Source organism: Leuciscus leuciscus (assembly GCF_965113295.1).
Source record: "Leuciscus leuciscus genome assembly, chromosome: 2".
NCBI classification, from domain to species: domain Eukaryota; kingdom Metazoa; phylum Chordata; class Actinopteri; order Cypriniformes; family Leuciscidae; genus Leuciscus; species Leuciscus leuciscus.
Genome location: NC_138726.1, coordinates 48631966 through 48769185, shown reverse-complemented (window position 1 = coordinate 48769185; position 137220 = coordinate 48631966). Strand labels below are relative to the sequence as shown.

Below are 137220 nucleotides of genomic sequence, written 5' to 3'. Positions count from 1 at the left end.
CTTTGAGGCAGAGGCCTGCAATCTGCACGAGGGTACCGGCTTGGGATCTGGCCATTGTATTGGAAGGTCTCTCTTTGGCACACTTTGAACCCTTGGAAACTGTTCCAGTTAAGTTTCTGACTCTGAAACTGTTTCTTCTAGCCATTACTTTTCTGAGGAGAGAGGTCCTCCAGGCCCTTTTGATTGCCCTGTCACGTTCAGAATTTGCACCAGGAATGGTGAAAGCATTCCTACATCCGAGACCGGGTTATGTGCCTAAAGTGCCAACTAATGTGCCACGACCCATAATTCTGCTAGCTGTCTGTCCTCCATTTTAAACTTAAAGCTAAATTTGGTGTGTCCAGTTAGAGTAGTTGACACTTACATCCACAGAGCTGTCCTGTGTAAAAAGTCAGATCAGTTATTTGTATGCTTTGGTTCACCTAAGAAAGGCCCAGCGAACAAGCAGATGCTGAGTAAGTGGATAGTGCTTTTTTTTATTAATTTGATGCTATTATGCGCAGCAGAGTAAACAACACTTTTAGTGTAAACTACACTAAAACACATGTGCAGGTTCCCTTTTCTTCCTGAACAACTGCGCACCCAAGTCGTGTTGCTTTCACATTCACATGAATCACATGAATCACAGTACAAGTGCAACCAAAACCAGACCACCTCCTTCAGGCAGTCTTGGGTTCGGTACCCCGGTCCGCACCCGTGTCCGCATGACAGCTTTCATATTAATTTTTCATGCGAACCATGCCCCATTTCAAACTAAATTGTCAGTGTGAATGCACCCTTAGTTGTGCTTGTGGATTTACACAAGACAGGCACTTGTCAGTCCGACGAAGTGGGTATTATCATTCCCACAGCATCGCTACTATGACGCAGTGTGAGTTCCCTCAAAAGGGAACATCTCAGAATATGACTATAACCAATGTTCCAGACACTGCGTCAACCTACCATATTTCCTGCATGCATGTGATCGACTTGCTTCGGCCTATCAGATGCTGACATTGTCCGGTCAAGGCACTCTTTATAGCTTCCTGATCATGACATTCCCCTGATTTTGTGAACAGATCCAAAAAGGGGATGCCCAAAACCAAAAGTGCATTATGGGTGTAGATATGTAGCCCTGATTCCACATTTCTACTGCATAACCAAGTTTTATTAAAGCTCTTCTTGCCAGTTGCGCAAGTAAATTGAACTGAATTGAGTGCACGCGCCATTTACAGCCATTTAAAAGGCTTTTACTAAAATATCTTGTCAGCTGATCAGACTTTAACTGAAACTTTAATTCAGTCATTTTTATCACACATTTTAAAAGATTCAATCATTCAATTCAAGGCAGTTTTGAATTTCCGCACTAGTTCACATGCAGCCATGATCAAATCTTATATGGTTTCTTTCACTAAAAGTGTCTGACAAGAATCTGTCATTCTTGTAAACTTTTAATGTAGAGATAAAATAGATAAACATTTTAAAAAGACATTTGTGATCATGTTAGACATTTCATATTTGACTGATTATATTTGACTGATTTTCTGATTAATTGTTTCCTTAAAGTGCAGATTATTTAAGGACATCGAGATCACTGCAGAGGTGTGATGCAATTATTATTCAACTAAGGTAGAACAATCCCATTTTCTCTATTCAATTCACTCATTAGCTTTGATCCACAGGCAACGCCTAGAATCTGTAATTATCTGTTTATTTCATAAACTGGCCAGGGTGGCGTACAGCTGCCATGAGAAAGGTTGATTGAATGTATATATAATACGAAACTTCTCATGAATTGACTCTGATATTATGGACAGCAAACGCATGCAACAAAAAACACAACCCACAATATGTTCCTGCAATGGACTATGGAGCCGAACTGAGCATGATTTGAATGATATTTCATAGATATAAGGTCATTAAACATGATTCTATAGATATGTCTGACTCTAATTCTCTCCTATAGTCTCAAAATTGTGTGCATATCCATTGAGACATATCCATTAGTGCACATGCAGGAAAGATGTGATTAAATGTAAATCACTGAAGATGAAGGAACCAATAGATAGGCAAAGCGATCCATTTTTGTGCTCATCTAGTGTTTAATTAAAAGGCTACAGCAAGCTATTAGCAGTACCAACAATTAGCTCTGTGGATTATGCTTGTAAAGCGCTGCGTACCTATTAGCGAGGTCATTATCGTTGTTCAAAGACCTTTCATTTTATATGACATTTTATTAGCTATAACTAAACCACAAAGAGTAGAGATAAGGACATTATTATGATATTAAATATGCTCCTTAAAATGAATTTATAAAACAACTTAGTGTCTGCTTCGTGATGAAGTAATTATGAATCGTGGGGGGAGGGGGTTAAAAACAGACTTTTAAACAAAATGTACTTTCCCTGGGCTTTCATTTATCAAAACCCTTTCCAGCCAGAAATGTCATTATGTAAGAGACAGTGAAGGTTGAGTTGTGCTGGTCTGCATCATTAAGACATGAGATGATAGATGACAGTACAGTAAGATGACAGTATAAACTGTTTGCTCATACCAAAGTCTTGAGGACGATAGATGGTAAAATACAAAACTATAGCAAATGCTTTCAGGGGCTGAGACATTTACAACTCGATATCACAGTCTTGCACAATGCAAATTATAATTTGACATCACGATTAGATAAATAGCTAAATGACAGCACTTTTCATGCTTTATCGACATTTCCTAATCTATTCTAAGAAAGTTTTGTAATTATAAAAATTATAAAAAATTTATTTCTGAACGTTCCCAGTGTCCAGTATTTTATTTTATTTTATTTTTTATGTTTTTCTTGGTTATACAAATGTTAAGGGAACCTTCTGTTTTATAATTTTGCAAACATAATGGAAACGTTACTTTTGCGTACGTAATTTTTATTTTTTTTCATTTAAAAAATGTTAGACAAATCTCCAAATAAGACTGATGTATAAATAACTTTTTTTGTGCTAATGTTTTGAGAACATTTTTAAAGACCAGTCAATCTGAATGAACATTCTATTATTGTTATTATTGAGAGAATCTTGCCAGAACATTCTGAGAACATTCCCTGTTAGCTGGGTAGACCTGTAGGCCTAAAGACCAGACCAATTTGAATGGACATTCTATTAATGTTACTGGAAGAGACAAATAACATTTGTTCATAACTTTGAGAGAACCTTACCAGAACGTTCTGACTCTGAGAACCATCCCTGTTATATATCATTGTATCATTGTAAGGAAGTATTCTGATGTGTTACTTATTATGAGTAACTTATAGTACAAATCCCTAACTGGATAATAGTAACAGTGAAAGATTAAGTATTAAACTGTGTTGTATAGGCATTTCCCTGAATGCTTAGAAAAAACTGTTTTTCCAAGGCTATACTGAACTTTTTCAAACTATTGTAGTGGACAAGAATAAGCTATTGAAGATAAATAACAGTAATGCAACAAACTACAATGTGCAACAACTTTTACAGTTGTTAATGGTGTAGGAAATCTACGTTCTCTATTGTAGACCTTAGTCTGCTTAACTGTTCTACTTAAGTAAACCACAGTTGTCTCATAAAAGAGAGTGTTTCTTCTTTTCAGAACATCTCTTTGCTGGGGTCCAGTTTACCAGCAGAGGCCATAAAACACCTAACAGGGCAATAAAGGTGCAGAGACAAATCTGTGGAGCTTCCAAGTCGTACACAAAAATGGAAGCCTTTATTTAAGTAAGCAGTCATTTTTAATACAATTATGAAACACATTTTCACAGTAATGCTAATAGCTTTCAAATTATACTCTATAGACAAATGGTTTCCAGTAACCAAAACAGCCTTTATCAGCATTTTTCGATCTGATCAAAACCATTAATGTGAGTGTTTTGCATGCTATTGTCTGCATCAGTAAGTCTGTGAGTTTATTAGGTTACGTTAGGTATTTGTAGCAAGTTAATCTTCCCTTCTCTAATGTGTTTGAGTAAGTCTAATGTTCGCTAAAGTGCTGAATTGCTGTTTTCTACTTTAAAGAGAGACATTCAATTGATTACAAATATATTGTGTCGCTACAACTTCAATTTGTGGTTATTTATGTGAGGAGGAAAATATATTTATGGTAGCTGTGTAGATGTTTAGATTTATGGTGGAGTCCAAAGTAGATGTTGTTCTGAACAACAACAAAGTGAAGATAATAATATTTGTGCAATAAATTATAGAGGAATATTAAACAGTGTAAATGTCATATTAACCCTGAATGGTCCTCAGAGTCTTCAACAACAAACTGCTCCATTTTTAGTTAAAGCTGGTTGTGCACAAATTGCATTTTACAGTACTTGTATATTGTACATTTGGACTCAGTTAAAAGTTAAGAAGTTAAAGTGCTATGACCAAACCACAAATTGTAAAAACGCAGCAGCCAACTGGATCAATGCGACTGTAGTGGTATCACAAGAATAGATGTATTACGCTATGGATTAAGATATGGCTTTGCTTAGCCTATTTAGACCATCACAAGTATCTCCAAACATACTTTGCTGGATTACTGGTAGGCCAACGTGAGATTGAGAAAGTTAAACAAGCAAGCAAGCAAAGATTATTTGCTGGTAGTTTGTCGTGATGTAGGGCATTGCATTCTCATTCATGCAGGCAAAACTTTAAGATAAAAGCATGAGCAGCGCATCAGGATCATTACAATAAATGAGGATAAATATGGATAGCAGATACTTACAGATGGAAAGACCTATTAGGATGTACTAATGTTGTATCTTCGTGGGCGTGGCATTTGTTTCTCATGCTAAACAAAACGCACTGCACTTTGCACATGCCCACGCACATCCTGAACGTTAGATCGCGTTCCCCACGTTAAACAAAAGTAGCGTTAGCAAAATGCGGACCGTTGCGTACTATTGGCTGTCCTGAAACCCAGCAATTTGCACTGCCTGAAGGGGGCGCTATTCAAACGGATCGGTTGTTGAAAACGAAGGTGATCTAGTATGGATGCCCTTCAGGAAAAAAGTTACCATTAGCAAATGGCAATTGTGATGTGAGCAGGGAACAACAACGCTCAATCATGAATGGAATTCGCATTGAGATTTGGTGGGTGGTTGACAATTAGCTAATTTAACCCATTTAAAATTGCGACCCCGGCAGGACTCGAACCTGCAATCTTCTGATCCGAAGTCAGACGCCTTATCCATTAGGCCACGAGGCCGATGTATCTAGTGTACCTAAATAAAGCTGTAGTTCCCCTTGCATTGTAGAAGTACTTGTTTTCAAATCACTCTGGATGAAAGCTTTACTAAATGAACAGATGTAAATGCAATTAGTGCATTGTATTACCAGATGAAATGAGAGTCATAGCCTATACAACCGCCTCCAGCATAACTTCATTGTTTGTTAGTCATGCAGAGTTCTCCACATTTGTGTAATTTATCTAAGTCTGACAGTATCGTTTTTTCAGAGCCTGACTTCATAATAGCAATACATAACACAGCCTCCTTTTAATAGAGTTTAATTTGAGACAAATCATTTAGCCTATCTGTGACATGAATGTGAATCATGTAAGTATTGATTCCGCTTTGCAAAAATAAAGATTACCGGTACTTAGGATGCTATGATGACTGCTCTCTAAAGGAGCGGAAAGAAGGATATTATAGATTGGGCTGAATGTAAAATAAAGCAGGTGAGTGCAGTCACTCTACTGAATGTCAATCAGATGCCTCTCACCTGAAGTGAGAGTAGATCATGTAAAGATATCACTGCAGAATTTAGGATGACAGACATAGAGATTTAAGTAGTCAATCCATTAGCCATTCAAATTCAATAAACAACAATAAAATACCATCTAGATTCATAGTATGGTTATGTTCAAATTCTTTAGTAGGCAATACATCAGCAGTGACATTCAGATATGACAAGTTTAACTTATGGGAATGTAACATTTGCGTAATTTCCACTGACTGTCGAGTTACCTCAATCATCTGAAGCAGATAGAGGATAATGCCAAGCTGTCACTCATCCAGACCATTGGGGTGTTTGTTGATGCTGGTTCCATATGAGGTCAATTTATTACCAATGGATATTTTGCAGTCTCTCAGTAAAGTAAAAGTCTTGGTTAATTAGTTTTAAATGTCAGTTAGTTTTCTGTTAACTGAAATAAAAACAACATCCATCCACATGACCTATTCAGAATTATTCCCTTGAATAAAAGTATCACAAAGGCAAATTATTAATCTTTTTCAATGATCTCCTTCTCTGCTACAGGAAGCAAATGGACTGTACATTTTCTGAAGAAATGTGGTGCTTGCTTGCGCAAAATAATGTAGGAGTTTGTAGGTAGTTGTTGGGAGTGTCAATGCTGTTACTAAGGTGTTCTGGTTGCTAGGGTGTTGCTAGGAGATTACTATGGTGCTATTGCTGGTTACTCTGGTGTTGCCAGGTGGTTTATTAAGTTACTGACTCAAAGCAAAAGTGTGAGTTTAATCACATAGAAAATTAAAGCGCAACTTTCCAAGACATGATTTGAGGTATTATTCATGTCCAAAATTGGTGAGGGATAAAGTTTAATACTTAAAATTAGAGGTTCTGGTGAAGCCCTAAATTTAAGTAAAGATAATAGTGATTTTTGCCTTCAAAAGCACAATAGTGGTCAGTAATTAAAGGCACACTATGTTATTTTTCGCCACTAGAGGTAATTTATTCAAAACAAAGGCGTAGCCTGATTGATCATGTCCATTAAGTCCATGAGATCGTAGTGCGTCCCATTTGTCATTTTAGGTTTCAGAAAGGTGCTCGCGAGCACCCCCTTTGCAGTCGATATGTGCCCTCGATGCGCACTTTTGCAGAGCCTGCACTGAAGCAACTGAAACTTTCCGACAGTCAAACCGGCATTACGTCACGAAAGTGCACACTCGTAAATGGCACCTTTTGCTTTACATATGGGACAGGGCCAAAATATAACCGGAAATCGAAGGTAAAGCGGCTATGATGTAATTGATAGGCGACGCACGGACACGGTCTGTGTCCTTGTTAAAACTGCTTATTTCTCTGGATTTAAACATTCTTAGAAACATTTGGGATAATGTAAGTACACAAATCAACAAAATATATAACATTGGTCTAGTGCTTTTTGAATATTTTGATCCAAAAATCTTAGTGTAGCTTTAAGGCCATAAACAAAAATAATTCTGTGATTGATATACTCTGAAGTTGAATTTTTTTTTTCCGTTTTTTAAGATGGACACATAATTGGATCATTAGCTTGTGAAGAAGAAAAAAAGGAATGCCAGTCCAGTGTTGCCAAATGACAATCTGCCAGAAAGAGATTGTCTATCTTATATTGGGACTATATTATTAATCTATCTGCGGTGAAATGAGGTATGAAATTAAAGAGTGAATGCAAATTCATTCAGACACAAGGCGCCACGAGAGATGTAATATATAAGTGTGACCAAGAGTGTGCAAAGATGCAAATAATACAAAAATCTGTAGCAGTTCACTTTTTTTATTTAGAATGGACTGTGTTTATACAAGCCCACCACTTCCAGTTTTCCTATTACACACTCTAGTTTGAAATGCTGCTTTCACACCAACTAACTGATGACAAACAGACTGCTATGGAAAGCTCTAGTGTGAAGTGCATATTGATTCATGTCACCTAGAAACAAGACCTAGCGGTTTCACACAACATGATGGAGCAGCGGCTAATAGAACCACACAGCAATCATTCAAATCTATAGCAATTTATTGACTGACAAACACCACCTAATCGATACTGCCGTATGGGGAAAGGCAGAAAACAAGACCACAAAAGAAAATAAAACATTTAAAAAGGCAGCAAGGAGCACAAATGGTGATGATTATGCACACATGGGTTTAACACCTCATGCCATCTATATCATGAATGCATTAAGAGAGACAGATCTAATTATGTGATCTCCTTCTAGTGAGAGTGGATTTCTCAAGGACTCCAAGAAATCCTTAGGGAGATGATGATATTGGAGTGAAAGGCGGTTATTAGTGTTATCACTGTAGATTTGTACGGTGATAAAAAATTAGAACTGGACATAAAATTATAGACAGGGTGATGCCAGTAAACTTTCAATTAACCTGTGAAATTGCTTTGGCTGTTTCATATTCCAATATTTACTGACCTATGACAACAAATCCAACAGCAGTAGTTTGGTAACCACACCTTCAAAGTGGCTGCGTGTGATTCGATTTAGTTTCAGTGGTGCACTATTATAACAAATCATTTCCCACAACTGGAAATGTTGCACAGGTTAGACACACTCTGTGTTTTGATGTCTAATGGTCCATACTGAGTATTCATAATATTATCCTGACCATAAAAATTTATTAAAGTGCCCCTATTATGCTACTTTTAAGTTTCCTAATTTTGTTTTGGAGGTCTCCTACAACAGGTTTACATCCATCAAAGGTCAAATAACACTTTAATTTTCTAATGATAATATACATAACATACATTGCACATCACCACATTGTTCAATGATTCTCAGTTCTTCTGCCCTTCGAAGGGAGTAGGGCATAGGGATGCTCACTTACGTTTGGAATCTGCCCTAAATCCCTCCTTTCCGTGAGCACACTGCTCTTATTGGCCAGACGGCCCAGTCTGTTGTGATTGGTCTACCGCTTACAGCGTGTGTCGGAAGCCAATGTCCATTACCATAACTTCAGCTTCCTCAGTCCTCAGCTATTGTACACACTGTAAAGACAGTAACAATGACGTTGATTTTACCATACCAATCTGAGCGCGAGTCCGATGATGAAACATTGGAAGAATTAGTTATTTAACCCGAACCTCCATCATAAGGACAACTTGAGCAGGACATTTCTCAGTGATAAGCTACTCAGTTTGAGGTACATTATGAGATGTTGCAACTGTAATTCCTCAACATCAGCTTTAACAAGTGTACGTCCATCAACAAACCGATGCGTATATTTCTGATTTATTGCGGTACACATGCGGGAACTGTATTAACTGTATCAAAAACGGTGCATATGTTAGCCGAGCACTATCTTGAATGACTGATGTCACATTAAAGTTTGCAAAACAAAATCTTTACTCAAAGTAGTAAGAATGACAGACAAACTGCATTAATAGACACAGTTTTAGGTAACAGTGGCACACAGCTGCTTAGCAGAATTATTTCAGTAAAACAGTAATAACGTGAGCTAGCCGGTTGGCCGGAAACTTACACAATATAAAACACAAAACTACATATTTTGAACACCCGGTAGAAAATATATACATCAATAATTAATCATAGATACAGGTTGTGATTCTGAGGAACAAGTTGGTCCAAATAAACTGGGTACTATACTGACGCGTGATTACTACTACTGACCCATCTTTCAGGAGCAAGCATTTTGGAAATCCCACGTTGAACTGTTGTGGGCTGTCAAGTTCGCAGGAAGACGACATAGAACATAGATGGGCATTATGCAAATGTATTTTCTAGTGATGTAGAACCGTCACGCAGTAGGATTCGAAACACAAACGACTCACATTGGCGGTTCAGAGTCGAATCTTCCGTTTAGGAGACGATTCCTTTATTTATCATGCACTTTCAACTTTACAACTTTGCAGAACCTTTATATTCACAAACAGCTATATGAACACACTGCATGAAAGGGAATATTTCAAAAACCATAATAGGGGCACTTTAACATTCAAAAGAGCATTTGAGGAGACCACCTTGGAAAACATTCAGATGTCAGAGTAGGAAGTTGAGAAATGCATTGGTTTTTCTAATGCAATGTCAATGTGTATGTTCCATTAACTGGAGTAAGTTCCCTTATGAAAAAGAAGTTTATTCAAGTGTGCTATTAGTATACTTCTTTTAAACTAAAAATAAGAAAGTATACTTTCAGTCTACTTTTTAATGTACTTCTCAGAAATATACTTCAAATTCCACTTTAGTGTACTTGACTTATACTGACAGAAAAGTCTAAGTATATCTGGCCTCTACTTGTTGATCGAGATATACTTAAAAGTATAATTAAGTATTCTAAGCATTCTTGGCTTGTACTTGTGTTTACTATTTTGATTGAGTAGCTTATTAAATACTTTAACATAATATTACACACTGTCTTATAAACTAACATGTTCAAGTTTATATAGTAACAAGCTTTCAGGTGGAATAGTTTACAGAGTAAATAAAATAAGCATGGAACTGAACCTGATTTTGTACACAGCGATAATAATTCCCTTACGAAAAATAAGTGTATTCAAGTGTTCTATTACTATACTTCTTTTCAACTAAAAAGAAAAAAAGCATACTTTCAGTCTACATTTTATATACTTCTCAAAAATATACTTTATGCACTTCTCAGAAATATAGCCTACTTAATTAAGTGTACTTGACTTATACTGAGAGAAAAGTAAGTATATTTGGCCTATACTTACTCAATCTTTTGATCGAGATATACTTAAAAATACAAGTATACTTGGCTTGTAGTTGTGTTAACTCTTGACTGAGTAGCCAATTAAATATACTTTTTTTTACGTCGTTTTTCATAGTCTTATGAAACTTACATTGTTTGAAAATATTGATTAAAATATTGATATAAAACAGATATGTTTCTAATTCTGCGTATCTGAATTTTTGGGTAGGCTAGTCCACTGGTAGTGCACATAGGGATTTACTTTAATTCTACTTTACTCTTTCCCCACCATTGACTGAATTTTCCAGCTATCCATGTTTTCACTGTTATACGGTAGTTATGACACATCTTCTAGTACAGAATCTCCGGATCAAAACACAGGAGAAGAAGCTGAAACAAGTGATAGAAGATTGCTCACTCAAATGTAAAATAATGTGATCATCAAACATTAAACAGCTTGTAAATCAAAACTGCTTAATGTTTCCAAATGAAATGAAGCGTAACCCATGAAGAGAAAACGACTGTGAAGCTTTGGGGGTGTTGGACTCGATCTACTCCATCTGTGTTTTGATCACGTTTCTGAATCTGATCAAGGCGTAGTCTTTGACAAAAAAGACACTCTTTTTTGTTTAAAATGTTGCCTTTATTTATAAAACTTACCAACATTCAAGTCTTGATAAAAAAAAGGATGCATGAAGCTAATAAAATGTTTTTAAAATTAAAGTGCAGTTAAAGGTATTTTTAAAAAATAACATTTGAACATAGCTAGTATAGGCCTACTGCAAGTGCAAAAATTATATATAAATAGTAAACTAAGTATAATGTTAAGTTCACATAAAGAAAACAAAAGTTTACTGAGAGTACACTAAAAGAAAACTTCTAGTATAAAACTACTAAACTAGTAGTTTACTGAGAGTACACTAAAAGAAAACTTGTAGTATAAAACTACTAAACTAGTAGTTTACTTAGAGTATACTTCAAAGTTGCTACAAGTATTAAAATAGTAAACTACTAGTATACCCATAAGTTCACTTGCAGTACAAATGAGAAACGTAATTATGAACTAGTTGTGCACTTAAAGTTTACTACTGTTACACTTATAGTACACTTAAACATATACTTTTATATACTAAAAGTGGGCCAATTTAGTCCCAAGCGGTATTAAAATAGTACACTTACAAGTTTACTAATAGTACATATTGACTAGTATACTACTTACTACATAATGTATACTTAAAAATATACTTGAACATTACTTAAGTATACTTCATAAAATGTACTTCTTTTTCGTAAGGGTTGAAATAACAAACCAAGAAAAGTTTAAAAAAGCAAATAAGCTATAGTTATTTAAACTTTCTGAGCAACACTTAAAAAAATTTGCAATCCAAAAGTAAATGGAGCTCAAATAATGAATCAAACCACTTTGATCAAACTTTAGTCTTAAGTTTAAGTGACTCTTGTTGTAGCTTAAAGTCATTTGTTTGTGTTTTTCTTCTTCTGAAATCGCTGACTAGTGCACTTCCAAGTTGCACTTGTTGTTAAATTCAAATTAAGTTCAATTTATTATTGGGTCGATTGGGTCTAATTACTAAATATTCACATAGCCTAAAATGCTTTCTCACGTTACATGCAGAGAGAAAAACACTGTCCTGTTTAGCTGAATGTGTTTGGCTGCAGAATAAAGTGTGCATAAACCTTTCATGTACTATTTATTTATTTAATTTTTTACTTTTGGTGGAGTGATTGAATAAGGTACGCTCAGCCAAGACAGCCAAGTCATGCATAATGTAGCCACATGTGTCTCACTAATTATGCATTTTGTGTTGCACCACAGTGTTTTTGAATGTTAATGTGAATTGTTGAGCATTAATTGATTGATGACCCTCAGCGTCTTTTCCTGGCTTCTATGGCTTAATTTAAACATAACAAACAAGTGCAAACAGTAATTGCTTAATTTGGCATGCCGGTGTGGAGCAATGCCTTCAAAAATGTGCATCTATTGTGATTCACAGTGTTTTAACAAAGCTAATTCCTGCAATTCACTGACACTATTTCAGCTTTTTCAGATGCAAACATTTTAAATATGCCAACACTCCCTCAAAATAGCTTTTGCCATTAACACATTATGGCTAGATTGTCATGAAAGAAGCTTGAGAGGGAGACGATGAAGCCGTAAACGGTTGGTAGGGTGACAAATCAAGAGCAAATCAAGGGCTTTGCATCAGATGGATGGAGATAGATAATATCCAGACAATGGGAAATGTCCCAAAAGCCATTGTAAAGTCTAGTTCTCACCCTAACAGGGACTTCTTCAAACATTCCTAATCCAGCTATTTCACCCAAAGGGATTTCAGTTCAATTCACATTGTCTGAATCCGTACCAGGTCAGGGAAGGGGCTCGCTCCCCCCACGTCTTCCTTAGCGCTGCCCAAAAGGTGTAATTATGATGGATGGGGCAATTTCCAGAAGCTCTTTTTTTTGGCCAAGGGGGTCATACCCATCTTGCTTTCTCACCAATGTAATGACTTTTCAAAGGAGCGCACTCACAAAAGTGCATCTGCAGCACAGTGTTTGAGAGCTGACCTGAAGACAGGTTTGGAAAAGCAACAAATAACGGACTATAACTGGTAATGACACCTAATGGCACATTTTGCTTTGTGCTCAACGAACCCATATTTAATGACACATTTTATGTTGTTTTTTTCCCCCGTGAAGGTTATCAAGTGTCAGGTTTTCCTCAAAAGTACAGTAATCCCAGATAGATTTGATGATGGTGATCATGATCTCTGTGTGGAGCTCACCGACTCCTTGTGCACTGTAAAACTCTCACTGGATTATTACAATTAATGGGAAAAGGAATATTTGGACATGTAAACTGATATTTCCTACACACTACATCAATTAAACAACTGGCTTAAAACCATTTTTTGCGCGCCTAAGACTTTTGCACAGTAGGCCTACTGTACGTCACCATGTCACTGAAATGTCAAGCCACACTTTTAATTCTATTTGATTAATCATTCGCCAGAAGATCCCAGCAAACGTGTCTGTTCTAGAAATGAGTTCTAAACATTAGTAAAATTAATTGATTTTTATTTTTTGGGAAAAAATGTGACCAAAAAAAATAAAATAAAATTTAAATCTATTTTTATGTATACAAAAGTTAACACATTAAATTAAGACATTAAATAAATGTTTAACATACAGTGCCGTTCACTGGTTTGGGGTTGGTGCAAATTTATTTGGTGCAAAGTTCAAAACAGCATTTATTTACAATTTTAATCTTTTGTAACATAAATGTCTTCACTGTATGTCACTTTGGATCAATTTAATACATCCTTGCTGAATAAAATTATTAATTTCTTTCAAAATAAACATAGTTCTCTATTTCTCTCCAGTGATGTATATATGTTTAAGAAAAGTTTAACATGGAAAATGTTTTCATCAGGTTTATATATATATATATATATATATATATATATATATATATATATATATATATATATATATATATATATATATATATATATATATATATATAATTTGTTTTGGCAATATAAAGCTAATTATGTAATTTTGGAAACAAGTTGTCTGTATAATATTGCACTTTCTCATACAGTATAAATGAGTCTTTACACATGAAAATGAAATATATTATATTAAGAAGAGATCTCCCACAAAGGGGTTTCATGGTGTATAATATAAGCATAGTCTTATAGACCAATAGACTTTTTGCCTGTTCAATTAAGTTGGCTTTTGTGGATTAAAAAGAAAAAGAAAAAAGAAAGCTAATGGAGACAGTGTTCGGTTAACTGGGGTTAAATTTCTCCTGTGGGACTTTATTCCTTACAATCAAAGATTTTGCATTGTTCTCTGCATTATAAATGCTCGATTGATTCTTGGCTTTGTTTTTAAGTGGCAGTCATTCACTTTAATTTGAAATGGGACTTGGTGTTTAACAACAAACAAACAGATGAGAGGAAAAAAAGTGCATGTCTAAAATCAATTCTAATATTGTCAGAGAGTGTTTAATCCTCGATATGACAAAGCACGGTGATAGAAGTGTGAGACATGAGCGAGGCCAAAACATGCTGATCAGCTAATTGTGGTACATACCCTCAATAACCTCAACTGATCTCATACAGCTGAGCTCAGCGCTTCAGGTCTTTAAAGGGAGGGAAGGTTCATACTTGCACCCATTTATTGCTTTCCCGGTTCCATTTAGATGTCTCTTAAGACCTCTGAGCCCCTGTTTTAACCTTCAATTATAAATTAGGTTGTTGAGGTAAAGCGTGTTTATGAGCTAAATGTGGCCAGTTTAATTTGAAATGGGAGTTGGGCTGAAATGTCTTCCCAGCAAACATGCATAATGTTCTTTTTCTCACCGTTATTAGGTTAGACACTTGAGTACGCTTAGGTGCAGAAAGCATATACGTGAACTAATAAACCTACAGCAAAATGGCAATATCTGAACTAATGGTAGACTTGAGATACAGTGCCTATATATAAAATACTTTTTCATGCTTTGTTGCTTATACAGCAATGAATCACAGTGGACTTTTTTGGCTTTTGTTTTTGACGCTGATCAACAGAAAAAGATTCTATAAAGGGATTTAAAATAAAACAAAAAATTAATCTAATTGATTTCATAAATATCCACCCCCTTTAACATGACTCCTAAATAGAGATAAATCTAATTAATAGTTAAATCGCTAGTGTGTAGTAAAAGAGTTTCAATTGATTGTATAAAAACAACTGGAAGATCCAACTTCTGGTGAGTCAATTTTGTGGCAGAATTGACATCATTAAAGCAACAAAACACTCCAAGCAATTCAGCGGAAAAGTAATTGAAAAGCACAAGTCCGGGGATGGCTAGAAGAAGACTTCAAGAAGTCATTGAATATCCCTTGGAGTATAGTTAAATCAATAATTAAGTAATGGAAAGAGCCCAGCACTGCTGTAAATCTACCTAGAGCTGGCTGTCCTCAAAAACCAAGTGCATGTGTTAACAGGAAGGTCACCAAGAGCCAGCTGAAAGAGATGGTTCTGTGGTCTGAAGAGACCAAAATGAAGCATTCTGGCCATCAAACAAAATGCATATAGCCAAACACCACACAGGTTCTGTGAAGCATGATGAAGGCAGTCTCATGCTGTTGGGATGCTTTTTATCTTGTGTTCTGGTCATTTTGACCCAGAGCGAATCTAGTTCTTTTTGTACGTTTTTATTTTTATTTTCTCCCCACCTTGCAGTGTTTGCGGTCAAAAATTAGTGGCCTACGGCCGACGAATTGCTTTTAAATCTCTCATTATGCTATATTATGTCCAAATATTGGAGTCAATCTTTTTGTCAACTTGTTTTCTTTCAATTAGCACAGGTTTTGTATCTCTTTTTGGAACTGATTGATCGTAGGCCTCATTGATCTTAGCTTATGCACCTCAGTTTTTGAGTAAAAAGAAGGGGGGAAAAAAAGAGTTCAATCAAGCTTTTCAAGCTCAATCAAGCTTTTTCACAAAAAAATGAAGTGCATAAACTCAGATCAATTACTATCAATCAGCACCTACTATCAATCAGTTCCAAAAAGATATCGAAACCTGTGCTAATTGAAAGAAAACAAGTTGACAAAAAGAATGAATGCAATATTTGGCATAATATTGCATAATGAGAGCTTTACAAGCAGTTTTTAAAGGCTGGAACACCAATTTAGGGAAAGGATTTTCAGCCCAGCTCAAGGGCTAGATATAGAGCAGTGTTTCTCAACTCAGTCCCCAGGACCCACTTCCCAGAATGTTTTAGATATTTCCCTATTCAACACACTAAGAAGCTGATGAACTGAATCAGGTCTTTTAATTAGTGAGATGTGTACAATTTTCTGGGAGGTGAGTCCCCAGGACTGGAGTTGAAAAACACAAGCAAGTCCTTGAAGTCTTGTGAGGGTTTAAAAGCCACAAAATACAAGTAAATCCTGTATGAAACTGAAAGACTGCATGTGACTTGGGAGATTTGCTTTCCAACCAAACAATGCCCCAAAACTACACAGGAATTAAAATGAATTAATATCCTGGAGTGGCCAGATCAATCTCAATCCAATTTAGAATTTATCGATAGGAAAATAGCAGTTTTGCAGAAAGAAGCATTCAGTTTGGAAAAAAAAAAGATGTAGAAACATTGCAGTGGTCAGTGAAAGGTATCCACATAAACTCAAGGCTGAAATTGCTGTCATCTAACTAATGCAGAGTTGAAGGGGGTGAATACTTATGCAAATTATTATTAATTTGAACATGAAAGAATATTTCTCTGTTGATCAATGACAAAAAGAATTAGGGAGTGTAGCCTGCAGCTTTGGTGTAAAGACCACATCTTGTGAGGACCATGACATGAAATTGTCAAGCAACATGTGGGTCGTACACCCCTACCCCACCCTAAGAAATGTGTCACTTAAGTCTTATAAAAACTGGCTCCTTTCTAAAGTATGTGCTCTTTAAAAAGTCACCCACCGCACAGCACACATAGCTGCTCTATTAATGAAGAATTCTGAAAGTAACTTCTCCAAATTCCAAAACACTGGCAGAAATGAAAGTCTACAGCCAATTTTCAGAGACCTACATAATCAAGGTGCCTAAATAATTCATAGGATTACTAATCCCCACTTCCACCAGCGCAGCACAAAAGTCAATGACTATTTGACAGCTGAGCAAGAGAAAGACATAAAAGTGCATAAGAGAAATCCCAAGTACAAGGCATTTAAATTTGACAAGACCGATATATACCGACCAAAAGCATAATTGGATATCCTTTTTTTAAAAGAGGGAAGGGGGTCCCACTGGATGATCTGTGTCCACTATTATTTGTCCATCTACTGCCCTCAAGTGGTAGTACTTTAAAAGAGAAAATATGTGCACTGATAAAGAAACGAAAGTGTAAGGAAAGGCACACAATATAATGCTCACCCTGCTGAAAACATGATTTCATGCCACATTTTGCAAATACATAAAAAACAATGAGATCAAATGCTATGAAATGGACCCTTTTTAATATTGCATACACTGTCACAGAGGTTTCCATTTACCAAGCAAGATAAATAAATATACAGATACAGGGCAGGTGACAACATACAAGTGTATGGGACATACTGTATAACCCCTATAAACATTGCTCATATTGTTAGATTCCATCATCAGATTGAATCTGGGGTCCAGATCTGGGTTTTCCTTAAAAAAAACAAAAACAAAAATCCTTTTCCCAATTTTCCAACATATTCTCCATTATGTCCATTTCTTCCCATATTACAGAGCCATAATGAAGCGTCTGACTTGCTTCAGGTACTCTGGTTTCAGGAAGTCCTGGAGTTCATCCTTTTTTACCCAGGCAAATGAATTCTTCTCCAGGGGTAAGTGCTTATGGCTGGAAAGCACAGCTTTGAAGAAGAACACTTTGGCTCCAACACTGCCCTCTTTCTGAATGTCCTTTGGGTATTTGTATTTGTAAAATCCACAGGGTGCATTACCAAGGAAAGTAGCCTTCAGATCAGCACCTACAGAAGTCAATTTAAACAGAAGGCTAATAATTTAACCTGCAGCACATTCAATTTATGAATTACAGTCTTGTCATATCATCACTTTCAGGCTGAATTTCCCTGATATTACAATTTAGTGCATAATCTTTTCAAAAGTAGTGAAGTGAGTGAAGTGAAGTGAAGTTTCTTTAACCAGTGATTAAGCGGTTAAAAAGCTGCCATCTAATGATTACAGTTGTTAAAATGTTAGATTTTCAGCTCCTGTTAAAGGCATAGTTCACAAAATTCTGTCATTTACTCACCCTCAAGTTGTTGCAAACCTGTATGAATTTCTTTCTTCTGCTGAACACAAAGGCAGATATTTTGAAGAATGTCGGTAACCAGACAGCTGATGGGGTCCAATATCTTCTTTTGTGTTCAGCAGAAGAAAGAAATTCATACAGGTTTGAAACAACTTGAGGGTGAGTAAATAATGACAGAATTTTCATTTTTAAGTGAACTACTCCTTTAAAGCTGTTATCAACTCCACAGCGAAAACAGACCTACCTGAAGCCGTCTAAATGGATATATAAATCTTACCTGGAAGACTTGCAAGGGCACGTTCGGCTGTCTGTCGAAGTGTTTCTCCCATCTGCCACTGTATTTGAGGCAGGAGCCAAAGCTTTTGACTGCCAACATCCTTCTTCACCAGCAATATGAGACTGTCTGCTAAACAACGCTCTGAAGAACTCGCTTCTTTCTGGTCATTACCTGTAGAGTAATTCATTGAGAGATGAATTCAATATGCTAAAAGTCTCCCTGTGGTGAAAATCAAGCTTTTAATGTTGTTTAAATGTCTGTGTGGTGTTTTTAATAAGTTTTAGGACAAACCATGTGTAAATTCATAAGTCAACACCATTGCTGAGTATTTTCTCCTTAAAACTGCAGTGAACCAAAGACAGTCTCAAAAACGCTGTTTAAAATCGCTGGTGTTTCTGACGTGTCACGTCACAAACTACCTTGTAACCAATCACATCAGCGAGTGGATCTCTGAGCTGGTGTGAGTGAGTGGAGGCGGGGCTAATTTGCATATTCATAGAACCATGTATACTAAATGAGGCAAGGGTGTAGAGTTACATTCAAGCTATTGATGATGATTTTTCGGTTCAAGGAAAAAAACTTTTAAATATGTCCTTTTGGTGGATGAAATTATTGACTACAGGGGGACTTTAATTAATCTGAAATGTCTTTAAAACAAGACTTATGTCAAAGCAACAACAACTTAAAGTCACCATGAAATCATAATTGACAATTCTTGTTTTTTATGGAATTATTATAAATGATTTATCCGTGCACATCAATATTTCATTTTATAATCCATGTGCTCTCGAAATCTTTAATCAAAATAGCTTCCCCTCCCTCTTGCAGCAACATCTCTTCTCTTCTCTTCTCTAATAATGCGTTTACTGGTGCGAGGGGGGGGGCAAAATGTCACTCACATGAGATCACAGCAATACAGCAAAACACAATCAATCGAATCAATTCCTGATGGACACAATCAAGTTTCGCCTTATATTTTTATTGTTCGAGAAGCCTTTTTACTCGGATATACATCATAATTGGGAAGACAAGACTATCAGACCTCCCATTTCATTCCGACTGACTCTATGGGGTAACGTAAAAAAAAAAAAAAAAGACTTTTGGTTGATTGCTCACCTTGTGACCTCAGAGCTGGTTGAAATTCCTTCAGTTTCTGTTCCCAAATATCCTCCAGATCTTGGGCTGTAACGATTTCTTTGTCTCTGTAATCCTCCTCCTCATCTGAATCATAATCTTCTTCTTGTTTCCGACTCATCCGTGCAGCATCATCCAGGAGCTTCAACTCATGGTCCGCAAGCAGACTTCTCTCGAACTCCATCTGAAACAATAAACAATCCTATATGAGATGTGTTTGACAGGTGGCTCGTGGCACGCAGATTTATGGATGCACAGCATTATTAGGATATGCATGCATACTAAAAAATACATAGACAGCCTCAATATATGATACATGCATAGCATAATAAAATTAGAAAAAGAAGAGAAAATATACATACTGTACTGGTCAAAAGTTTGGAAACATTACTATTTTTAATGCTTTTGGAAGAAGTCTCTTATGCTCAACAAGCCTGCATTTATTTGATAAATTATGAAATATTATAACAATTAAAATAATTGTTCCTATTTTAATACACTTTAAAATATTATTTATTTCTGTGATGCAAAGCTGAATTTTCATCAGCCAATACTCCAGTCTTCAGTGTCACATAAAGGGGCCCTAGAATTTGAAATTGAATTTATCTTGGCATAGTTAAATAACAAGAGTTCAGTACATGGACATGACATACAGTGAGTCTCAAACACCATTGTTTTCTCCTTCTTATTTAAATCTCGTTTTTGAAAAACACCCCTGAAAAATAGGCGAATCTCCACATAACACCGACTGTGACGCAACAGTCGGGCTCATTAATACGTACGCCTCCAAAAATGTGCATATGCCAGCCCATGTTCAATGCCAGGCGGAACTGTGCAGTCAACAGTCAAATTGCTCTGGCCATTTCACCACGGACTGTTTTTCTAACCAAGCTAAATCAAGCAGGCTTCTCTAAGCGTCTCATACAAGGGGGCAATTCCAACTATATTCCAGCAAGCGGTAAGTAGTGATTTACTACGGAAGTAGCGATCAACTTCACATCGTTTCTCTTAGTAGGATGAAAATAATCTTACTTAAACTGTGATTAATACATATACAGAAAGCGATCAAAGAACAATCCCTTTCCAATCGCCCAAGCTGTCACAGCGCGAGTTTATCTGGACACTTGCAAAAACTCGTTGTGAAATCAATGACGCTGTTACACAGCACAACGAAGCTCTTACTGTACTTACCTCATGTTTGCATTGGTGAAAGCATTAATGAGAGTACAGAAACTGCGTTGCAATAAGATATTTTTTCACGCGATCAACAGGCTGTCATCTTCTCAATGCTCATCACTGCAACCTTTTATGTGATGGGAATAGATCTAAATACTTAAACTTCTCACGATTCGTTAATCCCGATAGCTTTAATAGTAAAACGTATAATAATAGCTGTAATAGTAAATGTTTTCCAGATAGTTCCACATGTAATGCTAGATATTTCATATGCAAGCATGTCAGCCAATCACAGCAGTTTACACAATCAGTTTACACACAAGCAGTTTACACTGAAGTCTCACACAGACACGCCCCTTCAAACAGAGCGTTCAAATCAGAGGATGAAATCAGGCTAGGAAATATGCCTTTTAACAACTTTTGATCTAAAAAACATACTAACATTATAAGGGCACCCCAGGAGACATTCTAAAATAATAAAATAATCCATGCAATGGGACCTTTAAAAAATTCATGCTAATATGCTGATTTATTATCAATGTTGGAAACAATTGTGCTGCTTTCCAAAAAAAAAAAATTATAACCTGTCATACTTTTTTCGGGATTCTTTGATGAATAAAAAGTTAAAAAAGAACAGTATTTATTTAAAATAGAAATCTTTTGTAACAAAGATTTCTACCGTTAAAAGGTTTAGGGTCAGTAATTTTGAAAGAAATTAATACTTTTATTTAGCAAGTATGTGTTTTGAATTGATTAAAACAATTATAGTAAATATTTATTGTTAGAAAAGATTGATATTTTTAATGAATTCTGTTCTTTTTAACTTTTTATTCATCAATGAATCCTGAAAAAACTATCACAGGTTCAAAAAAAATATCAACACAACTGTTTTCAACATTGATAATAACAGTATCAAACCAGCATATTAGCATGATTTCTGAAGGATCATGTGACACTGAAGACTGGAGTAATGGCTGATGAAAATTCTGATTTGCATCACAGAAATAAATTATATTTAAAAATATATATATAAAAAAATAAAACATTATTTTAAATTGTAATAATAGTTCACAATTTTTTTATTATTAATTTTTTTTTTTTTTTGTATTTTTGATCAAATAGTTGCATGCTTGATAAGCATAAGAGATTTTCAAAAACAATAAAAATAGTAATGTTTCCAAACTTTTGACCGGTACTGTACATAGTACCAACAATACATACATTGTACCACGTCCAAAAATATGGTACGAGCATGGTGTATTCAAAATAATAAAACAACAATAATACTAGTTTCATGTGCATACTGATTCTTTCGTACCTTATTCATAAGCTCCATGAACTCCTCCTCTATGGGGCTCCTGTCTTGAGAAACCACAGGCAGCCTCTGCACACATACAGCTCCATGCAGCGCCCACGGAGATGCAGCACCCGCAGTTTTGACATTTTGCGCAGACCACTGTTGACTAGTGTACGAAACATTTCGCACCACTCTGTTTGATGTAGTTGTAGTTATTATCCTCCAGAACGGTCGAAAAACTCTAGTGAAGGGCGCCGCCATGTTGACCACACGTGTTCCCGAGGTGCTTTGCGGAGTTTGCGAAATAGACGCCACTATTTCGAAAATAGGGGGAATTGATTTTTGAAAAACAAACGTTTGGTGGTATTTACAAAAGTAAATGAAAATACTATAGTTTAATCATGAAATATTATTGTAGTTAATATAATACAAAATACTTTACTAATTTTAAAATCGCATTCGATACGTTGGCGTCTTAAATATAAGTAAAACACCCCTCTGAAAAATAGTATAATTGTGACGTTCCCATTACACACACACTACGCGACCCTCAACGTCCGCAAAGCAACTAAAGTCATGCATGTGTGTGTTCGTGAATAAACGGCATAATTTAAAACTCACATTATGTATCTTAGGGTATATAGCCTCGTTCGAGGTTCGTGCCAGCAGCTTTTTGAGGGCTTAAATTCATCTGGACGGTTAATGTAAGTGGCTTATGTGGTTGGAAAAGCAGCACATCTGATCAAGTGTTTTTATTTGTGTAACGTTAATAGACAAATATTGTCTATAATTTCGTTTTATTTGAGTTAGTTTAATAATGCATTCACTGTCATAACAAATTTTACCATGATATTACCCTGGTTATGGTACCATGCATGGTATGTCTTTTAGGACATTAACGTTACTACATTACATACGATGTTTTGGATAAGGTACCGTGGTACTTTTTTTTTTTTTTAACGACACAATGGACATGTGATGATGCCTTTTTGACAACACCATGGTTTACATGTACTATGCAAGTACAATGTTGTTGTTGTTGTTGTTGTTTACATCTAACATGATTATACAGTGGTATTGTTTAAGTATACAACGGTACGGTACCATATTCACTATAAGTAAAAAACTTGGACACACATACTCATTCTTTATTACTACTAATTTCCACATTTTACAATAAAAATGAAGTCACCTTTTGATGTCGTCACCTTTTGTCTGGATTCCAGCTCTGCACACACCCATATGTTGTTACTAAAGGGTCTAATTGGTTGTTTTCTCCTGCAGTGGTGGAAATGTGGGGTTTCAGCGTCTGTTGTCATGCAGCACCATCCGATTACAAGAGCCTGATGCCAAACCAGTGGAAACCCGGAGCCCATTAGCACCAGTCAAACGATTGAAAGAGTAAGACACAGAAACACTGACAGTCATTTCAGCACACCTGCTTTCAAAAATAGCTTTAACCCTGGTGATCAAAAACATCAGATCTTATGAAGTAAATTATTGTATAAATGAACCACTGAGATTTCTTATCCCAAACATTTGAATGAATGGTAGTGCATCATGGTTTGCACAGACATATTAAGCATCTATATTCAAATATATTCAAATATTATTGAAAATTTGTTAAAGATTTTGTAAGCATATTGCGTTGTTGTGGTTGGAGTCAACAGTTTTATTTGTGATAACGCTATGTTGAAATAGTAAACGTAGTAGTAAATGCTGAAATTAACATCATCTAAGATTAATAAATGCTGTAGAAGTATTGTTAATTCTTAGTTCATTTTAACTAAAAGTAGTTAACTAATGAAACCTTATTGTTAAGTGTTACGATAGATAGATAGATAGATAGATAGATAGATAGATAGATAGATAGATAGATAGATAGATAGATAGATAGATAGATAGTGTTCTGTATTATATTTTATGGGAAAATGTTTGTCATTTTTTGGTTATTTCCCATTTAGCCTCTTCCCTCCATTTCCGGGTCAGGAAAGCTCCCTGACATGGGACAGCAAGAAGTTCGAAGAGTTACCGATCGCACACATAAAAGCCACATATAACAAGTAAGTTGCCTGACTAAATTAAATAGTCGTGATTGACAAATGGAAATGGAATTAGTTTGATTGCTGTTTGCGTGCAGCTATAGCATAAACTTATATCAGCTCTTAATTATGATTGTTCATTTATCCATGTGTGTGGGTCAAAGTGTTTTTTTTGTTGCATATCATGCCCTAACATCATGCAGTTCAGTTTTGATGCATGTTAAATGAAATTACAGTATTTACTGTGCTCATCTCAGGGCTACAGATGTTCATAGGTGTAGTCTGCATTATAATTAGCCTGGAAATCCAGACCTAAATCTAAAAGATTAATGGTCTGGTGTCGGTCAATGAAAATCGGCCAGCTCGAGGGGCGGCACCAAGCATGCATTTGAAAATCTCACAGCACGCAATTGGATAACACTACGACCAATCACAACAATAAACCCCATACGCTTAGCTACCAACGGAGCTAACTGGTAGATTAGACTCTTCCGGTCGGCAAAACAGCAAAAACACCCTTCTTGCAAAGGAACGATTCGAGCCCTGTCTTCTGTTCCTCTTTTGGGAAAAAGCCAAGTCTAACTCGTTCATTGTAGCGGCCAAAGCCGTTTCAAACCACTGCTATTTATCCATAGGCATCTTGCAATGTTTACTGATGACTTCGACGTCACAGCGCTGTCGTCATCTGTTTAGCTCGCCTCTGGCCCGCCTATATCAGATAACCCGATGTGATTGGTGCAGCTCAGATTGAGGGGCATATTTAATGAGCTCCATTGCTCGACACCAGAGTAACTCGCTGAGCAAATTCAACTTGTGCTCTCGCGAGAACTCTGGTTTACTAGGGTACATTATAATTGTCATTTATACCTATTACTGCATGTTTACTTAACTCACCCCACACACACAAACTTAATAACTGAGTGCTCACAACCTGTGATTTGTCCCCTATCTCTCCAAAATACTTGGATTTTATAGTCAGGAGTCCATGAAACTGCAGGCTGACAACATATAGCTGACTCTCTTTTGTCCTTAATTTCTTTCTCAAGCACACATATCCAGGTCACAGATAGTGCTGGCCAGTACATGGTCCGAACCTCGTGTGGATCAGAGGGCTTCAAGAATGTGAAGAAATCCACTCCTATTGCAGCACAGACCGCTGGGATTTCAGCTGCTGCAGTAAGATGGACAAAATTATTGTTTCAGAAGGATTAAAGAATACTTTTAATTTGTGTTGTGCATCTTTTTGTCACAAAACCAGTCTGTAATTTGGATGTTGTCCACTTGATGGCAGCACATTTCTTTTTAGTAATTTACCACACCCTGCTTAGTAATTAAGGGACCCGGTTTTCTTTAGGTTGTGTTGGGCTGGTTTTACTGCTTGATTTCGAATATTTATTTTAAAGTCACGCTGCAAATGTAATGTAATATTAGAAACAGGGTCAGTCAAAAACATAATTGGAAGATAAAGATAAACTTATAAATTAATAATTTTTTTGTTAAATATGAAAGTCTTATGTGTGTTTATGTATCCTCGTTTTTTTGTTTTTTTATTATTGGTTCTTGCTCGAGAATATCAGCGGTATATATTTATTGACTGTTGCAGTGACGTTTATGTTGATAAATGAGAAATTGAAAATAACATTTCAAATCTTCCATTTCATGTTTATACTTCTCTTCGGTTACTTCCACGCAATTTGTTTGTAATTTCATCAGCTTGTGCCACGAAGAGTCTAATGGCAACCCTGAGTCACAGCAGGCTGTATAATCAGTATATGACTTCACACTGATGACCATTCATTTGCTGTATGGACACAAGCATTATTATCTAAATTAGTAGATTTGGACAGACCACAGATTCTAGGCTCCTGCAGTTTTGTGTTTCCTTAGTGATTGATTAGTTTTTATTATGATAAATGATCTAAATGTATGTATGTTTGTCTTGAGCAGAAGGCGAGGGCGAAGGGGGTCACTTACGTTCGTGTGCTGGTGAAAGGACTCGGTCCAGGGCGCATGGTGAGTAGCTTACTAAGGCCTTACTTAACAAATATAAAGATTTACAGCAAAAAGCTCCCCCAAAAAATGGATCCTTATTAGATCCTTGTAGATTCAACTAGATTATAGTTGAGAACTGCTAGGGAATATTACTTACTGTTATATTAGTTTCTGTGATATTTTCCATTGATTGCAATAAGACTTTCATGCATGCAATTTAAATATTTTGCATGCAAAATAAAGATGTGTTGTTGCCATGTCCAAGAGACGCTGTTTTTTCCACTCCGGATGTAATGTATAGTTATGGGAAGGGGTATAACATTTCGGAATATTTCTGAATTATTTAAATGAGTAATATTGTGACGTGTATGTTCCCGGGAGAAAATTCAAGACTGCAATTGAGGCATTTCAGGGAGTTCAGAAACAGTGTTTACTGATATACAAGAATAACTCCCTTTGGAGTGACTTTGTGCTTTGTAACTTTGCAGACAGCAACAATACACACTAAAGAAAGTTTAAAATGTAAAAAAAAGCATGATAAGTCCTCTTTAAGAAATAATTTAAATCTAGTTGACTGTATACCACCTGATCCTTTCATGATCCTTTCAGTAGAATGGCAGCAATGATTATTTATTATTCTCTGTATGTGCCCATATGGAAAGGCAACAGTTGTGCGTGCTGACTATTCAATCAATACTCTGAAACTGACCGATGATGAGTTCTGTGAGCTCAGCGGCGGTCTGCATGCTCTTACTCTGAGCCGGGTGGGAGGACATTAAGGCTGGGTGAGAATCTAATGAGCCCCTCCAGAGCAGCAGGCAGTAGGGGGCTTTTAAGACTTGCATTACTCTTACCTACCCTTGGTTTTTTTCACAGTCAGAAGCTTCCAGACTAAGTTGCATTTAAGCAGATGGTGGTTGGGCATACATAAATCAATGCAAAGCCACCGACTGCAGTGCTAACAAATTACTAAATAGGCAAGCCAAGGTAAACACTTGTGTTTATTGTAGCAAAAATAGATTGGATTCAACATCGATGTTGAAGTTCTCGCCAGTAGTTTTGTTCTTGTTGTGGCTGGTAAATAGCTGAATATACTCTAGACTATTCTGTCTAATTAATTAAAATTAAAACCCTGAAAGCTAAAATCAAACATTTCAAATGCTACAATTTAATTTAGGCATCACAACATTATAATGTGCCATTTGAAAAATCAATATTCGTTTTCAGATTTGCTAAAGCTTACATTTAACAGTTTGTTACATCCTCCAATATTAGATACGGTGCAGATATATTAAGCATCCCTAATAGAAATATTACACTAACTTTATTTTTGGCTAAATCAGCAGCTTGCACAAATAAAGTTCAAGAAGGACTCATTGGATAATTTTGTCATTGAATTCACATCTGTTCCACACGTCTCTTCTAGAAAGAGTGTATTTCTGTGAACTGTGTCTCGTAGCTGACTTGGCCTGCATTGATTTTGCTCCCCCGTGTGTAGTCTGCCATTAAAGGGTTAACCATGGGAGGACTAGAGGTTGTTTCCATCACCGACAACACCCCAGTGCCACACAATGGCTGTCGCCCTCGCAAAGCACGAAGGATGTGAGGAGGAAGAAACCCCTTGTACCCTGAAGTCTTGTTTGTCTTTCTCTCTGCATTATCTTTGACCATCCAGTCTGAATAGAAAGGTTGAATGTGGAATTAATTCAGGTCAACGCTGTTTGAGAGTTGAATGCGGAATTGAGAGTATTTTTTTTTTTTCTAAGCTGCAGTGCTGTTAATATGTTATTTACATTTTTGATGATAATTAAAATGTAAAGATGTCACTCACCATGTCTGTTTTCGTTCTTATTAGTACATGCACGGCTTTCAGCTATGCATGGCTGCATTGTTTAAAATGCAACCCTGGGATTCAAAATCTAAATTAAACCAAGAAATAAACAAAGTGACAGTGATCATGATAGCATGGATCATCAGGTTTTGAATATGTGAGGTTCATGCAGCTTGATCATTGCTGTCGTTAAAGTAAAAAGGGAACAAAACAAATACTAAGTTATGCTTTGTTTTTTAAATCATCCTTTCCCTTACATTGGTATGCTGATAATAAACAATAAAAAGAGAAATAAAAAGAGAATTGTATTCAATTAGAAAAAGTTGAACCATTTTCTCTTGTGGTTTCAGACGTTTTGTCCCCACTGTATTTTGTGATTAATTTAAGTGTTCAAAACAGAAGCGTATTGTTGCAGGAAATTGCAAAAACTTATTACCCAACGTGTGCTCGAATGTAGGGTTTTAAAAAAAAAAAAATGTATAAACATTATTGTTTGATATGTTAGCACTTAATCTGAGTCCGTTTCCAAGTTGACAGGCACAGGGTGGAATAGCTCCCTATAAATAAATGGACCCTTGTAAGATTATTGCCCTTTCCTACCATTACATCAGGTGCTTCGTTGCTATGACAACGGCAATTAGCAGGAACTCAGGCAGGCGGTTGAATATAAGTCTGTCCCTAGTACCCATAGCAACCAAGGTCAGGCCTGCAACGCACATCTGCTTTTATACTTGCTTTAGTGCGTGCTGTTGCTCGAGGACTGGGGAAAAAAAATACATAAATGACAATAGGAAATTATTCTCAGATATGTTAACAATGTATAAGCTGGCTGGACATCTGTGGTTTAGTCTTACAGTTCGATTTTTCAGAGGGAAGCAAAGATTCCTTGTCGAAAACCTCTTGGATGTTTCGTGCTTTATGCAGGAACTGTTCTTCTGTGCCTCTCCAGCAACAGCTGTCCTTTTTCCAGTCTCCTTTCGCACCAAGCGTCAGAGCCACCACAAAACACGTCTAACCAGCGACAAAGCGTGACTTATACCAACGTTTAACCCAGATGGCCGAGCATCTCAGATGTCCTCGGATAGCCTGTGCATCCGGTGGAGGCTCTGACATGGAACCTGAGTATCCCTGCTGGGATTTTGTGGGCAGTGATTAGAAACGGAGCCAACAAGGTTGATTGAATATAGAGTTAAATGGTTTGCCTGCAATATGTCTGCTTTAGCAAAAGTGATGCATTAAAATGTCTTTTAATCATCTCGGGCCTTTTACACGACACCATTTTCAACCAAAAACGGAAAACTTTTTATGCGTTTTGGTCATTCTTTTACACGACAATGGAGTTTTGGGGGACAGAAAACACACTTTGAAATCCATTTTCAAAAGTTTGCACGTTTTTGAAAAAGATGTCTGTGTAAACTACAAAACGTGAATTTGTGAAAACGGTGATGTCATGAGCATACATATTACGTGTTCAGTCTATAGAGAGCCTAAGTCCCTCCCCTTCCGGTGGACCACCATGGGACCTTATTTCGGAAAAATATTGAATGGTAGTCAATGGCGAGAGACAACAAATATATCTCGTTTGAATTGTGCCCTTAATTACTCATATGTTTGTCAATTTAAAAGATTAAGTCGCAGTTTGATGTAAAACTGTTGAGGTATAAGACTGTGAAAATACGTAATTACAAAGACTACAAACCCAAAAGGCGCACATGTGACGTCATACCTTTTCTCTCAATGAATGAAGCTAACTTTACTGAAGCTAACATCTGTCATTTTTTTCTATAGTCTTACGTTATAATCGTAACGTTCTGGAAGAACGAGATAAAACGCGCCAAGGTGACAGCCATGTTGGTGACGTACATAGTGCGAGACGAGAGATGTAGTTCATTCAGCGATTTTCACATAAAACTAAATGTTACTCTTCTGTTTTATGACAAACTACGACTTTCTTGACTTTCATAATTATCTTTTAAATTGACAAACATCATATGTGTAACATTGACGTAAAACACAATTATGTTTATTATTGAACATAATTCAATCAATTATTAAACAAACAAATGAAAAAAAAATCTAGTTTTATCTACATTAGCTTCAGCTACATTTTTTTATATTTTTGAAGAAAATGCTAAACTTGCCGCCACAATGTTAGGTTATTGTGGATGGGTTTTAATTCGTCAACCCCAAGTGTTTATAATATTCTGTCATGTAGATTTGGTTGTGGTCCCTTCTTTGCTGTTAATCTATGGGATTTTCCACTCATCATTTGCCAGATTAAAATCGGAAGTCATCCCATTGAAATGTACTAGTACACTTTTCCTCAACAAGCCACATGATTAGTTCCAAGTTAAATAATTAGAGTTTGAGGTTTGTTCACATCCATTATCTTAATACAAATTTAGTGATATTTGCATTAGCAAGCTACCACTAACATGTTTTGTCAAATGTTTTTTATTATTATTTCAAAATTGTGAACAAGGCAAATAATTATGTCTTCGTTAAAGTGCAACTCGATCGTTTTGACATGCAAGAACTTGATTATTTTGAACCATGGTTTGCATTTGAGACCACATTGTTCTCAAATCAACAGATGCACGCTGAGAGGTGAAAGTTTTAATGGGTTATTATGCAATTACTTCAATATACAATTTGCTCCTAGTTAAAGTGCCACACAAATCTCAACTTTTCCTATTGTGACAAAATGCTGAATTGATTGCACTGAAATTATAACTTCCACCGGGGATTTTGTTCAGTTTCTTTGGTTTTGACATTCATGTGTCTCAGTAGTGGTAACCCATAACTAAGGGCTTACTCAAACTAACAAATGTGTTCATGCAGCTGTAAAAAAAAAAAACCAATATTGCAATTAATATGGTTGTTGGTTGTGTGAATAGTTTGTTATAATGTGGCATTCTCTTGAAATGGATATTTCACTTGAATGCTATTTTGCCTTCACTTAAGGTTCCTTCAAGGCCAAGGGTTAAACTGGCTGTAAATATTGCAGATGGATTTGTAAGCCCACATGACCTAGACCCTAGTAACACTGGGAACCATATAATGAGAGATACTCAGGCATCCATTTGCACATATTATAACACACACTTTCATACGCTGCAGGGACATACACTGCTGGATATCTGCATAGATTTTGCAATCATAATGTGCATTCTTGATTTAATTGCAGACTTATTTAAAGGAGGTAATCATAGGAAAGCCAAATACATATTGTATCTGGAACGATTTTTCCAAATCTTTTGAGCACTTACACATTCTGTAACCCTGTTGTGAACACCGTCTCCTCATTTAACAGACTTCCCACAAGCTGTCAGGCTTCTCAACAACTCCACATGACAAGCTACCCAGCTAACCTTTCAGGTAGACCTCCTATACACTTAATTCTTCTCCTTAACTAGCGTAATTTTGCAAAGTTTTAAAAGCGCTATACTTACAGCCTTTCAGTTGACATGTGCATTGTGCAATTTTGTACAGCACTGTATGTATCATTCTTGCTTTTATTGTTTAGTCGTTTAGTCTAAGGTCAGCTGCCGTTCTTTTCGAAATTTTGCCACCATGTTTTTATTGTACATGGGTTAATATCATAAAAACCTTTCACGAAAATGTTTGGGGAGTATAGTATTTCACCTCAAAATCAAACATAAGGAAAAAAAAGTATTTTGACTAAAGGATATGCTAGTTTATAACCATAAAGATCTTTGCATCATGACATGTAGACATATAGAGCATTTCCCCCAATTCTCATGCGATTACTGTTATGTGAAAAAAAAAGTATTTATACATTATTATTTGTTGTACTTATTTATGTTGATTTAGTTTTGAAAAAAATTGTGTTCTCCTTTTGATTTTGTGGTGAAATGTGGCCATGAGTCCTGAAATAAAAAGAATGACTTGACTTCTCTTTTCAGATTTTTGCTAAGCAGTAAGTTTTACCCAAACAAAAAGAAGAAGAAGAAATGAAAAGAAGTCCCATGACTCATGAACTCTTGCTGATGGAGTCATCATTTTGGCTGACATCTTTTTCTATTTTACAGTATACATATTTCTTAAAGCTAAAAATTAAAGCAGGAAAGAGTAAGAGTATTAAAAGCAGGAAATACAGTTCCGTGCATGGCTTGAGTGCTTGATAATGGGCCTCCGTCCAATTATCCACTTCCAAGAATGTAGACATATAAGTTGTAATTTTCTGTAATGGCAGGCTGTGGACATGGGGGTGGGAGCTGAAAAGTAAAAAAGAAGACGATGACATTGGAAGAACCGTAATATGCATTTCTGAATATTTTTCAGATTTTCTGCCATTTTTGGACCACCGGAGCTGAATGTGCTGCCCTTTAGGAAATCTTGAAGTGTAATATTGCCTGCATCATCTCCGCAGAAGCGTCTTAAAGACAACCTCTTTCTCATTTTGTTTTCATCCAAAAATGTCCTATAATACCCCTCCCTCTCCTCGCTCAGGCTTTTAGCAGCTGCTGGCGATGGTACATTATCAAAATGGAATAGGAGGCAGAGAATGGAAGATCAGAATGCTCATTGGGTATTTAGTCAAGAAGCCTAGTGCCCACTTGAGCTCCATTTGGGTGCTCTTACCTGTCCTGCTGCATTGAATAGCACCTTTGTTCTAAAGGCGAAGAGCAGGGGAAGATAGTAGAGCCGCTCGGGTTTACAGTAGTGAACGTATACGGCAGCACAAAGCATTATGAGACACACAACAACAGAGGCTAAGATACTTTGTAGACGATATTATGAAGCATATGTAAAACCCTGAGACAAGCGCTAATTGTTGAAGCATTTCATTAATGGGCTCTTTTTTCCCCATCCTTGTTTCTACAAAGAAAAACATCTCTGGCTTAATGTATACTCATGTATTAGTATTTTCAAGTATTTAGTTTTTTTTTCCCCTAATGGTTTAAAAATGTTTTAGCACCTATTTTATTTAGCTATTTTATTTCATTTATTGTATTTGGATTATTTGGATATATTTTTTTATATAAAAGGATATCTATGTATTAATATTATCACGTGTGTCTTGTAGTTTTGTTTCAAGTTTATGTTTTCATTTCATTTCTTTTATTTTTTTAAATTTTTGGTCAAGGTTCCTGGTTTTGTCATGTTTACCTTGCCCTCATGTGATCATGTCATGTGCTTCCCTTGTCTAATATGTCATTTTCTGATTGGTTCTTGTTTCATTAGTTTTGTTTGTTCATTGGTTGTGATAGTCATGTGCTCCTCTGTATCATGTATTTAAGCCCTCATATTTGTCTTGTCTAGTTGTCATTTATTGAAGTATACTGTGCCATGTTTCCTCACGCCAGGTCTGTTAGTCAAGTTTTTGTTCATGGTTTGTGTCATGTTTTGGATTTTGTTTATAAAGTATGTTTCATGTTTTTGGATCGGTAAACACTGTAAATAAACTGCACTTGGATTCTCTTCACTGTCGTCTTTGTCTGCTTCATTGTCAGCATCGTTACAGCATAGACGACCACAACAATGAACCCAGCAGTTACCCTCCTCCGCCTCATCAAGGTGATCGCACCATTGAGGATTATGTAGAAAAGTACTGTGGACTGTCACCAGGTTGACTTTAATGATGTTGCCCTCTGGCCCAATATATTTAACATGCCCTGTTGATAAGAAAGGGAAATACAGATGAGAAACTAAGCAATTCAGCAGAACCCGCCACGCCAGAGTCAAATCAGTTCATGGCCTCTACGCCAGAGCCTGCTCACGTCATGACCACATACATATTGTATCTGGAACTATTTATCCGAATCTTTTGAGCACTTACACATTCTGTAACCCGGTTGTGAACACCGTCTCCTCATTTAACAGACTTCCCACAAGCTGTCAGGCTTCTCAACAACTCCATATGACAAGCTACCCAGCTAACCTTTCAGGTAGACCTCCTATGCGTCTATATTTCCCTAACCCCTAATTCTGCTCCTCAATAGCGTAATTTTGCAGAACTGTAGCCATTTTAAAAGCGCTATATACTTTATACAAAACAATGGGCCTATAGCCTTTCAGTTGACATGTGCATTGTGCAATTTTGTACAGCACTGTATGTATCATTCTTACTTTTAGTGTTTAGTCATTTAGTCTAAGGTCAGCTGCCATTCTTTTAGAAATTTTGCCACCATTTTTCTACCGGCTACATAGGTTATTTTCACAAAACACTGTCAAAAAATGTCTGGGGAATATAGTATTTCACCTCAAAATCAAACATTAGGGGGAAAAAGTATCCTATTTTATAACCATAAACACCTACTTTATATATATATATATATATATATATATATATATAATTTAAAAAACATTGTTGGCTTAATATTGTCTCATTTAGTAGTATTTTAAAAGGTGTAAGAGTATCGTCTTGGTTACTGATGTAACTCTCATTCAATTCAAATTCTCATTCAAATGGGGTCTCACTTGGGAGCCCCAATCACCTCTGAGTTTTACAAAAACGGCCAATGGAATTGGCGTGTGGAATTTGCATGCCAAGCCACTCCCCCATACATACGGGTATGTAAGATGGTGGCACGCATCCACTCATTGAGGTTTATGCTGAGGAGCTGAGACGGGATCCCAGCCATTCAGCGGTGTGGTTCAGGGTTGTGGCAGGAGGGACATAACGTTTCCATTCCCTCCATCAGGGAATGGGGGTTACATCAGTAAACAAAGACTTTCCCTATCTGTCAGTTACTTCAACGTTGTGTCGACTAACAAATGGGGTCCCTATGAAAAGCGCCACAATCACTGAACTTTGTTACGAGTGTTGGAGATGCAGATGTTGGCAAGCAACTGCTGCCGAAAAGTCATAGTCCTCCATCATGCCAACGGGGTTGAAGGGACAAGGCTTACCGTGGAGACTGCCGTCGCTGCTGTTCCTTTTGATGTTACTTCATGGGAAGAGTGCTTTGCTTCTCTATTTCCTTTTTACAGCCATGTCCAGTTTTGTTAACACTGGGAAAAGATACCTAGTCCACTGGAGTGGGACGCTACGGAGGCCACATCCTATGAGAAAGAAGGAGCATGAGAAGTACATGGACTGACCCGTGGGGCAGTGCTACATATGGAAAGATCTCTGTGGTAGGTCCTGCCTAGACAGTGATGGAACTACTACAGATGCAGTGGTGGGGCAGAGCAGAATCTGCCCAGGGAAAGAGACAGGTTTACTGACAGGGAAACCTTACCTTGGAAGAATACACACATGGGATTACCAAGAGGGAATCACAACATATGGAGCATCTAGCCCAGAACAAGGGCTGACCTACCGGGCATGACACTCGAGAACTGGGCCTGGGGTTGGACGCCTCCAGGTCTGACTGACGAAGTATGATTAGAGGAAACTCAATTCAGAGTTCGCCAAGTGGGGAACATACCTGGAGAGCAAAGAGGGACGCGCATATACCCCCTTGGAGGGGAATGGCATTGCATGCAAGACACTAAACTTGTACCTAACACACAGGAAGAAACCGCGACACCAGGGCTGGGTCTCCCCCCTGGGTCTTTCAATCTGAAAACCGCAATCATGCGGTCGCATGCGTTCCCAATCACATGCGACCGCATGTGAGAATGCTTTTCTGCGTCAGAATCTTGAACGGGAGCTTGTAACGGGCCCAGTTCAAAACTCGTAGATCCAAGATCAGCCGTAACCCACTGCCTTTCTTGGGTACAACGATGTACAATATTTTACGATGTAAAACCCTGTCTTCATCTCGGCTGGAGGGACAGGCTCTATTGCGTCCTTCAACAGCAGGACCGCAATCTCAGCACGCAGGACAGGGGCATCTTTGCCTGGCACAGAGGTAAACAAGATGCCTCTGAACCTGGGAGGACACCTTGAGGTTGAATCACATAGCCGAGTCTGATTGTGCGAATAAGCCAGAGGGTCGGCTGAGAAGTGCTAGCAAGGCTCTTTTATGAATGGAAATGCTCTGTACGAGGCAACTGGAAAGTGATATTGCTGTATGCAACCACTCGGCTCTGAAGCAAAAATCTGAATGAGTGGATGCGTGCCGCCATCTTATATACCCGTATGTACAGGGAAGTGGATTGGCATGCCAATTCCACTTGCCAATTCCATTGGCCATTTTTTTTTTAACTTGGGGCTCCCTAGTGAGACCCCATTTGTCAGTCAACATAACGTTGTAGTGACTGACAGATAGGGAACTATGAATATGATTGTCATAAATATACACAAAGAATTTCCTCATGGTTTATTTTATTTTATTTTTTACAAGAATTTCAAATGTCCTAAAATCATCACTATAATCTGTTAGAAATGTAGATGGTTTTAGAACCTCTTTTTATGATCCTCGGTTTCAAGTACCTTCAAGTTTTGGTAAAGAATGCCAAGTGAGAAGTCCTTATACCCATGCAAAAGATCCATGCGAGTAAATGACCGTCAGAATCCAGCACACATCAATTCAGTAAATTGGCAGCAGCAAAACAAACTCTCCTCATGCAGCATTTGGTTTGTCTAAAATGTCCAACGAGGGATTGCTTGGATGATTAGCCATCAAAATGACAGGTCTCTGTTGCTTAGGAACATGACTAGACTGCATGAATTGTTGCATCGCTTGATCTACTCCAAGCAGACTCACAGTGACAGCACTTGTAGTCCCCTCTTAATATGTGTGTTTACATACAATTATTGCACACAATCCCTATTTTTAATGCCTTATTGTGCAGCACAAGCCACTGAGGGCTCTGGTGCCATATTGCTTTGACAAATGATAATGTGTTTTTTTTTTTTTTCTTATCCCTACATGTGACACAAGACACATCTATGTTTATATATGTAGACGATCCTGACAGTCACTTGCAAACATTTCTGAAAGTACTGGTTGCTTTATGATGCTGGTTGCTATGGTTACCTCTAGGAACCAAACAAAAGGGGAAACAGGAAGGGGAGGGGGAGCCCCGATGCAAGTGGGTGACTGCCCTTGTGCTCTATGTTGAATTTTGTTAACAGGACTATATGTGGTTGTAGGACACAATGAGCTGGTACCGAGCTAGTTACCTTATATTTTCAACTTTAAAATGTTTTTATTTTTTTTTACATCAAACCAGCAATCATTTCAAATAAGCTTTTCATTTTCTCTTTTTTGGTGTTACTGTGACCTAAATGTCAGTGTTGTATTCAAACATGGTGAACAGACATCTTAGCCACCAAAACAGCCTTCTGGCTTGGCCATGTATACTTCAGCTGAGGGCCTTAAATTAACTCTCGCCAAATGCGAGTACAAATCGGTGTATATATGAATATATGGCGTCAATCGCCAGTTGACCGGTAACATTTAAATTAATTCTAACAATGCAAAATTGTAAGAACATTAACATGAACAAACGTGACTGTGTTACGTCGTCACGAAAGTTTAAGCCTTGCCAATTTAAATATTCAAGCTCAGAAATGTGTTGATCGCCCAGAAATGCGCGTCTCTGACAGTGCACAAATACTGAATTGAGCTCTCTTTGACGTATTCTTGCACTTGAACAGACATATTCAAAGAAAATGTCATCATCCCGGTCTTGGCAAGTATCCTTGTTGTAAACACAGTCAGTTATGAACATAAACAGTCAAGAAATAAAATGCATATGTGACAGTATATTCATTGGATACATCCATTAGCTCTTAAAGGGATTGTTTCTTAAATAGTCCTGTTGCTGTCTGTGTTTTTAGTGTTTATCAAACAACAAAAGACAAAGAACAACCATTCATTGCTCTTGACTGAATAACATTTGTAACTTTAATATGGATTAATTACATTTCATGGCTGATAAAAAATATTTATTGTACATTTTCTCAAGTCTGAAGTGGCAAAAACTTCTCAAGTGGCAAAAAGTTAGCTTTAGGCCTTGCTTTAGCTGCTTATTATAACTTGTTCTTATGATTGCTTTTACAAATAGGCCTACTGCATCATTCCATTTATATTTATTTATATACCTTTTGTACTAGGAGGGTTGAAAGAAACTTCTCTGTGCGATTAAATTAATGGGAATGTAAGTGAAAAACCTTTGGGGGCATAAAGGCAATTAGTGGATTATAGTGTAAGTGGTCCTGCTTATTTCCAGAGTAAGAATACTTGAACAAACTTACCTCTTGAAATGCTTTACAGAATTAAAAATTAACAAAGCAACAATACAAACCTGATTGCTCAATTGCAGTCAAAAATAGCTTGTTGGTATAACTTAATAAAACACATTTCCAGATAGTTGAATAGATTGATTTGAACTTAAACTAGGATAGAAGTACTGATGTGTAAAATTCATCTTAATTGAGTGAGATCACACAGTGAGATTTGATTTGATGGAGTCTGTGAGCGTTGCCTGAACATAATTCACTCTTGTTAATCCAACCAGTTCTGTCGCTGGTCTTCGCAGAGTTTTCTGTGTTCAATGAGTTGTTAGTATTTCATGTTATATTTGACTTTTAAAAGATTTAAACAAAATCTTTTTTTGTGCCGTAAAGAGGTGAGATTGTGCTTAAGCTGCATAATAACAAACAAGTAAATGTAATTAATAAGTATAAAAAAAAAATATATATATATATACTGTAATGGCTCATTGGTATTGCATCTTCATATTTTTTATGTAGCCACTCACAGTCTACACAAGCTCTACTCTTCAGCACAATGGTAACCACAAAAATCCACATAACAGAAACTCTTTTAAATGTCAAACATAGCTGAACATTAAAGGAACCGTATGTAAGAAATGTATTTCAATGAATCATAAAATGGCCCTGATATGTCACTAGACATTAAGAAATCATGTTCATTTCAAATACTTATATCACTGACAACAGTAGTCCGGCCAGGATATTGTCATTTAAAAGTGAAGTTGCAGCCCTCAACTGATGTTGATGTTGTCATGTTGTGTTTTGGCCTGATGCTCCACCCTCCACCTATCTACCAATCACGAAGTCAGTAGTGTTTCGGCATCCGGGATGCCAGTTCTGCTCTAGTTACCACAGCTGCAGCTACAAACGTGTCGGATAAAAAATGTCTAACGTTACGAAACCTAAAAGACCTCTTTATGAATCCGAAATACGCAAAACATCTCTCATGAAGCATAAGCATAATTAACAGAAAAAAAACGTACTGTGTAGAACTCGTCACTTGCCATTGGAAGCTCCTTGTGTCAGCCTACGTTCCTGCTGGATCCTGCAGCCTAACTGGCAACCTCGAGTCAGGGGGGAGGGGGAGGGGATACACCGCATACAGTAATTTGAAAGTGATTGCAGTACCAGTTTTGGCATTCCCCTTTACTAAAAAATACATTAAATAGCACTTAATTTCAAAATGTACTCTCCTAATCCAGCCCTATGCAAAGCATGCTGGGAATTAGAAATCCACTGCTCGGTTTCAGTCAATGCAACAAAGAAAGTTAATTTAACATTTGACTAATTTAATTCCATTTGACATAATAAAATTGAGTGCAAAAGACAATTAAGTAAAAAAAAATGTATTGCTTTAAGCTATTAAGTAAACTGAGCAAACAGCTAAAACCATTTGTACTCAGGGAAGTAATTTGTTGGTAAGTGTTTTTGCACACAGTTTGACTATGTTAAATGTCTACCTTGTGGCACACAAATAGCACCGGATATTCAGAAATATATGTAACAATATATGTATTATTCATTTTAGATAAGGGTTTTCATACACAATCTATATAGTGCTTAAGTGCAAGGGTCTGTGAAAAAGGGTTTCTATATAAATAAATATACTTAATATTTTTGGTATAATGGTATTATAAATACTGATATAGAACTTAAAAATGTTTGTTGTTTTTAATAATGTTTATTATTAAACATTATTATTCAGTTATTATTACTGAAAAAAAAGGAAAAAAAAGAAGGCACAATTCACTTTCCCACCAAGTGCTCTTATTATAAAGTAGGGCACAACGGGGCTAAAGGCAAACCCTAAGAATAAATATGCTTTTCACTACTCCCATGGTGTATGATTGCAGAAACAATACATATTTTTATTGAACATTGATGGAGCAACAGGTATTGTGTGAACATAAATCCTAAAAGTGGTTTTGTTTTAAAAAAAATCTTATTAATGTATGAAGGTGGGCCTTTTTCCTTTTACCCCACACAATTGGCAAAAGGCACAAATTATTAATACAAAGCATATATATAGCTAAATGTTTTTAATAATGTCTATGTTAATACTTGTTCAAAACAATCACTTTAGCACAGTTTATACTATTTTTGGTTTATTTTGATAAATAAAATAATTCATTTTTTGTTCAATAAATATATTGTCATTAAAATATGTTCATTTTTAAAATTCATTATTAAACCAAATTTTTTTTTTAAGTAAAGTTTCTGCCGCATTGAATGAGATAATAATTTAATATAGCCTACTGTAGTAACAAATAAATATATGAAATTATTAATATCATATTTTTAAATGGTTTGTTATAAATATGGTGATTATCTTTAAGGTGGACATCCTTCATATATGATATTTGCCATCTGAATCTAACCATGTAATTTCAGCAGATAGAAAAGTAATTTATTTATTATCATGTTAATTATTGTGCTGTAGCTTTTTGAGCTATAAAAAATACACGGATTGCGATTGAAAAAATAACCGGCAGGATTGCAGAGTGATGTCAGTAGTGAAAGTGAAAGTGACACGTGACGGCCATACTTGGAATTTGACCTCTGCATTTAACCCATCCAAGTTAATGCACACACATTAGGAGCAGAGTAGTGAGTAGTTAACACACACACACTGCAAACATGGATACACACACCCAGAGCAGCGGGCAGCCTTTGTGTGGCGCCCGGGGAGCGATTAGGGGTTAGGTGCCTTGCTCAAGGGCACCTCAATCATTTCCCACCGGTTCTGGAATCGAACCAGCAACCTTTGGGTTACCAGTTCAACTCCCTAACCACTAGGCCATGACTGCCCCCAGTAGATCAGTAATGTGTGAAATTGTATCTGCCCCTAGTGTCATTAGCCCCAACAGCAGGGGCGCCTTTTTACCCTAAATACCATTTAGATATTCTTCCATTATTGAATAACTTTTGTTTTAAAATCATGAACTCTATCCCCGCCATTGACGGATTTTCACTGCTATACGGTAGGGGGCGCTATGACACATATTCTGAAAGAGTATACTGAATCTCCTGATCAAAACACAGGCGAAAACAAGCAGAAACAAGTGCATGCATAATATGTAACCAAATGTAAAATAACGCGAGTCGCGACCATGAACATTAAACAGCATATAAATCAAAACTGCCCGACGTTACCGAATGAAATGTCGACCCAGGATGAGGGACAGAACTGTGAAGCTTTTGGGGGTGTTGATGCACTTTTTTTCTTCTTGTTGTTGTTGTTGTTTTATGAAACTTACCCACATTCAAGTGTTGATTTAAAAAGAATGCATGAAGTAATAAAACTGAACGTTTCTTTTGATATATTGCATGTTCAGATAGCCCAATTCAAAAAAACGAAATATTCTGGGCCTGGGGGCCATGAAACTTTTGTTAAAGCTGCAGTCCATAACTTTTTTGGGAAAAATGTAAATAAATTTTTGAGCAAGTACATAACCAGCCAGTGTTCAAAACTATCTGCTTGCCTAGATCGATTCAAAACGGTAAGCTTGTAGTAATGTTTTTAATTCCAGTGGTACTGGTGGATTTCTGTGGGAAATTCGAGCATGTCTTTGCCTCATTACGTCACATCTGTCCACATAAAGAAGATGTCTAGGCTAGTAGGCTATATTGCGTGTGAGGATGTTGGAGGTGGAGATTTATAACCTTTTCTCACAGCACTTGATATAATTAAACGTATCAATTTGATGGCGGATCCAGAAAGGTTCAAACGACAATCGCAGTGATAACTGGAGATTCACCCGTTGTAAAATGCAAAAGAGTTTAGACTTCGGAGTGGTACAGAAAAAAAGAGACTGAAACCTGGCCCATGCGAAAACAATAAATATCAGAAGGGTTAAATCACGCAATGCTGATGTTGTTAACATTAACAATTTGAGAGCAAAGTATCATTTGCACAGTTTGACATGATATGATAAGCTATTGTTAGATTTAATCAGCGCGATTTACTGCAAATGCTTTTTTCCCCCTTAGTTGGTCAGAACAAAAGTGGATGTTACTTACTTGTTCAGATGACATTTTCCGGTGAAAATTATGTTGGTCATACTTCCAAAAAGTAGAATCTGTGATTCTGAATGCCATGATCCACACCGGCGCAGTGACTGACAGCCGCGCATTCTCCTCAAAACATTGGATTCATCCGCGCTGTGCCGTGCCGAGGCACAACTCATGTAAAGTTGATAATTGAAGATAATGAAGATTTCGAACAGAGAGATGGCGAAAAAGAGGAAAAACTACAGACTGCTTTAAAATGATACAAAAAATGCTGGCGCTGACTGGCAACTTTTTTCAAAAATGCTGGTGGGGAAAGAGTTAACTAGACCATTGTCTCAAAATATAGTCTATAATTTTAATGATTCTATTTGCTACATAAATCTAACATTAAAAAGAAAAAGAAAAAACATTAAATTGGCCTATTAGATCAATTTAGAGGAGAAACAACTTTGTGTTGCTGTCCGAGATCGTGTTAAGGATTAAATTTCCACCAAGAAAATGGTTTAAAAGAGAAGAATTTAGTCAACCTTTTACCCCGGTGTGCCTTTAGCCCTGTTGTACCTTATATTATTATTTTTATATTATATAAATGATGTTGTAATAATACAAATTATTAATTAACTTTAACTAGCTTATATATTATATACATAAATGTTTTACATTTTTAGAATAATAGTGTAGTAGTCTATGTAAAACTATGAAGCATTGGCATAATAGTGATCATAAAATCTAAAATTTGAGCTTTTCCTTTTCTACATAAATTTTAGCTGTCTATTTGTGTGTATATGTATAATGCATGTCATATAATATAAATATTTGTTATTTTCTTTATTTTATTAATCCAAATTACGGTGACGTAATGGGCGCTCGGTTTTGTCCTCGTTCCAATCGCGGTGACGTCATCGGCGTTCGTGAAATTGACGGGCCACCTGTCGGTGGAATGGACCTCGCCTTTAAGAAGCTCTTGCAGGATGAACACTGGAGCTGTTCACAGCACATGGTGCTGAACGAAGCCGAGCACGCCGAGACATTATCGAGAGCGAAGACACAGAACGGCACAGAAACACAGTTTATGCTGGAGAACATGTGAACAGTTGAAGAGCCACTGCTGGGAAGCGGAATCCATGGAGCAAGACGTCGTTTTCACAGTGTGTAGCTTTCACATGTTCTCAGTTTAATAGCCATGTTGATTAAATGTCATCTGTGTGTGTTGGCGTGGGAGTGAGTGCCACAGACATCACTGGACGAAGCAACAGGTAGCTTCAATCGTTATTTTCATTTTTTCAAGCTTGATTATTATAAAAAAAAATTCTGTGAATGTTGTCAGGAGAAACTGTGGTATTTTTCACGGGGGGGGGGGGGGGGACTAAATCGAGAGTTAAGGCTCAATGTTATTTCTTTTTCTTCCTGTTTTTTATTTTCCTCTTTCATTTTGGTAACTTTTCCATGTAACTGTTTGAGTAGGCTATTTTAGACCTGTTGATTACAAATGAATGTTTAAGATTTCCACGTTTATTTTCATCCTGTCAACGCCTGTTATTCCCGTTGCACATATTGAGTGATTCTGTCCTTTTGTGTATTTATGTGATACAACCTAGAATGAATTTTGAAGTTCATTACTATTATTATTTTTTACTTGTGCTAGTGTTTTGATTTTGATGATTTGCAATCATTTGCATACGATTATTTCATAATTTTCCCCGTTGCGTTGTATAGTTTTTGTGTACAGACTTTGTGCATGAACAGCATCATTTTAAACTGGATTTTGCTTTATTTCTGAGCTCTAGGTTAAAAATGCCAGTTTTGCTTCTGAAGGCCCCTTAGTGATTTTTAATGTGTAGGATATTTAAGCTGTGAGAATAAGAGAACAGTATTTCTGAACAGTTATGGAAGTGGGCTCTATAACTAGACTCAAGGTCAATGTCCAATAATAGATCAAACCTAATAACAACATATAAAAATGCAATTTTAAAAATCCAACGTTTTCTAATTTTTAAGATTTTTATTTTTTTTATGTCATGTTTCATGCAAATCACCTGTTCAGATTTGATTGCACTGTTCCATTTAAACAACACAAAATATGTTAGGCTGTTATCATAGCTTGCAAATTCGTCAAATATACAAGATGGCCAAAATTGCCTACTTATATTTTTTTTGTTGAAAATCTATTTTTACCCATGCAAATCGATTAAAATAATCGAATAACATCACTATGTGCATGTATACCCTCATGCATTACTGTTATCAACACATCAAATGTCATGCTGTATTTTTTTGCATGCAATTCAGTCAGCGTGTCAGCAACTAGACAGATAAGTGATTAGAAAATAGGTGGGTTCACATATTGGCATGAATCTACACACAACTTTGAAGAGGACCTGCTTTTGAAGGAGCAGGCCTTTTGAAGCCCCACATGGCCTTAGAAAAAAAAAAAAAGATCAAAACTTGATAGAATGTGCACAAACAGGGACACATTTGATGTGCCATTACAATCAGGCCTAGAGGAGAACCTAAGCTTGCCGTATAGTCCCTATAGGCAGCAGGGAGCAAGGACAGTATTTGATCTAGTGTTTCATAGACCCAGGTCATGGTAGCAGTACTGACTTCTTTTGTAATAAAAAAACATGTCATGCTTACAAGGGCATGTAATAAACGCTGTAAGTCCTTGGTGCCTTGCACTAGTATCTGTTATTGGATTAAAATGGCAACATTCCAAATAAATCATCATTAAAAGGTTCTCTATAGACCCTTAAAGGGATAGTTCACCCAAAAATGAAAATTCAAAAAGGATGACACGTCACTTACCCTCAAATTGTTCCAAACCTTTATGAATTTCTTTCTTCTGTTGAACACAAAATAAGATATTTTAAAGAATGTTGGTAATCAAACAGTTGACAGCCATTGACTTCCATAATAGGAAAAAATCTATGGAAGTCAGTGGCTACCGTCAACTGTCTGGTTACCAACATTTTTTTAAATATATATATTTTTGTGTTCAACAGAAGAAAGAAACTCATACAGGTTTGGAACAACTTGAGGGTGAGTGAATGATGACAGAATTTTCATTTTTGAAACTATCCCTTTAAAGGTTTCTGTTAGGCGCTTCATATACTTTTTAGGGGTTCGCGTAATGGGATCAGATTTAGTTTTTATATGATTTTTTTTAAAGCTTGTAAATATACTTTATCATTAGAATAACCTGTTAAACATAATAGTATTATGCAATTATTTAAGACATTTTTAAAAATGAGTTAATAACCATAGGGTTCTATATAGAACCAATTGAACCATTTTTTTTCTTTTTTTCTAAGAGTGTATAGGCTAGATTTTGGTGACGTTTGTAATCTGGTGACAAAAGATGGACCAGTCAATTTACTGCCATGTCTGATTTGCGCCTTCCCGAGTTTCATCTCAGTGTTAAAGGCAAATGAAAAACTATGCTAGATAAACAGGGTTAGAATGCTAAATAAGGTTAACTCACAAAATTGTCATATAATGTGATCATGCATGGTGTCACAGGGTTTATTTCAGGGTCAGATCTGGCGTGTTACACAGCAAGCGGCCTTAATGAGGACCCATGTCATTAGAACTCCCTGCTCCACTCCAGGCTTAGCAAACGTGACACCCGGATGAGGAGAACCGTTCCCACCTCTCCTCAATCAGATGAAGGTATAAAATCATGCAGTACGACTCAAAAACCAGTGCGTTTGTAGAATTCACCTGGGGGAAAAAAGACAAAATCATGAGATACAAAGCTGAAACATATACATACCAACATTGCTGTATTGTAATTCAGTCGAACGAAATAATTGCAATGAAACAGATGATGAGGAAGAACACAGCATCTGTTCTTTTTGCTTTTTATAGACCTCTTCTGATACATGATAAATTTGGAATGATTATATGCAATTCATATCTGTTTGTTAAAAGCATAACCAAATATATCATGTTTTTGTATAAATACTATTAATATAAGCATTGCATGACAAATATTGAAGTTTAGAAGTTGAACAGTGATCTTATCCTCAATATTTCCCATTTATGAACATTCACAGGATCTGTTCAGGTAGTGGTAACTGGGAAGTGGGAAGGCAAATAACCGTGTATGATTTATCAAAATCACGAAATTATATCCGACTTCAAATGTGATATCTCATTTGTTTGTGTCGGAGTGTACTTAAAAAAATCAGTCTACTGTTCTAAAATTATAATTTTCAGATGGTTACATGGATCTGTCAGTCAGAACAGAATATTGCATTCTTGATAAGCACATTAAAGGCCCGTTTGCAGCAAGGACGATAACTATATTAGCGTCCACACCAGCGAACGATAACACTCAGTTTCTTCTAAGCGTACGCCTCAGCTTTCTTGTCTTACCACTTTAAATTCTCAAGCCCTTACAGCGGAATGGATTATGATTGGCTGTCGATGTTTTCATCTTTCATCAGCTGTTCTGAAAGTGATTTCAACGATATCGTTTCTGTGTCGCTATCGTTATAGTTGTGGCGTTGACTCTGCTATTCTTTTATATTTAGACCGATTTCTAGAACAATATCTTTTTGTTATCGTTATAGTTGGTGTGAATGGGCCTTAACATTTATTTACCGGCATTATGACAAACAATATGTTGGAGAATATAAAAATGCTTTTCTTTTATTGATCTAATCTGTGTTGTTTGCATCCATAACATTACAAACACAGAAGGGTCAGCATTTAAATGAGTAAACTTGTTTATGATGGGCATTTATGATGGGCAGCATTATGCCAACAAGGGTATCTAGATGTTTGTTCTTATTATATCCACACTAATTGACTATATGAGGTTTTATTGCATGATCAACCTCTGATTAGTTTCCCTATAGAGCTCTGATAACCTTCTGTTAAAACAAATAACCAAACAACACCTTACAGCCATGTTATTGGTGTATATCTGTGTGTGACTGTGTTTCTCTGTTTGTGAAGGAACAGCCTGGGGTAGGGGGAGAAAATAATAAAAAAATGTCTTATTTTTTGCAAGGCATTTCAGTTCAGCGCTCAGGAGGAGGAAATTAATACAATTAATATTAATAAAAAAGAATATTAGACCTTCCTGTCGCACTCTGCGAGTAACAAGCTTGCTTGATGAGGCATTATAATTAAATGACTGGAGACAGAAAATACTGCTTCACCTTACAGACATAGGATTGTTGTTGTTATTTATCTGAGCCATATGCCTTTGTGTCGAATTTATGTAGAAAATGTGTAGAATTCAGTTCACATCTAAGAAAAACTTAAATAACAATGCATATATATATAAAAAAAAATTCTATGGGTCAAGTAAAAAAAAAAAAAAACAGCTCTTAAGGTAACAAATGCAGGTTACCACTTTTACAGTGCATGTTTGTCTAATAGGCTAAAAATAATTTTAATTAAATGTATGTAATTATTACATAATATAAAATGTTTCCCCATATTCATGTTGCATCTTTTATATCACAAAAATACAATACAAATCAAATGGTAACTATAAAAAAAAAAAAATCAACTTGCACAGCTTCGGAAATCCTCTGAAAAATATGATCTGTGAATGTCCTGCCTATTCTTACATCTGTCAGTCACCGGAACATAAGTGGCTATAGAGAGTTGTATTCTCCCCACAAAACTGACTAATTAGGTTCTTCTTTTGGAAAGTGTAGTCCGGTTGTTTATTTCAACAGTGGGCACAATTTCTCAGAACAATATTTCTGTTGTTCGCATTGTTTGCCCCCTCGTTTCAGAGAGGATGTGAAAATGGTTCGTGAGTGGCAAGTCAAGCAAGTTGCACAAGTGATTATTATGACCATTTGTGTCCATTCAAACCACACAAGGACACACTAACCATACGCCCACTTTTACCCAAAATGCTTCAGTGGAAATTGTACAAAATGTAAGACCCTCTTTGCAACTAGAGAACATGATTTCTTAAGATTTTAATAATACATTACTATTCAACCATTATATCCGCCAAGAGGTTGATTGGATAGCCCGCAGTAAAAGAGACCTTTTTCATGAGGCGAGACCTTTAGTAAATGCCTCAATGCATGCGGATGTGCAGAATGGTTTAAAAGGATCTGTCTTTGGTTACAATCTCGACTATTATGACAGTCTGTGTCATCCCAGTGCGATGTATGTACAATGTTCTGTACAAATGGATGGTGTTCCTCCAATAGAGCTCTTTTTTTTTTTTAAACCTCCAGGCAAGTCAAAGTTATTCAGCATAATTGTTTAGAGAGAGGCAGTGAATGTTTTATGAGGGCAGGTCCTGTGCATCCACATTTAAACTGGTATAGCCAACATTGAAATGTAATAAAGGATCAGTGTAAGTGGCTTGAGTAATGAGGAGTCAGTTGATAACCTGTGGATATAAAGACGGACATGGACAGCAGAGACTGCGTCTGGAAAGGGCATGGGGATTCAATGGCTTGACATTATTAACTCCAGACATTATTTCTGAATGTGTCTTCAAGTCACTTCATATTAAACGAGGGCTTTATTGGCTTTCTGGTCTTTTTTTCTTTGAATCTGAAATGTTTCAAATCCATGATTAACTGTTCTAGTACTATAGTGTTAGTCATAGTATATTCATCCTTACATATTGCAACTGCTGTCATTAAAAGCTTTTTTTTTTTATTCTTATATGCATGTTTTTGTTGCAGTGACAGGTCAACATTTGACATCAACAATTAAACTGAGAGTAACCAACAAATGCATGGTACATATTGTAATGACATTAATTCTGCTGTATTTCACATTCACATATTTTGGTCACCATGGAAGACTAGTGATTTTGTTGTTGTGAAGTCACCAGTACTGACAACAAGTCACAGTCTGCCTCAGTGACCAGAATCCACTCACCGTGAACTTCATCTGCCTTCGACTGACAGATCATCACTTTCCAGCTACAAAGATGACGTTGATCAGTGATGCTGGCATTGTGCCTATAAAGAGGTTAAAAAATGCTACATTTATTCTGTTCAATTCAGAACATTTTGTAAAAACTGGCATCCCAATTACTGTTTTTACTTTACAAAATGTGATATCCACTATACTGCAGTCCACTCACTCTTATTGTGTGTACAGTGTGCTGTGTTTTCCAAATAAATCAATAAAAGAAAAAAAAAGTCTCTTTTTTTTACCCATTTGCTTAATGACTAATAAAACAATTACATGCAAATACATTAAAAATGGATTGCTATATATATATATATATATATTATTGCTATTGACTTTTTACAGTTATGAAAATAGTTCATTTCCTAACAGTGGAACTAGTTGTCACATAGGGAATAAAAAGTAAAGCAAAAAGTCTAATTACACAAATAATGTGCTTTTGCACACTGTTCAAAACCCTCTTAAAGTTGCCGTCTTATTTCTGTGAATTCTGTCTTGAACAAATTATTATTATTATTATTATTATTTTAATTGATTGGTTTCTAATTGGGTGGGGGGAAAATCACATTGGCATAGATTTAGAGTTAACTAAATAATCAAGACAGATTTTAACTGAAAGGTTGAATCCAGGACAAGAGTATTTTTCAGGGAAAGGCAGTTACATTTTAAATGTTATACATGTAAGTAATTACATACATATTTGCTGGACAAAACTATATTTTTTATGTTACCTTTTACATAAATTATTTTACACTTTTAATTTGGCTGATGACAGGTTCTATTGTGACAACTAACCCCATACTGTGGGAAATATGTGTTCAATTGATTGTTTATATCAATTATAGTCTATATATATGTGTGTGTATAGATAGATAGATAGATAGATAGATAGATAGATAGATCTTCACAGTGTTTTTTCGTAATCAAGACTCTTTAGTTATGGTTCGTGCCTCTGACAAAACTGACTTTCAAGCTAAACTATGACAACTAGCCCCAGTATCCCCTATAAGCCTATACAGGCTGGTTACGAACAAAATCATCAATTTAATATTGTTTTTTATTATCACTATTACAAATGCAAACACAATGGTGCTTTTCACTTGTTTGTGAAACACAAAGGTTTCGTTTTATATGTTTCATGATAAAGATCATTTAGCGTTAGCCTATCAAAATATCACAACAAACAAAACTAAACAAAGAACCGCTGCAAGTCAGATTTTACTCAGGCATTTGGGGAGCCGACTGAATGACATCACTGCATCCACTGCGCTCGTCATGGGCTGGTCTGGATCCAGGGAATGGGCTCTGGGAATAGGAATGGGATGTGCCCTGAGGACTCAGATTGATGGACTCGGAAACAACAGTAAGTTTGAAAGTTATGAAAAACCACTAAAAACTTTACATAACATTAGCAGCTTGCGTGCGTGCACGCGCTATGTGTTTAAGGCAAATCCACGCGTGCGTGTTTTGAGCTTTGTTTTCAGAGTGTGCTGTGGGTTTTAAAGAGATTTTAAATTTTAATACATTTGCTAGCGGCTAGGCTAATCTGACTTTAGGGAAAAAGTTAAACACATTCCTCTGCATAGTTATGAACTCGCTGAGACTTTCCATATCATATTTCCATGTCATTTGTTGTGTTGGAAATGTGTTAGGAAATACTTTTATTTGCTGTTGCATGTTTTTGTTTCGATCCAAATGAAACTTTTTTTTCAAAACTAGTTTTGGATACGAACACTGAAAGTTGTTTGTTTATGGTCTATTGTTTCGTATGTAGATTGTGATTATTTCATGATTGTAGTTTTATTGTCTTTTAGTTGTTTTAATTTATTTTATAAGAGTTAGCCTAGTGATTGTTGTTTCAAAGATTGTGATTGTCTGAATAGTTGTTTTTCATAATTGGTTTATCATGTTGTGACAAATCATAATGTTACTTCAATTACAAAAGATGCACTTTAACAAAACCATTAAAAAAAAAAAACGTACTAAATTATATGTAAGCAAATACCATTCCATCAGCTAAACCATGTCCTTTTAATGTTTGTTTGCATTAACAAAAAAATATAATATTATGCTTTTTAAATATTGCTTGTTTGATATGCATTTTAAATAATTAAATCCCAGATGTTAACATGTAACATATTTCAAAATGCCTGTAAATGCCAAATTACAGGTGGGAGAAAATGACTTTGCGTATTTTTATAAATTAAGAGGTTGATTAGTAAATTCTGTGTTTTTCTTTAGCAATCCTTTCATTATGCCAATGGAAACTCCCCCACCCCTAAAGTTTGCATGCCTGTAACTCAAGATGTATTAAATATATCTTAATATCCTTTCATAATTCCTTGACAAATCTTTCCGTTAGTATCTTAAAGGAACACGGCGACTTTTTGGGACTACTCTTATTCACCGTATCCCCCAGAGTTAGATAAGTCCATACATGCCCTTTTCATCTCTGTGCGTGCCGTAACTCTGTCTGACGCACCCACCGCTAGCCTAGCTTAGCACAAAGACTGGAGGTAAGCGGCTCCAGCTAGCCTACTGCTCCCAATAAGTGACAAAATAACACCATCATTTTCCTATTTACATGTTGTGATTTGTTTAGTCACAGCATTTAAAAAAAAAAACAAGGTCACATGAGACACAGCCATCTTCTAACCGTATATACTGGGAACTATATTCTCAGAAGGCGAAGCACTGCTACTTGGGCGGAGTGATTTGCTCGCAGCCCCTGAGAAGCCCCGTGGTGAGGAGCAGAGAGTTTGCTCAGAGTTGGAGTAAATCACTCCGCCCAAGTAGCAGTGCTTCGCCTTCTGAGAATATAGTTCCCAGTATATACGTTTAGAAGATGGCTGTGTCTCATACAAATCACAACATGTAAATAGGAAAATGTTGGCTTTATTTTGTTAATTATTAGGAGGAGCAGTAGACTAGCTGGAGCCATTTACCTCCAGTCTTTGTGCTAAGCTAGGCTAGCGGTGGGTGCGTCAGACAGAGTTACGGCACGCACGGATCTGAAAAGGGTATGTATGGACTTATCTAACTCTGGGGGATACGGTGAATAAGCTAAAGTCCCAAAAAGTCGGCGTGTTGTAAAGGGCACATGTTTCAATTCTAGAGATATTGGGATCGCTATGTGGCTCCATGAGTAAATTGTTAAATTGTACTCATTTTCAGTGGTCAAAAAAACAAATGTGGTTCACTTTACATACAGCTAATACTTTCTTTTGAAGAGGAATGTCTTAAATAATATTAATAAACTAGAAATGTAGCTCATTTACTTTTATGAAAACAATTGCTTAGAACATACCTGTCTGAGTACCAAAATATTATTTTTCCAAAGTTTGATTGGCTATAACTCTAGAGGTGTTAAAGATATCTCAATATCCTTTTAGATTCTGGTTCTCAATAAACTTTTCTTTTGGTATCTTCATTTTTAAAACCCTGTAGGGTGTATGGTCCATTGCCAGAGATATGAGGATCCCAATGCAGCTCAATGTCCAAATTGTTGAACTTTATCCATTTTAAATGGTATAAATGGGTATGGGCAGACTTAGTATGGGCAACTTTCAAACAACTGATACTCATTGTATTGAAATAGGAATGTCTGATGAACAAATAATGTTAGTAGTAATGTATCTTCTTTACTTCTATCAAAACAACTGCATTGAACATACCAATTTAAAAAAATATTTCAGTGCCAAAAATACTGAAATGGTCAAGTTGAGGCACATTAACTTGCTCTCAATAGTTTATTCATAGGATTCTATATTTGAATCAGTTTCAGCGAAATCTGGAAGAAGGGATTTTGTTAATTTCAACTGATTCTGGTGCCACCAAGAGTTATTAGACCTGGGGAGAGCAACAACAATGCCTTAAGAGGCATACAACCTAGGTCTATTAACTTGAGTTATCTTTAATACTTAATAAGTTACAATTGGTTTTTGACCACTGAAAATGTGTACAATTGAACAGTTTACTCATGGAGCCACATTGAGCCATACAGAGCCTTAAAAAATGAAGATACCAAAAGAAAAGTTTGTTAAGAACCAGAATCTAAAAACATATTGAGAAATCTTTAGTACTTTTTAAATTACAGGCATGCCAGCTTTGGGGGACTCTCAATTGGTATTTAATGCTACAAAGATTGCTAAAGACAAAATAATTTACTAATAGACCTTCTAATCTAATAAAAAAAAAAAATTATTTATATATGGTATTTAATATTTTGCCTTTTATCATCACTATTTATGTTAGTCTTTCTTCAGAACCTGAGTTGACATGGAATGACCCTATTATTATTGACCTAGAGGTTAGTTGAAAGGTCTTTGTCAAAGATGTTTTGCCCTTTACTCTGTTAATCCATATTTCTTATTTAATTCAGCGCCTAAAGGAAGCAGTATCACAGCACCACGAAAGTAATGAGGGTCTGCTAATCATCCCAGAAATGTCTCCCAAAGGAGTTGGCCAAAGTAAGGTAGAGGAAACCGCTGTACAGGTGGCCATCCGGGTGCGTCCCCTGCTTCCCAAAGAGATTTTGCACAACCATGAGAGTTGCATCACTTCAGATCCAGAGGAGAAGAGGGTCACCCTGGGCAATGGCCGCCACTTCCACTGTGACTTTGTGTTTGAGGAAAGCTCTACACAGGAGGATGTGTATACAGACTGTGTTCAACCTCTCATCGAGGCCTTCTTTAATGGTTTCAATGCCACGGTTTTTGCCTATGGGCAGACCGGCTCGGGCAAAACCTACACCATTGGAGAAGCCAACATTTGTAAGTCTTTTATATGGAAGTCAAGTCACATTTATTTACATAGTGCTTGTACAGATTGTTTCAAAGCAGCTTCACATTAATAAACGGTAAAATAATAGTGTTAATGATGTAAAATTCATCAATATATAGAAGTGCAATGTTTTTATTTTATTGGAGGTATATTGAGTATTGTGGCAGCTAATGTGTTGAGTAAACAGATCAAAAGCATGCCTAAGTTTAATTCCTTACAGCATATTATTATAAATGTGCTTCATCTAGACCAGACATGATTCACATTAAGGCTAGGAAAGGTTTTGTCTGTCTTGTTAAAATGCTTCCACAAGTTTGCACGTTCGTTCTGCCAGCAACACCTCCCCCGGTTCAGTTGCCACCGCTCCACTCGCAATCTGAGATCTTGCGTTTTAGCATTCTGCCTCATAGAGTTATTCATTAACCTTCTGTTGGTTTTTTGGCCGCAGCTGCTTTTAGGGATGACGAGCAGGGCATCATTCCCAGAGCTGTTGCCGAGATCTTCAAACTGCTGGATGAGAATGACCTTGTTGACTTCTCTGTCCGAGTGTCGTACATGGAGGTTTACAAAGAGGTCTTTAGAGACCTTTTGGAAGTTGAGACGGCCAGTAAAGACATACATATTCGAGAGGATGAAAAGGGCAACATAGGTAAGTTTGCGAGGAAAACTGATGCAAGATGTAGAATAAGCAGGGATGTGCAAAACTATATTACCGTTCAAAAGTTTGGGTTTGGTAAGATATATATATTTTGAAGTCTTTTATGCTCACCAATGCTGCATTTATTTGACCAAAAATGCAGAAAAGAAAGTAATACTTTGATACAAATCTGAATTTTCATCAGCCATTTCTCCAGTCTCTAGTGTTACATGATCCTTTACAAATATTCTGATTTGCTGCAGTGCTCAAGAAGCATTTCTTATTATTATCAGTGTAGAAAATTATTTTAATATTATGCTTGATATTTTTATGGACACTGTAATAAATAAAAAAATCAGGATTCTTTGATAAATAGAAAGTTCAAAAGAACATTTGAAACAGAAAATGTTTGTACCATTAAAAATGTATTTACTGTCCTTTTTGATCGATTTAATGCATTTATAAAAAGTCCTGAATAAAAGTGTTCATAAATGTTTTTTACTGAGCCCAAACTTTCGAATGCTAGTGTACATTTTCTCAAAATCAACTACTTTGTGGGTTTCCTATAAAGCTTAAAGTAGTTTTAATCATAAAAATAAATAAAGAATTATTATTGTTTAAAATTTATATTATAAATAATGTATTTCTATAATACATAATAATACATTTCTAATTGTTATTGTTTAATTTTTTTATTTAAATTTTTTTGTTTGATGTTGGATTAATTATAGTATGTCACATTGCACATAAAACTCATGTCAGCTGCCCATAAGTTGAAAAAGACCCCTCAAAATCCTGAGAGCATCTGTTTATTATAATTTTTTTTAACTTTTGTTATGCTTCTCCTTTGTTAAAATGCTTCATTTTCTGTTTCTGTTTTTTTATGTATTTAAAGGGATAGTTCACCTAAAAAATTAAAATGTTGTCATCATTTACTCAGCCTCATGTTGTTCCAAACCTGTATGAGTTTCTTTCTTCTGTTGAACACAAAAGAAGATATTTTGAAGAATGTAACCAGACAGTTGATGGTAGCCATTGACTTCCATAGTATTTTTTTTTTTTTCTACTATGCAAGTCAACGGTCAACTGTTGGTTACCGACATTCTTCAAAATATCTTCTTTTGTGTTCAATAGAGTTCAATAGAAAAAAGAAAAGTGTACTTTAAATACCCAGATGATGCATTTATTTAACAGAAACGAATTGTGGAATGTTGGACACTTCATGCACTCGACTGTCTATGCACTCATGCAGCTTTAATTACGTAGCGGAGGGGGAGGGGCTATAAAGGGCTATATAAAGTTCATACACTACACTTTTGAGTAAATAGTGTGTCATTTGGGACACAACTTTAGTGTTTTGTGTTGTGACTCTTCAAAACTGCCCATTTAGACTAGTCGACTAATCAGGAAATTTTAGATTGCTGAAGTGTTTTTCAGCAATACGTGACTGTTCAGAAAAAGAAAGACATCTTTTGTGTATTCCCACAGTGCTTTGTGGTGTGAAGGAATGTGAAGTGGAGGGACTTGATGAGGTGCTGAGTCTCTTAGAGTCAGGAAAGACGGCCCGTCACACAGGGGCCACCCAGATGAACCCCCACTCCAGTCGCTCTCACACCATCTTCACGGTGCTCATGGAACAGAGGCGTGGAGGTTCTCGAGCAGCATCCGGGACTGTGCAGATCCTCTCTTCCAAATTCCATTTTGTGGACCTGGCTGGATCGGAGCGAATCCTCAAAACCGGCAACACCGGTGAACGGCTCAAGGAGAGCATTCAGATCAACAGTGGACTTCTCGCTCTCGGAAATGTCATTGGAGCGCTTGGGGACCCCAAAAGAAAAGGCACCCATATTCCATACAGGGATTCCAAAATCGCCAGGTACAAATCTTTTTATGCTAATAGTAGTGTTTGCTAATGCAAGAATCACTATTACTATTGCTTACTCTTAAAGTTTGGGATAATACAAAAAGGCTGTTTTTTAATGGAGTGTCAACAGGTAAAATCTTAAGTAGATTTTATCTTTCTGAATGTAAATTATTTGTTGTCTTTTAAACAAGTATATATTTTTTTACTGTTTCTTAAAAGTAGATGTAGGTCTCTAAAACTAAGCACCACTGACTTTTTTTTTTGTTTCGAAAATGTAAAAATTTAGATTGTGACATACTTCTGTTCAAAATTTCGTCAGTAATTTTTTTTTAATGTAAAAAAAAAAAGAAGTCCCTTATGTTCACCAAGGCTGCATTTATAACTGTTTTCTTATTTAATATATTTTAAAATGTAATTTATTGTTGTTGTTTTTAAAGAAATTAATACTTTTATTCCACAAGGATGCATTAAACTGAGGAATAGTGAAAGTAAAGACATAATTAAAGAAAATATTTATATCTATTTCAAATAAATGCTGCACTTTTTAACCTTTTGAAAGAAATCACGATTCCACAAAAATATTAAACGGCACAACTGTTTATAATAAGAAGAAATGTTTCTTGAACAGTAAATCAGCATGTTAGAATGATTTCTGATGGATCATGTGACACTGAAGACTGGAGTAATGATGCTGAAAATTCAGCTTTGCATCAGAGGAATAAATTACATTTTAAAATATAAAATGTTAATAATAATTTTGATAATATTAATTAAAAAAAGTTTTAAAAAAACAACAAAAAAACAATAGTATTTTTACTGTATTGTATTTGATCAAATAAATTAAACTTGGTGAGCATAAGAGACTTCTTTAAAAAAAAAAAAAATGTTAAAAAACAATCTTAAAAACCACAAAGTTTTAAACAGTAGTGTGTAAGCTGTTGTTTGTTTGTAGTGAGAGAATCCTATTTAACTACTGACCGCATTGAGATCACACGTTGCTGCTCACCTTCCCTATCTCTGATTGAAATGCTCTCAGTGGTATTTTTATAGGGAAGGGTTTTGGAAAGAGGGCATGTGTAACATCGCCTTTATGTAGTTTAAAGGCTTTCAAGGTTGAGGATGTCAATCTGCGTTGCATCTTGTTGTCAGGATCTTAAAGGATTCTCTTGGAGGCAACGCCAAAACCCTCATGATTGCCTGCATAAGCCCTTCCTCTTCAGACTTTGATGAGAGCCTAAATACACTCAACTATGCCAAGCGGGCTCGTAACATCCAGAACCGGGCCACAGTCAACTGCCGGGGGGAACCTGACCGCGTCGAAGGCCTTGAACTCCAGATCAAAGCGCTAAGACGAGCTCTTGAAAACCGCCAGCGCTCTGAAACCCGTATCATCGCTCGCTCCGACCCCGAGAAGAGACTTCGGCCATTTGAGCTTTTGGACGTGAGAAAGCTGCAAGCAGAGAGCGGCCACTACCGGACGTGCACAGACTCGGCCTACAGGCTTTTGACGGAGCTGCAGGGGGAAGGAACTCTGAACACAGGTCAGCTCCTGCGGGTGAAAGAGTGGCTTTGTGCCGTTGAGGAGGAACGCAGCGGCCTGACCTCAGCATCGGGGCTGGACAGTGGCATTGAGAGCAGCTCTACTGAGGACAGCACTGCGCTAAAAAGGGGGCGGGCAGCATTGAACAACCAGGTTGGCTGCAGGCACATCCATTTTCAAATATGAATATTTTATGTTTAACACTTCATCATAAAAAGGCAATTATGCATCTTGTCAGGTCATTATTTCTCAAGCATTAATTTCAGATATGCTCACATGATGTAAACTATGTGATTATCTGCGTAATTCTCACAGAAGTGGGATTTATTTATGCCAAAGGATCCTGACCATGTCAAAGAGGATTGGAACGGAGACCGCGAGGACTACATTTCCCATCTGCAAGCACAGATACAGCAACTAGAACAAGAAAACACTGATTTTCTAGCTGCTCTGGAAGATGCCATGGAACAATACAAACAACAGGTGAGGGGATTGAAATTCTCTGCGCTTTTAGTTGTGTTTTTGAATGAAGATTTAATAGTGCTATATGTTCCAGTTATATTCCAGAGTTTTTACAAATCTCCTTTGTAAAAGCTTTACGAGGCATAAATAGCCTTCACTTTAGATGGGCTCAGAAAAATAGTTAAAGGTATAGCGGAGGATGTTTTACTTCCTGGTGGGTAGTCTAAACTATTGGTCCTCCTAATTGTCAATCATTCTGGTGAATCAAACTTTTCAAAAAGTGGAGAGGGCGGGTCTTATCTAAAATTTGGAAAGATCCTCCGCTATACCTTTAACTGACAACTACTAAATGTTTTATAACTACCTGAATTAAGCATGAATTATAGTAGGAATACGTGTTAATAAAGCATTTATTAATACACTAAATAACTATTACTATATGTCTAAATAATACGAATATAAATGTACATTTAAATAGTTTATTAATAATTTACTTACACTTTCTAAATGATCTTATGAATCACTGACAACTCCTAAATAACTGGTTTGTAAATAATGTAATACTTAAAATGATGAATTGATCATTAATAAAGTATGAAAGTACAATTATTAAACACATTATAGATATGTTTATAAATTAGGAATAACTCATTTATTTAGTATTTATAAACTGTTTATTAATGTCTATTAATGCTTTATAAATGATGAATGAGCTATTTACAAATGCTTAACTAATGATTCATAGCATGCAGTTATTATAAAGTGTCACCCACAAGGGTAATATAGCAGTGAACTATTCTGAATCAAAAATGATTTTTAAAAATCCTTATCCGGTAATTACAAACAAACTGGAAATGTCATAGGAAAATCATGAAAATGCATTGGTAAAACACTGTCTTCTGTCTGAACACACTTAATCCTTATACCAGTACTGCGGACATCTTTGGTATTTTCACAAGGATTTAACTGCTTGTTGTTTTCTCTCGTTCCTAGAGCGATAAGCTACAAGAGCAGCAGGATCTAATAGCAGAGCTTCACAGTCTGTTAACCCAGCCTGGTGGAGTGGGACTGCTCCACCTGAAACAGAGACCTCACACTGCTCCTATCCACTCACTGCTGCAGACATCCGACAGCTCCGGCCGCCTCACTCCTCCCTGCGACAGTGATGTGGGCAGAAGCCTCGCCAGACAGGTAATTGATATGTTTTGATTTGTATCACAGCATCCTCGGCCGCAAACACGCATCAATTTTAATTCAAGATACGATACACAGCTGCCGCCACCTGGGCTGAGCCGTTAGTAGTACACAAACATCTTCAAACGGTTGTCACGCACGCTGTCTTGTTCTGTGTTTTTACTTCACCCACATATTCTCTGATCCAAACAAATTCTGCTAATTGCCAAGATAACACTGTGATTTCTTAACAGACAATTATACACCCTAAACCCACTTTTGATGCTTATTTTTCAAGCCTGTTGTATGACAAGCTGGCATTTGATGTATTGTCTGGAGACAGGGTTATTTATTAAAGCAATAAGCCATGAGCGGCTGTGTGTTAAGCCTTGTTTGTGCTTTCGCTTGGCACCGGCCGTTCTCCGAAACGACAGATGGCAGTGACGAGAATATATCAGCTGTAACGGCAGTGATGAAGTAACTTGCTGAATTTTACGCTTGCCTATATTGTTTGTTTACTATATAGTATTTGTTACTTATATTATTTGTTTGTGTTTATTGAAAATTAGTCAATTTGCAAAAGGAGGATAAAACAACAGAAACACCTATGTTTACAGTGACTTTGACTTTGGTTCACATTCTAGTGTTTATATTTTACAGCCCTAGTCAAGATTATTAATGTAATCTAAAGCTACTGTTCAAAAGTTTGATCAGTAAGTCTTTTTTTTTTCTTTTTTCTTTTTGTGGAAAAATTAATACTTTTATTCAGCAAGGTTGCATTACGTGGACAGTAAACTGTTTTTCCATTGTTACAAAAAAAATCTAATTCCTTTTTTAAATAAAAATATATATTTTCACAAAAATATTTAGCAGAACAACTTTGTTTTCAACATTGATAATAATAAGAAATCTTTCTTGGGCTGCAAATCAGCATATTAGAATGATTTCTAAAGGATCATGTGACTGAGTAATGATGCTGCAAATTTAGCTTTGCATCACAAGAATCAATTTTAAATATATTAACATAGAAAACAGTTATTTTAAATTGTAATAATATTTCACAATTAGTTTTATCAGATAAATGCATGGGGAGCAAATTTTGGCAGCATCTATCTATAAATTACAGAAACGTCTGTGTGTCTATTTATAAATTACAGAAACGTCTGTCTGTCTGTGTGTGTGTATGTCTGTTAACCACATATCTCTCGAACCGTTAGTCCGATGGATTTCAAACTTGACAGGTGTCTAGCTACGGTCACGAGTAAGTGCAGCGCCAAGTTTGACGTTGTTTGGATGAGAAATGCTAAAGATATTCTTAAATATATAATTTTTTAAAGGTCAGACTGATCTCATGAAATGGCGTATTTATGACACGCCAATTCGTATTTCCATTTTTGGCGTGTTATCAACACGCATAATTGATTTTCAGCGTGTTTATCAACGCCGGTGACTTAACGTTACATTACTGTATATATAAATATATATGACCTACCCCAACCGCATCCCTAAACCTACCCGTCACTGGGGTTAATACCATTTATGAGTGTTCCCCTACCATCCTAGGAAAAAAAATATTGCTCCCCAGATGTAGATATACATTTTGCTCAGTTTCGCTCGGACATTTAATGGCGTACACATACACGCGGAATCACTCTGACGTTTAACGGCGTAGACATACACGCGGAAGATGACTGTTCGTTTCGGCGTGGACATACACGCGGATAGCTCAAAATGCGTATAAATAACACGCCACTTGACTTGAAAGTGGCGTGTATGTTTACGCAAAGTCATGATGTCATGTTGCAGAGGTTGTGGTTTAAAAATAAACATTCTGACATTAGAGGGTTGTATCGGTCAAAGAAGCCCCAAGAAGGTTGTGGTTTAAAAATAAACATAGTTTGGTTCCTTCTGAATATTATAGTTTGGTTCCAGAATGTGATAAATCCATTTTGATTAATTTGAGTAAAAATGTGTTTTCTTTACCAAGAAAGTGGCAAGATGAAAAACACTATTTTCTGTTTAAAACTTTCACATAGTATCTTTAGGTTATAATATCATATAAAATTCAAATCCAGATTTGGATTTCCAAAGATCTATTATAAAAACTGATTATTTTCCCCAAAAAATGCAATAAATTCATGACACTTTTTTTTCAAAATGCTATCATATTGAAACTGTTGAAATCAGCCATCACTAAGAAATATCTCCTGAACTTTTTTGACGGCGATCAGCTCACAAAAACTGATTTTGCACGGGCACTTTGCACTGCTCCCTGAATCGACGCGTTTATTCATTTGTGGATGTTAACAGAATCTGTAAGTCAGCTATGCTGTTTACTTCTGAATATTATATTTCATTCTGGTGCGCTTAAAGTTATCGCTACTGTGTAACGATAGCCTATGCTATTCACCAACTAAACATATCCTATTCAATGTGTTCACAGTCTCTTTCACGGGCATCATTTGTAGTAGCCTATTCACAAGCTTCCTCAAGCATAGCGTTTTCTCGGAGTTCACTGTGTGCTTTCTACCATGCACAAATATGTGTGTAATTGTAACAATGAGCACTCAAACACACCAAACCAACAATTACTAAAAACACACTCAAAAACTGATTTTGCACGGGCATTTTGCACTAGCACTTAGAAGGTTGTGGTATTCATAAACACTCAGTCAGCTACACTGTTTACTTCTGAATATTATAGTTTATTCACAGCCATCATTTGTAGTAAGCTAGCCTGCTCCCTGAATTCAATGCGTTCACAGTCTCTTTCACGGGCACCAAACCAACAATTACTAAAAACACACACAAAAACTGATTTTGCACGGGCATTTTGCACTAGTTAATATGAATTCAAATGATGTGCAGTCGTGTGTGTATATCAGGTATTTTACAGTATGTCTGGTGCCCTAACAACCCTAAAATTATTATAAATTCTAATTATTATTAAAAAAAAATATGTTTAGTTCATTAAATATACTAATTACATAATTTCTTCTGTCAAATAATATAGTTCATTAGCATTATTTTTGTTGAAATTGTAGATATAGATTTAGCGCATTAATATGAATTCAAATGATTTGCGGTTGACATTTTTTTACCTTCATGTTTTTTAGGTTGAAATGGGTCCATCAGTGGACAGCAGCTCATTTTCAGACCAGACCCAGTGGGACAGCGGACATGGAAACGCATACTATGAAACTTCTGGAAAAGGAGTGAACCGAGATGAAGATGGACATGTTCAAACCACCAGAGATAAACGCAAGTATGGAAGATGGTATTACTCATAATGCTGATGAGAAGGTTAAAGGGGCTATGTGTAAGAATTGCCATGTATTGATTGCTTTTTTATTGGCAATGTATGATCCGCTTGTATCGAAACTTGCCTGAAAAGCCTGCAGACTGAATTGTATGTGAAGGACTCGACATGATGCTGGTGAATTGCAGCCAGATTGCTATGATCAGGTGCTTTCTTGACTGCTGTTTTCTCACCGCTGTCATTTGTTGTTGTGTGGTTATTTTGTTGTTTAGAGACACAGAACATATTTACATATTCATCCAAACATCGTTCTCAACAGCGTGGACAGCGTCAGGATGTTTGTTAACAGTATATCACTGAAAAGATATTTCCAACTTCTTTTTACTTTTAAGCAAAACATTTAAAAGATCTTCGCTGTGAGTATATCTGGGCCATGGATCACGTTCAGTTTCTTGTGCATTACGTGAGTACAGGTGCAAGCACAAGGAATAAGTTGCTGGCTGCATTTCACTTAACAGCCACTTATAACAAGGGTTTCTGAACTTTACATGTAGCCCCTTTAATTGAAAAGAAATGGCTATCTACTGTATTTACAAATCTATTTAGCATTGCCGTTTTTTTGTCAGATCTATCAATGTAACCTGGACGAAAAAAGAAGCTCCATTGCTCCAAGGATCTTCTGCCAGGGCTCCGCTGCCTCAGGCGCTTGGGCTTGGCCATCCTCTGGGCATCCAATGCACAAGACGCACATGTGAGTTAAACATCCTTGAAAACATTTGACAAGCCTTGAGGGTCTCAGTGTTTCACGGAAGGACTCCGGTCCACAGTAGTTTCTTTCCAGCATTCAGGCAGTTCACTTTGATTTGTTTTGATTGATTCTCCAGCTAACAGCAGCATTGGCGAGAGCTCGGTGTGGGAGAGCGTGAGAGGTTTTGGAGGCGAGTTCTGCTCTGAGAGAGGGCTTCTCCAGGCACAGCAGAAGATCAGAGAGCTCTCCATCACCATCCGCATGAAGGAGGAACTCATTAAAGAGCTGGTCAAAACAGGTGAGGTCACTGGGAAAACCTATTGTACCAGTACTAAAATAAAAGTCAATATTAAAATAACATAAAACATGTTTTCTACAGTATCTGTATTATATAGTACAGACTGAAATACCTGGAAATATTTGTATGCACTTATTATGATAATTGCATTAATCTCAACTGGAAAAGCAGTTTACATGATTTATATATATTTTTCAATTGCTTTCAATTTGTTTCTTTAGTTCTCTATTTTACGACTGCCTGTGTTTACTTAAAGGGGACCAATTGACCTTTCGCCGAGCCCCGCCCCCCTTAGTTACTGTTGCTACGTCCGACAAACAAATGGTCAAACACGACCAGCGCAACAGATTGCCATGACGGAAAGAGGTATACCCGTGCGTGTCAGTGACCATTTTTGGAGCAATACCTCCGCGATATCCTCCAGATCGAGGCAAAAAGGGTTACAGTATGCAGTGGAGGGATATATTATAATATAAAAATACGCAATGAAGGAGACACGACTACTATCTACGTCTCTATCGAGGCTAATGCTTACCGGTGTTCACACATCATTTGTGATATGACAAAGAACGAGGAATCAAGTGTTTAAAAGCATTGAAAGACACTTACTGTTGTGTTTTTGTGTGAAAGAAAAAACTCTCTGAAAATAAAAGTGCTGTCAGCAATAATTTCGTATGTGTGTTTTTTCGCATAACACAATGACTGAAATTTTAAATGCTGCAAAACACATGGGAGTTATATTCCCGATGCTGTAGTTTATTTGATCAGTCACTATATCATTAATCAAGCTTAATTTGACTTTTCAACTACAATTAGGCAGGGAGAACTGAAAGATTTTACAATCTTTTAGCTATAACTTATATCATTGACAAAAGTATGTATGTGGTGCATTTTCTTCCAAAAATGATTTTCTTTCTCAAATTCATGCTTCAAGTTGACAAAGCACAATAAACGAAATCACACAATAACTGTTTAACCAGACATAGCCTTAATTTGCATCTAAATAACTTTCCTTGATTGTCTTTCATAATGCACTTACCATAATATTTATTAGGGGGGCAACGGATCACAAAAATCGCGGTTGAGACCATAATATTTATTAGTGGGGCAACGGATCATAAAAATCGCGGTTCAGACAATATTATGTTTTTTTGAGTTACATATAGGATAGTTTTTCAGATCAAAAAATTTTTTAAAAAAATTAAGTAACGTTAGCCATCGATACCACAGCCAGCAGACGTATTTATGCTTCGTAATGTTAAACACATTTAACTGGGAGTGGGGCCGTCCACACTGTTTGTGTTTTCGGCTTTGGGAATGGAAAGAACACAACTCCTCCAGACAATCTCTCGGGGTATCTAGTGTCCGATTTACAAACGCCATGGGCGCACGCTTCACCATCTTGATAATGTTTGTCGGACCTGCTCACATAGTAACGGTTGCTATGATGTGTGATTGGACAATGGCCGTTTTGGGGGAGGGGCCGGCGAAAGGTCAATTATGCCCCTTTTTACAAGATGTAATATAAGTCTTAGGTGTCCATAGAATGTGTCTGTAAAGTTTCAGCTCAAAATTCTGCACGGATCATTTATTATACCATGTTGCTAATGCTAATTTTTGAGTGGAAGGAAAAACATGATGTTTAAATGCAAATGAGCTGCTGCTCCCCAACCCGCTTTCCAGAAGTGGGCAGAGCCTTTACAGCTCATGCCTCGGATACTCAAACTAACAAAATATCTGTTTGGTTTTGATTATCATCTCTATGGCGGCCACGCACGCTCACATGGCATTGCAGTTCTTCGTCATCCTGAAAGTTTTTTATTTGAATGCATTTATTTGCATAAAGCCATATCAGTTTAAAGTTCTGATATATGGTTTTCTGAGCGCGCACACACAGAGAAAGCTGCCTGTCAGACGGCGCGTCCCTTGAGTATTAGACTAATTTAGCTTTCACGTCTTATTGCGCTTAAACTGTCAAATACACTCAAGATTATGTAAAAAACACACAGTTCACAAACGCAGTCGGTTATGTCAGTGGGAAAGAAATCGCATGTATATTAGATCTGTGTATTAAAGTGATGCAGCGTAATATACAGTACCCACTGCTGTATATGCTGTTAATATGGTACAAACAACTAAAGGATAACAGAAAATCACTCACTGATCTTGATTGAAAAGCTTTGTGTCTTTAAAAAGAATACATTTCTTACTTGAATGCTGCTGTCAAATGCTCTGGCGAGGTTCGGTTTCAGATTTATGGGGAAAATAACAAACGGGGTGGATGGATTTTTACCATAATGTAAAATGTGGTTGTGTACACAGTACACACACTGCTGCAGACACATAAATATGTTCAAAAATAATATAAAAGTGAATTTTGCATAATATGTCGCCTTTAATTTACTGATTAATTGCCAAGAAAAAACTGTTTATTTAGTGGAAGAAATGCAATTATACAGTATTTATACAGTCGTATAACAAAATATAAAGCCTCACTTATACTTCATAAACTCACTTCGGTCCCAGAGTCCATCAGCTCTTCCAGGTTGGCCAACAAAAATAATGACCTATCCGTCGTGAAATACGTCATCCCTGCAGCACTTTATGTGCCCAAACAATGTGTAATGACTAATGAATAAAATAATTAATAATGAATAATGAAAAAGTATTAACAACCAATTCCACCATCTGTCTGTGCAATCAGGAACCTTCATCAGTTGTACCACTTTACAGCAGTGAAAAACACATTTCTATGAAACAAAATGGCAGAGGTCACAGAGCTTTTCTGCAGCGGAAACATTCACGATACAAGTCCAAAGCGTGGGAGCATGTTATATTAAATGCTTTAAAAAAGCTCATTGAGTTTCATGTGCCCAGTGTTTTGTGACAGATGCTTGTGCTGTTTAATGTGCTTGGGAGCTGCTTAAAGGATATTTTATGGTTATAGTCTTATCTGTAAATGTTCACTTTTATTTTGCATGACGAAACCCCAACTCAATATATCCAAGCATGTATGCGAACCTCTAGGTCACGACTCCAACAGATGGCACATTTTAATGGGACTTGATTTAGATATCCAAAAAGAAACATATTGAATTTTCTATAAAATTCATTGTTTGCATTAGAAAGTGACACAATAATAGCAGCTCAATTCAAACATATACCACTGTTCAAAGGTCAGTGTTGGTAAGATTTTTTTTTAAATGTTTTTGAAAGAAGTCTCTTATGTTCAACAAGGCTACATTTATTTGATTTTTAAAAAACTGTCAGTGATTTTGTGAAATATTACAATTTCTAATAACTTTTTTTGTTTTAGAATATTTTCTATTTAATATTTACTATAAAATATTTATATTGAGTTTAAAATGTTAATTTATTCACTGTAAATCGAATTTTTCAGCATCATTTCTCCAGTCTTCAGTGTCACATGATTCAGAAATCATTCTAATATGCTGATTTGCTGCTCAAAAAACATTTCTTATTATTGTCAATGTTGAAAACAGTGTCATAAATATCTATTTTTCAGGATTCTTTGATTAATAGAAATATCAAAAGAACAGCATTTATTTGAAATGGAAATATTTTGTAACATTATGGATGTCTTTACTGTCACGTTTGTTCAGTTTAACGCATCCTTGTCTTCTAAAACATACAGACCCATCGTCCATTATGAGTTAATCATTATCAGTGTTCTGTTATAATGATCATGTCCTGTCTTTCTCTGTAGGTAAGGATGCCCAGGCCATGAACAGACAGTACAGTTGTAAGATCTCTGAGCTGGAAGCCGAGGTGGAGCAGGCCCGTGCGGAGCTTACAGAGGCACAAAAGCAGCTGCAGGACCTGGAGGTTCAGGGCAGCCGTAATGCCGCTGACCGCTCTAAAGCTCAGGAGTGCAGGAGGAAAATCGCAGCTGCGCAGAGCAAAGTTCAGGTCTGTGTCTGCCAGCTTTGCCTTGCCGAAAGGCATCATTATGGAAATCTCTTTTGAGTGGCGTTTCTCTATAAAGGTTTTAGGGTTGTCACAATATCAAAATGTTAGTATTTCTACAGCATGAACTGAAACAATAATAAAAGGAGAAGCAAAGACACAAATTACAAAATATAGAAAAAATACATAAATGTTTTTTTTAGGTATATAACAACATTAAAGTCACACTATGTAAAATATATCTATCTAATATGATAAAACAGCTCTGCGTTACCCGACATACGCATGACTGGAAGAAACCGAAGCGGCGTCTGCAGAATAATAAAAGCTCCACTGCTCTCGAGCCGCGTGTCGCACTTTTCTCTCATTAGCAATCGCTCCAAAGGTCTTCGTAACGTTAATAAATCTTTAATGCATTACTGGTCATCAATGAATATGATTACTGCCTGAGTCCTGTCGTATTCTCTACCGGCTGTAGAGGTGAAGACAACAACTCCCATGATTCCGCGAAATCAAGGCGTCATCAAGCTACGCCTTTGTTTTGAATAAACTACCTCAAGTGGCGAAAAATTACATAGTGTGCCTTTAAGTATTACATTCAGAACATTTGGAAATTGAAACCAAATATAAAATAAAATGACAAAAGGACTGTCGTAGTATATAAACACTGAAGATATTTATTGAAAGAGCAGCATTCAGGTTCAGTTATCATATTTGAAGAACCTTAACTGAAGTTAACGGAAGCATTAAGAAATGTCCCTATATATGCTACAGCAATTCATCATTCTTATTCTGTATATTCTGGCTTTCTGGCAATATAAATATAGCCCTGCACATGTGCTGTGCCTTCAGGTGTTGAAGCAGAAGCAGCGGGACACTGCGCAGCTGGCCTCCCTGTCTGCGCAGAGCGAGCGCCGTGTGCAGGAGCTGGAGAGGAACGTGCAGAACATGAAGCAGCAGCAGGACCTTCTGCAGCGCCGCCTGCGAGAGGAGAGCCAGCAGAAGAGACGGCTGGAGAGTGAGATGCAGAAAGGAAAGCACAGAGTCAAGGTGAGCCGACTCGCTGTGCGATTGACCTCAGTGTTGCGTTCGGTCTATTATCGGCGCAGGTGGGGAACGGAGCCTGGGAGACATCCAGAGTACAGATGTAATTGAAAGTGAAGTGTGTAATTTATGCTTCACTAGCAGTGGAATTGCAGAAATAATTATTTCTAGACAGAGGATGTTTTTTTTCTTCTTCATAAAATATAAAATAGACTACCGTTTAAAAGTGTGAGGTTCAGTAAGATATTTTCTTAAAGAGAGAGAAATTAAGTGACTGACTTTAGAAGTGACAGTAAAAACATTGATGATGTTACAAAGATTTTTTTTTTTTTTATAAATGCTGTTCTTTTAAACTATTCATCAAAGAATCTTGAAAAAATGTATTTCAGTTTCCACCCAAAAATATGGATTCATCATTGGTCATAATAAGAAATGTTTCTTGAGCAGCAAATCAGCATATTAGAATGATTTCTTAGGGATCATGTGACACTGAAGACTGGAGGAATGATGCTGAAAATTCAGCTTTGCCATCACAGGAGTAAATTGTAATGATATTTCACAATATTACTGTTTTTATTGTATTTTTTATCAAATGGATGCAGCCTTGGTGAGGCATCTTTGGAGACATGAACAAAAACCCAAACTTTCGAATGGTAGTGTATAAAATATAAACAAACTTTCTTCATAAAATGTATGCTATTTCTCTGTCTTGTTCACTTCAGATCAGGCCTTTCTTTGTGTGGTGCCGCTGGTGCTGCAGAAATTACACATTTAATGGTCTTTTTTTGAGTGTTCATCACAGGGTTTTTTTCCTCAGTTCTGTTCTGTAAGGGCCAGCATTAGTCATTTTTGTTTCAGTATTCTGTACAATACAAATCTACAGAGAAACCTCAGCCTCCCAGTTATTCTTGTTTTTCAATAGTGAATGATTTACCAAACAGCGTCTTTATCTTTCTCAAAGGAGCTGGAGATAAAGAACGAACAGCAGCAGAAAATTCTGAGGATTAAGACGGAGGAAATCGCTGCCTTCCAGCGACAGAGGAGAAGTGGAAGTAACGGCTCGGTCGTATCACTAGAGGAACAGCAGGTGGGTTCAGACAGAAAAACGAAAACGTGGTCTTTTCATCAAACCCTTCCCACAGCTATTACCTAGCAATAAAATATTATTTTTAGATCTGTTTACTCAGACATGGTGTTTAATAGTTTGACTGACGTTCAAAAGACTTTTATTATTGTTTCCTTGTGGCTGAGGGTATATTTCAGTAGCTTGTTTCAACAGTTCATTTTGTTGCCCAAATCCCTCTCAGCCTGATATTGATACAGGTTTTGTATGTTATTTATCTTGAAGCAATGCATTTGCTATTTCTAAGGTCATGGTTGTGGGTTTGATTTCTAGGGAATTAACATATAGTTCAAATGTATACCTTGAATGCAGTTCCACTTTGAATAACAACATCTGATGAGTAAACCCTTATGAAAAGAAAATATATTTCCCTATATATTTGAATGATCAATATCTTTAATGGTTTAACAGTATATTTGAAAATAATATATTACAATATATTGAATAATACATGTATTGTATATATATGTAACAATATATTTACTAATATATCAATAATGTATGTTATTTTATATTCAGTAATACACTTCATAATATATAGATGTATATGTGATCAGATATGGTACTGCATGTGTAATAGATCACAGATATATTTGCTTATGCAGCATAATCACACATTTATAGAGAAATATATAATGAAAATATTTTTTTTTACATTATAAATATTTAATAATTTTAAGCCAGTTAACAAAAGCACAAGCACACCTGAATGTGCTTAAGAATTTAGCCAAGAGACTATCACAGTGCTGAGGAATGCACAGCCATTACTTTTAAAATATAGTAATTATAGTCTTGATGGTGTTTGACCAATCCTCAACCTAACAACGGGCTCTCCTCTTCAGCACAATGGTAACCCCAAAATCTCAGATATACACACACATTCACATTTATATGGGAACATGTATGTCCAATATACATATGTACACACAATAAAGGATACAATTTTGTGAATATTACATGTAATGCTATTTTTGTCTTCATTTATAAACATTTTATATGTATTAATATATAGCCATACATGGTCAATGCATATTTTGCAGTATCTCGAAAAATATAAGCACTAGTTTTCCATATATGGAAATGTTTTATGTAATATATTGCATTATATTTTGCAGTATATTCCCATATATTTTTGCAAAACGTATTTTTTCATTTGACGTTTCAGAAGCAGTTCCATGTATTTAATATATAAATAATTGCATTCAAAATATCTGTGGTTGAGCAGAAGATAGAGGAGCAGAAACGCTGGCTTGATGAGGAAATGGAGAAGGTTCTGGGTCAACGGCGTGGACTTGATGACCTGGAAGGAGAGCTGACCAAGAGAGAGGAGATCTTAGCCAAAAAAGAGGCCTTGCTCTTGGAACGCAGTGGCTTGGAATCCAAAAAGCTTCGCTCTAGTCAGGTCTGTGTAAACTTTGTGGCTTTGCTTCGTCCCATCATACACCCCTTTATGAGTCTTTAAAAGTTGGTATGGTCTATTTTCTCTGCAGGCTCTCAGTAAAGACCTTTTGACCTTATCGAGCCGAATCGAGTCTCTGGAACGGGAGCTCACTGAGAGGAACGGTCTTCTGCGTAGTGGCAGCGCTCAGGACTCTCAGCAGATCAGACAGGAGATCTCCAACCTCCGGCAGGAGAAGGACCAGCTCTTCAAACAGAGGGTGGAGCTGGACGACAAACTGAGACAGGGCAACCTGCTCTCTCCTGAGGTGAAATCACTTTGATTTTCAGAATTTTAGAAGTACTTCCCAATAAACATTGTTTGAATGTGTTAGAATTTTGAAATTCCCATCCAGATTTGTTTGCATTATTTTATAATTTACAACATTATCATTCTGAGGGCAGCTCACACAGAACAAACTTCTGCGTCTCATTTGCATGCTTCAGAATTTCAGAATTATTAAAGGTTACAACATTAAAGTTCTGAGGGCAGTTCACACAGAACATGTTTCTGCATCTCGTTTGCAAGCTTCAGAATTATTAAAGGTTACAACATTAAAGTTCTGAGGGCAGTTCACACAGAACATGTTTCTGTATCTCGTTTGCATGCTTCAGAATTTTTGAATTATTAAAGTTTACAACCTTATAATTCTTAGGCCAGTTCATACAGAACATGTTTCTGCATCTCGTTTGCAGGCTTCAGAATTTTAGAATGATTAAAGTTGTAGAGTTAGGATATCCTAGCTAACTTGAGGCTTAATGGAATACACAAAACTTTACTTTTAATACACACTTTTTCCCAGATTTTTGCCCCAATTTGCTGTCTGGAAGAGTCAACACTAGCCAGTGTGCAGAATTTCGGAAATTGACATTTCATTTAAAATCATGTAGTATGTGATTTGCACACTCTTAGATTTTTTAGCTTTAAACTATGATTCCATCCAATCAAAGGATATTTTACACAGATCTTCGAAAATATTGTTTTCTTTGTTATGCGTCTCCTAGCAGCAAGGTGAATGTTTCTGTATGAGTTTGTTGTGTTTGGAACGACTTGAAAATCTAGTAGTGTGTGATCCTCAGTCGTTTAGTGTATGATGTTTTTCTCTGTAAATATATTTACAATCAGCAAGAGTATGATGCCTCAGATTTTAAAAATGCTGTAAACGTTTAAGAATTCTACAATTTTGACTTTTGGAATTAGAATATACCAGCCAAATTTATGCTTTAGAGTTTTCGAATTCTTAAAGTTTAATTCTAAAATTTTAACTTCTGGAATTAGAATATCTATCCAATTTTATGCTTTAATTTTTTTTTTTAAACCAAACTTAGAATTCTTACAAGTTTTAAGAATTCTAAAATGTCAACTTCTGAAATGAGAAAGTCCTAGCCAAATTTATGCTTTAGAAACTTCCAAACCAACCTTGTTTGCATGATGTGCGAATTCCATTTATTAAAGCTGCCCTGTCCTCTGTTAAACATCAGGAGGAGCGAACACTGTTCCAGTTGGACGAGGCCATTGAGGCTCTGGATGCTGCTATCGAGTACAAAAACGAGGCGATCACCCAGAGGCAGAGGCAGTTGCGGGCGTCAGGGAGCATGCTAACCCAGTGGGAGATGAACCTGATGGCCAAACTCTCCAACCTGTCCGGCTCGGAAACTAGAGCTCTGCTTTGTAAATACTTCGATAAGGTCAGACGGCATCCGAGTTTCCTCAGATTCTCCTCATTAACCTTCTTCGTGAAGTTATAGGCTGACATTTAAGTGTACTTGTTTGTGGTGGTGAGTTATATTCGAAGAGGTGCGATCTATTATCGTTTCAGTTGGCAGATAACAATAACAACATTTTATCAGTGTTTATCACAGCCACACATTAGCTTCTAGCCTGAGTGGTCACATTTACCCAGTTTTGGCAAATGTAGAAACACGTTTTCTCACATTATTTTTATATTCATGCTTCCTTTTAATACAGCTTATTAGTTTAGTTGTTTAACACATCAGGGAAAGGTGAAGGCTTGTGTTATTGTGTGATTTTGGAACAGCATGCATTGTGAAAGTGCTGTGCAAGTAAATTGAAATATTTGTTTATTTGCTTGACCTGCCACTCTTTAGCTAAGCATTAGCATATGATTGATATAATGCTTGGTGTGTGTTGAAAAGGTTGTGTGTCTTCGAGAGGAAGAACGGAGGCTGCAGCTGGCTCTAGCTGAGCTGGAGCTGAGAGTCGAGGAGCAGCAGAATATGGTTGTGTGGTTGGAAGCAGCTCTGGAAAGACAGCAGCTCGAGGCGGATCGCAGACTCACCCAGCAGCAGAAAGAACTCGAGAGAAACATCCAGCTTCTGCTGCAGCAGTGCCGAGGTTTGAGCCCTGACTCCTGCAGTCTTCATCCACATAATGCACAGACTCAAGAACATTCACTAGATTTATCCTTGTTTTATGCTCTATTATCCATGGTTATAGAACATAGCCAGTGCTAATGTGTTATTACCTGCAAAACAACACTGGACAATGTATCTCTGGTTTGTTCATAGCAGCTATAGATATATTTCTGAACTGGCAATACTATCCACGGATTTGCATTAGGAGCAAATAAAGTGAAAGTATTGGCGATTTGTTGTGTTTCCAGAGCAAATGGATGAGGGTCTGGCTGGTAGACAGCGGCAGTATGAGTGCTTGATCCACAACCTCAGCAAAGAGCTGAACTTCTGCAAAATAGCAAATCAGGAGCTGAACATCAAACTGAGGGAAATGTGTGGCCCTGTAAATCATGCTGGAGAACAAAGCAAAGGTGAGAACTGCTCGGTAACAATGTTAATTTTCAAGTATTTTTTTTGTTTTTTAATGCTCAGTATTTTATTTTGCTTGTTTTTATTGAGTCATGTTTTATTTATTTTTACAGTCTCCTCCCCTCACCTATGCACTATGCAAGGTAAAGCAGTTTAAAGAAGTTAAATTAATAGTGCATGCTTTTAAAAGGAATTCATAAAATGAGTTATTTTTTCACTAAGTAGTGCTGTAAAATCAATTAATCTCAATTAATCGCATCTAACATAAAAGCTTTTGTTTACGTGTGTGTGTGTGTGTGTGTGTATATATATATATATATATATATATATATATATATATATATATATACACACACACACACACACATGCAGTATATTATGTAAACAAAGACTTCAATAGATCCGCACTAGTAAGAAGTAAAGTAAATATTAGGTCTTAAAGGAAACATTAATCTAAAAACATATTTCTAAAAACTTGTTCTTTTTTAAAGTGCCCCTATTATGCTATTTTAAAGTCTCCTTTTAGAGGTCTCCTACAACAGGTTTACATCCATCAAAGGTCAAAACACGGTTTAATTTTCTCATAATATACATTGATTGCACATCACCACATTTTTCAGTGATTCAATGGATGAATCAATCTCTCTAAATCCCTCCTTTCCGCGAGCTACTCTGCTCTGATTGGCCAGACAGCTCAGTCTGTTTTGATTGGTCTACTGCGTGTCTGAAGAAAAACGGCAGCAAGCAAGCGTTTTGAGAATCCCACGTTGAACTCTGAGATTTGAGAAGCAGTAGTCAGTAAAATGAAGGGATTATACTGCTGTGGTAACGTAGTAAAGATGAATTTTAACCACTGATTCTTCACAGCTTCATCCTTTGGAAGTGAAAATAAACCGAATTTACTCTCACAGCGGAGAGCACAGCGTCTTGACCACATGATATCCACACGAACGAGCTACAGCAAGATGTCCTGTCCACGCAGAACGTAGGCGGGCATTATGCAAATGTAGTAAGTTGAGACGTGTGAACTTCACGAAAATAGATTTTAAGTCCAAACGAGCAGGTTAGAGTCAACTCTCTTGAGATAAAATAACTTTATTTATGATGCACTTTCAGCTTTACAACTTTGTAGACTGTTTACATTCACATACAGCTACAGTACATTACACACTCTCCACTATTATTATACCTTTTCACTGCATGAAAGGAATTGTGCAAAAATCCATAATAGGGGCACTTTAAATCTTGTTGTTGTGGCCTAATGTTTTATTTTTTCAATAAAACCCCCCAAAAAAATGTGTGTGCAATTTATACCATCAAAGCTCAAAATAAGATAATTAATTAGGAGATATCCATATGATTTGTATGATTATATTCAAGTCTTCTGAAGTTGGTGTGCAAGGAACAGATTTAAATGAAGACGTTATCCACTGCCAGAGTTCAAAGATCTCACTTGTGCTTGTGTTTTAGTTATAAAATGGTGCCTTAGACAAAAAACATGGCAGATTTGCAGGCACTCCTTGGTCATGTTGTGATGCATTGCAATGCAGACTGGAAATCTTTGTTTCATGGAATCAAGCAAGTAATATGGGGCTGGAACACTGATCTATATAATAGCTATCCCGTCATTCTATATAGATCAGTGGGCTGGAACCACATTTTTAATTTTCAGAATTTTTTACTTTTTTACCATCTTGTTTTTTTTTTTTACTACACCCTTTCTCAGGTGCAAATTGTGACAGTCGGCTTTCATGTGGGATCCAAGGCAGAGTTACTGAAGATGGAAGTCTGAAGTCTGAGTCTGAAAGAGTTCAGAAGTCAAGAGAAGAGATGCGGGAGCTGGTTCATGCCCCTCTTCCTCCGACATGGAGGCGCTCTTCTCTCCCCACAGAGGACCAGTACAGCATGGAGGAGCTCAGGCAGAGAGCAGCTTGTGAACTGCCAAATAACAGAATAATTCAGCCTGGTATGAATTCCACACAGTGGAGTGGGACGGCCTCCCTGCCCCTCACAAGACCACGGAGAGAATCAAGGAGATCGAGCCTTAACACGGGACCACTTAATTCCAATTCAACAATAATTGATGTTCGGAAAAATCCAGTGTAGTAAAGAACTTTGTACAGTTAATATCTTCAGTATCGTTCCATTTTTTTTTTTATACTGAATCTCATTTTCATTGCAAAAAAATTCTGATTGATTGTTTACTTGTACTTTGTCGGTAATCGGTCATCTTTGAAATGTACTTTTGATGCATTTGGTCACATTTCAAGCACTTTTTAGGGAACTGTTGTGGGTTTCTGACACTCCTGGACAAAATTTTAGTGAATGTAAAGTAAAAGTTTTTTTTTTTTTCATAAATAGTGAAATAAAAACAGTTGCATTGACAGAACAAAATCTTCAGTCAGACTACATTTCATTAGAAATGAAAAACCAATAAAAGATAACGAAGAAGCAAGACTAAACACATCGCGATTGTAAGTGAATTTGGAAAAGATGAAACGAGCCAGCCAGGAGTCGAACCTAGAATCTTCTGATCCGTAGTCAGACGCGTTATCCATTGCGCCACTGGCCCGCATGATATTTTCTTACTGATAGAGTCTATACATACTGTACGTTTATGTAATTATATATTTGAAAATTGTTAAATAAATCAGTTAGAGCGGCGTAAAACGTAACGCCGTAAGCAGAGATGTGTAAATCGCTCAATACCAATGCCTATCATCTGTATCCTTTGTACGCAGCGACTATGCGCGATAGCAAAACGCGTATGTGCTAATTTTTACTGTCTGGTTTTAACCATAAATACCCAAGTTGGTTTGTAGTAACTTAAACCTGAATTTGAGTCAAAAGACTCATTTGACGACACGTTTGACTACTCAAACGTCTTGTTTTGAAAGCAAGTGATCTTTTGTCTGCGCGCTCCCTCCTCTGGTCCATCGGTGGAAGTGATGCTTGATGCTAAAAAAATAAACGTACGCCCTCTGTCGGTGTCGAAAACACATTTTTCAACACGGAAGTATGTTTTCTATGAATGTTCGAGACTTTAGATTTATTATTAGTCGCTATAGGGAAATGACGAGAAGAATATATCAAAGTTCAGTGAACTGTAAAAGTGTTTACGCTACAAATCCACGTGTTTATAATTAAGACACTACATTCAAATAATATGGTAAGAAATATCAGTTTACAATATCAAGCAGCATAACGATCTGTTTTGTACAGCTAAAAATAACTGGAAGCAAATGACACTGGAAGCCGCTCTTACCTGAAAAATAAAAGGTGGATATAATGATGTTCTAGCATTTGGAGTGTGACACGTGACCCGTGATGTTTTTTCGCAGGCCTCGTGGCCTAATGGATAAGGCGTCTGACTTCGAATCAGAAGATTGCAGGTTCGAGTCCTGCCGGGGTCGTAATTTTACAATATTTGTACAGTTCACTAACTGCTTGGCTACTTATCTTGCTAAGTTAGAGCACTTAATTAGGCCTATTAACAACTTAAGTTTTAAAGAGAGTTTTGCTTTAGATTTATTATAAGGTGAATAACAAGATGATAGTGCGTAAATAACCACCAGGTGGCGGTATAAGCCCACACTTCAAGATTTTCTGATCTAGACCGCTGTATGTGTTATCTCTCAATTTACTTTTCTGTTCCCGTTTTTTCTATGGGAAATTTGCTCTTAAAATAGAGTTCGAAAACAGAAGAGAATTATTTCGATTTAAAAGTCTGCGTATAATATGTTTAGTGCTTTTATAGGCTTATATTCTATTGTGTGATATTTTGGGGAATCAAATCAGTTTTATCAAAAGAACAACACGACAAGTCATTACGGACAAAAAGCCTATTTGATCAATTGAAAAATACATTAGGCCTACCTATGAATGAGGCTATGGGGCCCTGTGTATTTTTTATGATTGTTGATAACTATCCAGGTTGCCAAAGTTTATTTTACATGCTTTGGTTTTTGAATGGTCAACGACCATCTTGGTTGGTTGAGGATTTAGGTTGGATTTTCTATATTTTGTTATAAATGTGCACATGTAAATCTGTAACCACAGACAGTATGGAATATTGACCACGCACGAGTAAATAGGCATAAATGAATGACAAAGAAACAGTTTACAAATGTGTAAAAAAAAAACACGCCTTCAATGGCAAAAATAAAAAAAAGTCAAATAGACAAATCCGTTCGATTCTCTTTCTTTCTTTCTTTCTTTCTTTCTTTCTTTCTTTCTTTCTTTCTTTCTTTCTTTCTTTCTTTCTTTCTTTCTTTCTTTCTTTCTTTCTTTCTTAGTCTATTTAATGTCTACAACATCTTTAATAAATCTATGTATTAACAAATTGTCTAAATGATTGCACACTAGTGATGACTGTGCACTCTAAATAAACATCATTTGACATTAGGCTACAATGTGAACAAACAAAAAAATATTAACATTAAAATCCAGCAATAGACATAACTGTATAAACTGTAGCCTATAAGCAAATTTAAGATTAGATTGTATTAAACAAATAGGTAGCCTAACATTCTGTAAACAAATTCTCATTTCAAAAGGCTTGTATCGTCTTAGTCGAAATGATTAGATACAAATTTTCCAATTTTTGTATTTGTTTTATCAGGGGGTGGCTGGTTATCGCTGTCATTAATATGGAAAACAATGTTAAACCAATACATAGGCTAATGACAATTCAATGCCGCAGCATAAATATCTAGGTCAAATCTAATAAATAAAAACATGGAAAATAGGGATTTCTCCTCAGAACTCACTCAACTTTATAAAATCTTTAAAAGCGTTTAAACTTAATTATGAAGCACCTGAATACTCGCTTGAAGATGAGAAGACTCACCGCTAAGGGTCGCTGTTGTTTAAACTGTAGTTTGCACACGGTACATGTCCTTCATTACGCGTTTGTGAAACTTTAGGCTATAGGATTATAAAAGGCCTGCAACACCTTACATTAGTGTCCACTTATCACGTGTTAATAAGCAATTAGCTACAGCAATAAGGATATTAATAACGATTTTACAAGCAGTAGGCTACCACAAAAGTCTTTCTAGCCTATCTATTATAAATTAGGCTATCGGTTAACATGGAGACTGTGATTTAAAATGTAACTAAGGCCAAGGTCATTATCTATCTATCCCAAGAACCTCGAGATAGAAATGCGCTCTTCTGATGTTAGCCTGCGAAAGGCTCATTGTCTGGTTAAACTCCCGTTTAGTTCTCTACAGATTGAAATCAACATTGTAAAGTGCTGTATAATGTCAAGCGATGCTCTGCGTGACACTCAGCTGATGCAGTGCACGAGACACTCACAGCCACAGGACATTCAGGACATTTAACCCAAACCAAGTGACCTTCGTGAATGAACAGAGTGGACTCTTCACTTAAACGCCCTTCATAACGTGTGGCGGGGTCAAGAAAATAACACCATTTAGGCTATCCGCTATCAGAATGGACACTCTTATGCCCTACAAAATGCACACATGCATTTTTCACGTATACAATTATTAACGCCCATTCAGCTAATTGTGCGCGCGTATTCGTATAAAGTAATTCTAATAAATTGTAAAGTGAAGATTGCTTTTAAACTCCTTTAAAAAAAAAAAAAAAACGAAACGAAACTATATGCGCCAGACCCTTAAGAACCTTCAATAATAATAATAACAAATAATGATAATTATAATGCTTAGAATGTCATAGAAGATGAGGCCTAATTAAAACAAATGATGGAAGAGAAAAGGAATGAGAGTATTTCATTTATGTAGTTTTTATTTATTCATTATTATTAGAAAAGAGCACACAGTGGGCCAATCAGAGCAAACAGATGCAGTGGATATCAAGAAACAGTTATGACCAATTTCCAACAGAATTTTCCGCACACGCGCTCCCTAAATGCCATAATCGTGGTCATAAAAATCATCAAACAGTAGCCTAAGTAGCCTACCTCTAATGAAGAACATTCAAAGGTCAGTGACATAGCCTAGGATTTAGACAAAATTAATGTTAAGGATATGAATGTGTTATAAATAAAATGTTTAAATTATATTAGTGATTTATTTGTCGGCTACATCAAAAGTTGCAATAATATTGTTGAAATCTGTTTAGAATATTGAAGTGATCTTTGTCGTCCCAGGCTGTTTCAGAAGTGAAAATGTGTATTAAGAAAGTGAAATGCCACACATGTAGGCCTATTTTTGTTAAATAATTTGGCTTATGCAGCAATATTATTTGTTTTAAGATCAGGATTCAAAACCTTGGACTAGACACTAGAGGACAATTGGATCCTTGACCATGATAAGTCCATGACTGGTAAGAAATTATTTTGTTATGAAGTGCTTTTATCATTACAATTTGCTTAACACATGCTTTTGAAAATACATATTCCATGGTCTTACCATGTGCAGATTATAGAAGTTAAATAACAGTTTTAAAGACATTCCATGTTCCAAAGTTTAAATCGTTTTTGAATCTTTTATCAAGTTATTTAGCTATATATTAACTTCAATTTTACTTCATTGGTTATTATTGTTGCTGCCATCTGACATATTTAATTTTAAATAGTATAGTACTTCTGTATATGGTTGTATTTAATGTATTTAACATTCCACATGTGAACAGGCTAGTTTTTTAGACAAACTGATAAAGACAGCAAACACTGTATAGGTCTAGTAAATTAACAAACCAAACATGTGTACGCGCATTTAACCAGGAGTGTTTTTGCAAGTTTGCTTCGTAAAAATTAAAGTACTTCTAACTCAAAACAGCGTATAGGATTTCAGCGCGAACTCTTCCACATTAGAAAATCCACAAAATTCTCATCTCGATTTACGCCACAAGAATCACTAATATATGTGCCATTTTCATTTTGAGTACAGTATTTGAAATAATTCTCATGATTTAATAAATGGGCATATTGGGGATTTCATATTGGCATACGATTTTGATAGCATATTGATTTGGGTTCGTATATGGAAATATGGCACACAAGTCACAATTGCAAAAAGTGTCCCTCATTACCATAATCCACCTTATTAATATAATTCTCTACCAGCTACATATGGTTATCAGATTTATTTTTAAAGCATCGTTGCACTTACACTCTTGCATTTTCTTTTTAGACCCAAAATCAGCTTTATTGCACACACAAGGATTTTGTCCTCGGTTCGGGCAGTTTACTTGGAAACATAGCAATCAGACACATGATAACAGAGTAAGAGTGCAGTCAAAGAAAGATGCAACCAATAGTGAGTTACCATGTAAATATGCGCAAATTTGAAAGGCTACAGCCTACTTTTACAAAGTTTCATCACTTAAAATTCACAAACCTCTAACTCATTTTAAAAGGCAAACATTGCAGGGGAATGCTGAAACTATGGGCATGACTTAATTCATTTTAGGTTAGGTAACTATAGGAACTCTGGAACCTATAGGCGACACTCTTACGCGCGCGCACTCAGTAAACCAGGGAAAGCGCGCGCGCAAAAGGGAGAGAGAGAGGGAGAAAAGGAGCACGCGCGTGTGATTGGTCGATCGGCTGCCTGCTGCTGGAGTGACGTCACTGCAGGAGAGAACTGCAAGAGGAGGATGCATTTAGTCAGAAACTAGACTCTCTCAAGCCGGAGAGAGAGAACATCAGATCCACAGGGCGAATGAGAACATCGCGTGCAGGTTTCATAAAGTAAACCTTGCATCTCCTCTCACGTCCACGCACGAACACTGTAAGCATGCTTTTCAAGGGTGGAATTCCCCATCTTGGAAATTAAACTGCCCGTTCCAATCCCTGGATGGCTGAGACGTAACATTCGATGGCTGAATACTTAAGGACTGCGAGTTTTGAACGGAAAACGCATCACTGAAGAGATGCACGGAAGAGTTTGGCTTCTGACTAGATACGTCTGCGCAGATTTCAGCGTCATGTTCTTTAACGCAAGGCGCACGGGAACCTCTATTTGTCCCCGACACACGGCCACTCATAGCTTACTTTCTGACAGAGAGGAATATGCACGTCAATTGTTTAAAGTAAGATTTTTGAATTACCTCAATTATTTCTGCTTACTCTTTGTGCATTTTTAAAATGAATGGGCTCATAGTACAGCTTGAATCACTGTTTGGTCACAATAAATTAGAACTCTTATAGACAGTAGTCCACAAGTTGACTTGAAATGCATATTTGTAAAAATGCATGGATATATGTATAATCCTAACATTTGACATCAACTGACCCCATGTGACAGACAAGGCCATGTTCAGTGGTAAGTGCATGTGGCCCTCTGAACACTGTCTGGACTTTGTGCACTCTCAGCAGGTGCATATAGCATATCTGGAACATTTGTTGTTCTTTAGACCTTTAATTGATCTTGAAATGAGTGGCATGTGTTTTGGTGAAGAATGATCTGTTTATTGCACTATAGCCTATATATTTATATTTAGCCTATAATGTACGCTCTATATTTTTTGAGGCTACATTTAGCTTATGATGCACGCATATATAAACGTCTTTTATAAACTATTTGGGTTTAGACTGAAATCAAACCGCAAAAAGGCCTTACCTTTTGCAGTTTCTGAATTATAATGCACGGCATAAATGATGCATGATGTAGACATGTGGTGTGATTGTTGGGGCCTAACGAGCCAAATGAAATGGTTAGACCTAATAATCGTCATTTTAAAAGATTATTACTGACCGGAAGGCAGGGACAAAATCCTGTTTAAATCGGTTTGATGAATGGAAACCCTGACAATAACTCCAAAGGCTCAATTTGAAACGCATCCAGACAGAAACCGCAACTTGTGGATTATGTCTTCACCACATAATCCACATTCAGAACCTCATAAGTCCTTTCAACACTTGACTTGTTAACAGTATTTACAGGTCTATAAAAAGAGTCAATTAAATGGAATTTGAGTGTCATTTATTTTATTGCGCATTAACCCTGTTTTCATTTATCAGGTCAACTTTATGAGATGTTCCACATTTAAAAAGTGTTGACAGGAGGTAGTTGCTGTCTTTGGTTATCTAGCTGTATGAGTGTTTATCTTCCTTCATAAAGCTAGATAACCGAAAGTAGAAACGTCCTCCTTAACTGCATGTGGACAAGTTGAAGCAATGATTGCAGGGAAACTGCATGAGGTAAGCAGGCCCCTCTGTGTGAATCATACAGGCACTTTAATCACTGCAATGCAAAGGAATACGGTCATAAATAATGTTTCAGCCTTTATTATTTTCAATACACCTTTGGGCGCGTGCACGTTTGTGAACATTCACTATTTCAATTTCAGACAATTTCGTAAACGTAGTGCCTTTGTTTAAAAAATAAAACAATTTAACGTGTTTAAAACTATATAAAATGACTACATTTACACTATTTTATTTTATTTTATTATTATTGCTTATTTTACTCCATAATTGTTTCTTAAAGTTATAATTTGACCTAACAAGATTGGTTTTGTTGGCAAAGGTGGTGTTTAGTCTGACAAATAGGCTATATTTAAAAAGCTATATAAAAGAAAGCTTAATGAACAGCAGTTAATTACTTAGGCTATACATCACAATCTAGTTACTAATTTGTAGGACTGTTTTGTATTTTAAATTTCATGCAAGTGAAAAACTTTTGTCAGGAGCCTAGTGTTGCGCATTGTTAACTCTACGCGGACTAAGTTTATAAACTTCCTAGCTAGTTCCCATTCCCAAACTGCTTCCTGCTTCAACCCACCCGATATCATTTACCTAAACCAGGCAAAACTCATTGCTGTTATTACGCCTGCTTTTGTTCCGCACCTGACACGCGCAAATGAGGCCTGCGTTATAATAATGCGCGTGTATCGGATCTCAATGGTATGATCATGTGGATTTTACAATTAGTCTGTTACTAATCGAGAATAAATTAGCGCTCAAATGCTTGGTTGTTAATCTCTTCTCTCATTATGACACATAAGAATGTCAGACTCATCCTATGATGATCTTTTTAAACATATCTTGTTCAAAATGGCTTCCTGCGTGTTGGTCACACTGACAGATTTAGAGAAAATTATGAATTTTTCAATTTATTTTAAAAATGCACTAAAGGATTTCAGACGAAATAATTTCTATCTTTTTTATATAAGCTGCACTTGCTAGACATTTTTGCCTCCTAAAATATATATTTTTTATGAAAAAATTGTTAATTATAAAAGAGGCAGGTCATTCAAGTCATTTTTGTATTAATTGAATTTTATTGCAGCTTTGAACAACTTCGATCTGGGTAAAAAAAAAAATTAACGTGACGTCATTGACTCACTAGCAATCACAAATCATAAGCAATGACATCATGCTGAAGCAGCTTCATTATGATTGGCCATATTAATCTGGCTGTAGGCCTACACGTCAAAGATGAAGCGGAAAATAATGCAGAATGGATTTATTATTTTTTTTGTATCCCCGTGTCCTTTTTCATGACATAAGACGTAATTGTGAGACAGCACTCCAACGCCACTGTGAAAAAGACTAAACAAAATGTCAGTTGAAAATGTTTAGAGTTCAAAATCTTAAGAAGTGTAAGCGCTTTTGGAAGCCCTCGTCACGCAGAGCAACACACACACACACACACACACACACACACACACACACACACACACACACACACACACACACACACACACACACACACACACACACACACACACACACACACACACACACACACACACACACACACACACACACACACACACACACACACACACACACACTAGTCTGTGTGTTACGATTCTCTTTAGTAAACCTAGCCTATATTCAAAAATTCTTTATCATTAAATAAAAAAGTCTGAGTAAAATATGTGTTCTAGTGAGACAACAAACTACTTAACTAGCCTACCAACTAAATTAAAATCCTGACGCAATTTCTTTTTTTAAACTTTTTTTTTAAATCCAATGGCGTGTGTAGGCTACTTAAAATGTAGGACAATTTAACCTGATTTGGACTGTGTAAATTTCCTGGCCTGAAAGTCCTTGTTTTACTGCTCTAAGGATAATACTAAATACACAAGATGCATATTTTTATTTTCAGAAACACTCAGAAAGGTTTCTAAGGCTACAAAATAGGATGTGAAAACACTATCAGAGTGCCAATTAAACTGAATGAAGAAAAGAAAAAAAATAATCTTGATAATTAAATCTTAAAGAGAAAAAAAAAAAAGGTGTAAAATTGTAAGAACTCACAAAGAAATTATAGAGACCAAAAAAAAAAAAGTTTATTGAGCTGACTAAGCAGATTTACATTCTCTATATTTGCCACACTCCCAAAAAAAAAAAAAAAAAAAAATTCACATGCATTCATAAGTGTGATTTAAGGTGCAAATTAAACTTAAGCATTTTGTAAAACATTTTTTCGTTTGTAAATTATATATAGTAATTAATGAATAAAATATATGCGTGTTTGTATGTAAAAATAAATTGTCTCATCTTAATTTCTTTTATTACTCCAACTTACTGTAGCCTCTCAAACTGCAGTGTCTTTGTGAGAGACCAGAGGACTGGAGCTAAGGGAAAAAACGCCATCTGGTAAGTGCAATCAAAGCGTATTACAATGCAACATTGTAATTAGAACAATTAGTTGTATAGTTAATCTGATTCAAACACACAGTACATCATAAAGTATATGCTAATGAATGCATGCACTTGAAAGGAGCCAAATGCAAATAGTAATCCTTAATCAAGTCCAAGACACTACATGCATTACATGAATCTTTCATCAGAAAATCTATACATCTATTTATTATCTCTCTTTCTACATATATGCATATTCATGTTCTATATTTATGCATATGCGAGTTTTTCCCTCTCAAATGTACACTCATCAAAGCCTCAACAATCCTCAGGCATTCTTTGACAAATCGCATATATAAATGTCAGTTATAGATATTTAGCCTTTAAATACACTAATATCAGTTTCACATTTGTGCTAGCCAAAAATAATTTCTTTACAGTAAAAGTGCATGTCATAATCCAAAAGGCTCTCTTAATTATTCTACATATTAATGTTGCATTATGCTGTATGGCATATGTTTACTTGTGCTTTTCAAATCGTTTCGGGCAGACGTTGTGCAGTTCACACACACATATTAGCAAATGAATAAGGAAAGGGCTCGCTATAGCTGTTAATCATAACAGGAAAAAAACACAAAGCGCATAATTATCTCAAGACAAATCCCTCAAAGGCATGACCTGTGTGAAAAAAAAAAGAACGAAAATAAATCTAAATCGCAATGTGTTTTAACATGGCTGAGAATCCGTGGTTAGTGTGACTGCAGGACATTAGGCCAAAGGCTTCAATGCGATGAATGATCAGAGAGAGGAAATTATATGTCCGTCTCCATCTCGATAATGATAAGAATGTATGGGCCACTATCACATCGCATATTACTTTATGTAAAATTAATGTGAGCAAAGAAATTCTGTCATCATTCATTAACAGTGATCTTTTCCAGCTAAACTGGTTACCTAGCACAATTGAATAAGGGTTATTCAATGAAATTATGGGTGGACAGTAATTGATGTGGGCTGATTCAGTATACCTTCACAGTGACCAGCATTGGCAATCGCACAGCTATGATAACAAAAAGCCGGACGTGCGTGCCTTTGCACGATTCATGTAGTGCTAATGCACAACTATTAACATTACTAATAGGGGATTGTCTGTCCCTGGTGAAGTTGCTTAGCATGACAGCAACAAGAAATGTTAGCGCTTATATAATCCAAAGAAATGATATATAGTAGTAGCCATGACATCTGCTTTGGCAGTGCTAAAAAGGGGCTTTTTGTCCTTTATTTTCTTGTTTCCCCTTGCCAGCCATTTACTCTGCCTTTTTGGAGCAAGAGAGAGAGAGGGAAAAAATGGTGCAATTGTCCAAATGAAAGAAAAGAAAAATAATAGTCAACCCTCATCCTTCTTCAACCAGCTCCCCTCCCTTCTTCTTCAACGGAAGCATTTAGTGCCATCTGTGCCCCCGGAGAAAAGAGGGAAAAAAGAAAGGAGTGAGAGCCTACATCCCAAGTGCCAATGGGGACAAAGAGGCTGCCAGTTGCCACGGACCACCAGATGCTGGAAGACTGCAAGTCTGAATGAGGGGTGTGCTTTCAGGAAGCCATCTTGATGGAGAAACTGGCTGCTGCTTCCTAAAATGGCTGTGTTGGCATGAGGTAAGCTGCATCGTTGCCTATATCAGACTAGCTGCCGCGTTATTGCCACTGATTTTAGCTCGACCGGTTGTGTTGCAAGGGAATTTGAAATGTTAAGCAAACGAATGGGGCAAATGCTTCCACGAATTTGTCTCTAAAAAAGATTGAATGTGTTTCGTGGTTGTTCTGAGCGTAAGAATAGGCCCTGTCGCCCAAATCATTTTCCTTAAAAAGACTATCCCACTCTCATCTTTCCTGACTAATTAGCCCCGTTATCTATATGCACACACTCTTGCTGATACGTAGCGAGTTTTGAACGCAAATGAAGCCCTCGTGCTTCTGTATACATATTTTCAAACGGAACGTAGCTATTAATTCACGCGCTCACCCCGTTAATTGACTGGAGGTCGTGTTATGCGTTTGCAAAGGACAAATTCGTGCAACTAAATCCTGAGCCATGCCAGTTCAACGATGACACAAAAAAATGACCAGGTGACCAGATTTTCAGATGAAACCAAAAAAGCGAGAGCTGCTTGAACTCACTCGAGAGACTAAGTTAATTGACATACTGCATCCTCTCGACCAATGCAACCGAGTCGACCTGGACTGAAGAGCACTTTTGTTTCTGCTGCTTAATGATACACTAAATCGCTGGCACAAAGGTGCCAAGTGCCCCTCACCACATTACAAAAAGCATGTACCGACTTTAATGTTGGAGAACATGTCTACCGACTCTCACACTGTGCCATGTTTTTAATGATATTTGGTGCCTTGCATAATAGCCACAGTTTGTATCATTAGCTGGTCAGAAAGTGAGAGGTGCAAAACATCACATTGCTCTCTCGTGGTAAACGGAAATTTACGCAGGCCGCTTGGTTACAGAGAGCTGCGTGTTATGTCATTGAAATGGATGGAAGACACTGAAATGTTCCTCACAAAGGTGAATGGTTGCGTCATAATGGATTGCTGGTGATACGCAGAGCTGTGCTGGTGTGTTTATTGCAGAAAATTATGAAAGTAGGTGGAACACAGGCATTCTGAAACATATTTGCTCTAGGAAGACAGTTGGCTTTTGTGCTTTAACCAAAACATCACAGATGAATAAAACGCAAATATCCAAAATACATTGAAATGTATCGAGATGCGAAGATGAGACAAATGATGCGTCATCTACTGAATATTTAAAGCCATTGAATCCCTCCTCGTAATAACAGAAAACCGTTTTTGCATACTTACTGAGCGTGGAAACCCTGTGTGCCTAAAAGACCTCGTTGTCCATAAATGAAAAAAAAATAAAAAAAAGACTGACATTTTATCCTAAAAAGAGGAGGCTTGGCAGAATAGCCCATCAAAAAAGACGTGCAAAAAAGATCACTGATGTACGGAAGGTGCCCGTGGAGCTTACAAATAAAGGAAACAATGATGCAAGCGCCTCTGTTAATGAAAAAGACCAGACAAGCTCTGCATATTAACATAATTGCATAGGAACAAGCAGAGAGGACTGAGCCCCCAATTAAAGGCACAGTGGCGCTTTAGAAACGGCACGTGGCAAATGCTCTATATTTTGAATGTTTCAATTTCAATTTCAATTCAAATTGTTGCATTTCAAAGCAAAGCAAAGCAAAAAAAAAAAAAAGACTTTGATGTTATTGTTGTGCTTGTGTTCTATCTGCGTTAAGAAATGCTTCTTTTTTTTTTCTTTTTTTTTTTTTGCAGAGAACTATAGTGTTTACATGCATTCTGGAAATGTCCAGGGATGAATACACACTCAAATGTGCAGTGTAAAAATCTGTCTATTCTGGATGCAAACACTATTTTTGCAATGTTTAAGGAGGAGCATTTGCTCTCTCTGTTTTGCATGTGACAGACAAGAACAATTTCTGTCCTTTTTTTAAAAAGAAATACCCATAGGTTTTAGGATTTCTCATGGGCCTTAAAAACCCATGATTACACACAGTGAACTGGTTCAACACAAAGCTAGAGATTTAAGATTTAACACAGCCCATTTGTGTCAGAAGATGTTGTTAATATATGGAAATAGTTATCTCCGTCTACATGCAGGGGGGGATTTTTCGAGACTAAGAGTCTCTATTTCTATATATTTTAAACTCATCCATAGACAAAATAGTAGCATGGAAATGAGAGTCTGCACCTTTAATATGGAATTTCTAATTAGGCTGTGTATCTTGCAGGAGGGGGAGGGGTTTCCTCCCTCTGCATCTCTCAGGGTTTTATGTAAAAGACCTTCAGTGCTTAAAAATCTCAGATAGGGACACAGAACTCATTTTATACTCTTGAAAAGAGAGTCTAATGCAATACTGTTACACAACAACATTGCATTTTCCTAGGTGGCAAATAACACTATCAAAACTGGTGATTGGTTTAACAGCAAATTTGTGTTCACGAATATATGAAGCAAGAATAAATGTTCAGGTTTGCATGTGTTGGTGTTGGTTGTGTGAGTATATGCGGTCGAGCAGGGGGAGTGGATGCTTGTCAGAGCATAATGTGACTGCTGCAGAGCAGTGGCTGAAAAGTGTTAATTATGCCGCTTGGCACGGTGCCAAACCCATACCAGATTTTTCCAGTTTTCAATATGCAAATCACGCTCTGAACTGTGTATTGTTTTTGTGGTTTACCAGTTCTTTGTGTTTTCAGTCAAACAGAATGCGCACGCAAATATTTGAGTCCGGATACAAGTATGGGTAAAAATTTAATGTTTTTTGTTTTTTAACAATTGCACTATATTGCTGTGAAACAATTCCAGTCCAAATGCATATAAGCATATATGCACAAAAGAAATTCTAATCATATTCCTTGTCATATCTGGATTACTGTCTAGTAGCGGGCCAGCTTAATGTGCTTGATGGATGTGGCATATGTGGATTTTTAGGTATGACTCTGATTATATTTTTTTTCCCATGGACTGAAAAGGGCAAATCCTTGAAATGTCTCCCAAGGTGTCTGGCACAATAATCACTTTAACACAAGGTCATTTGCATCTGTGTATATGATGATAAATGTGTTTTATTTGTGTGTGTCAAGAAAGTCGGTCTGTTTTGAGACTTTTTTTTTTTTTTTTTTTTTTAAACTCTCCTTACACATATTCAAGCTTCAATAGCAATACCACAAATGATGATTTGCGATAAATAGAGAGCAAATCTTCAGCTGTAGGCTCTGTGTTGGTAAACAGTTTGATAGTGCCCACATTATTATTCCAGACCCCTCTCCTCTTCTACAATGGCAGCATTGTACGGCGAGTACTTGACGTGGGTCCGCGGTCCCCCCTGTTTCCCACCATTGTCTGTACGGATGGAGTGCCAGAGACAGTGGAGGGTAATAAGCTGAGAAAGATGCTCAGGCCCAGACAGAGCCAGATGCCTAAATTAGCACCAAAACCCTAAGAGACTATCCTCAGGGAACGGCTGAGGGCTTTATTTCTCATCCGTGCAGCGTGTTAGCGCCATTGTATGCTTGTGCAGCCCGGAATTGCGTGATCATTTGCACAATCATGTGTGCTCGCGCGAGTAGATGTGACGTATTTTTGCAGTGCATGCTAGAGTATCGAGTTGTTATGCAAAGGGTTTGCAATTCATATCCGTGTGTATTCTAAAGGGTCAGCATTTTACATTATACAAGTTTGATCTTAGTATGTGCAGTTTAATCTATTTATTTGATATAATGCATAAAAAATAAAGGTTCTTTATTGGCATTGATGGTTCCTTGAAGAACCTTTAACATCCATGGAACTATTCAATTCCTTTAGAGTATAAAAATCTTAGACAAAATGGTTCTTTTAGGGGCTGTTCACTGAAAGCTTCTTTGGAGAACCAAAAATGGTTCTTCTATGGCATCGCTTTGAAAAAAGCGTGTATGCAGCACGTATGCAACAAAGTATATATTAATGCATTTTGCATGTAAAATTCGAGTTGAATTTGTAGGATAGTTTGTTCCTCTCCCCCCTTCTGCTAGGGCACAGCAGTTGGGCAAGCTATTAATTAAAGCTCCATTACAATATATTACCCAGCAAAATGGAGACAGTGATACAGAAAACCACTGAGAAAGTTTACACCGGGACAGCGACAGTATTTCACAGCAAAGCAAAAAGGGGAATCACAAAGAAAGGAGGAATTATTTATGCTAAATAAAATAGAAAAAAAAAAAAAAAAAGTTCCGCAGAACAGTTAGAGGACTTGAAAGCGATGCATACAAAGCCGACGAGGACAGTCACCAACTGAGGTTTTCTGTTCTCGGTGGGGGAAAAAAATAGGGTGAGATAAACAATTGACGTTAATAAATACACTGATGATGAACAATAAAATATGGAGGAAACATGTGTTTGGTGGAGAATAGATGTGGAGGGGGAGGGCTTTTACTGTCTGGCTCAGTCTGTGGCCCCATGTGGCAGTTGCTGCAGCTGGCATGTTAATATCAAAGGCCTATGGGAGGTGGCTATCTGGGAATATTTGTCTGGCATACTAACAGTTTTCTTCCCATCATATGTCATCTTTATGTCCAGCGCTATAGGGCTTCACATATTTATTTCTAAAAGCCAGCTGTGACATTTCATTTCTTGCTCTTCTTGCTCTGATAAAAACTTTGTGCCACATTAGCTTTGAAAACGTATGTAATATGACAGCGGAGACTTATGGTGCTTTCTAAGAAAGTGGAGTCATATTTTTGGCATGCGTTACCGAAGTCATCTCTCGAAGGAAAGGTTGAGAATGGATAGTGTTAATGAAGGCACTTAACAAGGGTAGACGAGCATTGCGAATCACTTTCATCAGTGGTCATAACTGAGAAATGAACAGTGGAGAGAAATGACTCAGAAGCATCTCTTGGGTTCGTGTTAAAGACCATTGTGTGTTTTATGGGAAAATTCTCCTTTTTTTCCCCTTGTGGATACCTCAGCTGTCGATCTCGTTTTAATCTGGGGATAAACACGATTATCCCGCGAAGGGTTGTTCTTAGCTTTGTATCAGCTACGGGGGAGCTTTGAAATTCTTTCCCCCACCTTTTTCTCCCCGTCCTTGGACGAGTGGTCATGAAAAGCTTGGGATTGGGATTCCTCTGGCTGGAATAACAGGCAGCAAAAAGAACCGCAGTCAGCAGAGTCGTAGATCTAAACTGAACTATTAGACGCAGGTAATCCAGAACGACAATGGAGACGTTAGGATCACCGAATAATACGGCACCTTAATCATGACCTGCTGCTAAGATTGACAGCTGGATGAAAGTGAGCATTGTACCTTAAAGGGATAGTACACCCTAAAATGAAAATCGTCATTCATTCACCCTCATGTTGCTCCAAACCTCAAAAAAAGTGAGATTGCCTTTCAAAATATCTTTTTGTGTGTGTATATTCAACCGAAAAAAGAAAATGTGGAACAACATGAGGGTGAGTAAATGATAACATAATTTATTTTTATGTGAATAATGCATTAAAGTGGGGTTTTACGCTGTATATGAAAGTACCCTCACGTGACTTCAAATCAGTTTAAATGACAAATGCTCTTTTTTTTCCTTATTATTCATTCTATGCCATTGAAAAAATAAGTTCTGTATCGTATTGAGAGCATAACCTTGAAAAAAATTAGGTCACTTAGGAAAGCAGTTCTTTCAGACTTTTCTTTTGTTGATGATAACAATGAAGAGTGCTAAAGATGAGGTTGGAATAGCCTGTCTAGAGTTGCGTTGAAAAGATCTGGCAATGTAATTTTTAGTAATAAAGCAGTAAAATGAGACCGAAGCTGTAGGTCTTCTCTGCAAATCCTTAAAGCAGCCACTCACAGGAACGTCAATAAACTGTATCCTGGAGGACGCAAGAGTAAAGGGCAGGACTAGGAATTCAAAAACAGGAGAGTGGAGACCAGGGAACACTTAAACCTCCATCATGGCCCCACCATTATAAAAGACCTTGGGATATAATTATCCTCACTTTGTAGCTTTGCTTCGCTTTTTGCCCACTTTACATCCTAATGAGGAGAATTACCATCGCTTTTAAAGTGTACATAGAAAAGAAATATATGTTGTTTAATGTTGTAAGTTTTAGAATTTCTTGAAACGTCATTTGTGGATCTATCATGATTACTCTAAAAATTGATGGTTCACCAAAAAATAAAAACGTCTGCCATTGTTAACAAACAAATTTGGACCCCTTTGACTTTCATTGTATGGACAAAAGAAATATGATTTTGTGTTCGTTAAGGTGAGTAAATGAAAGGATGTGCGATCCTCGTTATTTCTTTCAGAGTCAAGTTCAAGTTCAATGTCTGTAGGAGTCCCAGCCAGACTGGGAACTTCTTCATCCACCCCTGTGAACCAGCTCACCCCTTGTAACCCACACCCTATCTGCCCCTGTCCCCCACCCCTGTCATTTTGGTGGCCGGCTGGAGGGGGCCGTTGCTAAGGGAGCGAGAGCTGGCTGGCCCAGCAATGCGCTGGTGAAAAGGCCCGCCTGTCAAAGTGTCTGAGGGAAGTCAGGCTGGTTGGCTCACCCCTCCTTACACACACTCTTATATATACACAGCGTACTTGGGTGTGAGTGTGTGTGTGTTCTAGACCCTGGGAATGGAAGCAAGCACTTTATATTCATCAGCCCCCCACCTCCCCTTGTCACAGTGACTTTGGTAAACAGCAAACCCCCCCCCCCCCCGCCCGCCACTAAAAAGTCTAGTCTACTTCCATCCCATAATCCTCCTCATCGCAACTTCTCATCTAGGAACGATATCTGAGGCTATTGGTAAAAATGATCCCTGGCCTTTGGTTCTACAGTGTGAATACACGTTCCACTCTTAGGCCTTTGCTCAGTTGCGAAGATATTAGGAACTTTTTAATATTATGGGTCTACTATAATCAACATAGAATGTCATGAAGGGCTCTGTCCTCATTACAGTAGAGTGTGGTGATGAGAACAAGTGAGAGTTGAGTGAGTGTGTGTTTTCTTGAGGTCTCATTCAAGGCTGAGGACGAGAACTGAGAATAAAAGGCCAGTGATTTGCATAAGCTGCATGCTGTCTGAGGGTTTTGGGACGGGGGTGGGGGGGGAGATATGCAGGAATATAAAAAAAAAAAGAGACAGAAAGAAACCCCACATTGTGGAGGCGCAGAAAGAGAGAGGGGGCTTGAATGAAGCAGAGGGTGAAAATTGACAGAGAAAAGGGTCTTGCCAAGACTCCTGCAGGGATTAAATTGTCCATAAACCTCTCTACATATAATTTGGGAAAACTGGTAATGGCGTTGGTACAAATCGTACACAAATTCTGAGGGTGACGGGGTATAGAAAACATTCGCACCACTTTTGGAAGCAAATGAAGAATGAGGAATTGTAAACAAATACGGTCAATGAATGTAAAGGTGTCGGGAAGTTGTATGCATTACCCTTCTCTAGATAACCAAATTCTTTTTTACCGCATTATTTAAAGCAAAATAAAATACTTAAAATGATCTTGAAATGTCATCCTTATAAGACTATAATGACTAAGCTGAGTGAACATGGTGAAAATTGTAGAAAAACACACACACACAAAGAAAAACCGTATTACCACACTGTAATTTAGATGCTCGATTGCTCTCATTAAAATGAACAATTGAAAAAGCCACCAATATGGATTCCAACCTTTCCAAAATCTACAACCTTTGAATTTTAGGCATTACAAACCCATAATTCCTCTTTCATCTATTTGTGGTGAAAAACAAAAACCATTAAAAATGGTTGAAGGTGTGTTTGCATTGCATTGCGTTGCGTTGCGTTTCAGTTCACTATTTTCGTAGTAACTAGACTGGTTGATAATTCTAAAAACTCTTCCCATAGACATTTACATTACATTTTTGCATTTAGCAGACACTTTTATCCAAAGAGACTTGCAGAAGAAAAACAAAGCATTCATCAAAGAGCCAACAACCGTTGTAGTACACAATGACAGGTTTATTGGACAACTAGATTAGGAAACCAGCTAAAGAAGAGAAGAAATGAAGAAAATAGAAGAGAATGGTTTTCATTTGCATTTCAGTTGATCAGATATTTTCAAGTTAAGAGTGGAGAGACGTTAAAGACCACAAACTTCAGTTTTGGCACGCAGGATTATTTTTATATAAGTATTTTATTTTCCTTTCAGAAATGTAGAAAACAACGTCAGAGGCTTTATTTATCCCTTGTGACCATGCAACTATCTTTGCATCTATTTCTAATGTTCATTTTCATATCGTTTTTAGAATCTATGGCACTGACTAACATCACTGTGGTAATCTTCACTTGAGTTTTTGATTGTGCACATTGTTGTCCATTCCATTATGTTATCTTACATTTATGTATCATAACAGTATATTTATCTTCTTTTGTTCTCTCTCTCTAACCAGGCTCCTGTCCAAAATTCCCATCATTGTCATCAGCTTCCGGAGAAACTGAGGCCCATCCAGCTACATTTGACTCAAATGGTCAATCACATCACCTCAGGAATCCAGCGTCCAGCATCTCTTCCAGATGGTTCGCTGTGAAGATTAAATAAGCAGACGTGAGGGATGGATTTCAAAATGTGCACTAATTGATTTCACTGGGTGTCTTAAAACCGTTCAGTCTTCAAAACAATCACTAATACGGGATGGGTATGTGGATTGGAACACATTTGGGCTGTTCACCCAGTTAATTCTTAGATATTAAAAAAATGTGTCGGACAATCTTATTAGTTGTGTACTCACTGAAGAGAATAATGTGCCTTAATGTGTCAAATGTTTACAATGAGATTTGGCATTATTGAAACAAATGTCAATATCTGTGATCCGCCCTTCTTTAATGCTTCCTCGTCTTACATAAAATGAACTTTCATGCTTGAGATGGGGAGCCTCATTTATTTGAGAGTGTGCATAAGCTAAAAACCACGCCAACATTCATATTTATATCTTTGACGTGAAAAAGTGCTTAGAATCACGGCAGGGTCTAAGCAGGCGTACGCACTTTTCCTAGTGGCAGAGAGGCGGAGTACTGCAGTTATTTAGGAATCTGAGCAATTCTTGCCGCTCGCCGTTCTCAAGTAAAGGATTTGGACGTTGACTGAAGCTCTTTTATATGTTAATGACATTAAACGCCATTAGGCGGCGTTTACAAGGCGGAGATCTGAAACCATTCAGCTGCGCACAATTTCAAGATCATTTGTGATTTATAAATTTCACATCTGGAAGAGAGGCGAACGCACGTTTTTTGTGCGCATGTTCGTTCTCTGAATCACACGTATACACACACACTTAAGAAATTATCGTAGGATCAAGTGTAGGACGGTTTCTACGCAACACTTTATAAATAAGGCCCTATCTTTATAAAATGTACGTTTCATTTAATTTACAGAAATTTGTTTAACATGAGTGGCTATGTATATGGTGTTTAATACATGTAGGCTAATTATAGCTAAATTTGTCTGATTGTGTGATGTATGAACATGAACGATGTAATGTGATGAATGATAAAACTGTAGCCTACTAATAAACATGCATTAAAGCTACTCTGAATGGTTGTTGACATTGAAAAACCATTTCGGTATAGAAATGAACTTTAAAAAGGATGTGGACGTCAACCACAGCTTCATAGTGGCCACAGGCTATTTTGTAAGCAGCTTGACGGCTCAGAGTTCTGGCACTCCTGTCAGCACCTTGGACAGCACATAATAAAGTGTGGAAAATAACGAGCAATGAGTCACCTCCCTTATTGATGCAAAAATCACACACACGAAAAACAACATTTGGCCTGAGAATGAGTCAGCTTAATGCGCTTAAGGTGATGTGTTTGTGTTTTTAAGATTTGGGAAGGAGATCAAATATTTTCAATGGGATTTTCTTGTTGGCAGACTTTCTGTCAATGATTGTTTCTATTTACTGAGATAAAGTGAAGCATATTTTTAAGTTGTAGTACTTAAAAGAGTATCCAAATATGTAACATATAGGCTAAAGTAAACATTGAGGTTATTATAAGCAAAAAATGAGTTTTAAAATGTTTATGACTGAGCTGGAATACTCATTTTAACACCTTGACAGCTGATGAGAAATACACCTAATGTAAAACACTGGTTAAATTACATTGCGTCGTAAAAAGTAAGATTCACACATCTATAAAGTTAAAATGGATGTCTCTTTGCCAAATTTCACAAGATTTAATCTTTAAGTAAAACTGAATTTGAATGGGTTTTCCCTCCGCGGTTCCAGAATAAAAAAAAACAAAAACAATTTGAAGAGTTGGGAGTCTTGTAAATGAATCGTTCATTAAGCGTCAAACCTCAGCTAAACCTTTATAGCAATGATATGTCGTGTGTTCTGTGATCAAGGTGAAATCGTGCGGTTATAGGCTAGCTTGTAGGCTTAATGTGCGCTATATTTTATGATAGGCTTGCTCTTTCTTGGAATACTTTAATCAATGTCGGAAGTTCAATATTCTAATACTTTTCGTGTAGCCTATATTTCAAAACGTTAAAAAACCCATCCTGTTACATTTAGTGTTTGTGGATCGCAAAGTGTTTACAGATGAGCTAAACAGATAAAAAATATAAACAATATCAGAATTATCTTTTTCAAATCTATTAAAGTGTATTGCAGGCAGAGGTTAAATTAATACGTTGAAATAGTTGGGCACAAATTATGGGTAGCCTACTGTGCATGAACTATTTCGACCCATGTTAACGGTGAGACTTTTTTCTTCAGCTTTATCCGAGAAGTAAAATAGTTTAAAAGAGATGACTTTGAAATGTTGTTGGATAATGAAAATCCTTTTATATTATGGTGGAATTGGCTCGGGTTAAATAAATAAACATAAGGGAATCAATTAAAAAAGACAAGAGGTCTGAAATATCAACAGAATTCATTTATTTAATTTTATTTATTTATTTATTTATTTATGGGGGGGGGGGGGGGGGGGGGGGGGGGGGGCATCCAGCGTGTATGCCATTCAATTTACAGTAAGCAGTAAACAACCTCTGTAATTAGATTTCCAGCAATCTAACCCTAACAAGCACAGATCGTTCATATCTGCATAAGCCTGTGGAGAAACAGGAGACTCGTTAGTCGTCGGATATCAAGTTAATATTGTTAGAAAGACCCCGGACTGCTATAACACGGGGTAAGGTGTAACACCATTAGTTTACAATTAGAAATCAGCTACGGGGTGAAATCACAATCATACACGAGCATCACTCATCTGAGGTGAAACATCAAGTTGTAATACTCTGTGTAAAAAATATAAGGGATTTACAAGACTAAAAAAGAAGAGGCAATACAATAAGTTCACGTCTGCTTTATAAATTATTTTGATTAAAAATATGTTAAATGATATGGGCTAGATATCATGATTCAGCAGGTTATCGTGTTTAATTTGAAATACACTCAACCTTGTCATTTAGGCTATGTTAAAATTCTAAATATTATAGCCTATACCTGACCAGACGGTAAGGGTTGTAACCATTTCTAATGTAGGCCTATACAGAAAGACTGAGCACAATCTCCTGGATAACTGCCTTTAGAGTTGTTCGGGTATAAGTTCTAAAATTTATTTTCGGTAGCACTTTCATTTACAGTCCTATTCCCCATGTACATACAATGTACTTATTATAGTTATTACAATAACTGCGTAATAACTAGGTATACTAACCCTGAACCTACCCCTAAACCAACCTTAACCCATGTAGTTACCTTACATTTCTTAAGTACACCGTAAGTACAAGTGCGCGTAAGAGCGCGTATAGCCTACTGTAAAATAAAGTGCAACAGTATTTTCTTATAGTGTTTCCTATCTATTAAATTAGTCTATTTCTATTAATGTTTCAACCCATCACGACAGGTGTAACAAGCTCTCTTTGTAGACTACTTGCCAATAATTTACACATTTTAGGTTGTAGAATAAAAATAAAAATAAAAATTCATTAAAAAACAAATTAGAGAATACTTATGTGAAGATGTATCAATGTTGGAGACAGAAACACATACACACACACACACACACACACACACACACACACACACACTCCATGATCTCCCCTATATTTACCACAGCTTGTCTTGGTTGACCTCTGCGGTTTAGACAATAGAAGAGGGTTGCGACCTGTTTATGGTGGACCAAGGGGGCAGACTGATACAGCACTGACCAGACACGTGCCCTTTGCTCTAAACAAGCCTCTTAAATAACATCAATGCATAATGGCAACTGGTGAGGGTGTGTAAGGTGTTAGGCTAGTGAAATTCTGCAACTGAATCAACATGCATATCTGTCTTGAAAATAACCTAAATAAAAAAAGTCAGACCACCATGAAATCAATTTGAATGGTCATTAGAACTATAAATGTTAACCAGTCTGCAATCCAACAGTCCGAAGAGTGGACCTCACGGAAGCTCTTCTTCAGTGTCATTTGAAGTTGATGTCAACATATAGTCTCTTGAGAACGGTCACAGCTGACACAAGGGTCAGAGGTCATGTGCTAGGTTCAAGTGGTTTGTCCAGTTATTCCCAAAGGGCCAATCGAATAATGAAGATAAAAGAGATGACATGAATTTGATGACATGAATTTGCTTCCTGTTTCCCACTATTCCTTTTGCTTTAAAATACAATATTTTTAGTGGAAAGCATAGACACATAAGATTTAGGCCTTCAGATATTTCTATTTAGGCTACAAAACACAGATTTATTTCGTGTGCCCTGCAATGTCGGGAAAAAATAAGCTATTTGGTCAAAATAAACAATGCTTATACGTTTTAGTTAAAGCTTAGAGAATAAAAATAAGCGTCGAAATATAAAACATTTCCAAACGACGCCATTGTATGAGGCTATTATTAGGCTATGTACACCCTCACCACTCCTATCCTGCTGAATTCTCATGTAGACTATATCCTTGCGTCATATTTTGTATTACATATAAAGCATGAGAACGCAAAAAACAAAAAACAAACAAAAAAAGGCCGGAAATGACCCACCACCAAGTGCGCTCGCTAACTGCAGGTGTTAAGTCACGTGGCACTGTGATCGTCTGTATTCATTCATTTATTCTGCTCGGATTTTCTGCTTGTCATAAGCAGACAAATAGCAACTATTATACAAAGAGGCACTGAGGGCTCACCTATTAAAAAAAAGCATGCACTGAGCAAATAATCTTTAGGCCTGATGTTGGGGAGAAAAAACTACTTTTTTTTTGTTCGTTATAATGGTCAAAGTAAACAAACTAGCATTGGGGGGGACGTTTAAACATTAGAAATAAGATACATGACTAAAATCACGAGGACCACCCCCCTGAGGTGACAGTAGAAGTTAAGAGAGAGAGAGAATAAAGTTAGAGAAATAAATTCACGTCTAGTAACACTCTTAAAGATGAAGGTTCTTTATTGCCATTGATTCATGAAGAACCTTTCAATTTCCATTACACAAAAATGGTTTTTTATAGTGGAAAAAGTTTCTGCATTGATAGGCTAGTTAAAATGTTCTTTACTTTTAAAAAACTCATAAGAACTGTTCACTGTAAGGTTCTTTTGGGAACCAAAATTTTTTATTATATGGCATCGCTGAAAAAAAAAGAGAACATTTGTTTTATAGTGTATGGATTTTCGATCACGTCGTTTGATAATAAACGGCAGAACTGTTCATCTTAATCAGTTATTTATTGTTTAATTTGATACTGTAAAACACACACACACACACACACTGTTTTGTTTCCCATTTTATTTACTCTTAAGTTCAAATGTTTCGTTTGAATCTATTTACATTTTTAATTTAAATATTTAAAAGGAGATAAGAGTATGGGTGGTGATGAGATAAATATTATTTTGATTATCCAACTACAATAAATGCATGCACAAAATTGAAACTGTGTTTTATGTTGGACAGCATTCTTTACATCTTTCATTCATTTTACGTCCTAGATTTCCTAGAAATATTGGCATTTTATGCCATAGTTTGAGACGCATAACACTGAATTACATGACGTAGAGAATGTGCTGCAACACTCCTCGTTCTCCCCGTACATGCGATCCCCAAAATACTGAAAGATCCACGGAGAGAAAAAAAGCTCGACACCGAAAGTCTTTCATTAAGAGCCAGACGAGCAGCAATTAGCAACAGAGCAGCTCAGCAAAGCCAAGAGCGCCGGGATTATTGTCCAATCATTTATATCTTCCAAACCAGTAAGCATTAAAGTCTGTATTGTAAGTTAGCATAAGAATAGGAACAGGTCCTGTGAACTTCCCCGACCTTCTGACCCTCTTTTCCGAGATGAATAGCGCCACTTTCAGACACCCCAGCCTCTTCAACAGGCTTGAACCATGCCTAAATTCCCAATCATGGTAATTTAATATATCTTAAGCCCCCGGCTGCATGAGTCCAGTTTTTCTATAGTTTGATGTAGGCATCTATGTCGCCTCACTCTGTCATTAGGGCTGCTTCGGGACTAGCTTTCTCTCGTTAACATAAAAAGCCACGGTGAATGGTCTTCCCATATTTTGAGTATATTTTTTATGAAAATAGAGTACAATTAGTCTACCTCTACAACAATAACACTGTCAAAATCCACCCAAAACCGCGCGTAACAAACTGATATGCACGCTTGCCTTCATAAAGCAAACTCTTTGAATGCTTTTTCATGGACCAATGAGGGCAGCGATTTCTTTTTATTACTAAATAGTAAGTTGAAGCTCATGACTGGCTCTTTCATTGCCCAGTGACAGACAGGTTTGAGGCATTAGGCGCGTGCGCAAGACTCTAACAAATGCCCCTGCGTCTTTGATGAATGGCGAATATCTAATGAGGCAGATGGGCACCTACTGTACTTTTCATTGTTTGTTGATAATGCAATATAATGCATATTTGATTTAAAGGTAACAAATGTTTATTAATGGCTTTCCAATAATAATGAGACACTGAGGATCGGAGACCTCAATTTTTTCCCGTCAAGTGCACCCCACGCGTACTGCCCATTCACTCATCTGCAGAACTAAAGGAAAAAGGCGACATCTTTTGGCTGGAATAACAACAATAGAAGACACAAGCCTTTGAACAAGGCATTGAACAACCACTCGAATTTATCCTGAAACAGACGCATGCTATTATGCTGAACTACAGGCACAGCTCATATATGAATATAAACCCTAAATAATCAAAGTATCGATAGCCTACCCCACAGTGATCTACGCCTCCATCTAGGGGATGTGCGTTGGTGTATGCTGCTGGGTGGATATTAAACTGTGCGAACATCAAGGCATCAACAACATTAATTATCGCGAGTTAATTTATGCATAGGCTAATTGTGTGTGATGTCACATTGCACCTCGTTGTATCGCGAGAATAAACAGATTTTTTAGCCTCAGTCTTTTCCTTGTACTGGTAAACACCAGCAACCATTCTCATATGGTTATAAAAATCACACAGATATTGTGAATATATATATATATAATGTTATTGAATAAAACGCTATATTTTATTTAGCCTACAACAATGGCCTATCAAACCTCTAGGGTGATACATTTGATATATAGGCCTAAAAGATAATGTTCATCTTTTATTAAAGCAGTTAACAATGTGTTAATGGCTTATTGTCCAGAAACTTTAAAATCTGACCATGTCTGAGAGAAAGGAAAAGTTTTAGAGTCGTCGATTGAAAACTCACTGGAGGCCTAAATAAATAGCCTGTCTCTGCGGTTCATGAGGTCTGCTGCTGTAATTCCATTTTGACTTGGCTTTTAGTGGTTGTGGTGCAGTGTTCAGCACACAGAAAAGACCCTTTACACATAATTACAGCTAATGTAACACTTGGCAAGGGGAAGGTGCCACATTTGGCGCGTAGCCAACACTATAGACGAGCTCCAGAACAAAAACCCGCCATGATGGATGCATATGCTGCTAACGCAAATGCAACCAAATGTGCATTATGCGTTTTTTTAATTGTTAACAATTACATAATTGCTTAGATCATGCATAAATATACACTGCAAAAAAATAAATATATAAGTAAATTATTTACTGCAAGTAAATTGTTGGTTAAACTTAGAATTTAAGTAACTTGGTTGCCTTAATTCTGAGTTCATTGAACTTAATTTGAATTAATACAATGAAGGAGATAGGTTTAATCAACAGAAACTCAACATATTATGTTATCTGAATCATTTGATGTTGACAAATGTTTTGATAACAAATCATGAAAATATTTTTTACACTGTGATAACAATGAGTTCTAACTAATTATATGGACAATATGTATTAAATGTTAATTAAAATAATATATACTGGCTTATCAGGAAAAAAAATCGTTCCAATTCGAAAGAACAGTGTTGTCCAAATATTAAACATCAAATATTTCTAAAATATGTTCCCACACTGGCATCTTTCAGAAGCCACAGCTATTTTTAATGACGACTGTAGGGGCCCTTTAAATAGAGGAATCGACATAAGATTGAATTAAATAAGCAAATCACAAGGAGGGAAATGAACAGCATTGATTGTCACATCAAAAGATACTTGAATGCAGCAACACATGAAGAGTGTAGCCACTGAACTATTTGAACAAATATCAAATTACGTAATCTTTGAAAGCACATGCATTAATAATTATATTATTAATTAATACCATTTTTAAGAACGTTTTCATCTTGTAAAGAAAATAAATGCTCTAATGAAGTTTTCAGGATGTGCTGTACTTTTCATTCTAATACTACAAAGCTGTTTTTCAGATGAACCCTCATCTTTCGTTCTCATTGAAAATCTCTACTGTTCGTGATGCAAATATTCCCCTAATTTGGCGCACTGCCAAATGGGCCTCTGGTTAATTGCACACTTGCATTAGTCTGTGAGCCTTTGTTTCACATATGAGATCAGAAATTTAGCTTAAGCATATATTTCGAAAAAGCACTTTTCATTCTTTCAAATTATAGCGTAATTAATGCATTAAAGCGACCAATGGAGAATCAATATTAATCTGAGATATATGTGCCTTTAACATCTCGCAGTATGTTTTAAATGAACGAAATAACTAAAAGGGTGACTTGTAACTACAGTTAAACCAAATATAATAGGCTATGTCGTGTATATCTAAATATTTTTGATGTATTACGAACAAGCTTTTGAATTCGAATAATACCTATACTGTTGAATGTCCAAGAATGACATTTGATTTTCTATTCCGTTTGAAAATGCATTATGGGCATGACTGTTTTCCACATATGCTGCTAAAGCATCAATACAAGTCATAATGTCTTTGTCTCTATAGAAACGATTCAGTATTCATGGTAGTCTATAGGATTTTTCTGAGACGATAATGAGTAGACAAAAGACCTGATGACAAAGGAACGCAGACATTCTAAACTCCACGTGTAAAGCTTTTTTATCAGTTTTGAGATTTGACACTCGTCTCCGAAATGTCAATGCAATTCACATGATGCTGAATGTAATAATAATAATAATAATAACTATTATTATTATTAAATAATAACAATTATTATTATTACTGGTATTATTTTTATATTGTGTATGTGTTTTTATTTTATATATAAAAAAATAAGAACAACTTTTAAACTCCAAAAAAACAATTTCTCCATACAGTTTCAAGCATCTGAAAGATTATAAACAATTTGAACAGCTGCAAGTTCATATATTTCTATGTTAAAAAAAAATCAAATTAAAATGCATATTGCATAAAAATGTATCTCTCTTCTATAAAACAAACTCGTTAAAAAAAAAAAAGATTGTTTCTATGTGAAGCATTCTGTAGTGCAGAACATGATAAAAAAAAACGAAACTGCCTACTCGTTGAAATGGAACCTAGTGCTAGAAGGATTATCACCAAAAAACAAAATCATAAAACCAAGAGAACTTGTACAAGCACAATCAGATATGAGACCACATTTGAAAATTTCAACACATTTGCATTCAAAAGTAATAATCTACTTCACTAACATTTAGATTTAGAAAAGCTTGTCTAAATTATCAACAAACATAGGCCTATAATAATAGGCTATATAAAGAGGATAAATGAATCAGCATATATCTAAGGGTTGAGAAAAGTGTCCTTTTCATTCCATTCAGCAAAGCTTGCACCATAACTCACAGAGACATTCAAAGTGGGAGTTGGTGATGACCAAGAGAAAACCTGAAAAGATGAGCCATTTAAGTTAGATTAATTTTGTGTGTGCAGTGAGGGAGTTTTTACTTGTCAAAAGAGGGAAGTTAAAAAAGAGGAAGTCACACAGAGGAGTCATTGTCCAGCAGACCACCACACTCATACAGCGATTCAGCTTCGCCTTTTCAGGGCCCAGAATCCTGCACAGGACTAACACAGAATGTTAATGCACTCCGGCCGTTGTGAGAGCAAGTACACACTGCTGTGGTTCTTTTCACATGCAAGGAGACGTTGTGATTTGTTGACTGTTTTTTTCGTCCTCTTCTTCCTGCGTTGCATTGAGTAAAGTGTAGCCCATTGAAAGAGGGAAGGCAATGAAAGATTTGGGGGGGTTGAGACTCTGGCAACCCCCTGAGATGTCAGTTAGTGCCACCCAGGTATGTGGCAAGCTGTGTTTCCGAGCTATTTTGGTTTGTTTTGACAAAATAAAGTGTTGATGAGACTCTCTTTCTCTGAGAATATTGCATTATGTATATACATTTGAGTCATGTAGTTTTAGAACATGAAATGTCCAAGTAATGGTGATTATTAGAACGCTAAGTAAATGCAACATTACATAAAGTGTAGAACAATTTGTCATTATACACTCTTAATAAAAAAAAATCACACTCTAAAATACACTCTATAAATAAAGTTACACTCTAAAATAAAGGTTCTTTATTGATGGTTGCATGAAGAACCTTTAAAATCTATGGAACCTTCCCACTGCAAAAAAGGAAAGGTTCTTTAGATTATTAATGGTTATTTTATGAACTGTTCACTTAAATATTCTTTGGGGAACCAAAATGGTTCTTCTATGGAATCATAGAAAACCCCTATTTGGAACCTTTATTATAGAAATAATTTCTTATTTCTTTTTTCATCTAACTCTGTACACATCTTAATTTTTTTTTAGTTTAGCAGAGATTTAGACTAAGGTGTAACATGCAACTTATCAAAATAAAATGTTTACAAGGAATTGTATGTCCCTTTATTTGAGAAGTGACAAATACAATTATATTTGTAAAATATTTTATGCTTTCTTGCCAAAGCCAATCAGAAAAACAAACAAAACAATGTAGTACATCTAAGAGCATGATGCTGTCATATTACAATTATATTCATTGTTCATTCCCAATCTTAAATGAACTATAAATGTCATGCCTATAACAGCAATTTTGAAGCACCTTTACTTTCCCTTGAATAAGAAGGAATAAATCAATGGCATTTTGAACTGTACATCACACTTGAGGCACAGATACACTTGATACTGATTTTTATCATGTAAAACATGAAGCTACATATAATTTGAGCTAACTTGAATAATATATATATATATATAAAAATTGTCCACACATTTTGAGGGCAGTGTGGGTATTAGCATAATGCAGATGCAAACATGTTTAAAAGATCACTTCAGCATAACCTCAAGGCAAATAAACAGGGTTCAAGTTTATTTGTGTGGACTAAAAGACCCCATTAGAGGGATAGTTCATCCAAAGAGGAAAATTCGGTACTATATCCGGACCACACGTGACCACAGGTGTTAGGTGTGGTCCGGATAACCGTATAGTACCGAAAATTGTCATCATTTACTCACCCTTATGTTGTTCCAAACCTGTATGAATTTCTGCTGAACTCAAAAGAAAATATTTTAAAGAATGTTAAGCCCTGACTTCCATATAATCTTTTTCCTATATGGAAATGCACTTTGTTTTACAGCTGCACGATTAATCGTTAAACACACACAGATAGAGCAGTTGTCATGTATAGGCTATGTATGAAACAGCTTAACAAACATTCAAATTATCACAGAAGTACTGGGGAAGGGAAGTACTGCAAAATAGAGGAAATCACCTTTTTGAAAGAAACTTTACCTTCAAATAAAAGATTGCATCAATTACATCATTACACACCAGTAGGTGGCGACAAGTGCCTGTTAAAAAATGTATTCGTCACTGAATCATTCATTCCAGAGATTCGTTCAAAAACGCGGATTCACCCAGTAATTAGAGTGAAATCTCAGTGAGTCATTAATCATTCATTTAAATCGACATTTTTTTAAAGTAATTAATTCGGATTAATTAAATATTTTTTAAATAGACTGCAACAATTAACATTTGGTCAGAACCTCTAAAATGACATGTTATTTTGTTTACTTGTCTATTCAGAATCGTGATCTCTATTTTAAAAAATTTTGAAGCTCTACTTTGTTCATACATTCAAATACTGTATAATATAGTTGCGGCACAGAAACAAGATGGAAGACCAGAACTCTGTGTCAGACAAGCCAACAGTGCGTGTCTCTGGACAGCATTATGCCACGGTGGCACCATCTTGTGGCAACAGGGGCAGTCAAGCTTGTAATGGCAAGCCCATCATGCCAGTCAGCAATCCTTTCAAGTATTATCCCACAATTCCTTTGTGCCAAGTAGAGAAAGTTGACCTGAAAGATCAGGAAATACATAACACGATTTTCACAGTTGGTTTGCAACAACGAGCTAAAAACAAAAAAACAATTAGTAATCAGCAGGAAAAATAATTTCTTTCCATCCCACTCTTCATTCTGAGTAGAGGTCATTGTTTAAAATTACCGAGATGTCCGAGAGCCTTTGAATAAATGAGGTAGATGTGCCTTTTCACAAGGCCTGCCCTGCAGAAGAGAACAAGGCATCCAGTCAGGAGCTGAGATGTACCTCACGGCCTGAGCAAAGTTTACCTCTCGCTTTGTACGGCACAAACAAAACACTCTCCTCACTTTGCCCGCTTTGCCCATTTGAAGCTCCCAATTAACACTGAATGTCCTTGGAGAGATCAGATGCCCACAATTATCTGCTTGTGCTTTGATGGTGCAGACTCGCCATCACTTCCAGTGGATGAACATTAAAAACAATCTTTGTGGGTCCACACACAGCACAATGAGGCAGGACAGTGTTTCGTGTGGATTCTTCCGCTGGGCAACCCAGAAGTAATGAGTGCTAGATTGGAGGTTCGGGTCATTTCACTCACATTCCAGGGCACAATGCTGCCGGGGCACCGCTAATGCCCGTCAGAGATTTGCTGCATTCAGAAAGACGCCGGTACTGGGCATCCTCAAAAACATGCTTCTATCCATGCATAAAAACATGATTAGGAGAGTTGTTCAGGCACTTAAAGGAAAGACAATGCGAGCAAACACACAAACAAATGCACACAAATTGGCATTCACGTCTACACACATTTACTTAGCTTTTTAAATGAGCCCATAGCATCTTTAAAAGTGAAAATATATATATATATATATATATATATATATATATATATATATATATAATAATAAAAAATTAAAAAACTATTCACAAATGATATTTCCAAATGAGGGCATCCCAAAGAGGGTTTTTCAAATTTAACCAAACACACAAAAATGCACACATTTACTCTCTAATAATTCAAACAAAATTTTAAATAAAAGCAATTGAAGATGTGCCATCCTCAATTACTGGGTAATCCTAACATTTTATTTTTACTGACTAACCCCCTTAAGTGCATTTTTATAATGAAAAAAAAACAAACAAACATTACTTTATAAATCTTTTTTAAAATATAATTCCAGTTAAAGAACCATCAGATTATATTTTCTGGGGACATGTATACACATTTCTAGTTTTTAAATACAGGCATTCAACCTAACCCATGCTACCCCTCAATGAATTATCAAACACATCTGGGGTGACAGTTACATGTGGTTTGGCACTAAGGACAATCAGCTGTCCTTCCCATCTCTCTGTCTCACTGTTATAGGCGTCTTACATTATATGGACATTGCAGTTTATTGCTCTGGCTATATCTGCAGTCCTCATGCCTCCCTGCAGCAGGATTATAGCATGTTCACACAGGTCAGCAGGGACCCTAGGCATCTTTCTCCTGATGTTTTTTTAGAGCCAGTAGCGACCTTAAAGGTAGGGTAGGTAATTTCAGAGAGGCTAGCAATAGCAAGCTAGCTTTGAAAGCATGAGATCCCACCCTCCCTTCAGAGCGTCTCCAAAGCCAGGCCTCCTTTAAAACACATGAACGCACACAACAGCCTCTGCAAAGCGTCACGAGACGAGATGGAGTTAAATTACCTTTATGTCTCAAAACACATACTATTACAATAGTAATGAACGTAAACAACTTACAGAGCTCTTACTTGAACCTAACAGCTACAAGATTCATTTCGGACTTGATTGTGTTGATATAGAAAGGCATAAATCCGATTGACGTGAACATCACAGGTTGCCATCTCACATTACGGTTACAACATGGCGGGAATAGCATAAGCTCGTTGTTTTGGTTCAGGAAGAACTGTAAAAGCTGGCTGCTGTTTGTTTGTGGTGCTCTGTGAACGTCTGTCTACAACTCTGCATAGCCTGAAGGAACACCCTGGTGCCGTGTAATGTCTGCACATATGGAAATACATGGCCTATATGTTGACAGGCAGGTAGGACATCGTATCATTGCATTCAGACCGAATGCAATGATTGGATGACATTTTTAAAGTTTTAATATTTAGACCACTTCTATTTTTCCATTCAACCAGTATAACAAAAAGTGTTTATAAAAACCTTGTCTACCCTTAATTGTCTGTAAACTGTTAGTCTTCCTTAGTCTTCCACATGAGCAATAATTGTTTATGGTTCACTGAACAAGCATGAAAAACATTGTTTATACCTTTTCCAATAAGGATCTGTAAAGATTTTTTTGGATTTTACAAAATTCGCTTTAAAATACAGTCTCCTGGAAAAGGGACGTTTCATTTTTCCTGAGTTTATATGTCCAACAAAGGGAACTTTTGTCAGATTTAGCCAACTTGAATGGACAATTCTGTCCACCAATTATAGCCATGTAAACCCACAGATACACACACACAGTATCTTTGCCAAAGTTGAGAAAGATCATTCTCTCCCTCTTTTTGAAGTTCAAATACAAGCCAGAGTTACAGAACTGAGAATACAGTATAAAACAGGGGTATCTCTCAGAGGCCAGGGCTGTTTGCATTTGAACATCACTATTTGTGGGCTCCTGACAAGATGTGACAGCCCAACTATAACTCACCAAACCCTGCATTTTGGTGCATTTTCCAGCCCTAACCATTTATAATGGTTCAGTGGAGATTTCTTTATTTCAGCACAGACAATGGTCCCTTTCTTTATGGCTGCCTCGCTCGCTCTTTCTCTCCCTCACATGCATATACACTCGCGAGCAGACTCACACTCTCGTTCGCCGTCGCGCGCATTTTGATGGTAATTAATGACATCACTGCAAAGCGAGGGGAAGAAAGGCTGAGGTGCGTTTGTTTGCTGTGCGGACCGTGGGAACCTCGAGCCTCTTGAGAGTGGCGAGTCAGGCGCTGGAACAATACTCACGCTGTCGCCTCTCACCCAAACACCCCCTCGCGCACTCCCAGACCCTCACAGTTACTCCTCCCTGCCTCCTCCTCTTCAATGATCTCCCTCTGTCCTGAAGCGTTGTGCTAGGAATCGGCTGCCCTCTTTCTGCCTGGTGCTGCAACGCACCGCTGGCCTTCATGCATGCACGCGCTTGGAGAGTTTAGGCTACAGCTTAGTTTTAATGTTGTATACGTTGTGAAGGAATGCATTAGAGTTGCTCATACACTGGGGCTTTTTAATAAAAATGTATGTTTTTTAAAACTACAGGATTTAAAAAAAAAAACGAGAACCTAATAGACTTTGAAGTTATGAATTGCAATATCAAATCAGATGCGATAATGGTGGTCAAATCGTGGTTAAACACGTTTAATTAATATCGCCCATTAACTCCAATAGCCAAAAATGATGCTATGCTAAGTGATGCACTGCTTGGGGTTCATTTTGAGATTTCTTTCTTTTTCGCTTCTCAAAGCCAGACTGCTGTTGTTGTTTTTCCTGGTATCATTTGCAGCCATGAAGCAAACGTGAGGTGGGGGCGGATGCGGGAATGTTGAGTCGCGTGTGCTTCAAAGTACTTCAAAGTGTTTATGTATTCTTAGATTTATTTTTATGTAAATAATATAGAATGAAAGTTTTTTTTTTTAAGCAACAGATGGTGCCGCCCCTGGGATTTGGTGCCCTACAAACTGCGTATAGGCAGCGGCGGTAGGCCTACTGCAACTAGCAGCAGCCCACCTTATCAACTGCATTCACAACATTCACAACATTTAGAACACCTTAGCAACTGCATATCTATGCCCAATCCACTCAGTACACCTTGGCAAAGCAACATGTAAAGGGTGCTTTCACACCTGCCTCATTTAGTTCGGTTGAATCGCACTAGAGTTCGTTTTCCCCGTTGGTGCGGTTCATTTGGGCAGGTGTGAATGCGGCAATCGCACTCGGGTGCGCACCAAAAGCGGACCAAACAAGCGTACCGAGACCTCCTGGAAGAGGTGGTCTCGGTACGCTTTGAAACGAACTCTGGAGCGGTTCGTTTGTGGTGAGAACGTGATCCGACCTCGAACAGACCCAACTGCCAAAGAAATGTGCATTTTTGGACTAAGCCAACCCGATCTCACGGGAAAACGTAAAAATTCTACAAAGTGGCTTATTCGTACGAATTCATACGACCTGACTCGTACGAATTAGTAAGATTTTTGCTAAATCGTACATATTTTACGAATTGGCCAATTCGTATGAATTCATACGAATGACCTACCCCTGACCCCGCCCCTAAACCTACCCATCACGTGGGTTTAGACAAATCGTACAAATTCGTACGAGTGAGGTCGTACGAACTAGCCAACTTTTTATCATTCGTACGAATTGGTCGTGAGATAGCGTTGACTAAGCCAGTTGCACGTAGTCAGCTGCGTTGTGCATTATAGGATGAGGGGAAATGTTTGTTGACAGTTTGCAGCTCGCGGACAAACTTGGAATTGTGAGGAGATGCGGAGCCTGATTGAAATTATTATTAACATTATTTTCGAGCTGCATCCTCGGTTCATTCTCAAATATTATTGTTTGTCTAAAGTGGTGAAGACAAACTATATGAAAAAATATGACCAAGGATACAATCAGCACACGCAGTCGTCTCTCCGTTGTAAACAGCGGCGTGTTGTCTGCTGGATTTTCCACCTCTTTGTTTACTTCCGGGAGTTCTGTTGAAATTTTCCCGCACGTTAATTCTGACCAAACGAAGTGCAGTTATGGAAATGCGTTCCGAGTGATGTGGATGTTGTCACGTGACTGCATTTTGGTTCGTTTTATCAACTCATAAACTGATTCGGACCAGAGCGATCAGTGTGGTGTGAAAAGGAACCAAAACGCCTTAAAAATGCTACAAAGTATCATTTTTCGCCCTTGGTCCAGACCAAATGAACCGAACTACAGATGTGAAAGCACCCTCTACATAGAGAACTACCCAGCAAAAATCCAGACTACCCTAGCAACTGTATCTGCTACCACTTAGAACACCTGTAACATATCAATGATTTGACAACCACCTAAAGCAACCTCATAGGCTAAAAAATAAACATAAAAAACTCCAAAGAATGAATGAAGGCATTTATATAGCGCTTTCATATGCACTGTACACCCAGAATGTCTTGGCAACCACGTCATTAGTATTTCTTCTTTTACCTGACACTTTTTTGCAAAGTAGTTTACAGTATATTTGTGACAGTAACCCTAACCACAATGATGACAGGTCAAGATTTGTCCTTTACAGGTCTCAAACCGTCAACTTTCCAGTTTCAAGCTCAGATCTTTAACAAATGCAATGCAGTCGACTTTTGTTGTTGATTTTTTAGGATCTGAGAATAAAACTAAAGTTCCCCTGTATTTTTCTATGCTCAAACACGATGGCTTGCTACCACTGTTGAAGCACGGTCCCATTTGGTGGGCAACAAAGTGGTGTGGAACTGAGCTGGATGTCAATCAGCAGCCAGCCTGGGGCCAGAGGTTAGTAATCAACTCTCATTTCACTTTAATGTTGGCAGAGATGAGTGGACACTCACCATAGGTCATGCTCTTTAATAGTACAGTCTGTGCTCTGCAACATGGCACCTGTGTAATCACCCACCACTACACCCTAATGGGACATCCTAGTGTTATGTCTATAACCATAATTACATCCTTTCAAATGCTTTGCCACAGAGCTGAGAAGAAATGCACTGGAGAACTGCTAGATCTTGGGTGGTTAGGGGAACAGAAACCATTTATGACTTTAAAAAGGGTCTTTAAATAGCAGGACTGGGTGAGACAGCAGGAAATACAGTGAGATGTAGTTTAGCAAAGATATGATATATACTAAAGAGTGGTTTTATAAGCCTGTGGGATAGCAAACGCAAGACAAAGGATTAGAGAAAATGGCAGAACTTTACAGCGAGTGAGCAAATGCACTGCAAGTAATAATAAAAACTGCATACCTCTTCACCTCTAGTGACTGTTCACATCTAAAATTTTCAATTGGCCTATTTGAATTTCTGTGAACTGGATTTGATCAATTGTGGCAAGTCTGTTAACATGGGCTCAATTAAGTATGTTTAGAAAGGAAGAAAAAAATATTTTAAATAGCAATTGTTCATTTCTCACTGTCCCAAAAAAAAAAAAAAAAAAAAAAAAAAAAAAGATAGCCTACATTAAGGAAAATACAAAACAGACAACAGGGTTGACATTTTATCAAATCAATTTATCATTTATCATCAAATCATTTTAATAAATCAATTCCAGCAGGATATTTGGTGAAAATCTTATTAAAATTAGGGAAAACACTGAATATATTCAAGAAGTCTTCTGCATAACAGAATGTCTTGATGTGAAAAACTTTCTAAAGCAGCAATGTTAAAAACCTGCAAATAAAAATAAAAACTACCATTATTGACAAAGTTCCCATCCATCACATCTGGCAAGTGACAAAACAAAAGTTAGGCTAACGTTACTTAATTATATAATGAGGATGACGATGTAGATTTTTCTTTACCGTTTATTAGCCTACGGGTTATGTATAGGGTGTAGGCCTAAATGGAAATGGAAACCTCAAACAGGATCATGAAAACAATGAGATTCTACAAAACGCCTTTAACTTTTTACCGGGGTTTCAGAGTTCAGTGCTTATACTCAATACTCACCTCAAATGTCTGGAAACTTGTGGCGATGAATATTTGTATTCTCTTCTGAATGTTTAGTTTCTGTCTTCAGCAACGGATGGTTGAGCTCTCCCGCGCATCTGCATTTGAAATATTCCAACGGTTTTCCTCAGGCGCATACAGTTTTGGACATAGGACTTGCTCAGCCAACACAGCCAACACAAGCTTTTTCACTTCGACTTGATAGATTGACTGAGCACAATTAACCATTTTCGGTGAATAAATTATTATTATTTTTTTTTTAAGTGAAGACCTTAAGCTATGATTAGTAGCCTACAAGGCATATTTTTGCAGCAAGAGTTATTTGGAAAGTAATTTATTGAGCCAAAATGTAATTGTCCATTTCCAAAAACTATTTTTTTTTACAGTGTGGTAAAACAGGCAAGTTATTCAGAATAGTACTAGCAGTTCGTGGTGATAAATGGATGGTAGCAATTTGATTTACCGTTTTGCAGGTGATGGTGGGGATCGTAAATGAGCAGATCGGTGGCGTGGGGATGCATACCTTGTCTGGGTAGAGGTAATTTAACAGGTGATCTACTCACAAGGACAGAAGACGAGGGAGTAGAAATACACATACGCTGGCGCTTGGGAGTGCAGGTAAGTAGAGCTTGCTCAAACGAGACCAGATCCGAGCCGAGGTGTGTGCTTTTATCAGTGAGGTGATGAACAGTGACAGGTGCGGGTGATAGCTGAATGAGTGCAGATGAGAACCAGGAGGGATGCTGGGAAATGCAGTCCAGAGAGTGAATGAGGTAGTGTAGCAGTGGAGGAGGACCGGTGAACTCGTGACACCTGTTGCATCTTTTGATCTTTTTTTTTAAGCACACTGTTAAAAAATCAATACTGAAGTTGATTCAGTCCTTTAGCACAGTGTTAGAGTAGCACTTACTCAGGCAGGTCAAACTAAGGAACCCAGCTGGAGTTTATGAATTAAGACCAATCCGTGGTAATACTTAAACGCAAAAAGATACTAACTCACCTCAGAGAAACCCTTGTGCTACTGAACAACATTTGACAAATCAGTGTAAACAAGATAAAATACTACATGTTGTGTCACCAGTTTCCCAGTGTGCCTTGCTGCTGGATGAGTTTTGACCTGGTTTGGGTCCAAATACTCTCAAAGATTTTGAAAAATTGTGAAACGGGTTTGTGGGTGTGTTCTTCAAAGGATCAGAATTGTGTGTGATAGTACATGTTGTGTATGTTGGTTACCACTGTTGAATAGTGCAGCCCCGGATGTCTATACTGGATTGCCACCATTTGCCTGTTAAACTTCTTGCATGCTATAGGCTATTGTAGTCAGTTTATTACACTAAAAGGCTGCAATGTTTTGTGTGAGGTGTTCTGCTGTTGCATGAATCAACAATGCACTCATTAAGTAATGTTAAGTCCTTGAAAAATTAACAATCATAAAATTATTTTAGGCTTATGTATGTGGAAGATTCACATTGATCATTACTTGCACAGCACCGAAACCGCTCTTTTAAGAGTTTTTAATTATATCTTTTTAGCTATTGACTCTGGTGACTGTGTTATCCTTGTGCTTTTAGATCTAACTGCTGCATTTGACACAGTGGATCATGAAATATTGATTTCACGTTTAAGGCAGTGGGTGGGCATCAGTGGCATTGCATAGCACTGGAGTGGTTTAGGTCATACTTAGCGGATCGAACTTTTTGTGTTAGCTTAGGTGACTCTGTATCCTCCTCTGCTCCTCTCTTGTGTGGGGTCCCACAGGGCTCAGTCCTCGGCCCTCTACTTTTCTCTCTGTATTTGCTTCCACTTGGTTCCATACTTAGAAAGTACAGCATTTCATTCCACTGTTATGCAGATGACAGTCAGATTTATGTACCTCTTAAAAAGAAAAATGATAACTCTGTTGGACAACTACTCAATTGTCTCGACGACGTAAAAGCCTGGATGGCTCTGAACTTTTTTAATTTTAATGATAAAAAAACAGAAGTGATGGTTTTTGGAGGCACCACTGGGACCCGCCTGTAGATCTGGGCTCCTTGGCACCCTATATTAAACCTAGCATCACAAACCTAGGAGTTAAAGTGGACCCTGAGCTTAAATTTGACAGTCAGATCAAAGCGGTTGTCAAATCAAGCTTCTTTCATTTGAGGCAGCTGGCTAAAATAAAGCCAATTCTGTCAAGACAACATTTTGAAACTGTAATCCACGCCTTTGTAACTACATGGCTGGACTACTGTAATTCACTATATGTGGGGGTTAGTGGGTCCTCCATCACCCGTCTCCAGATGATACAAAATGCAGCAGCACGTCTTTTAACGGGCACACGTAACCATGAGCACATTTCCCCTATTTTAGCTTCATTACACTGGTTGCCTATTCAATTTAGGATCCATTTTAAAATTCTGTTATTTGCTTTTAAATCACTAAATGGTCTTGCCCCGCCATACCTCTCTGAGCTTCTACACTCTTATAAACCCGTCCGCGCTCTCAGGTCAGATGATCAGCTGCTCCTGACTGTGCCTAAAACTAAGCGTAAGCTCAGAGGGGACCGTGCCTTTGCTGTGTTTGCCCCTAAACTATGGAATGATCGCCTTTGCATATTAAGCAGGCTCATATTTTCTCTTTGGCTTTTGACACCTAGTAAGATGTCGATTTTATTTACTTGATTTAATTTGTTACTTTGAATGTTTTTATTGTGTGGTTATTAATTGTACATAATGTTTATGTTTATTTTTCTGTACAGCACTTTGGTCAACTTTGGTTGTTGTAAAGTGCTTAACAAATAAAGTTGGTATGGTATGGTATTGTATTACAACATTTGGTTTTGCCATCCAAACAAAAACTACATAAAACAGTTACAATACAAAACAAAAAATTATTTTGATATCAAAACTCTAATCAGAATTAAGGCTATCATTTGCCTTAAGAATAGCTTCAGTCCTTCATTAGATAAATCAGTCCTACTGTAGATCGATGAATAGATAGCCTACAAAATCCTACACTATGTGGAAGGCAAACCCTTGAAATCTACTTTCACACATGCTGTTCTAGTTTCCTATAAATGTCTGTTGATTATGAAGGGCATGAAAGGCACTTGACTTCACACTTCATGTAGACACTCTTGAATTTGTTTAGCAGTATATGAGAGTGTCGGCAGGGTCGATAATGCTTCCTTGGCTTTGGAATGCAAAGCAATCATTACACTTAATGAATCGCACAAGTAATCATTTTAGACACCTCAACATGCTTAACAGCTAGCAATAGTAAATAACTGATTTGCAAATGCAAAACCATCAGGATGATGGAAGGTATGAGCAAGGTTAAAATGACTCATTATTCCATATAGATTTGTTCCATTGCTCGAGGTCAAAGTATTAAGCTATTACAGTATTATGAGTCATTGTACAAAGCCTTAGGATACCAATAATTTCTGAATGGCAATATATTGTGAAAAATTCCTCACAGTGGTAAATGGATGTGCTCCTGCATGAGCCCATCTTGGTGTTTCTGTCACACACTTGTATAATGTCTGAAGGAGAGATTAAATGTTCTATCATAGAGAATACGGCTCAAATATAATCACATATATGAATTACTGCAATTGCAGTACTGTCAAGAATCTTTAGATACGTAACCCGAAATGCTCAAGGGATTAGAACGTAACAACGGCTTCATTTTGATGGTTTAATTTCAGCCGCCATGTGAGAATTCCCATGGATTGAACACAATAGACGGCGCATCTGCAATGCAGTCTAGTCTACAGAGTGGCAGATTAGTTGCCTCAGACTGACTTTTTGACCCCAGTGTCTGGGAATTGCGTCCTCCGATGGTAGTGGGAGGCAAAAGCATACACTTTTGAAAGCCAGAAATCTGATCAGACGGTGATGTCTGTGATGTCAATGAAGTAACGTGACTCCACCCCTCCAGCTCCACCCATCCTCGTCTGGCAGTCTTTGCACTTGAACATTGCTCAGTCTGGTTCCAGACAAGGGTCTGTCTGGGATGGTGTCTATTAAGAGGCTTTTGAGGGCGTATCTCCCCTCATGCATCCTATGTGGTGCTGTCATGCTGAAGCAAGACTCTGGGAACCCCAAAACGTTTCCCAGGGGCCTCACGTGTTCTTTGGTTCTCAGAGCTGCATGCAGAGATATGAATATGCATGCTTTGATAAATGGAGTCTGGCTGAGTTGTGATTGTGCATTAGCAGTTCTGCTTTATGTCCTGGAAACTTAGTATGTAGAGGCCCCATTGACCATTCTCTGGACCCTGGTTTAGATGCAAGAGACTGTCTGGGGCTCTTTTTGTGGAAGATATTGTCTGTTTTTATCTGGGAGCGTTTATGTCAATTATTTAATTAGGTTGCCAATGACAGCTAGAAAACAGCATATTCCAATATTACCTTTTCAAACTCATGATTTATTGGACAAATTTGAGCAAATCAAGATCTATATAATAGGGGTATCGCTTGACCTTAAAATATGCTGTGCCCCAGTATAATATTACTGACCCTTGCCTGTCAATGGAGATTACCTTATATGAGAATAATTTTCCCTGATGTTATTTCAGCAATCAAGTCATGTGTTTTCAAGAATCGTATGATGCCAGATTCGCAAGTGAATCACTTTTCATTTAGGCTAATGGGTCAAACAGCTTTACAAAAAGGTCTGAAATTGTTTGTGATTCAGTCTGATTCATTCGGAAATGCAAAAACTGTACTCAAGTAAAAGTACAAGTACTATTAGAAATATTTACTCAAAGTAAAAGTAAAAGTAATAATCTTAATAGTTTCTTGAATAAAAGTAGAAAAAAAAAGTATCCAATGAAAAAACTACTCAAGTAGCGAGTTAGTTGCTTCGGATCATTTTTTGAATTGGATTTCTGCAGGTGCGTGTAAACTGGTTAACTGTGTCTTAGCAAAGGCATTCCTTTTCAAGACGAACAGGTCGCCGCCACTTCACAATACCACAAATTGCGGGTTGGTGGGTGTTCATTTCATACTCTGTGAACAATGGTAGCTTATTTAATGTATATAAGGTAGGCCTATATGTCCAAAAAACTGGTTATGTCATAGGCTACTTTGTAGTAGTGGTATCGTGTAGTTAGTGTAATAATCTGTTTGGTTGTAAAGTGTATTACCTGTATGAAATGAAATCGAAATGGAATCGAATGTAGCTATACCCGTGGAATCGTTCACCAACAGGATACGCAGATGTTCAACTAATAAAGATCTTCATTGCTGGCCACTGTAAAAAATAACACTTGCTGCCTTACATTTGACTGTGTAAGTCATTTCAACTAAATTACATTACACTGACTTAAAAAAAATGTGTTGAATTTCGTATAACGTAAAAAAATAATGGCTTAACTTATTTTGATGAGTTGAAGTAATGTAAAAACATATGTGGTCATGACTTATTGATCATGTCATTTTTTACAGGATGCATTTGCAGATTCACTTTCAATTGACTGTAGGTCCACGGGCACTTCATTCAGCACTCTTGATGTTCTTAAATTTCCTGTTACGACTCCAAGTGAGAAAGATTCAGTGTGTGCAGGAAACTGAACAAATCATTCAAACTGATTCGCAAACCAATTTAGACAGTTTTGCCAACTTGTTTGATCAAGTCTTTGAATCGAGAGTGATTCATTTGTGAATGGGAAATCGCTTATAAGTTATGACCCATGCCATGTATTGCATTAAAATAAAGTAATGAGAGGAATGTCAATACTAATGAAAATACTTCATTAGAAATGTACTCGAGTTAAAGTACCTGCATTTAAATCTACTCTTAAAAAAACAATGTATTGGAGTAAGTGTACATTGTTACCACCCACCTCTGCAGATTGAATTGTTTCCAGCTGTTTCTTACATCGAAATAGTATCAAGATACTTTATAAAACAAAAAGAGCATCGGATGAGATGGATATTTCAACCATTTTTGTAAACAGATCTTGGCAGTGACTTCTTTCATTTGTCAGTGATGAAGCAGTTATTTATTGCACATGCAGCTTGTGAACGACTCAGGTGAAGACAATTATATCCCATACCCATAACAGTACATAAAAAAGTATCAAACTATAGGGACAGTTTTATTGATGGGGCATGTGCCCTAAAGGCTAGCAATGCTCCTGGTCTATATAGAAATATAGTGGAAATCAGCCAAAGAGCAATCAGGGAAACCGGCCCTGCCCATATTCAGCCCATTGCATTCAAAGCAACGTTTTGTTCCATGGTACCACCCAGTAAGTCTGGGGTCCCCTTCACAAGGAATCGGGTCCCACGTGAGGTACGCAACCGACCTGTCATTCAGCAAACATCAGGAGAAAGAGATGTTTCAACCAAGACAACAATGCTGCCAGACGGCATAGCGTGCACTCCTCCACTTTCTGCCCTGCCTAGCAACTGCTGTCCAGTGACAGAGAGGCTTCATCCTTAGCAACAAGAGCATAGAGATGGAGAGGTCTTATACCTTAGCAACAAGGCCCCTGCAACTGAGAAGGGCGCTTCTCTAAGTGTGACTGAAAAGACGTCCCTCTCCCCGCATCCCCCACCTCTTTTTCTGGTGTGAAGTTCATCTGATGGCTCTGAAAAGCGGAGCCTCCCCCTCTCAGACACTTGTCAGATGGAGAAAAGAAAGGGGCAGATACTTGGTGGATAAGATCATGACTAATCTGTTGTTTTTTGCTTCCAAGATCCGACGGGGCCTCTACAAAAACCTCACAAGGGCTGCTGGCAGCAGCGCACACAGTTGACGCTGGGTCTCCTCGCCGGATCAGGGGGTGGGAATGAGGATACAAGGGGCTCCTGAGCCTTTATTTGGGCGGGAAACAACTTTATGACGAGATGCAACTTTTTCCCCTGCATTTTTGAAAAATATTTAAGCTTTGATTTTTGTCCATTATATATTCAGTTGCAACACAAAAACCTGTCAATTATCTAGACCATAATAAACCTCTTGGTGTGATACGCATGTATCAAGAATAATACAAGAATTTATGGACATTTTATTTGTCACTTCACATAATAAAAATGTTTGTCTCTGTTTTTTAAAGTAATTACTTTTATTCAGCAAGGATGCAGTAAATGTGACAATAAAAACATTTTGTATATTGTTACAAAAAAATTACTTTTACTTTTGAACTTTCTGTTCATCAAAAAACAAAACAAAAAACAAAGCAAAATCAGTTCCCACTATTAATATTAGAGCAGCACAACTGTTTTCAACATTGATCATAATCAGAAATGTTTCTTGAGCAGCAAATCAGCATATTAAAATGATTTCTTAGGGATCATGGGACACTGAAGACTGGAGTAATGATGCTGAAAATTAGGCTTGTTTCATGCATTATTACAAATAATTGACTCCAAGCTCAACTATGCAATATGCTTTCAAAATCTTTAAAACATTTTAATAATATTTAAATAAAGAGTGAAGATGTCAGTTTTCTTAGGCTGAACATCTCTTTTGGCCACTACTGTATATTCAGATGGAAAACATTTATTTTAAATAGTATAATATTGACGTACAATATTGTCGTATTTTAATCATACATTAATAAATGGAGTATTTGGTGAGCATAAGAGACGTCTTTAAAAAATATTTTATAAAAATCTTACTGACCCCCAAACTTTTTAACCTTATAGTGAATCTTGTAGGTTCCTCTGATTTGTGTTATTTAAATTAAATCAAGTTTTTCTTCACTTCACAGATGCACTTCACCTCAGATCTAAAAATCAGAGCCAATCTAAAAAACAATAATTTCTGATTAATACATAGGTCAACCTATATTTGACTGCATGCTGTCTGAATTCAGTAGAAGCTGTGACTTTTTCTTTAAATCTTTTTCTTCAGAAAAATCCTTTGAAGGAAAGCCAGTGAAGCCATAATCTGTATCTGAAGGGATAACAAAAATATGAATCCAAAAGTTGTTCAAACTTTTGTTCAATATTTGTTTTATGTAAACTCATATTTGATCACCACATATTTAAACGTTTTTTCCTGTGAATTATTTTGCATCATTTAGTATACTCTGATCCATGAATATGCACATTAGCCCCACCTCCACTCACTCACACCAGCTCGTAGATGGTCAACTCAAGTTACAAAGTTGGAAACATAACAGTAATTAATATGATTAGCTTTTTGCTTGACTACATTGTCAAACAGCTTATAATGCATTGCTAATGTAACAAAAACCATGTTCCCGTTCGCCATCTCAGAGTCAGACAGCTGCCTTCTAACAATCAGCATCCTTAGAAACCCTTTGAACATCATAAAACATTAGTGGAGAAAGGCATATAATTCATCATAACATCGTAATATACCTCATATACATAATTCACACGCTATATTGCTAAATGTACCCGATTTTTCACATCAACAGAAAAATAGGCCAGGATAACCTTACGCTTCTCTTGAGACTCTGCAATTTCACAGCATAGTAATAATGATATGTTAAAGCCCACCGGCACGTTGACGTGATTGGTTACAAGGTAGTTTGTGATGTCAGAAACAGCGGATTTCAAACTGCGTTTTTTAGACTGTCTTTGGTTCACTGCCGTTTAGGGAGAAAATACTCAGCAATGATGTTGACTTTTGAATTTGCACATGGTCTGTCTTAATATTCAAATAATACTAATTCATTTTCAAATTACAGATGTATTTCAATGAATACCATAGTATTACCATGGTACATGTGGAAAAAAATTAAACGTGACGTTATCATGGTTCTCGTTATCTTAGTGACATGTACACAATTACAGGCTAAACAGGTGCTACTGCTTTACAAACAAAATTCTCTTCAATTTGAGCTGGAAAATATAATGTTCTCCACAACCCAGAGAACATGTCAGTCAATAAGAAACTTTATATAAGAAACTTGCAAAAATGCAGCTAATGACTACGTGCCTCCTTTGCACATCACCTTAAACACATGTTAAACACCAGCAGATGGTGGAACAGAGGGAGAGAGGTGTTTCCTTTGCTCAAGTGCTTTTGTTTGACAGCTTGCCCTGTAAGTCCATCCCTACTTCAGAGCTCTCTGCTTTTCTTCTTCTTGGTCAGGTATAGCAACCCTTTTTCCATGTCCACTGAAGGAAAATAATTTGTCCCTGTCTGTGTCACTCAACAGAGGAATCGATCAAAGGAGCCAATCAGTTTATTCCGACCAATTAGTCCCCTTTTTGCCCTGAGCATTGGCTTAAAGGAGCCGACCATAATCATCGGTTCCACCTCCTAATTAGTTGTAATTCTAGTGCTGACATGGCTTAAGATCCTCATTTATAGTGCTTGTCACTCTGGGGGTGGGAACGTAGAACTGAGAACAGGAAAGGCTACCGTCTCTTTAAGCACGACAGATGTGTTCATCTATTGATTCCATTCTCCTCCTCCATATTGAGTAGTGCACAGCTGATAGGAGAGCTGAGAAAAGGAGGATTGGCCAAATAAAAAAAAGGTGAGATTAATGTGTTAATGAAGAGATCCACAGTAAAGGCTCATTCACACCAGGGACAATAACTATAACAATAAAGATATAGTTTAAAAAAATTGTCCACACCACAACTATAAAGTATGTATAATTGTAATTGCTAAGAATTGAATTGTAGAACTCTCTAATTGAATTCTTACTAGTAAAAATGCAATTACGACGAGTAACGCTGGGTTCAATTTAAGCTAAAACGGCTTGCCATAATAAAGGCCCGTTCACACCAAAACGTACACGCCATGTTCTGTTTATTATTATTCTGTATTTTTGTTGTCTGCCGCTTTAAATGCTGGAGGTCTTAAAGCAGGATGGATTCTGATTGGCTGTCAATGTTTTCATTGTTCATTATCTGAAAAAAAAAAGTGATTTCAACAATATCATTCCTCTTTAATGTTAAAGGTATAGTTCAGCCAAAAATTATAATTCTGTTATCATTTACTTGCACTCTAGTTGTTCCAAACCTGTATGAATTGTTTTCTTCTGCTGAACACAAAAGAAGATATTTTGAAGATATACCCATATTTTTCAAAATATCCTCTTTTATGTTCAGCAGAAGAAAGAAATCCATACAGGTTTGGAACAACTTGAGGGTGACTAAATCATGACAGAATTTTTATTTTTGGGTGAACTTTCCATTTAACATTATAGCTGTGGTGTGGACTCAGATATTCCTCGAAATTCAGAATGATTTTTAAAACTATATTTTTATTGTTATCATCCTTGATGTGAACAGGCCTAAGTTATCATGAAATCATGACAATTGTTGTTGCTTTTTAATGGAATATTGCAGTATTTATTATGAATGATTTATCAGTGCACATTATTATTATTATTTTAATATTTAATATTTTTTATTATTGTTATCTTTAAACAAAATATCTTCGCCGCAACATCTCTTCTCTTCTCTGATGACGTGTTTACTGGCACAAGAGCAGGACAACCTGTCACTCACAAGAGATCGACCAATAGCAAACCACAACCATCCAACAATCCAATCAATTCACAATGTACAAAATCATGCCCCGCCCTAGATTTGTTCTTGTTTGAGAAGCCATTTGTTTTGGATGTTTCACAACTGGGAAGAAAAGACAATCGCAAGTATTTTATACTAACTATTTCATGTCGACTTTATTGATAATCACTTTCCCCCCAAAAAATTATTCCAGCTGATGAACAATAAAAAGATTGACAGCCAATCAGAATCCATCCTTCTTTAACAAGCTTAAGCATTTAAAACAACAGACGACAAAACTGCAGCGCGTGTGGCCTATTTTTCTAATTTAAATGAACCTGCATTCATTATTATGTGGCCATATCTCAAATGTAAAAGCTATCTTTTTGCAACATAATCCTAAAATGTCTTTTTTTCTCATCCAGTATCCCACCAATCAAGCACAGAGAGTGACTGAAAATTGCAAATAATGTTTTCAAAAGAACTGCTATTATATGGATTCTTGCTTCATCCCTCCCACATCCATTCATGTTTTTCCCAATGCAGGTGGATCCTCTAATTAGAAGAACATTTTAGTTTAAGCTGCTCGTGCTCCATCTTTATTGTCCCACCACCATAAATTTCCTCTTGTGTCCGAATCAAAGAGAGCGACTGCTATGCATTGCCGTAAATGGACCCCTATATTTATTGTCCATGGGGTCATATTCTCTCAAACCTGACCCTTTGACCCATGCGAATGGATTCATGTCGCACTGAAAAAGCCTGATTCTGTTTTAACAAGGCTTAATGCTTTTGGTGGTAGAAACCAATGAATATGTATAAAGGAACGGCCGACATGAGAAGCAGTTTGGGAAAACCAACACATGAGAGAAGGAAGGTTCTCTAACAAGGGGACAAATAATAAGGATTAGCATGACAAACAGGGCTTGGATTGAGAGCCCATGATGCTATATATGGACTTTTCTCTATTAGGAAGGCTTAAGCCTAGTCCCAGACTAAAATGCATGTTTGAGCTGTTTTAACTAAAAACAACTTGTACTGACATAATCTTAAAATATGTCGGTACCATTGTTTTGTCTCAAGGTGCACACCAATAATGTTTTTAGTTTTTTTTAATAAGGCACGTTTATAAAAAGCTACTTAAATGTCCAATTTGAACTAAGGCCTAATCCTTAATCTAAACCCTGTCTGTGAAACGGGGCCCAAGATTATGAAAGGTCTTATTTATATTCACATGCTTAAATGCAACATGATTTTGTATGGTATGGAAGTATGGTAGGGAAGTATGCGATTTCGGATACGGCCACAGTCACGAGGATCACTTCCTGTTTTATGAGACAAAATGGCTTCCTGCATGTTGGCTGCACCTGACTTTGATTTTGCGTAGTTTTTCAAATATTTTAATATTAAAATGTTTGTTTGTATAAATATTCATATTTAAAAAAACTATTTAAAAATAAGAAGAATTTACCATTTTCTTCATTACGATCTCACTACATATTTCACACTATCTGTCATGCAGTGTTTACATTATAAACAGCCATTTGATCTTACAGCCACAGAACTTCTTCCCATCATTTCTTCAGAAACTCAATTTAACCCTTAAACAGGACCTTCGGCTTTGGGACCCAAGCGAAATGAAGTGTTTTTTCCCCCCGACCACAAGTACCGAAGGATTCAGTGACAGATTCTGGGTAAAAAGGTCTATCGACACAGATGTACCAATCAGCCAGTGCCAATCAGCCCTTAAGAGTGATATAATTGTCAGGTCAGGAGGGGAAAGACTGCTGAATGAGAGACACCACCTTTCCTCCAGCCCCCCACCCCCCCCACACTCACTGCCCACCATTATACCCAAGCAACAACAGGCCAATTTGTCCATGAGGCCCTTGTACCCACACTCCCTGCCGAGTTATTTAGCTCCTCTCCTGCTCTTCAATGGCAGGTACTGATTAGAGGGGCTGCAATCTCCCTCCCTGTTCCCTTTAAAAAAAGAGGAAAAAAAGAAAAGAAAAACTAGCCCCCTTCATCCTGGCAATCTTTAATCTGATTACAGGCTTTCTACAGCTTTTCAGACAAGACCGGCCATGTAGAACAATGGCAGGCCAAGTGGTTCCACACACAGCCTCTGAGCTATGTGATCCAAGTGTGGATCTCTGGGCGCTCTAACTCCGCTGGCAGTTCTTTTCAGAGTAAACTAAGGCTGGGTCGGCCCACCTGCCCGCTCCCCTTCACACAGGGGATTAGCCAGAACATCTCTGTTACAGGAGCGACACCCTCCCCCTCCTCAGACCCTGACCCCCCCCGTCCCCTGCAGACTTGTTTGATTAGAGAGGAGAAGAGATTTGACCCCGGCTCTCTTGCTTTCAGCCGCTCAGCCCCGATGCGGCGGTAGATCCTTATCTCCGGGCTCCGCCTCCCTCTTCCTCATCCCCATGGGAAAGCCGATCGGAATCAGTGGACGTGCCGGCGTGCGGTTATACCTTGTAATCCCTCAAACCTGAGTGAGCTGTTTTGTATATGTGCCTTGACTTTATTTTATTTATTTATTTGACTTTGACTTCAAGGAGGCTTCAAAAAAGCCACTGCAAAACATAGAGGGAAAATAGCACTGGAGATTTTGCAGGATTTTTTTTTTTAATATAGTAAAAATTGACCAAGAAAATGGTGATAGAATCCGCAATCTATGTCAAACTGCATAGAATAATAATTTCAAATAAACAAAGACAAACAAAAAATATTTACGAAGTGCATAACAAAAAAAAAGAAAAGAAAAAAGCAGCATACTAAAGTGTAATTAGGAGCTTTGTATAAGCTGGAAGATAATAACAAACAATGAGTAAATGCATTGAGTTTTAAAAAATGTGAAGATGTGAAACTAGTTTCTGCTAAACCAGTGGAAACTGAGGATTAAACTAGGTTTTAAATATTTCTTGGAAATAATTTTTGCTGATATTTTTCATTTTTTATCCAATTTTGTGTAAATATCTCAACTTTAGGCAGTCAAGAGAGCAAATAATGAACCAAGAATAAGATGTTAAAAATTGTGGCTGATTCAATTGTCACACTGGAAATGGAAGGTCAAGTCGAGCACATCGCATTGTGGGATACAGTGTGCTTTGTATATTTCACATTTTGGAAAATAGTAGGTCCGTGACCTCCGTGTATTCTGTCAATACAGCTGATTATATTGTGCTCAATATACATATTGTGTATTGTTTCTGGCCTTAAAATTAAACAGTACTTTTTTCATTGTAAAAAATTTAAATATAGATAGAATCCACAATCTATGTCATACTGAATGAATATCAAATAAAAAAATAAAAAAATAAAATAAAAAAAAGTGTACAAAAAAAGAAAAAAGAAGCAAACTTTTCAGTGCCTAAAGTTTTGGCAGTCAGAACAAATATTGATCCAAAATTCAGTTGTCACACTGAAAATGGAGGGTCAAGTCGAGCACATTGCATTGTGGGATACAGTGTGCTCTACTGCGCATTTTGGAAAATGTTGTTATTGGTCTTCTTTGTATTTTATGCATCTAAAATGTACATATATTGTACTCAATATCCATAATATACTCTGCAGATATAATATACATTTTTCAACTCAGCCTATTCTGAGTGTTTTTGTCTGCAATATTACACAGTCAGTAGCATTAATAATAGAAACCCTATTAAATTCATGAACATGAAATCATGCACAAACTGAAGTCCTTCATAAAGACACGAAATCACTCAACACCATCATCGGCGTCTTGCTGTGCTCATTCACAAAAGCAGTGCGTATTTGAAGTTCATTAAATGTCACGCTGATTGATCAGGAAATGACCCAATTGACCCCGTTTGACCCTCTACAAGGAGTCTATTTCCATTAGAATGGAGGAGTCTGGCCTGAGGGTGACCAGAAAGCACGCTAACAGATGACCAGCAGCTCAATTAAACAACGTTTTGTTGGGATTTTGACAGACTCTAGATAACCGCTAATCACTGCGCGTCTCTAGCAGTTACACGGTATTCAACTAGGGTGACCACCATCAAACAAACCAAATGTGGGACGATTATAAGTTTGTGTGGGACAATGTGGGACATCTTACCAACTCTAAAACATAACCTGAAACTGGTATATAATGCTTATCTAACTTAATAAAAAAACATTTGTATTCTGCCTTTCAGCTGATAAAAATGCTTTGTTCTTTAGTCCCTTCCAGAAAACATCATTATGTCACAATGTAACATAACATGTCTTTATTTTACATGTCATTTAAATTCAACATCACTGAGCCCAAAGGCAGCAGGCATCATGCAGATAACTATTTTTGAAACAGTTCTGACCAAGTCCTATGAAAATCCAACAAAATAAATAATGAACAAATAAAATATAAAACAACATGAAATTAGATCATTGACAGTCTTATATATTAAGAATATATTAAACCAAAAACTTTCATATTTTTAGAAAGGATGTGAATCAAAACAACTACAGCAGGCAACAAGTTGATCAATTCTGTTCAATTTTCATTTTAATTGACCGAATTATCCATTTGTTTTCTGACAGGGAACACATGGAACGAATCACCGCTCCACATTTTGATTGACAGCCATCACAACCTACTAGTGACCATGTTTACTCCTTTCCTTTCAACCATTGGATAGGATTTAATAGACGGCTGTTGTATTTGTACTTCTGACGAAGCGCTGTTAAATATAGGTGAAAAACTATGCCGCAAAAATAATAAATAAAATGCTTTCTTAAAAAGGCAAAAGAAAGCATGCACGTTCTCTTAATATGATAATTAAAAACCGACAATATGCGACGTGCGGGACAAGGGGTGAAAATGCAGTGCGGTACAATGCAAAGCGGGACGGGTGGACACCCTATATTCAACTAAAACCAAAAGCAACGTTTAAGCATTTTTAATGAAATGAAACCAGAAATCTACGGTTTGATCATTAATAGTAACCAAACAAAAGTATTCATTAACAAGATTTATTTGTTTAAAAAAATTCTGCCATGTCAAAAGACAATCAAATTATTTTAAGTCCATGTCAAAACCTTTATATCTAATAGAGTATAGTTATAGGCCTACTCTGCTCTGATTGGTCAGACGGCCCGGTCTGTTTTGATTGGTTTACCGCTTACAAAGCATTGTAAACGAAAACGCCTATTACCATATCTGAATTTCAGCTCCTTAGCACTTGATACACAGCGGTATGATCAGTAACAATGGCTTCTGTTTTTCCGTATCAGTTCTACCGCGAGTCCTCATTCTTTTGAAGTGCATGCAAAGTGGATTCACTGCACAGAAAAGCATCTTTTCGACATGTCGACAACACGAACCAAACTCTTCCCGTCTCAGCTATAGACCTTATGTAGCTCCGCCCCTTTTCAGCGCTGCGCTCGTTGTCTTTTGACTTCCGGTCTGTATTTTCACAGTGATCTTGTGTAGCCTATTTATGAATGAATGGCTCGTTTTAAAATCTTCCCGGTCTACTGACATTTGTTAAGACATCTGCTTTAAACATTACAATCCCCATGATGACTTTCGTTAATTTTACTCCTGGACAGCAATGCCATAGAAATAAACAGAGCGACTGCAAAAACGGAAGTTCAAAGTCAATATTCTAAAGATGGCGGCGCCCTCGTTTCTCTGGTGCATAAGGTCAGTTTGAGGGCGGGGCAAAGTAGATATTGTTCGTGGTCAGCCAATGAAGACCATAGACGCACTATGCAAATTTGTTACAAAGGTTTGTAACAGGAAGTGAGACAGGAATTGCAGGCGACTTGTTTCAGCAGTTCAGAATCCATTCTTACTTTTAAGAGACAATAACTGCAGACCTTTTACATTCACAAACAGCTATATTACACAATGAAAGGTAATATTTGAAAAAGTATAGTAGTGATTTGGTCAAAGAAGAGAGGTTTAAATGGATGTTTTGCACAGCTGCCTTAATTTATATTTGAGAGAATTAAAGCAACAGTTAGTTAAATTATAAAGTATACTATTGCAGTTCGTAAAATGTTAAACAAACAAACAAACATTTAGCACCAATGTAAAGTCATTGGGTTGGAGATTGTAATATTGTCTTTTTATTTTTTTTATAGTATTTTTAAAATAGCAAAGAATATAAAGCTTTATAATTTAAAAATCCAAAGAAATAATATTACTATCATTCCACATGGTCTGCAGACACATTGAGCTCTCAAAAGTTCTCATTTAATCCTTCCTGATCAAATATAATAGCCAGGAAGGAAGCAATACATGTACTCTTGAAAATAACTAGATAAATAACTAACATTATTAACACATTCATCATATCAAAACTCTAATAATCTAGTCAATTCATTAACATTGCAAACATGATAAAGTACAATAATTATTATTTCATTCTTTTACAGAATGATTGAAACTTAATATAATTTAAGTTTAGAACTAGTACTGGTGAATTATGAAATATATATGCATTAGTTTCAGAAATTATACATGTATAAACATCTTGATTAAATTAATTTAAGGATTGTAAAACACACAGACTTGAAATTGAACTAAGAGCTGACCCTTTTAGCCTTGCAGACCAATACCTCCAAAAGGTATTACAGGGACTAGATTCTCTACAGCACAGACTTGGTCTGAACATTCTTTCTGTCTCTTAATTGTTGTTATTTTGTCCCAATATGATGTGATCAGGTTCATCTTCTTGTGTCATAAATACATTGTGCATTTCTTCATTCTTGCATTAGCTTTGTTCCACAGAGAAGTTAGTATCTGACCTGAAGGATGAAAAAAAAAGAAAGAAAGAAATATTTTAGACTAAAACAATTCATTCATTCATTAATAGGTAGTTCAACAGTTCCCAAATAACATAAACGAAATGTAAAACAGTCAATCTGACACATCATCTTAGTCATTTTGTATAAAAATAGAGTTGATGTAATTCATTTCTTTACTGAAATGCTACTACACAGTTACTCGATCAAGCTGGAAGTCTATTATGTGGTCTGTACTGCCATCTCGTGGTGATGTATTAGAATGCAAGAAGCACTTCAAAGTTCAATTTACTTCTAATATAGAGAATTTTAACAAAATAAAATGACAAACATTTGATATTTTGATCAATCGTATATAAATAGTTACAGTATAGTGTCTCTTTGCATAGCATCAAGAGAATCTAGAAGTCCATCCTTACATCCTGTCAGCACTTTTGCCGACCATGTGGCTGTTGTATTCTAGAATGGGAGGGATGCTCTCCTCATCTTCAGGCACCTGTAAAAGAATGACTTTTATTTAAACACAACTCAGACCTTGACACTGTATAGAAGAAAACGGGCTACTTGTCACATTTATATATAATTACATTCTCATTTGAGTTCTATAGTGCCACCTAGCTGTGCAACAATGAAATACATATTCAAACTCACCTCCCAGTACACCTCATCATCAAAGCAGTTATCATCTGATGGGTCTCCCCAGAATGGCAGTCTCAGGATGCAACCTGTATATACATATACCAGGGTTATTATAGTTAACTAAAATTAAAACCATTTTCATTATTTGGAATAAAATAAACAATAACTGTAATTATATATATATATATATATATATACACACCTCCCTATAATTATGGATATTAATTAATTAAATGAAAACAGAAAAAACGACAAAAATATTTGTAAAAGAAAAATTGAATAGCTCGATACTAAAATAACACTGACATATATTTATATTACATTGTGCAGCTGCTACATTTTATATTCTTACGTGTGGATGGACAGTATTTCAGTATATCCCTATAATTTCTTTTTTCTTTTTTGGATGCTCACCTACTATAATTCCACCAACGATTCCAAAAACGAGAGCTACACAAATACCAGCTGCCTGGAAGCCTCCTTGTACGGCAGGTGTCCTATTAGCAAAGTCCCCTTCAAAATCAAAGGTGTTTATCAACCTGAAAAAGAAAATGATTTGTATCAGCAACACATACACACTTTTACTATTCAAAAAGACTATCAATATTCAGTAATATTATCGATTTATTTGCACTGACGCTTTTAGATGAGACCAAAATTTGAACTTGATGATGAAACTAACTTTGCAACATTGAACTAAATTGAATCTGAATTTCTGAATAATGTATAGCTGAACTGACCTTGTTTCATAATTGATGAACTGTGCAACACTGACATACTTATAAAACTGAATTGAAACAACACTGAGCTGAGTAATGACACTATTGCCTTCTGTAGAGCTGCTTTACATCTGAGTCATTTCATGATTGGACTATATTAAAACAATTTATTAAAGGTACACTATGTAACTTTTTTGTTCAAAATTAACAAAATTGAAATAATACATCAATCCTTCTTCCAAAACGTGTTTTTGTCTTTCCTGATTCACTGTAGTAAGCCTATTATAAGTGTCTATATTTTAGACAGGGCAGGATAGGTTTTCGCGGGAAATCGCATACATATGTCACTCGCCCTTGCGTCATATTTACGTCATATCCGTAAACAGAGAAAAGTTGCTCCAGCTACTTTGACGTGTGTACGGTGTGTGAGTGGAATGGGTTAGTTGTCACAACGAGTGAGAAAGTTTTACATGGATCACGCTAATGGGAATCACTCGTTTAAAAAAAAAACTATGAACAAAGGAGAGTCTGCTGTCAAAAGAGAACGAGACAGCTCGTAATAAAACAAGAATCAACACTGGCTTTTCAGAGATGGTGAGAATTGAGGGACTTGTAAAGTTGTAAAAGCAATGCGGATATGGCGTTTTTATTACTCAACAGGTGAGTAAGGTGTTTTATTGAACAAAAAAAACTGCCATATGTAGCTCTAACAGTGTTTACTGTAAAGCATTATCTATCGTGATTATGGCTGCTGTAGCGCTGTGTGTGCTGGAATTTATTTTCAAGGAAGTTCCGTGTCTATTAACGGGTATAGCGACGCTATCTCATGACCAATTCGTACGAATTCGTACAAGCGAGTAAAAGGTGGCTAATTCGTACAAATTGCCGTGAGATTGGGTTGGGTAAAGCTACAGTAATGTCTTCAGCTAGTCAGCTTGAGATCCTTTCCATCTAAACTGGTTATATCACTTAAGCCCAGTAGTGAATGTTTTATGAGCAGTAGGATAATCTCTCTCTCTCTTTTAGTTATGAGAAATAACCATATTCATCCACACAAACAAAACAATCGTCTTCGGCAAAATGCATGCAGTTTTGTTTTTAAGTGCTAGATGGTGCACCTTTAACGTGAAGCTGCCTGAAAACAATCTGTATTGTGTAAAGCACTATATAAATACATTTGACTTGACTTTTACAAATAAATCAACTTTGTATGATTTAAATGTTTAAATTGAATTGTATACTAATAGAAAGTAAACAGTCACACTCACCCTTCATGTCCATAGACACTCTCACTGGCAGTAGCCGCTGTGATGGCACCTATAACTCCTCCGAGGATGCCGGGCATGGCATGCAGGTTGTGGATGCCACAGGTGTCTTGAATCTTCATGTACTTCTCCATGAAGGGCTGCATGGGGGGGGGGGTATAAATTAATTTGAAAGCAGGTATAAATTAATTTGTTCACACAGCGCAAATGACGCTCAAATCTGCTCTTCTGTCACACTCACAGTGAGCACCAGGTAGCCGAACGTGGAAAGTATCCCACAGAAGAAGCCCACGATGAGAGAACCGTAGGGTGAGATCATGAACTCGGCCGCTGTTCCCATCGCGACGCCTCCAGCCAGAGTTGCATTCTGGATATGCACCTATGTTGCACAAAACAGGTGAAATATTACGAAACACAGATAGGATGCTGCAGACGTAATTGTGACATAATGAAGTGCTGTAACTTACCATGTCCAGTTTTCCCTTCTTGGCAGAAAGGCTGGATATGGCAAATGTAGTCAGTACAGAGGAAGCCAGAGCAAGGTATGTGTTTATGGCCGCCCGGTGTTGACCATCTCCATGATCTGAGATGGCAGAGTTGAAACTGGGCCAGAACATCCAGAGGAAGAGGGTCCCTGTAAGAGGAAACGTCTTCAGATAAAGGACTGGATTTTTTGAAAGCGGCTCATGTAAGATCTTATCAAGGGTGTGTAACATATAAAAAGGACTCAGTCATAACATACCGATCATAGCAAAGACATCAGAGTGGTAGACAGAGCTGCCCAGATGCTTGCTTTGGTCTAGCTTCGGTCGATAAAGAATCCATGATATTGTCAGACCGTAGTAGGCTCCGAAAGTGTGGATGACCATGGATCCGCCAGAGTCACGAGCCTGTGAAACGCAAGAACAATTTAATAAAATCTCTTGATCTAGGCAGAAATTTTCAGGATGATGGCTACTCACCAGGGTTATCATGAAGAACTAAAACTATTTTTGTTAAAGGGTTAGTTCACCCCCCAAAAATAATTAAATGTCATTATTTACTCACTATTTACATTGTTCCAAACCTGTACGAGTTTCTTTCTTCTGTTGAACACAAAAGAAGATATTTTGAAGAATGTCGATAACCAGACAGTTGACGGTAGCTATTGACTTCCATGGTATTTTTTTCCCCATACTATGAAGTCAATGGGGCCCATCAACTATTTGGTTACTCATATTCTTCAAAATATCTTCTTTTGTGTTCAGCAGAAGAAGAAATTCATACAGGTTTGGAAGAACTTGAGGCTGAGTTAAAGATGACTATCCATTTAATTGAAATAAAGCTGAAATAAAATAAAAAATATCGTTATTAGGTGAAAAACTAATTTTGTTTAATTCAAAGCACTGAAATTAATAACTGCAAATAAACTAAAACTGAAATAAAAAAAAAATATTCTAAATGGTCCAAAAAATACTAATACTAATGCACATAGAAAACAGTATTATTTTCAGTATCATTGATAGACTATAATAATTTAAATTAATAATAATTTAAATTAGTTTTTATTTTCATGACTTTTTGTCATTTTGTTGTTTTTGTCATTTTTATTCTTTTTTTTTTTTGTCTACATAGTTCTCAGTTATTTTTATTTGTTGTCATTTTAGTACTTAAACTAGAAATGGTGCATTTGAAACTAGCTGAAATAAAATAAGTAAATTTTTTATATAAATATATATTATTTTATTTCAGTTAACGTTTCTTTAATTTCAAGTAACGAAAATGTTTAGATGGTTTCAGTTTTAATTTTAGTTAACAATAATTACCCTGAAAAAAAAATGTATAAAAATATAACTAAAATGAAAATGAAAAGTATAACAATAAAAGCTCTTGAGTATATAAATAACACTAAAATAACACTGCTACTCACATGGAGAAGAGAAAGAATGATGTATTCCTCAACCGCAAACAGTGTGACGCCAAATAGCGTCAAGATCATCAGTTGAACTGGACTGACTTTTCCCAGGAGAGCTCCATATGCAATGAGACATCCCGCCACACAGAAGTCGGCATTGATGATACTGGTGAAAGCAAGATGGGAAATGATGAACATCAACTGTATCACACAAGTCACCATCTTCTGATGCATTGTTCAAGAAAGTCCCATTTGCAATGTGGTGATTTAAACGGCCCTCTGCTGCCACTATACTTTTTGTGCAAGAGGAACCAAGGACCTTATATAAATGAATCAAAAGAAGTTATTTGAAGATAGTGAGGTGCAAAACGTACCTCTCAATCCCGATCTTGATTGTGCCATCATTCGGGTCCAGCGAGTGGAACCAGCCCTGCATGAGCAGAGCCCACTGCAGACCAAAGGCACCGATGAGAAAGTTGAATCCCACCCCGCCGAAGCTGTAGCGCTTCATGAAGGTCATGAGAAAGCCGAAACCCACAAAGATCATCACATGTACATCCTGGAAACCTGAGAAAAGTGGTCGAGAAGGTTAATGGTTGATTAACTTCCGTAACTTTCTACCTACCGAAGGCTCAACAAAACTATTTTATTCATTACAAATTTGATCTATGAACTGATTTTAATGGCCTTATCAGTATCCAACCCCTGCAGAACATGAATACTCACTTGGGTATCTGAAGTAGAAGTCGTTCTCGATGTCACTCGTGATGTTCTTCTCATGTCTGTGCTCAGACCAGTGCGCATCTGATTCTTCATCGTAACGCACAAACAGTCCGAACAGGATGATCATGGCGATCTGCCACACGAAGCAGACCACAGGCAGGCTGATCCGGACGTTAGGGTTCTTGGTCCCGCACCAGAAGCCTCGGCAGCAGTCAACGAAGTTCCCCATGGTGAAGTAAAGAGATGATCTGTTGGGTGAAGTTCTCTTGTAATTTCTGAGTGAAGTGCAGCTGTATTTATAGCTGGGGATCTGGAGGTGTGTCACTGCTCACCTGGTGCAGGTCTG

At 36.9% G+C, this 137220-nt stretch overlaps 4 protein-coding genes and 1 long non-coding RNA gene across 12 annotated transcripts; 3 read left to right on the top strand and 2 right to left on the bottom strand.

Moving 5' to 3' along the window:
- Positions 1-17394: 17394 nt before the first annotated feature.
- Positions 17395-22381, bottom strand: mrpl46 (mitochondrial ribosomal protein L46). Its single transcript, XM_082157722.1, has 4 exons — positions 22107-22381; positions 19595-19796; positions 18479-18649; positions 17395-17917 (listed from the first exon to the last, which is right to left on the bottom strand). The coding sequence occupies exons 1-4, from the start codon at positions 22344-22346 to the stop codon at positions 17670-17672; spliced, it is 861 nt and encodes a 286-aa protein (XP_082013848.1). The 5' UTR covers positions 22347-22381; the 3' UTR covers positions 17395-17669.
- Positions 22382-22612: 231 nt separating this feature from the next.
- mrps11 (mitochondrial ribosomal protein S11) lies at positions 22613-33399 on the top strand. Of its 5 annotated transcripts, XM_082157750.1 has the most exons (8): positions 22614-22789; positions 23370-23486; positions 24050-24148; positions 25174-25303; positions 26075-26140; positions 31264-31328; positions 31877-31890; positions 32256-33399. In XM_082157750.1, exons 1-6 carry the CDS (start codon positions 22710-22712, stop codon positions 31318-31320), a joined length of 549 nt encoding a protein of 182 aa, XP_082013876.1. In that variant the 5' UTR covers positions 22614-22709; the 3' UTR covers positions 31321-31328; positions 31877-31890; positions 32256-33399. The 5 variants fall into 5 exon arrangements, with proteins under 5 accessions (XP_082013873.1, XP_082013876.1, XP_082013875.1 ...); XM_082157749.1 differs by lacking the exon at positions 31877-31890; XM_082157748.1 differs by having other exon boundaries at positions 31877-33399.
- A 16876-nt stretch (positions 33400-50275) lies between these two features.
- On the top strand, positions 50276-77590 carry kif7 (kinesin family member 7). Of its 2 annotated transcripts, none has more exons than XM_082157360.1 (19): positions 50276-50371; positions 53390-53780; positions 54239-54439; positions 55916-56303; positions 57441-57984; positions 58171-58314; positions 59287-59484; positions 62583-62731; positions 63352-63476; positions 63610-63771; positions 67499-67701; positions 68551-68748; positions 69704-69829; positions 71091-71267; positions 71356-71571; positions 72785-72991; positions 73460-73658; positions 73927-74088; positions 75813-77590. In XM_082157360.1, exons 1-19 carry the CDS (start codon positions 50354-50356, stop codon positions 76190-76192), a joined length of 4188 nt encoding a protein of 1395 aa, XP_082013486.1. In that variant the 5' UTR covers positions 50276-50353; the 3' UTR covers positions 76193-77590. The 2 variants fall into 2 exon arrangements, with proteins under 2 accessions (XP_082013486.1, XP_082013485.1); XM_082157359.1 differs by having other exon boundaries at positions 58147-58314.
- Positions 77591-81455: 3865 nt separating this feature from the next.
- Positions 81456-96921, top strand: LOC309490238. Of its 3 annotated transcripts, XR_014202646.1 has the most exons (5): positions 81456-82111; positions 83043-83222; positions 85566-85631; positions 86920-87269; positions 95607-96921. It is a non-coding gene; the product is annotated as an uncharacterized lncRNA (long non-coding RNA). The 3 variants fall into 3 exon arrangements; XR_014202647.1 differs by having other exon boundaries at positions 81461-83222; XR_014202648.1 differs by having other exon boundaries at positions 81635-83222; positions 87029-87269.
- A 34050-nt stretch (positions 96922-130971) lies between these two features.
- On the bottom strand, positions 130972-137153 carry rhcga (Rh family, C glycoprotein a). The gene is made up of 11 exons (XM_082157588.1): positions 136878-137153; positions 136526-136718; positions 136167-136317; positions 135000-135147; positions 134725-134891; positions 134499-134636; positions 134261-134397; positions 132688-132812; positions 132286-132359; positions 132054-132130; positions 130972-131637 (listed from the first exon to the last, which is right to left on the bottom strand). Exons 1-11 carry the CDS (start codon positions 137101-137103, stop codon positions 131604-131606), a joined length of 1470 nt encoding a protein of 489 aa, XP_082013714.1. The 5' UTR covers positions 137104-137153; the 3' UTR covers positions 130972-131603.
- Between the last annotated feature and the right edge of the window lie 67 nt (positions 137154-137220).

Excerpts from the sequence above, each read along its gene's own strand:
- mrps11 (XM_082157746.1), top strand. The coding sequence starts at position 22,710 with ATGTATCTTAGGGTATATAGCCTCGTTCGAGGTTCGTGCCAGCAGCTT. Across the intron at positions 24,149-25,173 it reads ATAAAAGCCACATATAACAA|CACACATATCCAGGTCACAG; the intron begins GTAAGTTGCCTG and ends TTCTTTCTCAAG. Across the intron at positions 25,304-26,074 it reads CTGGGATTTCAGCTGCTGCA|AAGGCGAGGGCGAAGGGGGT; the intron begins GTAAGATGGACA and ends TGTCTTGAGCAG.
- kif7 (XM_082157359.1), top strand. Across the intron at positions 62,732-63,351 it reads ACCACCAGAGATAAACGCAA|ATCTATCAATGTAACCTGGA; the intron begins GTATGGAAGATG and ends TTTTTTTGTCAG. Across the intron at positions 73,659-73,926 it reads TCTGCTGCAGCAGTGCCGAG|AGCAAATGGATGAGGGTCTG; the intron begins GTTTGAGCCCTG and ends TTGTGTTTCCAG.
- rhcga (XM_082157588.1), bottom strand. The coding sequence starts at position 137,103 with ATGGGGAACTTCGTTGACTGCTGCCGAGGCTTCTGGTGCGGGACCAAG. Across the intron at positions 135,148-136,166 it reads TCATTCTTTCTCTTCTCCAT|GCTCGTGACTCTGGCGGATC; the intron begins GTGAGTAGCAGT and ends TGCGTTTCACAG. Across the intron at positions 132,813-134,260 it reads AGTGTCTATGGACATGAAGG|GTTGATAAACACCTTTGATT; the intron begins GTGAGTGTGACT and ends TTTCTTTTTCAG.
- mrpl46 (XM_082157722.1), bottom strand. The coding sequence starts at position 22,346 with ATGGCGGCGCCCTTCACTAGAGTTTTTCGACCGTTCTGGAGGATAATA. Across the intron at positions 19,797-22,106 it reads TCATGGAGCTTATGAATAAG|ATGGAGTTCGAGAGAAGTCT; the intron begins GTACGAAAGAAT and ends TTATTGTTTCAG. Across the intron at positions 17,918-18,478 it reads TGCCCTTGCAAGTCTTCCAG|GTGCTGATCTGAAGGCTACT; the intron begins GTAAGATTTATA and ends TGACTTCTGTAG.